This window comes from Pinus tabuliformis, chromosome Q (assembly GCF_031772625.1).
Source record: "Pinus tabuliformis cultivar Carrire ecotype Pingquan chromosome Q, CPIR1, whole genome shotgun sequence".
In the NCBI taxonomy this organism is placed as follows: Eukaryota; Viridiplantae; Streptophyta; class Pinopsida; order Pinales; family Pinaceae; genus Pinus; species Pinus tabuliformis.
In genome coordinates this window covers 770,830,368-770,974,546 of record NC_142296.1, presented here as the reverse complement: position 1 = coordinate 770,974,546, position 144,179 = coordinate 770,830,368, and the positions used below count along the sequence as shown (strand labels likewise).

Genomic DNA, 144,179 nt, shown 5'->3' with positions numbered 1-144,179 from the left:
TAGGTAACTACACCAAACAAGACTCTGCATGCACTTATTTATTCAAGCAACACTTATACATCAGGTCAGGAGTGATATAACTATAGTTAGATCCAAGTTCAATCAAAATAGAAACAACTTGATCACAAAGCTTACCTTCCATCTTGATAATAGATGATTGGTGATCAACCTGCATACTATCCAATGTTACATAACTATAAGGGATACTTTGTCCAACATCCCCAACTATTTGTGCCTCCTGAGCACTGTAAATATGCGGTCTACCACCCTGATGTTGTGAATAATATCTCATGTAGTGGTCCTTGCCACAATTCCAACACTGTAAAGACTTCCTGCCATCACCCTTGTTATGCTTCTCAAACTGAAATCCATGTCCTCTATCAACTGCATTGAATTTCTTGTTTGATACTACATTTTCCTTGTCATATGTGTCTTGGGGTTTTCCTCTCTTCTTAGCCCACTTTCCTTTATTCTTCTCATTACCTTTCCAATCCTACTTAAACTCAATCTTGTGCTTTGGTTGCTCATAACATTGATTAACCTTTCTGATGGATTCCTCCAGCGATCTACGTTCATCAAACTCAATCTTGTCTTTGAATGATACCGGAAACCCACTAATGAAGCATTGGATCTTTGTTTTCTCCTCCTTGATATAAGGCACATATTTCAACAACTCTAAGATTTTGTTAGTATACTTCTCATCGGTCATAGATCCCATCTTTGACTCATAGGACTTCGTTGCCTTGTCATCATAGTATCTTTCAGATAGATATTTCTTCCTGAAAAGTCTCTCAAAATCACTCCAAGTCAGCTCCTCCTCTCGAATACCTCTGAGATTATTTACATCTTCCCACCAAATGTCTGCTTTTCCTTTAAGACTAAAACTAGTTATCTTAGATTTCATATTTTCTGAATAATCATGTAATCTGAAAAAATTATCCATCCCAAGAAACTAATCTTTTGTATCTTGTGACTTCTTCATTTCTCCATAATATGTAGGAGGCTTTGCTTTCTTGAACTCCTCTAGAAAGTAATGATTCTCACTCCTCCTATAAGGATGGTGATGGTGATATCTCTCTGAACCAAAACTAGAATAGAACCCATGGTCATTGCCCCTCCTTTCAGGTGTATCCAAGAACCTACCATCTCTAACTATGTCATCCTTTTCAAAGCTATATCCTAATTGAGACCTGCTACCATATTCCCCATTCATTTCCTCCTCTCCATGACTGGTCCTAAGCAGTGTTCGTCAATAATTGTCATTGATGAAATATAACTCTCTTGATGGACATTGATTTGATGACATATGATGTCATGGTTGGAAGTCACCAAGGATGATGCATGATTTATGATATGAATTCCATAATGATCACATGGAAAACTTGGAGTCATGATGATGACACACTATGATGAGGATTGTCTAGAAAAAAAATTATGCATAGTCAACAAAACAAATAAATCTGGACACCTTGAAGGCATCCTTTCAAAATGAACTCTAGACCATCTGAAAGAGGATTTTTTCTCCTTTCCAACGAGCCCTCACATGCCTCCAAACCCCTGGTGGTTAGAGAGAAATCAAATTTTTAAGTTGGAAAATATATATTCAATATCTAACCTGTTAGGATATTTCGACACATAGGATATAGTTAAGTTCAACTTGGTCTAGTGTAGAGTTAGGTATAGAGTTAGGTAAAGTGTGTTTCTTTACCGTTGTACATTTTGTAACTTACAATCCGACGGTCACGATATGTAGTGATCCGACGGTTCACTCTCTCCTCGGTATTACCGACACTTGATCCGTGGCTTGACACCCGATTGGTCCATGAGTTCTATTTAAAGCGCATGGAGGGTCATTGTTCGGGTAATCCGTGCATGAGAGAAGCTTATGTAAATTCTCATTCTTTGATTAATAAATTGTCTGTAGTAGCCACGTTGGCGCAGGCCGTGGACTGTTTCCCTCTTTGAGGGTTTTAACCACGTCAAAAATACTGGTGTATCGATCTGTGATCTAGTTGTGAGCGGTGTCCTTTTGGTGTTCTTTCTGATGAACTTACCCTGTAAATTCCTACATGGTATCAGAGCTATTTGAGGGCCGCGTCCGTTGGTGATCCAAATCTGAAGCCGGTAGAACTGCATGCGGCTGTCGTTTCCTAGATCTGTTGTTTCTGACTGCTTTCGGGCCGAGAGGACTGCTCTGTTGCGTTCGGAGCATCTGTTCCAGTGAGGAACCCCTTTCGTTTCACGCGAAAAGGTTTCTGGTAGCCCTAGCTGCGTCATTTTTCAGATTGGGAGGTATACAGTGTTTTTGCAGTTTACTGTTATTGTCTCTCTGCTTATTTCGGTTTCGGTTTATTTAGCCTTTTTTTTTAACCGGATCTATACCTTTCATCTCTGCGTATGCTCTTTGCCCTGCGACTCTATGCGATCTGGGCAAATCAGAAACAGAAAGGAAGGATTTTTCTCATGCATATGCTCTTTTCCCTGCACCTTAGTGTGATCTCGGAAAATCAGAAACATTGAGAAAAATATTTAGTTTTTCGGCTAAAGCTAACTTTGAGATTTTTTTTAAAAATATCTAGTTTTTTGGCTAAAGCTAACTTCGAGCCGCAAGGTTCGTTTTTCTTTGCATATTCGTGTTGGGTTTTGTGTTTTGTGTTTTGTAGGGAAAAAGAGCTTTCTCAAGGCAAGCACGCAAACCAAGGCCCCCCCCCCGCCCTCTCTCTCTCTCTCTCTCTCTCTCAAATTTTTTGTATAGATCAATTGGTTCAAAGCTATTTTAAGAGAGTAGAGGTCTTGGGTTCAAGTCTCCATTTTTTGGGGGCGGATTTTTTCATTCCCGCACATTCGCGCACTTTGCCGGCAACTTCAACAAATTTTTTTCAAAAAGCCATAACTTCTTCATCCGGAAGCCTTTTTCAGAGCCGTTTTTTTTAAAACATCCTAATTTTTCGAGATCTATCCATTGGAACACTTACTTTCAGCATCTTCAGCTTCAGTTTTTTTTTTTTTAAATGGAAAGTCCATGCCAAGTCATTCTTGACAGCACTAACTACTTCCAATGGATAGCCTACATGGAAGATTTACTTAGAATTAAAGGTCTCTACAGAATAGCCACAGACCAAGAGAAGAAACCAAAAGATGAAGACAAGGCTGCAAAATGGGAAAATAGACAAGATCAAGCACGTGGTTTGATAGGGATGTCTATTTCTCCTGATCTTAGATTCCATATTGCAGAACTTGAGACTCCTCATGAAGCATTGGAAAAAATCACTAAAGTTTTTGGGATTAAAAATGAAATTAGAGCCCATCAACTTGAAAATGAGTTGCTTACATTGGATCCTAATAATTTTTCTTGCATTGAAGATTTCTTGTCCAAATTCAAGACCCTTAGATATCTTTTGGAAGGTGTTAAGGTTAAGAAAGAAGATAGTAACCTTATTTATTTCATCCTTACTAAGTTGGGACCAGCCTACTCTGTATTTGTTTCCACCTTCCATTCTACAAGGGAAGCTTTCATTTGTCAAGGAAAAGACTACAAGGCCCCTTCCTTTGACTCTTTTTGTGATTCTTTAATAAGAGAACAAGACAAACTCTTACACCTTGGTCTTCTTAATCTTAGAAACTCTTCCACGAAAGCGTTAGCCGCCCAGCAGCAACCAAATTCAAAGAATCCTAAGAAGTCATATCCTCAAAAGAATGGTCCTAAACCAACTCAGCCTCAAAATGAAAGATCATTTCAGCAAAATGATAAGACCAATAAAAACAAATGGAAGAAGACTGATAGACATTGTAACTTTTGTAATCGAGATGGCCACTTAGAATCTAAATGCTTTAAGAAGATGGAAGCCTTGGAAGCAGCAATGAAGAAACATAACATCCATGTGGAGCATACTTCAACTTCAACTTCCGGAATGGCACTTTCTGCATGTCGTTGTCAATCATCTCAGTCTGGTTATGCATTAAATGTATCTTCTTCCTCTCCTTCTCATGAGTGGCTCATTGATTCTGGAGCCTCTTATCACATGGCCAAAAACCAAGCCATGTTTTCTTCTTTAAATGATTGTAACACCAAAAATATATATGTTGGTGATGATAGATCTCTTAATGTTGTCGGGACTGGAACTGTTCATCTAGACAATGGTCAGTTTAATGATGTATTATGTGTTCCAACCTTATCCTGCAACCTTCTATCTGTATATCAGATAACTCATTCAGGTGAAGGTAAAATTGTTGAATTTTCACCTCATGATGTTGTAATCAAGGATCTAAGAGATCCTAAACAGATTCTAGCTACTGGTATTGTTGATGATTCCACAAGGTTGTATAAGTTTCACAACTTTGGGTCATCAAATCTTCCCTCAGTATTTGTTGCTCATAATGATGAAGTGAGCAAACTTTGGCATGAGCGATTTGGTCACTTAAACTATCGCTCCCTTCAGCATCTATGTAAAGAAAATATGGTGACAGGTCTTCCTATGGTATCTTGCAGAGATGGTGTTTGTTCCGGATGTGTACTCGGAAAACATCATCGGGACAGTTTTGACAAACGTGCCTCTTGGCACGTCTCAGCCCCTTTACAGCTTGTGCACAGTGATATATGTGGTCCACTTCCTGTTGCTTCATTCTCTGGCTGCAAGTATTTCTTAACTTTCATTGATGATTTCTCCAGACGCACTTGGGTATACTTCTTAAAACTCAAGAGCGAAGTATTTAACACTTTTTTGGCCTTCAAAGCCTTTGTTGAAAAACAATCTGGACATCAAATTCTTAAGCTAAGAACTGATAATGGTGGAGAATATGTTAAAAACACATTCATCAACTTTTGCATCGAAAATGGAATTCAAATGCAACATACTGTTCCATACACTCCACAACAAAATGGTGTAGCTGAAAAAAAAAAATCGCACCTTAAAGGAAATGGCTAATTGTATGCTGCAATCTAAAGGACTCGGTCTTAGTTTTTGGGCCGAAGCAATTAATTGTGCAAATTATATAATCAATCGCACTCCTACTAAGGTTCTAGAGAATATCACTCCAGAAGAAGCTTGGAGTTCCATTAAACCAGATGTAAGTCACTTTCGTGTTTTTGGAAGTGAAGCATGGGCCCATATTCCAGATGAAAAGCATAAATCTTTAGAACCTAAGAGTGAGAAATGTACTTTTGTTGGATATTCTGAAGATGTAAAAGGTTATAGACTTATTCCATTTAAGTCCAAAAATGTTATCATTAGAAGAGATGTAAAATTTGATGAAAATAAATCGGCCTGCGAGCCTAGTCCGGCGGATGTGCCACCTCTTCCTATCTCTTCTACTTTTGAAAACATTTCTTCTTCAGATGATGAAAGTGAGGATGATAATCCTCCCCCACCTTCTCAGGATCCTCAACTTCCAAGATGGGTCTGTGCTACTCGGGATGCAGCAGGTGATCTTGCCGGTGATCCTACAGATCAGCGACGTACACGTTCTCAGTTTGAAAGAGCCTCTTCTTTACTGGCTCAAGCTCCAGTAAATCATGATCCTGACACTTTTTCAGAAGCTTCAGGCCATCCACATTGGGAAGCAGCTATGAATGAAGAATATCATTCATTGTTGGCAAATGATACATGGGATCTTGTTCCTCTACCAAAGGGACGCAAACTTGTTAGATGTAAATGGGTTTACAGAACCAAGTATGGACCAGATGGGAAAGTTGATAAACATAAAGCTCGTCTTGTTGCTAAGGGCTTTTCACAGGTTGAAGGCATTGACTACACTGAAACCTTCTCCCCTGTTGCCAAAATGAACTCTATCCGCCTTGTTCTTTCCCTTGCTGCCTCTTTAAAATGGGAAGTCCATCAGATGGATGTTAAATCTGCCTTCTTGCATGGGGACTTGCAGGAAGAAATCTATATGGAACAACCCATTGGCTTCATACAAACAGACTCCAGCCTTGTTTGTCGACTTAAGAAATCCCTTTATGGTCTCAAGCAAGCTCCTCGGGCTTGGTATGCCAAAATGGATGGCTTCCTTTTAGAATCTGGCTTTTCTAGGTGTTATTCTGACAATACTGTCTACACCAAGAAAGTGGGCAACTCTCTTATCATCCTTGTTCTTTATGTTGATGATCTTATTCTTACTGGTAGTGATCCCAACCTTATAAACCATGTGAAGTCCAGCCTTAAAAAGAAATTTGAAATGATAGACTTAGGACACTTACACTATTTTCTCGGTCTTCAAGTCTTGCAATCCAAGGAGGGTATTTTCCTTTCCCAGTCCAAGTATGCTTGTGATATTCTTCGTCATTTTCACATGGAAGACTGTAAGCCAGCCCCTTCTCCCTTTCAGTCTGGAGTCAAACTTTCAGTCTCTTGTACTTCTCCTGAAGTTGATGCTACCTTATACCGTCAACTTGTAGGAAAACTCTTGTATTTAACCCATACTCGTCCTGACCTTTCCTTTGTTGTTGGCCTTGTTGCTCGTTTTATGCAAAACCCCCGTGAAAGTCATTGGAAAGCAGCTAAAAGAATACTTCGTTATGTTCGAGGTACAGTACAGTTTGGGATTCATTACAGTGCCAAAGCAGCTCCTCTATTAGTTGGTTTCACTGATTCTGATTGGGCTGGTGACCCTGATGATCGGAAGTCTACTGCCGGTTATGTCTTCACTCTTGGTTCAGGACCTATTACATGGGCTTGTAAGAAACAGGCTGCCATTTCTCTTTCGTCAGCAGAAGCAGAGTATCGTGGTGCCGTGGAATCTAGTAAGGAAGCCTTGTGGCTTCGTCAGATCCTATCAGAGTTTGGCTTTGAGCAGCAGCATCCAACCACACTTTGGTGTGATAATCAAAGTGCCATTCAGCTATGCAAAGATCCAGTCCAGCATCAGCGCAGCAAACACATTGAACTACACATGCACTTCATCAGAAAGCTCATTCATGACCATGTTCTTGAAGTGCAATATTGTTCAACAGATGATCAGGTTGCAGACATCTTCACAAAGGCTCTCACAGAGGCGAAGTTCACTAAACTTCGATATATTCTTGGAGTTCAGGAAGTTGTCACTAAGGGGGGATAGGCTCTAGTGCCTCCTTCCTTCTCCTATTGTGTCATACTTGTAAATCCTTCAATCCTATCCCAAGTTGTTCTTAAGGGGGGATGTTAGGATATTTCGACACATAGGATATAGTTAAGTTCAACTTGGTCTAGTGTAGAGTTAGGTATAGAGTTAGGTAAAGTGTGTTTCTTTACCGTTGTACATTTTGTAACTTACAATCTGACGGTCACAATATGTAGTGATCCGACGGTTCACTCTCTCCTCGGTATTACCGACACTTGATCCGTGGCTTGACACCCGATTGGTCCATGAGTTCTATTTAAAGCGCATGGAGGGTCATTGTTCGGGTAATCCGTGCATGAGAGAAGCTTATGTAAATTCTCATTCTTTGATTAATAAATTGCCTGTAGTAGCCACGTTGGCGCAGGCCGTGGACTGTTTCCCTCTTTGAGGGTTTTAACCACGTCAAAAATACTGGTGTATCGATTTGTGATCTGGTTGTGAGCGGTGTCCTTTTGGTGTTCTTTCTGAGGAACTTACCCTGTAAATTCCTTCATAACCGACCTACACTTCACACTCATGTCGGCCTATTCTTAAAGACGTGTCTCCTCACCTCCTTTGCGAAAACCACTATAAATAAAGGTTCGGACCTCATTCCTTTAGCATCCTTTGATCATCCAATACATAGAAAAGGAGTCGTAGTTCACAACTCGTAAACACAAAAGGAGGCAGCATAACGAAGGGCAGCAGTGGATCTTTGGTTTGGGTCTTAAATATTACTGACAGCATGGACAACCAAATTTGATCACCTTTAAGCATCTAAACACAACATCTCGGACTGTGTAATATCTCATACACCTCGGCCTTCATACCTTTGAACTATGGTGGCTCGAATTCTACAACGTCTCCTTTGCTCAGACTATAATTATAGTAGCTTAGACTATGGTGACTCAGATCTCTTGTTGTAGCCTATCATACCAAATACTGTGCTTGGACTAAATACCTCATTATAGGACTGTTCTTTTTTACCTCATTACAATATTGTACCTCGGCCTCATTACAGAATTGTGCCTCAACCTCATTACATAATTGTTATCTTTCTCGGCCTCATTGCAGGACTGCACCCTGGCCTCATTACAAGACTATTATAGACAATTACAGTTACTGCACCTCGGGCTTTATAACAGACAGTTATAGTGACAAGTCCGGATCTAAGGCATTATACCTCAACTCTAAATGATCCGGATTTAAATAGGAACGCAACAAATTACAGATATAACCATACATATAGAGATGCAGTAGAAATAATACTTCATTTCATTACTGTAAAATACTGAAATATGCTTACAAACAGAAATGGAAATAAACTAGCTAGGGTGATGGTAGCTTATCTCTGAGAAGAGATGTGGCAGCTACATGCCTCTGAACTCTTTGTTACAATTAGGCTCGAAGGCCTATTTATTTTTGAGAAATAATGGAAAACCCTAAACATCCAAAAACCTAACCCTAGAAGATGAAACGCCAAACTGTGGGCCCCGCTTGGGTAAATTGGTACATCAACTTCCCGGGGTCATAACTTTGGCATATGATATCTATTTGACGCGCACAATATCTCGTTATAAAGATCTATCCAAGAACTACAACTTTGGGAAGACCAACATTCATCCATGGACCCATGTTGCTCCCAATTTTCCCAAAAAACATCGTTTAGGGCCTCAAAACGGCTTCGGAAGTTCAGGACCCGAAAAAACAACTAAAAAGAGTAAATTGTGCTACAATGAAGGAAACTGAAAAGCTGAAAGAAGCAATGGTGGGGGTCCAAGTGGAATTGGTAGGTGGACACCAATATCCACCTAGATCACTAAACTATAGGCCTTCTTATATACCCTCAGACTGTGTCTACAACTCTAGATTAGGCAGCCTTTTCTACACGTACTGGTGGTCATGTACTACTAATAGAAGCTCGAACTATGGTAAGACAGTGGCTCGGATAGACTGAAGGATAGTGGCTTGGAGCTTGTAGTTTGGCTATGGTATTATTAACTGAATTTGTAGCAATAGTGACATCTAGTGGAGGAAAAGGTACAGTGAAGAGTAAGTGAAGTCAATTTCAAGTATTTATGGAATAGTGAAGAATTTTATCAAAGACATCCAAGTAAGTACATCACACATTCCCTATTAAGAAAAACAATTAGGATTGGTGTCCTAGGGGTTGGAGCCCCTAAACACAAGGTTGGAGCCTTGAGAAGAATAAGGTTGAAGCCCTAGAGGTCAGAGCCTCATTAAAAAGTCCAAATTGGTGCTTGGCTAAAGGTTGGTGCTTATAAATTTGAAGGGTTGGTGCCCTCAACTATTATTATACTCAGTTATTTGAAAAAGAGGATTAAAGTCCTCTCTTAATAAAGTTATTATTTATTTCATTTCTGATTATAATTGTGAATAATCTAGTTGGTAAAAAGAACAATTGAAAAGAAATATTGATTCACACCCCCTCTCAGTATTTCCAACAATTGGAATCGGATCCAACTTCTTCATTATCAGCCTAACAGTTGGAAGAAGGATTCACAATCACAATGAAGAATCAGGAAATGACAAGAAAGATTCCCTTGTTTGATGGCACAAACTTTGGTTTTTGGAAGAAGAGGATGTCCTACTATTTAATGTCTCATGGACCTGAAGTATGGCAATCTGTTTTGGATGAGTACAAATCTCCTCCCACTCTTCCGACTAATCAAGATGGAAGGAAATCTTACATTTCAAATTCCAAAGCTTTCAATTCCATAACCATTGGAATTACTGACTCTAAATTCACAAAAGTCATGGGTTGTGATTCTGCAAAACAAATGTGGGACAAACTCATTCCTTTATATGATGGGGACTACAAATTTAAGAAGGCAAAGCTCCAAACTCATAGACGGTAATTTGAGAGTTTTAAAATGGATGATGAAGAAGACATTGTGTCATTCTTTCTCTGAGTAGCTGAAGTCATCAACTCGCTTAAATCCTAGAAGAAAATATTGAAGAAAGTGTTGAAATATGGCAACAAGAATATTCCAATTTAATTTGTCCTTGAATTAAATTGTGAATTAAAATTGAATTTAGTCTTAACAGCTACTTGGAAATAATTTATTTATTTATTTTAAATTAATTGGTTGGAGAAATTCAAGTTAGAAGTCTTTCTAAATTCATGCAAGAGTTATCCCTTAAATTAAGGAGATAAGATTGAGTTATATTTGAGTTGTAATTAGTTAACTCAGCTTACTGAGTTAAGTACAGTTAAATTAGTTCCAAATTGTATGAGGAAATAATAGTGAGTTAACAGTCAGTTGATGCATGCATGCACTCAACTAGCGCTACTCCAGTTAACTGAAGATTCCCTCATCAAAAACTCATGCATGTCTATTCTGAGAAAGAACCAGTTGAGATTAATGTCAATGACAGTGTACTATCAGTTGCATGTGTTTTCTCAAAGAGAAAACTCATGCATGTAGTCAAGGATTTAACCTTGAAGATTGTGTAGTTTTGAAGCATGATCATCCACTTGGTAGAGAGATCATCCACTTGGTAATAGGAGAATCATCCACAAGGAACAACGCAAGGAAATAGGAGCTTGGAGGGTAGAGAGGAAGGCTAGAGAGAAGCCAAGATTTCTTGTGAGCATTTGTGAGGATTGTACTGAGAGTTGGCTAACTGTGAGAGCTAAGGATTTGTATAATTCATATGTATTTCCACCTTGTATGATAATACAATAGTGTGGGGTTTTTAGCTGAGGCTTTCCCCAAAGTATTTTCATGTGCATTGTGCCATTGATTCTTCTTCTTCTGGTTATATTGTTCAGCTCGATCTTTAAGCTTCCACAAATTGATAGTAGAAGTAGGTTATAGTATTCTGCTTTGATTTATATTGCATTATCGTGTTAACCTACATCAGATTTTCTACAAAAAGCACAATTGTTCAAAAGGTATTGAGATCTCTTCCAGATAGATTTGACTCCAAGGTAAGTGCCATGGAATAAATGAAGGATTTGGATACTTTAAAAATGGATGAACTTCATGGAATTCTCATTTCTTGTGAAATGAGAAAAGGGATCCCAAATTCCAAGTAAGCAGATTCAAAGCTTCAAAATCCAAAAATAAGGGGAAGAATTGGAATACCAGCAATGATGACTCCAATATTGAATCTAAACTTGCACAGTTTGTACGAAAGCGAATAAAAGGATCCAATCTAAAAGATAAGTATCCTCTCATTTGTTTTAAATGTGGAAGGATAGGTCAGTATGCTGCAAAATGTCCTCATAAATATGATAGTGATGATGAGGAGGAATATAAAAAGGTGATGTTCAAAAAGAAAGTTTTTAACAAGAAGACTTCTGCTCCAAACAAGACGATTCTGATGAAGATGAATTTGTGATAACCAAGAAGAAATCAACTAAAAATAAAGAAATGATGACGAGTCAGATGAGGAAAATGACTATGCTAGAAGCAGAGAATTATTATTCATGGAATTTACAAATGATGATGACTCCGAACAAGAAGGCAAAGGAAATGTGGATGAGTTACTAATGAGTGCCATTGAAGAAAATTAGAAATTACAAAAGAAGATTATTTCTCTCATATTAGAAAAGGAGGAAGCAAAAAAAGGGAAGATTTCTTGAACAATAAACTAAAAGAGAAAGAAGAGATTTGTGAAAAACGTGAAACTGAAATTTTTTCGCTAAGAAAAGAATTGGATCAAGTTAAAAGGAGTTGGCAAATCCCTCAAACACTTGATAACATCCTTAATGATCAAAGACCTCAATATGAAAAATTTGGGATTGGCTTCAAAGAAGAATCATCAAGTACAAAGGAGAATGTGAATAAGGAAATCCAAAGAAGCTATGCTGACATTCTTTCTAGTCATCCAAAAGAAGAGAAGTCGTCTCACCAAGAACAAAAGTTCACCTTTATCAATCCAAGGAATGAAGGAAGGACAACTCCAAGGAAGAATTCTACCTCAAGTCAAGGCTATTCTAACAGGTACCAAACAATCTTTCTTGGGTATTGTTTTTATTGTAAAAACTTTGGTCATCAAGCCAAGCATTGCAAGGCTCGTAAAGACAATGCTTCAAGAAATAAGAATCAACAAAGCAAGCCACCTGGACAAATCAAGACTTACAACACTTTTGAACCTGTGGCTAAGTATGATTCAAGTTGCTCATTATGTAATGATTATGGTCATGATGAAAAAAAAATTCCATTCAAAAAGGAAGATCTACAAAAGGATGAACCCACTATTGATGAATGTGGCCTAGCCCTATGTGCTCATAGTGATGAAAATCAATGGTTCATAGACAGTGGATGTTCAAGACACGTGTCAGGTGACCAAAATAAATTTACCTCCTTAATCAAGAAATATGGAAATGTGACTTTTGGAAGTGGATCGGCCAAGATAGCTGGAAAAGTAATTGTTTCTCTGTCAATGGAAAAGGAAAAGCCCAAAATGCATTGTTGGTGGAAGGACTGAAACACAATCTTTTGAGTGTGAGCCAACTTTGTGATCAAGGACACAAGGTTGTCTTTAGTACAAAAGATTTTGAGATAAGGAGCTCCTCCTTAGGTGAACTTATAGATAAAGGAATAAGAACACCAGATAATGTATACATATTAAACAAAATTCAAGAAGATAAATGTTATGTAAGTCAAGCATATGAAAGTTGGCTATGGCACAAACGATTGGGACATATAAGCTTTGATAACCTTATCAATATCAGCAAAAAAAATGCAGTAAGGGACATTCCAAAAATTATCAAGTCGAATGAAGTTGTCTGTGGACCATGTCAACATGGAAAACAAACAAGAATCAGTTTCAAGACTAAGGAGTTATCTACATCAAAACCTTTGGAGATCATACATGAAAATTTATGTGGACCAACTAGAACTGTAGCTCTACAAGGAGAACGGTATTTTGCTTTATTTGTTGATGACTATACTAGAATGATGTGGGTATACTTTATAAAATTCAAATCCGAAGCTTTTGAATGTTTCAAAAAAATTTAAAGCTCTAGTAGAAAATGAGAAAGAATCAAAGATTAAATTCCTTAGAACAGATAGAGGAGGGGAATTTACTTCAAAAGAATTTGATGAATTTTGTAAAGTACATGGAATCAAGAGAGAGCTCTCTATTTCTAGAACTCCCAAACAAAATGTAGTAGAAAGAAGAAACTGAATTGTACAAGAGATGGCAAAAAAAATTCTACTAACAGCTGATTTGAAGCCCAAGTTTTGGAAAGAAGCAGTTGGGACAGTAGTTTATACCTTGAATCGAACTCAACTAAGACCAAATAATGACAAGACACCATACAAACTATGGAAAGGGAGACCTGCTTCGGTAAATTACTTTAGAATTTTGGAAGAAAATGTTTTATGAAGATAAAAGATGACTCACCAGGAAAATTTGATTCTCAGGTCAATGAAGGAATACTCCTTGGATATTCTACAAGAATCAAAGCTTACAAGTGCTACAATAATCGACCACGAAAAGTAGTAGAAAGCATTGATGTAAAAATTGGTGAAGCTCTTCTAGAAAAATAAATTGAAGTCCATGAAGAAGATTCTATCATTGAAGAATTCGAAAAAGAATAGTTAGCAAAAGAGGGAAAAAAATCAAGAAAATCAAAAAGAACCATCACAAACTCCTTCAAAAGTGAAATTCCTCCAAAAACATCATCCGAAAAAGCAGATTATAGGAAATGTAGATGAGGGAATACAAACCCAAAGAAGGATGAAGAATACACCAAGGAAAGATGATGTTGCTCTCTTATCTGTGATAGAACCAGAAACTTTTACTCAAGCAAGGATCCTCATTGGGTGGAAGCTGTGGAAGAAGAAATGTCTCAAATCGAGAAGAATGAAACATGGGAGTTCGTACCTCGTCCAAAATATAAAAATATAATTGAAACCAAGTGGGTGTTCAAAAACAAAATGAATGAAGATGGACAAATCATCATAAATAAGGCAAGGCTTGTCTGTAAAGGTTATTCACAAATTGAAGGAATCGACTTTGAAGAAAGCTTTGCACCGGTAGCTCGTATGGAAGCTATAAGGAAGTTTTTGGCATTTGCTTGCTCAAAAGGATTCAAAGTCTATCAAATGGAAGTAAAATCACCATTTCTGAATGGGGAACTCAAGGAAGAAGTCTACATGGAGCAACCAAAAGGGCTTGATCTAGCATAAGGAAAGACTTTGTATCTAAGTTGAAAAAGGCATTATATGGGTTGAAACAAGCTCCTAGGGCTTGGTACATAAGAATATATCACTGTCTACAACAACAAGGCTTTAAAAAGGGGGTTGCAGGAAGTAATCTCTACATGAATATGGACAAGGATAAATTAATAGTCACTCTTGTATATGTTGATGATCTGATTTTTGCTAGCAATGATGATGAGATGAGCCATGAGTTTTCTCAAAATATGTCAAAAGAGTTTGAAATTTCAATGATTGGTGAGTTATCTTACTTCCTTGAACTACAAGTATCTCAAACAACAGTATGCATGTTCATATCTCAAATAAAATATCTTAAAGACATGCTTAAAAGATATGGGATGGAAGAATGTGCACTTGTGAGCACACCAATGACCACAGAATGAAAATTAAGCAAAGATGATGAATCCCCCTCCATAGATGCAAATCTTTACAGGTCAATAATTCAGAATCTCTCCTACACTTAACTGCTACAAGACCCGACATTATGCAAGCGATAGGAATGGTGGGAAGATTTCAATCAACTCCTAAGAAATCTCATTTGTTGGTTGTGAAAAGAATTCTCAGATACTTGAAAGGAGCTCATGACTTTGGTCTTTGGTATCCCAAAAGCACGACTCTTAAAGTTACAGCTTACACCAATGTTGATTGGGTTGGAAGCGTGGACGATCAAAAAAGTACCAGCATGCATTCTTCATGAGAGATTGTCTAGCAAAAATCAATCATCTATATCTCTTTCCACAACTGATGTCGAATATATGTTTGCTGCAAATTGTTGTACGCAGATACTATGGATGAAAGAAGCTTTGAAGGATGTCAACATAGAACTAAGCATCCAATCACCATCTATTGTAACAACACTAGTTCCATCAGTCTCTCAAAGAATCGAGTCCTGCACTCAAAGACCAAACATATTCCAATAAAATATCACTTTCTTCATGAACAGGTCGCTGAAAAGACATCAAGTTGGAGTACATCAGTACAAGAAAAAATTATAGATATCTTCACAAAGCCTCTTCCACGAGAAGCATTTGAACACCTTCGCCAAAAGATGGGGGTTATTGCTCTTGCATCACATTAAATAATCATCTTCACAAGAGTAGGGCAGCATGTCAAGGGGAATAGCATGACAAAGAAATCATTTTGACAGGGGGAGTACTTGGCCACCCCATTTTCCATTGATGTCAAAGGGGGAGAGGATGTCCATATATTTCCATCAATGACAAAGGGGGAGACTGTTGGTCAATAATTGTCATTGATTAAATATAACTCTCTTGATGGACATTGATTTGGTGACATATGATGTCATGGTTGGAAGTCACCAAGAATTATGCATGGTTGATGGCATGAATGCCACCATGATCACATGGAAAACTTGGAGTCATGATGATGACACACTATGATGAGGACAGTCTGCACAAAAATTTATGCACAGTCAACAAAACAATTAAATCTAGACACCTTGAAGGCATCCTCTCGAAATTAACTCTAGACCATCTGAAAGAGGATTGTTTCCCCTTTCCAACGATCCCTCACACGCCTCCAAACTCCTGGTGGTTAGAGAGAAATCGAATTTTTAAGTTGGAAAATATATATTTAATTATGACCTACACTTCACACTCATGTCGGCCTATTCTTAAAGACATGTCTCCTCACCTCCTTTGCAAAAACCACTATAAATAAAGGTTCGGACCTCATTCCTTTAGCATCCTTCGATCATCCAATACACAGAAAAGGAGTCGTAGTTCACAACTCATGAACACAAAAGGAGGCAACATTAGGAAGGGCAGTGGTGGATCTTTGGTTTGGGTCTTAAATATTACTGACAGCATGGACAGCCAAAGTTTATCACCTTCAAGCATCTAAACACAGTCTCGAACTGTTTATTATCTCGTACACCTCGGCCTTCATACCTTTGAACTGTGGTGGCTCGAATTCTACAACTCCTTTGCTCGGACTGTGATTATATTAGCTCAAATTGTGGTGACTCGGATCTCTTGTTGTAGCCAATCATACCTCAGACTGTGCATAATACCTTGGACTGAATACCTCGTTACAGGATTTTTCTTTTCGGTCTCATTACAGGACTGCACCTCGGCATCATTACATAACTACACCTTGGCCTCATTGTATAATTGTTCTCTTTCTCATCCTCATTGCAGGACTACACCTCGACCTCAATACAAGACTATTACATACAGTTACAGTTATAGTTATTACACCTCGGGATTTATTATAGGAAGTTATAGTGACAAGGTTGGATCTAAGGCACTATACCTCAGCTCTAAACTAGAGGCCTTCTTCTACACCCTCAGACTCTGATTCTTGTACACTCAAACTGTGTCTACAACTCCAGATCAGGCAGCCTTTTCTACACGTACAGGTGGTCATGTACTACTAATCGAAGCTCGGACTGTGGTAAGACAGTGGCTCAAATAGACTGAAGGACAGTGGCTTGGAGCTTGTAGCTGGGCTATGGTATTATTAATTGAATTTGCAGCAACAATGAAGTCCAGTGGAGGACAAGGTATAGTGAAGAGTAAGTGAAGTCAATTTCAAGTATTTATGGAATATTGAAGAATTGTATCAAAGACATCCAGGTAAGTACATCACACATTCTCTATTAAAAAAATCAATTAGGATTGGTGTCCTAGGGGTTGGATCCCATAAACACAAGGTTGGAACCTTGAGAAGAATAGGGTCGAATCCCTAGAGGTCGGAGCCTCATTAAAAATTCCAAGTTGGTGCTTGGCTACACGTTGGTGCCTGGAATTTTGAAGGGTTTGTGCCCTCAACTATTATTGTACTCAATTATTTGAAAAAGAGGATTAAAGTCCTCTCTTAATAAAGTTATTGTTTATTTCGTTTCTGATTATAATTGTAAAGAATCTAACTGGTAAAAAGAACAATTGAAAAGAAATAATGATTCCACCCCCCTCTCAGTATTTCCAACAAGCGGTCCCTCTCTCTGCAAATATGATAGACTCTTAAGAATCACTACATTAACTTTCACTTGTTTCATTATCTGCCTTCCAACTTCTGATATTTTCTTTCAAACTTCTCAATGTATCTATTATGTCAGGGGAGTACTCATCACCATGTTGTTCATTTGATTTATAGGGAGAATCACGTGAATTGTACTACATTTTTTTTGTAATCTTTATCTTCTACTTCCTGCAAACATACCATGTCAGATAAACTAATATGAACATGATCAACATACCTCAGTGAAGTTCATGGGAGGCTATCTCATTTGCAAATCAATCTAGATTAGCACAACATATGTGTATATAATGAAATCAACATATCAATCATCTCACCATTAACATCAACAACCTCTACATGATGGCACAATTGCAACATTGGTCATCACAATGCATACATAATGAAACATAGACAATTGACATGCATTCATGACAAACACATTATGCCCTTCCAATCCAAGTGTGTAGAATTCCTATAGAAACTCCGATAGGTCTAGAATTCTAGTTAAATTAAACACAAGTAATTTTCTAATATTCAAGAGAGGAGTGAAAGAATTTTCTCCATAAAATCATTGTATTAAATTAATGAACAATAGTAATACATGAGCAAGTAAACCTCTAATCCCAAAGGGAAGTGGTTATATAGAAATTGCCGAATCTAGAAAACTAGTAAAAAACTAGAAAAGGCTAAGAAAAGCTAGAGGGAGGCCTAAAATAGCAACAATGACCCAAGACAACCTATGCCAACGATTAGCCATGAGGAAAGCATGAGGAGGGGCGCATTTCCCAAGGAAGGCAACTTTAAAACATGCTAAAATGGTCCAGGGGACCAAATCCCTTGATTTAAGGGGGAATCTTCATGTGGGATGCCAATCCTCAAATAACTCAAGTGGATGAGGTGTGGTTAGGTGTGAACATGCACTTAGATGTCTAAATGGTTTAGGAAAGTGGTTGGACCAATATTTCCATAATATTAAGCCTTTAAAGGCAAAAAACAAGGGAAAGTTGGTCCACCGAGTTAGTTTACCAAAAACCAAGTGTGAACATAATTTTTAGTGCATGTGGCTAATTCAATGATACTTAGGCTAAAAATAAATGTAGTTGTTAGAATTATATTCCAACACCCCCCCTTCATCATAACTCACTTATCTAAACTAAGTCCCGGTCAAGATGCCATGTTAGGTAATCAGGTACAATAAATAAAAGATCCTCATAAAATGAAGAAAGAGGCAAAACATCGTGGAAAACCCCCCTACCCCTCCAAAAGAGGAAAAAAGGGCTAAGTGGCCAAAAGGGCCTACTGAGCTATCCCCACCACTCCAAGCATAGCTCTCAGTTCTGAAAATTTCTTTTCAATGAAAGACTTGGTGAAGATGAGTTTATAGAAATATTTTCAGAAAAAAAATCACATCATAAAATCTTTGTCGACGCGTTTCGAACCAACGAGTGTGGTTCGAAGATGTCTACAACCTGCTGCTCAGTGGGGCAGTACTGCAATGATATGACTCGGTCACGGATCAGCTCGCAGATGTAATGCATGTGAATCTCAATGTGCTTGGTCCTCTGCCTTTGAACTCGATCAATCAATATCTAAATGGACCCCTGATTGTCACAAAATATGATAGTCGGAAGTGGATACTGAATACCAAACTCGGATAGAAACCCCTGCAACCAAATAGCCTGTGTAGTTGCATTCACTGCACCTTTATACTATGCATCGGCTGTAGATAAAGCAATCGTGCATTGCTTCTTGCTAGACCAGCAAAAAGGCCCTGAACCAAAGCTGAAAACATAACCAGAGGTGGACTTGCAGTCTGTACCACCGCCAGCCCAATCAGAATCTATGTACCCAATCAGTGAAAGTGGGCAATTTGTAACATAAAAGATACCAAAACTGGAAGTACCTTTCACATATCTAAGGATTCTCTTTGCAGATTTCCAGTGAATCTCATGGGGCTCCTGCATATATCTGGAACAAACTCCTACTGCAAAAGATATATTAGGACGGGTGTGAGTAAGATACAACAAACTCCCAACCAACTATTGATACAGTGTATTGTCCACCAAAGGTGTAGTACCTGCATCCACAAATCTGATCCCCGAAAGAAAGGGAGATGTCGTTGGCTTGCATTCTCTCATCTGAAAGAAGACAAGTAGATCTGATGCATACTTAGACTATGCCATATTGATCCTTGAAGTAGACTGAGAAACTTCAAGACCAAGAAAGTAGTGCAACAGTCCCAAATCTGTCATGGAAAATCGATCATGCAATGTTGATTTTGCCGAATCAATAGATGAGGTAAGGTTCCCTGTCATCATTAAATCATCTACATAAAGTACTATCAGCAAAAGGGAATCATCATGTTGCAGCAAATAAACATTCGGATCAGATTTGCATCGAATGAATCCAATGGAAAGCAGGAAAGAATCCATCTTTTCATACCAGGGTCTGGGAGCCTGTTTTAGGCCATACAAAGATTTCTTTAATCTGCAAACGAGGGAAGAGTTCTGAATGTATCCTTGTGATTGCTCCATATATATCTCCTCCTTGAGATCTCCATAAATAAATGCACTCTTCACATCCATGTGATGAACTTCCCATCTGTGAGAAGCAGCAATGGCTAAAACTAGTCGAATGGAGTCCATTTTTGCAACATGTGCAAATGTCTCTGTGTAGTCTATGCCATGTACCTGTGAGTATCCTTTTGCAAAAAGTCGAGCTTTGTACTTTCTAATCTCACCATTTGCAGCAATCTTTGTTCAATAGATCCATTGGCATCGAACAAGCTTTCTTCCTTTCAGAAGTGGAACCAAGTCCCATGTGTTGTTTTCCATGAGAGCAAAGTACTCTTCATCCATGGCAGCCTCCCAAAGTGGGTTTCCAGCAGCCTCAAAGTGTGACTGTGGATCTAAACCAAGTGTCATATATCAATTTATGGGAAGCAATGATTCATTGGCATCCAGGGCTTTAGGAGCCCCAAAAAATTGTGATCTAGTCCTTCTCGCATCCGCAGGATCACCGACTAGTTCACCCACATCTTGCAGGGTTTTCTCTGCCCAAGTTGGCAGCTGAGTTGGAGTAGCCATAACCTACTCCTAATCCTCTTAATAAAACCCAAGAGGCTTCTCTTATGGTTGCTTTGAAGTTCTCGAATAAGTTTCAAACTCCTACTCATCAGTGGCAACAAGCGGTTCCTCAGCAGGGTCTACTGAAAAATCATGCAGTGATTCTTCTTCAAACTTCACACTTCGAGCTACAAGGAAATTTTCAGTGTGAGAGTCCAAAAATCTATATCCTTTGACACTGTCAGGATATCCAACAAAGATACATTCAACACTTTGAGGCTCCAAAGGCTTCCTCTTATCTGTCGAAATGTGAGCCCATGCTCATGAATCAAAAATGTGAAAATGCGACACTTTCGATTTCTTACCAGTCCAACATTCAAATGGAGTGGTGCCTTTGAGTGCTTTGTGAGGAATGTGGTTCTGAATGTATGCTGCACAATTAATAGCTTCAGCCCATAGCTTAGGAGCTAATGATTTGGACTGTAGCATACAATTGGCCATCTCTTTTAATGACCGGTTTTTCCTCTCCGTGACACCATTCTGTTGTGGTGTATATGGCACTGTGTTGTAGTTGTATACCTGCATCAATACAAAGTTGTTGTGCATATTTTTTGACATACTCCCCCCCATTATCAGTACAGAGTATCTTAATCTTACACCCAAACTCATTCTCAGCAAGTGCTTTAAATTCTATAAGGCATTCAAATACTTCCGATTTTAATTTCAAAAAAATACCCAAGTAAAGCGAGAGAAATCATCTATGAAGGTGAGTACATATCGAGCCTTACTGATTGAAGGCTGCAGGAATGGGCCTATGATGTCACTGTGAATCATCCCAAGAGGTGAAGAAGCTCTTTGTGCCTTCCCTTTGTCAAACTTTTGCTTCGGATGCTTGCCAAGAATGCATCCTTGACATACACCGCTTGTGAATTTAATAGCGGGTAATCCTTCTACCATGTTTTCCTTGCTGAGTTGATGCAAGTACTTATAGTTTAGATGGCCAAATATTTCATGCCATAACCTACTGATATCATTAGATTGTGACAGAAATACAGTGCTAATAGATTTAGGAACAAAGTGGGAGAAGAAATACAAATGAGAACCGTGATCTGCAATTCCATGTGCAAGCTGTGAGCCCGTGGAAATGTTAGTAATCACTATGGAGTCTGGAGTGAACTCCACCTTCCTTCTAGAACCGGAATGAGTGATCTGATATATCGAGAGAAGATTTGCATATAGCGAGGGAACATGAAGCACATTTGTGAAGCAACCCCCTTCAAGGTCTACAATTCCTTCTCGCACACCTTTGCGGATGTGGCATCTCCCAAGTAAATTGGGGATTTGGTGCTTTGTTCAATGGAGGAAAATTCATCTTTTGATGCAGCCATATGGTTCGATGCACCTGAATCAAGGATCCAAGCTGATGGAGTGGATGTGACAACCATTAAAGCATGACCATCTCATTCTCTCCCTCTCCCATCTCTCGTTTTGTTATCATCCCTCTTCTTTGCATTCTCGGGCATGGTGAGATTGTGCTGCTGCAATTGCTTAGCCATCTCATCAATTTTTTTCCTCGTGCAATTTTCTTCGGGATGAAAAACTTTGGAATAGTAGTAGCAAAGTGTTCTTTCCTTCTTCTTCTTACCCTTAGGCAAAGAAGAGCTTTCTGAAGATTGTATCGGTCTCTCCTTCTTCGATTCATTAAATTTACCCTTCCCTTTTTGCTTGTCTCTTCCACTGCTCTTTGGAGCATCAGTAGCCGCAAGTGCTTGGTTCTTTGAACGCTTGATGCCACCCATTTGGACTAACTTAGCTTGCTCTTGAGTCAATGCTGCAATGAAGTCATTCAATGGAGGCATTTTCCATTTTTTCTGAGTCAATTTAGAAGCTTGAAAAGACGATACAAATACGGAATATTAAGGGCCTAATTTTGAGAGAATCGAAAGGATGAGTTGATATTCCTCTTTCTTGACTCCACATGCATCAAGTTCAACGATGAGGGATTTAAACTTGGTGAAGTATTCTTGCAGGTTGTTGAAATGAGTTGGACTAATGGATATGAGTTCATTCTCCAATTGATGCACTCTCATTCCATCCTGCTTGTCGAATAGTCCTTCCAATGTGGTCCAAACTGCAACGGGAGTAGTGGCTCTGTTGACATGAAAGAGGAGTTCTATAGAAATTGATAGGCATATCATCCCAATTGCTTCATCTAATTTATTGAAATGTTTGATCTTCTCCGCTGCAAAAGTCGGTTCAATCTTAATTCCCATTGTTACCCTGTAAATCCCTTTGCTTCGGAGGAGCAAAGTAATCTTTGTCTTCCATTCGAAGTAATTGAAAGGATCTAGAACGAGTTTTGTGGGATGAGAGAGATGATCCATTTCTGCTTGCTGCACCTCCTGATGATCTATACCTGCAAATAAAACCGTGTACAATCCACTATATTCGAACTAGCTCTGATGTTAGGCCCCTATACTACTAATGTAACCCCTTATTGTTATTAGTACAACCCACTTATTATATTGATGTACCCATGTAGTGCCCATATTGTTACTATTGTGCCCCATAGAAGCCCACTATTGTTATTATTGTGCCCTTACATTATTATTGTTATGTTGGCTATGATTATGTTATGACCCCTTAGACTCCTATATATAAAAGGGAGGCCTTTTCATTTGTATCATCCAAGAATTGCTCATTTGTGTAATGTAAAGGAGGTTTCCCCCTCGAAGAGGCTGAATTCTAAGGCGTTGATCTCTCTTTTCTATCTTTTTGTGAGCTGGTTTCATAACATTTGTTATCAGAGCTTTGGATTATAGGGTTTCGTTGCTCCAAACAGGTCATCGTGGAATTTTCGCTATAACTTTTTTTCTGCGACATTCAGAAGCTTAAAAAAAACCCATTTGAGAAGAAATCGCATTGAATCCCGGGTCCAAATTTTAGAGCTTTTCACGCTATATTTGCGGAGATATGATCTAAGGAAGTTGGTCTTTTTGCAGACTCCTGAATTAGATTCCAAACAGGTGACCTGGGGAAAATCGTCATAACTTTCTCTCTGAGCATCGGATTGAAATTTCGTAAGAAGGTACAGAAAGAGTACAGACTGTAGTTTCTTTTGTATATCTTTCAGAGCCAAAGGTTGAAACAGTGACTCGTGGTACATTGTACAATTTCGCTCTACTGAACTAGTCTATAATCAGGTCATCTTGAGAGATTGTGCATAACTCTTCCTTGGAGAATCCAATTTGGATCAGACTGGTGGCATTGGAAAGAGGACATAGAGGGATACTACAAGTAGCAATTTCAAAACTTAAAGATCTGAAATTACAGAGTTCAGTCGTTTCAAGATCGAACTCCTAAAATCAAGAAAAAGGAAGATGAAGAAGTTTGATGGCAAGGATCCGGTAAATTGGATACTTCAGATGGAGCAATATTTTGATATACATGGTGTACCACTGTTACAAAAGGTATGTATTGCATCTTCATATTTAGAACCGGATCAATTTTTATGGTATGAAGGGCTTTGTGCTCGTAAACAACTTGTTATGTGGTCAATTTTCACGGAGGAAATGATAACACATTATGAGGATACAAAGAGCAACACCTTCTTTAGATCAACACCACAACAATTGGAAAGAGTAAAAGGGCTTTGTGACATAGTGGAAAGCAAAATTATGGAAACCAGGAAGCATACCCCTCACAACCATAAATATGGAAGTGTTGTTTCTCCTAGCCTTCCACAACCTATAAGGGTTACACCACAACAATTGGAAGAAAAAAGAGAAAAAGGGCTTTGTTACAATTGTGATAGCAAATGCACTAAAGGTCATAAGTGTGTTGAGAAGAAATTATTTTACGTAGAATATGAAGAGGAAGAAAAGGATCAAGAAACATCAAAAGAAGAAGATATACGCAAGGACCCCACCCCAGAGAAAGAAGAAATGAATCAGACCATATCTTGTAAAACATTGGCAAGAATTACCACTCCTCAAACTCTCAAGATAGAAGGACATATCAAGAAGAAAAAGGTGCAAGAAGTGAAAGATCACATCGAGAAAGAAGAAATGAATCCAACCATATCTTGTAATTCATTGGTTGAAATTACCACTCCTCAAACTATCAAGATAGAAGGACATATCAAGAAGAAAAAATTTCAAGAAGTGAAAGATCACATCGAGCATCAAGAAATGAATCCGACCATATCTTGTAAAGGATTGGAAGAAATTACCACTCCTCAAACTCTAGAGATAGAAGGACATATCAAGAAGAAAAAAGGTCAAGTAGTGAAAGATCACATTGAGCATCAACAACAAGTTCTCCAACTTTTAAAGGATAACGCCGCTTCGGTGCAAAATCAAATGAAACAACATGTAGATCAACATCGTAGTGAAAAATGTTTTGATGTAGGTGATTGGGTATTTTTACTACTACATCTCAAGCAAGCTATTTATGAGAAGGAAATGTTGGCAATACTACATGCACTTAAAAAATGGCGACCTTACCGAATGGGAAGACTCTTCAAGGATGAGGATGTGGAAGCATTGTTGTGTTATTTCTATTATCCAACCAAATTGGATAAACGAAGCAAGGGATGAATGGAATAAGGACGAAGAAGTATGGCCACTTATTCAAAAGTTGCAAAAGATCCCAATTCAAACAATATTTCCAGAAATTGAAGAGGAGGGAAAAATCATATTGGAACCTGGAGCAGTCACAGAAACAAGAACCCGACAGCTACGAAATCAATCAATTTCAGAGTATCTCATCAAGTGGAAGAACTTACCCGCTGAAGATTCCACATGGGAGGACAAGAATTTTATACAGAAGCATCAAGAACTACTCAAGCGTTGAGGACAATGCTTTTTGAAGGAGAGGGGCATGTTAGGCCCCTATACTACTAGTGTAACCCCTTATTGTTATTAGTACAACCCACTTATTATATTGATGTACCCATGTAGTGCCCATATTGTTACTATTGTGCCCCATAAAAGCCCACTATTGTTATTATTGTGCCCTTACATTATTATTGTTATGTCGGCTATGATTATGTTATGACCCCTTAGACTCCTATATATAGAAGGGAGATCTTTTCATTTGTATCATCCAAGAATTGCTCATTTGTGTAACGTAAAGGAGGTTTCCCCATCGAAGAGGCTGAATTCTAAGGCGTTGATCTCTCTTTTCTATCTTTTTGTGAGCTGGTTTCATAACATTTGATACCATGTAGAATTCCTGCAGAAACTCCGATAGATCTAGAATTTTAGTTAAATTAAGCACAAGTAATTTGTTGATATTCAAGAGAGGAGAGAAATAATTTACTCCATAAAATCAATGTATTAAATTAATGAACAATAGTAATGCATGAGCAACCAAACCTCTAATCCCAAAGGGAGGTGGTTATATAGAAATTATCGAATCTAGAAAACTAGGAAAAAACTAGTAAAAAACTAGAAAAGGCTAAGAAAAGCTTAAGGGAGGCCTAAAATAGCAACAATGACTCAAAACAACTTATGCCAACTATCAGCCACGAGGAAATCATGAGGAGGGGCACATTTTCCAAGGAAGGCAACTTTAAAACATGCTAAAATGGTCTGGGGGACCAAATCCCTTGATTTAAGGGGCAATCTTCATGTGGAGTGCCAATCCTCAAATAACTCAAGTGGATGAGGTGTGGTTAGGTGTGAACATGCACTTAGATGTCTAAATGGTTTAGGAAAGTGGTTGGAACAATATTTATATAATATTAAGCCTTTAAAGGCAAAAAGAAAGTTGGTCCACCGAGCTAGTTTACCAAAAACCAAGTGTGAACATGATTATTAGTGCATGTGGCTAAGTCAAGGATACTTAGGCTAAAAAATAAATTTAGATGTTAGGATTATATTCCAACAAATATTTTGAATAGGGAAACTCTGATACCAATCTGTAACCACCCTTCTCGTATTTATCCAATTTCACCAACCTTCCAGGGTAAACATGAGACAAAGAGTTAGTATGATATGACCGCACCTCCAAGGCTCCAGTTAAGGAAGTGGGGCCTACAAACTGACCACAAACTAACAACTCCCAACATCCCTCAAGGTTAGAGGACACTCAGGTGCCAAAGAACCACCCCAGGTGACCTAAACCTTGAGTTGGGGCTCCTTTTCACTGACCTAGGCTCCCAACTGCATGCATGACAAGGCCTGGGTGCAGTTGAGGGCCTCCAGCTGCATGCACAACACTGCCTGAGTGTGGTTGTGACCCAAAATGTCTAGTTCAGAGGGTTTCATCGTGAGATTTGGACCGCAATTCTAGGTCAACCTCCAAACCACTGCTCAGAACTTCCCGAGACTACTCAGAACTTCCTGAGACTTCTCAAAAGCATAAGTTACATGACAATAAGGCTAAACATACAAAATTGAGTCATAAACTTGGCCTAGACTAACCAAAACAAACTAGAAATTTTGTCAAACACATGGAAAACATGTAAGTTACAGGTCATGAATGCATATTTGATCACAAAAGTCTGAGATTCATCTGAGAATTGCTGAGAAGGCCCTATGCCGTCTCTACATAGCTACAACAAAAATTATTAGTTCATATATTCATCAGTCAATCAATAGCTAAACAATTCATGACAAGAACCATAGAAGAGACACATCATATGAATAACATATAACCCGAAAATAACCAACATATAAACAATGGAAACTCAGCCATAATATCACCAACATAATCACTACAATAACTCTTATTAATAATATGAAAATACCAACCAAGTCAGGGAATTCCATGTACCACCCAACCATAGATTGGGCTGAACCGAATTTCTCTTCATTCAATCACCCTCGCGCCATATTCCGAGCATGAATGTGGGATCTCATGGAATAAACCAAACAAAACCAAACCAAGGCTACTAAAATCCAAACCACCTCAACCCTCAACCAATGATCCTACCTCACGGTCAGAAATCAATAACACCAACCAAATCGGTCTCTACCCAAGTTGTCCATGGCTCCATAAACTAGTAACTCAACCCACAATCTTCCAAGGCTCCAGAGCGTTTGTCCAACCTAGGTCTAGGGACTAGTAACTCAACCCACCAAAGGATCTAGAGCGTTTGTCCCAACCTAGGCTCGAGGAATAGTAACTCAACCCAAGTTGTTCCAAGGCTTCCAGAGCATTTGTTCCAACCCACATCCATAAGGAATTATGGGCACCAATTAGAAAACAAATCAAGTGGAAAACCCACAACACCATGGCTATCCAAGAAATGGCAAGGGAAGGCTAAAACCATTGTCAATCCAGGCAATCCTCCATGTCAATGACAGCACATAACTAGAAAATTACATGCGTATACCATGCATCCATAAATCAACAAGTAAATCACACATGCAACTTGTTACTTGTAAAGCAATCTAGTTGTAGTTGTTGATCCACTTGTTCCCTTGTTTTTTTCCTACCCTCCCTTGCATTCTTTCTCCAAATCCAAATTATGCCCAAGTGCTCCAAGAATTCTCTAAGTGTACAAGAGTAAGAAAGAATGAGAGAGCTAAAGACTGAATTGAAAAAAGTTTTGAATTGATCCTCATAAGCCTTTTTATTATTGATGTCTCTATTTTTTTCATTTTCCTTCATTTTTTCCTTCAATTTCCTGCTCATGCAAATTTGTGACCTTTCACCTTCCTTTTCTCTTATTTTTCTTTATTTCATAAATAAAATGTAAATTATTGTCACTTTGTCTTTGTCAATTTCCATAGCCATTAAGTAATCACAAGTGATACCCCATCACTATGTTTTGCCTAATATTCAGCTTGGAATGCATGCCCATGACCTTGGTCTTATTTTATTTACATAGAAAATCAACCAGGGGTTATTACAAGTGCTTATTGTCACATGACAGGATCATGAGATTTGTTCAAGTGTGGATCTTTGAAACAATGTAAGGTGTACAATAGAGGGTTTTGGAACATCTAGTTTCAGCTAGAGTTAATAGGGCCTTTGGAGGTGACAAAGGTATTATATGTTCCATAGTTGACCAAGAACCTTCTAGCAATCTCAACCATGGAGGAGAATGGGTATGAGGTTTTCTTTCGAGCTAGGAAAGCACTTGTTAGGACAAGATATTCAATTTTGAGTACAATTCAGGGGATCAGGAAGAGAGAAGGGAACTTGTACATGTTGAGGGTCAACCTATACAAACCCTATCTCATGACAATGATAGTTTGTGTGAGTTATGGCATATGAGGATGGGTCAATTGCACCATAGAGCCTTGCATATGTTAAGGGAGATATACATTGATATTTCAGAGTTTAATGTAGAATATCAGGGTGTGTGCAAGGGTTGCACACTTGGAAAGTATGTCAAGACAAACTTTCCTAGAAATTACATCAAGTCCAAGGGCATATTGGATCTAGTACACTTATATGTGTTTGGTCCCATGTCAATTTTGTCTTTAAGTGAGTACAAGTATTATGTGACATTCATATATCACTTTTCCAGGAGGACATGGATCTAGTTCATGAAGACCACGGATGAAGTATTCAGTGAATTTCAGGATTTTAAAGCTCTCGTGGAGAACCAAACAAGGAGGAAGGTTAGAGTTCTAAGGTCAGACAATGGAGGTGAGTATACCTCCAATGACTTAAAAAAATTATGCAAGGTAAGAATCAACAAGGCATTGACAGTGCCTTACAACCCACATCAAAATGGGGTTGGAGATAGGAAGAATAGGGCCACCATCAGAGTTGCCAAAGTTATGATACATGATCAAGATTTCCCATGTTCCTTTCAAAAGAAGCTTGCAACACAAAAGTGTATGTTCCGGACAAGATTTCTCACAAGGTGTTGGAGGAAAAGACTATGAAGGAGGCATTTACAAGGGTGAATCTAGAGATGGGAAATTTTCGTATATTTGGGTTTATACCTTCAGAGAAGAGGACAAAGTTGGAGCCCTTAGCATAAAATGGCATCTTTGTGGGGTACAGCGAGACTTCAAAGGCATACAAGGTGTACATTCCTTCGCAGGGTAAGATTGTGATGAGAAAGGATGTCAAGCTCAAGGAAAGCCAAGCCTTTAGGAAGTCACATGAAACCTTTCTAGCAACGGTAAAGGATAAGAAGCAAGATGTTTTGAACATTAAGGAGAGACCAGCAACACCAACAAGAAGGAATTAATCTTCATATCAAGAGGAGGAGTAGGAGGTTCCTTCTAGTACATTAGGAGGAGGCCAAGATGGCTTGAGAAAACACCAAGATATTCTTAGGACCATGTGGAGGCTCCTATGAACTCTTTAAGGGAGAACAAACCATCAAGACAGTTTCCTAGTTATATGGTGCTCATGAGAGACAACATTCACTTTAAGCTATTATGAGGAGGTAGCGAGCCAGCAGGTTTGGAGGAATGTTATGGTGGAAGAGTATGCTTCTATCATGAAGAATGATATGTGGGATATCGTGCCAAGGCGAAGGGGAAATAAGTGGTGAACTTCGAGTGGATCTGCAAGATCAAGCGTAATGTGGATGGAAGTATTGAGAAGCATAAGGTTGGGTTCGTGGTGAGAGGGTTTTCCAAGTAGAAAGGGGTGAACTATGAAGAGAAATTTGCTCCAGTCACCAAGTATACTTCTATCAAGGTTGTTATACTATTTCTTATGAGATGGGGAGGATGATGCATTAGATGGATGTAAGTACAACCTTTCTCAATTGGGTAATTGAGGAGGAATTGTACATTAAACAATTGCAGGGTTTTGATGTGCGTGGGAGATAGTCTCATATATGCAGGTTAAAGAAGGCAATGTACAAACTCAAGCAAGCATCAAGAGCATGGTACTCAAGGATTGATGGGTATCTATTAGGTATGGGCTTCAGCGAGAGTGAGGTGGATCCCAACTTATATTACATAGTTGTTGAAGATTTTCCAATCATCTTGGTGATGTATGTTGATGATTTATTTCTCCTGGGGTCATAGAAACTAATAGAGATGCGCAAGAACGATATCGCTATAGAGTTTGAGATTAAGGACATTGGCATGATGCACTCCTTTTTGGGATTAGATGTGTGGAAACAAGCGAGTGATATTTTCCTAGGACAAGGAATATATGCAGTGAATATCTTGAGGAGTTTTGGCATGGTGGATTACATGCATGTGTCTAAACCATTGATTACTAACTTGAATATGTTGAATGCTTCAGAGTCTTAGTTGGTGGATCCCACATTATATAGGTAGTTGGTTGGTTATTTTATGTATCTAGTCAACATTAGGCAAAATATATGCTTTGTTGTAAATACCCTAAGCTAGTTTATGGTGGAGCCGAGGAGGGTGCATTGGAGGGGAATGAAGCATATGCTCAAGTACTTACGAGGTATAATGGAGTATGGGTCAAGATATGTCAAGTGTGATGGAGTGAAATTGTAGGGCTATACATACTCAGATTGGGATGGGAGTGTAATGGATAGGAAAATCACCTCAAGGTGCTACCTCAGTATGGGATCAATGGAAATTTCATGGTTTAGCATGAAGTAGCGCTCAATGGTGCTTAGTTTAGCAAAGGCAGTGACTTTGGAGATTTGTGAGGCTATTTGGATTTACGAGATGCTCACAAGGTTATTTGGTCTAGAGTTGGATCACCCTATAATTCGCTATTATAATCAAAGTTGCATCAAACTCTCAAAAAATCAAGTGTTTCATGACAGGTCCAAGCATAGAGCGATCATTTACAACTTCATAAAAAATAGGGTCCAAAGGGGAGTTGTGAAGCTTCAGTGCATGTCTGTAGATGAGTATTCTCACCAAGCCTTTAGTAAAGGGGAATTTTGTCTTCTATATACATAATATGGGGGTGACACATGTTGATTTTTGTGTAACATCAGGAGGCATTTTCTCATTCCAAGAGGCCTCCTAAGTTGGCCTAGAAAAATTATGCAAATTAAAATAAAATAAATAAAAAAATTTGGGTTTCATGTAGGCTCAAAAGGGACAATTCGGCCCCACCATGAAAGGGTGTGTCCCTTGGGGTAAATGCACCCATTCGACTTGTATACATACACATGATGTGACTTCATTTGTCTCTCACTCAACATCTCTCTTATAGAGAAGACACTTGTGGGTGCAGAAAAAGGATGAAATGGATAAAGTTTGGATTTGGTCTTTGGCATAGATTTCTAGATATTTTATTGTAGACCTTGTTGAAGGAGAATTTCTCCTAGAAGAAGAGTTGGATTTTCTCCCAAGTTTGGGTTTCTCATGGAAAATTTGTTGTCTCTATTGTCCATGGTTCTCTTTATTATCTTATTTGTTTCTATTTTTTTGTTGTATTACTGTTGAGATTTTCAGTGTATAATTTCTTAATGATATATGCAACACAAGATAAATTAATTGAAGATCATTAGAAATAATTATCAGATCATAAAATTGGTTTCTACTGTGTTTATTGTAGAAAATCAACATGGTATCAGGGCAAGGTTGATAAAGTGACCACTTGATTTTAGAGTCTGTTTTGTGCAGAGAAAAGGGGTCACAGCCCTAGAAGAAGGTCGAGGACATTATAATTGTGAACAGGAGGGTTGAATAACCTCAGGCATATGGAAAGGCATAAGACATAAAAGATAGCTCTATAGTTTTGGTAGTTGCAGCAACATTGTTTGTAAGATTTAACACCTAGATGAGAAGTTGCAACTAGAATATTTGAAGATGCCTTTTCCATGGTGCTTATAAGCAGGCAACATCAGAGTCTTCAGCTAAAAGTGCTCTATCTACATTACATTGAGATGCTTCATAAACAAAAAGATTCCCTAAGACCCTCTCAAACATGGGAAATCATAGTGCAATAATGATCTCTACGAGAATGAGAAGAATATGGGTTTTGTGGAAAATTGATCTGAGTTTGGAACGAGGCAAGGAGTTCTTTTAACATGCAACTGTTTTCTCTATGTTCTCATCGAAAGTTTGATATTTACTAACAGCAGCGAAGATAGAAAATTATTATTTACAGCATAGGCCACGCTTTGTTCGAATTTTGATGGATATACAATGATCGATTTGGTCTGTACCAAGGATTCTAGGGAGTTTGTGCGTTTGAAGAACAAACTCGTAAAAATCAATAGACACCAGTTATGAGTGTGATCAATAGGCATTGTCAAACCAGATCCAACATGATTTTTTGTTGGACCAACGATATTCTATCTCAACGAACGAATTACATCACAAGGGTGACCTTGCATTGTTTGATCTGGTTTGACCATGCATTGGATTTGTGGCTCGACATATCACCTGAAGATTGACGCATTAAATGTTGTTATTTGGCGGAAGACTGATTTGTTTGCAGTAAGAGAAACACCAAGGTTGAGATCGATTCTCGTAAGGCCATGTGAGTAGGAGTAAGAAGGTCCTTGATCATGCTTTACACTTCAGATGCGAGCAGTACATTGACACGTAATAATAGGAAATTTCAATTGGATCAGCCCTTGATACATAGTTGCACCATAAGGTATCACATATTGGTTAACTCGAGATCCCGCTCCAAACCTGTGAATACACGATTGGTCAGTACATGGTCAGCATTGAATCACGTGGAACCATTGACGTGATAAAAAACTGATGTTGTTATATACATTGTGGACACGGTAGAACTGAGGAATGGAACGAAGTGGCGATAGAATGAAGCGGACCGTCTGCACATTGGAATGAGGAATCAATTCGGGCAGCTTATTGAAGTGCATCCGGAAAGGGGAAAATTGTAGAGCATTTAATTTCATATATGGGTTGTTATGGTTGTTTTCAGCTTTTGAAGTCATTACTTGTCCAAATTGAGTTCTCAAAGACGCTGGACGATCAAGATTTAGAAATGAATGTAATTAGAAGGGTTTGGTGCTATTTTGACTCATATTTGATGGTCAAAATATCTTGCATTCATTTTAAAGGTTTATTTTTAAAGGTCCATGAGCATGTTGCATATGTTCTGCTTACAAAAAGTAAACAAGTTTCGAGGAAGAGTTTGATTGACCAGATTGAAGCTCTGGTTGAAGCAGACTATGAGAAGCATTAGACAGCGAACAAGAACAATTGTTATGACATCTTTGGTACAAGTTGTGTATAGTGATGTAGTGGTTGCAACTTATATGGCAGTTCAGTGGTTGCAAGTTGTGTGGCAGAGACAGTGAGTTGTACAGTCGCAGTATTTATGGCAGTGGCAATATTTGTAGATTGTGTTTGATTGTGACAATTTCTTTATATGTAGATTTAGAGATATATCATGGTGGATCAGTTTGAAAATGTGATGAAATAGAGGTCCACAAGGAAGTTGAAGAGCAGAGCTTGAAACCTCAACCAGGTTGGAGCCTAAAGCAAGTTGGAGACAAGAGAGTTCTCACAATAAGAGGGAGCAGCAATAGCAGAAGGACATGCTTACATGATAGAGGGAGCAGTAGTGGCAGAAGGACATGCTTACGTGACAAAGGGAGAAGTCATGGCTATCACAAGAAGACCTACTTCAGAAGCCAAAAGGACATGGTTAGGCCACTTCATCCAAGACATGATACAGAGAGTGCAATAGAGCTCCAGTGTATATCCACAAATGAAAAGCTTAGCATGATGTCGGATGTCTCTGGTATATATCCACAAATGAAAAGCTTAGCATGATGTCGAATGTCTCCCTCATTGGAAGGGAATGATGAAGTCTTTGTAGGATTGGGCTGACCATCTCCTGAAGCCATAAAGGACTTTGGTTGGGTCATAAAGGACTTTGACCAAGGAGAGATGAATACATTCACCTTTAAAATATATAAGGACTTTGCCAAGTCATAAAGGACTTTGACAATAAAGATGAATGGCCCTAGGCAATTATAAAGGAAATTATAAGATGCATCCACCTCTGAAGCCAAAAGGACTTGGCTAGGTCGACTAAAGGTGAATGTCCCAAGGAAATTATAGGTTTGGATAGATCTTCTCCTTAGAATCCAAAAGGACTTGGCTGTCAGAAGGACTTGACTAAGTCATAAAAGACTTTGACTAGAAAGGTGAATGGTCCAAAGGAAATTTCTCTCCCAAGAAGCTAGAAAAATTTTAATGCGTAATCTAGGTCATGACCAGAGGAGATTGAAACATTTGCTTAAGGAGCCATAAAGGATTTTTCCCAACCCTAGATATATGAGGAGTTGGCATTTCCCACTCTAGGATGGAGTTATTTATAGACATGCATCAACATGGAAAGCTCATAAACTCTTCTTAAGGAAGGAAATTTTTCAGCTAAAGGAGAATTTGTTGCAACCAAAAGAGAATATGTCCCTCGCTAAGAGGGTGTTGATTTTTGTGTAATATCGAGTGGTATTCTCACATGCCAAGAGGCCTCCTAAGCCGGCCTAGAAATATTATGGAAATTAAAATAAAATGAATTTTATTTTTTGGGTTTCATGTAGGCTCAAAAGGGACAAGACAGCCCCACCATGAAAGGGTGTGTCCCTTGGGGTAAATGCATCCATTCGACTTCTGTATATACACATGATGTGACACTTCATTTGTCTCACTCACTCACTCATCATCTCTCTTATATAGACGACACTCGTGGGAGCAAAAAAAGGATGAGATGGCTAAAGTTTGGATTTGGTTTTTGGCACAAGTTTCTAGATATTTTATTGTAAACCTTGCTAAAGAATAATTTCTCCTAGAAGAAGAGTTGGATTTTTCCCATCCTAGGGAAAATTTGTTGTCTCTATTGTGCATGGTTCTCTGTTTATAATCTTATTTATTTCTATTGTTTTTGTTGCATTCTTGTTGAGATTTTTTGTGTATAATTTCTTAATGATATATGTGGCACAAGATAAATCAATTGAAGATCATTAGAAGAATTATCATATCAGAAAATTGGTTTCTACCGTGTTTATTGTAGAAAAATCAGCAGTGTAGAATACCTTCCTCACTAGGAGGGAGCACTAATGTTGATAGCTCTGACATGGGCTTCTACATAGGATAGATATCAAGCATGCAAAAGATGTCCAAAAGTCCATTTAGTTGCTTATGTTGAACAAGTGACTTTTATAATTTATTTCCTAAGTTTAACTTAGGAAAAGCACATTAATTAATTAATTAATTAATGTTGGCTATTTAGTGAATTAGATCTAATCTCTACTGTTGATCTCAAGTGAAGTTTGGGATCTAGTCTTAGACACTTATTACTTAGGAGATTAGGGTTAGGGATTTGGCTTAATGAAAATTATAAAACAAGCCGAAGAGAGAAGAGGAAGACATATTGAATGCTTGGGAGAGATATTTTCTCAAGAGAGACTGAAGATAAGAGAAAGATGTGCAACAAGGTGATTTCAGGAGAGAGATTTGAGGATAGTGAGTTTGTGGAGAGAGAAGGTCGAGTTTGGAGGAGGCTAAAATTTGTGAGGGGTATAATTTTTCCAACTAGGTTCTTGCAAGGGGAGGAGGAAAAAATTCTCCAATCCACAAGGGACCATACAAGTGGAGGAAAAGAAGGTCACATTTGTAGGTGGAGGACGTTATTTCCAAGGCTGAGAATTTCCAATTCAGAATTCTAGAAATTGCCATGGGGATGAAAATACAAGTTCTATTGTGTTGTATTTTTTGTGTATTCTATGAGGGTCATTTTCCTTGTTAGGGGAGCCCTAATTTTCTTGAGTAATAGAAAAGTGAAGGAGAATTTGTTGGGAAAATTTATGTTGTGTTCTATGATTGATTTTCTATTAAATTTCCTCTACAAATTATTTAAGTTAAATGCCAATATATTTTTTATTCAATAATTTTCAGAAAATAGTATCCACGTCAAATAATATCAACAGTGGTTTAAGAGACAATGAAGGTCTAATTCCATATATTTGAAAGGGGTTGAATATGATAGAGATTGCTTAAGTGCAACAAGGGTGTAGACTTATGAACACGAGGCAAAATGTACTTGAGAATGACGCTGGAAAGGATGTTTAAATATAATAGGGTAGTGGATTTATAAATACCCAACACCTCACAAACAATTTTCATCGCTAGAAATACCAATGAGGGTGGTTGTGTGGATAACCAACAAGAATAGAAGAATGACCATAGCCAAGATAAAGAGGACTCCCTAATGATGTTTGGGAGACTAATACAAGAAAGCATTAGATTATACCTTTACACTTAAAGCCAAACACAAACCACTTGAAGATCAAACCTCCCTATCACACCATAGCATTGATGCCAACATGGTTCCATGACCTAGAAAAGGTGGCCTTTGGTGGAAATCTGAAATAAAGAACCACATTACTATGTCGGTTAATTATAGAAACATAAAGGAGAATAGGGTATTGATGAGACTAAAGCTCCCACAAAAAAAACATCCAAAATGGACCAACATCATAATGTGGAAAAGGTAAATCCACTGAAACACACCAAAGAACCATCCATATAATGATCAATAAAGTAGACTAAGATATATCCTATAAATCTATGAATGAAAACTATATCAAAGGAGACAAATCTCCCTTCTCAAGTAAATGGTCGTAGCCTTGTTAGGGTCACTATGGTCAACCCCAGAAGCTATGTAGTCCTCACATCACTGTTAAAATTTTCTATTAAAGCCCTAAGTAAAGAACTTCCTTATGATCTCAATCATAATTACTTGTTGAATTTAAATTTTAAACAGAAAAAGTATGATCATGGAATTAATCACACAATGGCTAGAAATAAAATTAGTGAGTAAATTTCCAAATCCACTATTCCCTTCAAACAAGTGTTTCATTAAAATAATTCCAAACTTACAAGGGCTTCACACATTGAAAAAACTCGACCACTGAAAAATATAAACTCTATAGCAATTTGTTGGTTGCACAGCATAGCCTTGTACAATTGTCCTATGCATTCCTATGCTCACAACCTGTAGTTCAGACAATGCACTGCCTCCTATAGCTCAATATGGCCTTGCTAGAAATTGTGTGTCTAAATTCTTGACTAAATCACACAACTCACTTCTCCTTTGATGCTCTTCTATACCCAATGTAGCACACCCAACCCTTCGACCTCGCATTAGGGATGTGGGGCATAACTAGACCTAACCTTCAAGGTTTATTATGAAGATAGAATTATCAAGTTTTCATCTTTCCTTTGTCATTTAAAATCATATTTTTGATACCACCATCGTCTTCTGCTCATCAACAGTGTTTAGACGAAATAAATTTCATCTCATTCTGAGTTCCAGGCATAAAGTTATGCCCACTTGAAAATCTTACCCTTTTGAGGCCACATGAGCATTGTACAAGCCACATCGCTGACACATGGCAATCCTTGGCCACTCATCACATTCCATGTCCATTGACAGTTTGGCATATCGGCACCTCACCATATCAACCATTCTATATAATGTGCCTTGTCCAAATCTCCAGAGGTTTTGGTGTTTTGATAATCTGGTAGGTCATGAAACATTTATGTCAATATGTTTGTTGCCACAACCTTTGATATGTCGATATACCTATTTCAAAAAACCTTCAATATGTTGATATGGTTAAAATTCTCTTATATGCCAATATAGCGATATCCCAACATGAAATACCAGGATATCAAAGAATTCCCTATAAATGCAAATCATTGCAATTTTCTGATAGGGTGATAAGCGAGTGGCTAACTCAACATGTCACCTCATATATCTATCATCCAATCGCAATCCAACACATAGTGAAAGTTGATGTGTCCCTTGCCACATGGCACTACTGATGTGTATACCAGAATACCAGGATATCAAATATTTTATATAGTACAACCTTCACAAAATCCCAATATGTTGATATGATGATATGACAACTCAGCATGCCACATCATTCTCCAACATCACCTAACACATGGCAAATGTTGATGTGTCCCCTACCACATGGCACTACTAACCTATGCCATATGTCACTCATATTTTCCTAGCTGGCATACCAAAACACCAAATTTAGGTGACACATATCCTCCACCTGGCATTGCCATGTCATTCTTCAGGGTTTCCCGATACTCCAATGTCCAATACCATTAGCTAACGCGCTTGGAAATAGATTCATTGCCATCAAGTGTCAACTCGTCGACCTATATTTTATAACTCTCTAGTAGCTCGGTATTCAATAAGCCCACTTCGAACTAGCTCTTGGTCATGGCTCTTGTTGACCATGTGACCAAGGCCAAGACTAAACTTCCCAAACTCCAAATTCCCAATAAAGCCCAAAACTTCTACCCAAGTTACTTCTAATATTAAGAGCTCTTTAACAACATCTAAGATCAATCAAACCACCGCCTTTAACTAGGCAACTTCAAGCATCTCACCTCCAACACACACAAAATAGAGAAGTCAGTGTACATGATCATCTCTTGAGAAACAAGGTCCCTTCAAGTAGAGGAGGGCTCCCAATACTTGTGCTTAAAAAGCTTGGGCATTCATGCTAGTCATACAAGTTTCATTTCACCGTTATAATCGACACAATAATTCAACATGGTAGCTTTCATGAAAGATTGAATAGATGCAACTATTATAACCAAGACTAACCACTCAATTTAGAATCATACATCTCACAATGGTCACCGATATCACAAGTGAAAGGCTTCCATTACATACAGCACTCAAATTCATAAAAGGAATGCAAATCATCATCCAAGCAAGTTATGTTAGCTACTCAACTCACTAATCATACTTACTCAATATAACATTAAAACTTGCAGTCTGTCATTAACCAAGTACACATTGTAACAGTGTAGCATTCTAACATGAAGCATGGAACAACATTTAACATTTTATTTACAAGGAAAAAACTTATCTATACCACTTGAACTTGTTTGAAATTGAAGAAGGGCCAGCCACTTCCCCCCAACTATAGGCACACAACTACACTGCAAGTTTCTTGCAATTGGCCACCCTCGAGCCAGATTCAATGTCTGAAGGATGTTTCACTCAAGGAAATTCAACAAAGGGTTAATTCAGGGTATAGAGTATAAACATCATTCTCCTTCACTTGCAAGAAATAGGTATGCTACCTCTCAAGCATTTAGTCTAGACTAATCACGGAGCAAAAATATGGCCACTAAAGGCCTGCACAACACAAAACGAAATCCCTTCACTGCGTCCTATGGTCCTTGGACGATTCTCCTTCTCTTTGGTGCTTTACATGCACAAAAATAAGCAAACAGTCAAGTCCCTCTCAATCTACCTGACTCAATCTGAGGGCCTCCTCATTGATTTCCTCAGCTAACTAAATTCAAACATGGATTGTATGATCCAACTTCCAAAGACAGGTTTATAGGTTTCCTACACACAATGGTTCAGGGTTGACACTTAGTTTTTCGCTAATAGTAGTTTACGACATCACTTCCCTTGTATCCAACGGCTATAATGGCATCCTTCCTCCTCACCAATGTTGCCTCACGTATGAGAGGTTTGAGGTCCATGTTCGGGTTGCAGAGTCAACAAATCGCACATAGTCGATGCTTGGGAAGTCTAATACCTCCTCCCCCATTTCTCTCATAATTGCTTGGCAATTGGTAGATCAACTAGAACATCAAGGGTTAGAAACAATAATTTCAAGAAAGAGAGGAAACTTGTTTTTCCACGATACTGGAGTCTAATATAAAATCTTAAATCGTTGATGCTACCAAATCCAAGTATCACAAAAAACTACTTTGCAACAGCGAAAGATAAACAACAATAAATCTACTAGTGGACAAATATAGAGAACTTTTTACAATTTTTAAAACCCAACTTTGTTATATTAACAAATTGATAATACAACAACCTAAGGCTCTCGTACCAAGGATAATGGCCCTCATACATCCACTAATACAAGACTACAACAACTAGCACTTGGAGTCTGTCAGGATGACCACCAATCTACCCTAAACAAAGTACTTTGACTGTCTAGTTGATGTAGAACTCCTCACGGCTGCTTTGGTTGTCCCTGTACACATATGCATGTCCTTTGGCTCCTGATCTGCAACAACACAACTCTGCCTCTATCAATGAACCAGCTCCATTAGGTCATTGAACTCAACTCCACCTACTCTCTTGTTGACCATTAGTCCTTCAACGCATCAACACATCGAGACTCATGTCAAGTTATTCACAACTCCATTTGTGAACAACTCTCAATTTCCCACTGCTACTCCTCAACTCTTTTGGGACTTTCTTCCCACTAGTTCCTTCCTATGTTGCCTGATGAAGACACACTTAGGGTCGAAGGGCTTCCCACTATCACTATCGAATGTTATTATCCAACAATGAACTTAGAGCATGGAGGACTACCCAACTTTTGTTGTAGATGCCCTTCTCCACAAAGCAAGTCTAGGGCTACAAACTACTCTTGGTTGATCAAACATGTGAGCTCTTCTTCTACTGCTTCTAACAATCCCTTAGTCCTTCAAGAGACTTGTTTCTTAGGCTTTCAAGCAAGCCTCTACAACCCTCACAAGTTGTTATTTAGGTCACTCCAACTTGGTCCACTCTCACGCTGCCCTCTAGCAATGCACAAGTGTCCAAACACATCAACCAAACATCAACAATGCATACCTTTATGATGTAGCATTTGCACACTAGTGAGGGCATCCAACCACTTTGATTACCCTTACTCTTGGTTACTAACAGTCCTCCACAAACTATCCAACCAACCTCCTAACAGCAATGGCCTACCTCCCTTTAGATGTTGCTCCTATATGCTGAGGTCTGGGCTAGTTTCCAACCCATTGTTCAGCATTACAGCCCTCCTTACTAAAGTATGGGCTCGACCCTCCTCCAGCCATCTGTATAGGACTGCGGCCCCTCTTTCAAAGGTTTTCCCACACATAATATTCCCAAAACCAAACCCAACCAAATCCTAAACTCGGCCTCTGCGTCCTTCTTGGATCTGTTCGGTTGTCTAGAGAAAAACAATCGCAAACCGTCTCCTTTTCCCACCTTCACTCAAGCTCCAAGGTCTGCGACCACTATAGATGTATTATCTTATGAGTTGTTGCACTTGGATGTGAGGAATGAGGCCTCTCCTCACTCCTTTATATATCTTTCTCTAGGGTGACATCCAACCTATCAAGAAGGGCTCCTTGTACTAAGGCCGACTTGATCTTATGACATATTCACCCACTCAATTTATTCAAAAATTCATATCTTCACTTCTAGACCTCGAAATTCGATGATTCTCATTGCCCCTAGTTGCTCGAGAGATCCTCTATCATCTCCGTTAGTCAAACCATCAAACCTCCTCACGATTTCACACCCACATGCTTGGGTGCAAAGCCCGCTGGCTTGATTTCTTAGTCCACAAGTCACTTTTGTGTGCCAATTCCTCCATAAACCACTAACCTAAGGTTTGGAGTACCTCCCAAGCTACAAAGCTCAACATCCAATCCCCCTTAAAAGGTTCCTTAAGCAAGGTATCCATTCCAACATTAGGATCCACATAGGCTAGTCCTTATTCTTCAACTTTAGCAATTTAAAATTTAATTAATAAGATACTTACATCAAATAGGTCTCACAAGCTATTCATGCTAGCCCTTTAGCATTGTCATCATTTAATTACATTTACAAAACTAGGGGATTAAAAAGGTACCGCACCCAAATTGTACTCCCTCTTTCTCTATTAGATAATACAACATCCATGAATTTACTGAGGTTGATTTCCTTGCTGGAAAACATATTTCCCTTCTCTCCTGGCTTGCACACAGAGCAAAATTCTATGTTACTATGTTCAGCTAAGTCATTGTATCTTTCACTGTCATTTCCCTTCTACCTAGCCTTTCTATATAATTTTGATTTAATGACTAAGTATCGACAACCTTAATCACTCATTGAGATCAATGGTTGAGATTAAATCCCAATCTCACTAGTAATTGACAATGGAAATTTATCTAAATCACTATTGTAATTAAATTACACTTTATTAAAAAAATTATAACATTGAAAGGCTCTTCATTTTAATAATTATAAAATAGAAAGGACTTTGGATGACTTCATGCATGTTTGACACAAAACCTATGCATAAGTTCATGTCCAAGCTGCAATCATCATCAATCACTAATCATAGTATCCATCATAAAATGCTAGCCACTAGAATATGAAAAAAAGCTTCATCTTGAGCCCCAAATATGGTGGAGTCATAACTAAGAGCGTCAAAATATGAATCTGATGTAGCTGAATTGGCAAAGCAGGTTAAAGAAACAATCCATCTAGTGAAGTGAAAGAGCGTCAATATGAAGATACCAAGAAAACCTGCGAAAGGGGCCAAGAGATTGACAAAACCTAGTTTTGCAATGATATTGCCACTGAGAAATAGTCTCATAGATCAACTCACACTACCAAGAACAAACCTCTAGATAAAAATGGGAAACGGATGCATTGAAACTCTCATGAAGGAATATGAAACCCTAGTTCTACAAATGATAATGGCACCAACGTTATAGGCTTATAAACATGGAGAAGAAAAACTATGTATTTTTATGTGCACACAAGGGAAATCTAGACTTAACTTGCGAGTACATCACATTAGTACAAGTTGTAGGCCAAATGCAAGGTATAAATCCATCACAATCAAAATACATCACATGTAATTAATAGCTTTAGAAAACTTCAAAACATGGAAAATATTTGTAAGTAGGGAAGGGAGGTTCACACTTGGTTTTATACCATGTCGATATTAGAAACAATAAGCAAAGATAGAATGGATCCAACCAACCAACCTAAAGTAGTGTAAACCATAGGCATAGGGGAATACCATAGCATGGAAAAGAAAACATCGAATGGATCCAACCAATAAACCTAAATTAATGTAAACCATAAGCATAAGGGAATACCATAGCACGAAAAGAAAACAAGATGTAGGTGCATGGAAAAGAAAACAAGATGCAGGTGCCCATACAAGGCTAGCGAATATAGATTCCCATAGGCTAAAAGATCGCTGATATAAGGCTAGCGAATATAGATTCCCATAGGCTAAAAGATCAATCACAACATTTGAATGAGATGAGACAAGTGAGTTATGAATTGCGTGTTTAAACAAAACTCTTGATGTGGGGCATCTCCTTCCATGAGGGGTTATGGGCCCATATATGTTTAGGCCAACCTTAGGGTACTTGAATTAATGTTAAATAATGTTGATTAGGTCAAGTCCTAAGCCATAACCTACGGATACAATTAATGAGGGCACTTAGCCATAAAGGATCACATCGAAGATTAGCATCATTCCAATAGTGTGCTCATCTCCATACTGAGTTTTACACAAGGTAAAACCCCTTTAGATGGGGTTTGTTTGATCAACATTTTCATAGGTGATTCCTAACATCTCTAAAAATATCAAGCTTATAAAACTTCAGAGAGAGATTAGGAAGTCTTGTTCAAATAAGAGTGGTATCAAACTCTTCTGTTGCTAGGTTATGGTTCTAGTGCCATGGCTTTAGACAACAGACCAGCCATCCCTAGAACAAAGAACCCTTTTCAAGAATTGCTGATTTGTCTTCTTAAACAAATAAAAATCAAATAAAAAACCCTTGACCAGAAATGGAAGCTCGGAAAATTAAGGTCTATGAAATCCCAGTGATTAGCAAATCAAAGAGTACAAATTCGTCACTAGGCCAAAGTAGCTAAAATTTTCACATTATACCTTTACGGGAGGCAGAGGAAGTTGCAATGGAAGGAAACTCACTGCAAACCTTCTAAGGGGATGAGTCAAATTTGGCAACGCAAGTCAAAAGTGCCTTGGGGTTTGATAACCAAAGGCGCCAGTGCCCCATTAGCCACCATCCACAAGTTGGCTGCATTACTTGAAAGTTGAAAGTAAATTTCGTGGCTTTTGTAGCTGACTAACTAATGGGTTTCTACGTTGGGGGTAGTTTCCATGAGAATTTGGCAAGGGAAATTTCATGGGAGAACATGTGACCACTGGAAATCTTTAGAAGAGACACTCTTTTTTGTTTGGGTCAGTGCCACTGGAAATGACATTAAGGTGGCAGCACTTTTTTCTTTGTTACAGGGGCTCAACAACAACTTGACTTTACACAACAACCCTACAAAGTAAAATAAGACTAAAGCCCCTAATCTATAATAGTTATTACCATTAGATGCAAAAGCATAAACGGCTACACAAATGCTCATAAAAGCCTAGAAACTATAAACATAAGCAATCCTAACTAAAACCGATATAATCAAAAGTATGCCTTAGACTAAAATACAGAAGAGCCAAATATGGTAAGCCCCACCAAAAAGCCATTGAAAATGAGAAACATCTGCAAGAGTTTGAATTGTTAACTCTATCAAAGGACAAAGCTTAGTCGTGTATGTTTGGTATTACACATTTCCTGGTGTCATAATGATGCCATAAGCAACTGTCTTTAGTGCAGCCACCGTTATCATCTGCTCTAGCAAGACCTCTAAGCTAAAGAAAAATTCGATCAAAAGCCAGCCATTTACTGGTACGAAAGTCTTCTTGACCATCTTAAGACAAGACAAATCATAACAGCCAAAGTTTACGCACAACAACCAAATTGACTTTACAGGTTTGAAATCCATATCCTCCTCTAATCTATCCTTCAAAGGAGCCACGAACTATCAACTAGCACTTGCTCCGACTCTGCCTGAAACCAAGCAAAGTAATTAGCCATGCCATCTTCCATGTTTATGGCATGGACGATAATCTCAGTAGAGTCAGTTGATAGATTTCTAAATCCCACCACCTCAGACAAATTTGGAGAGAACCTCAAGTCAAAATTACTACGCTAATCGTGCTAGTAAAGGATCACTTCCATGCAACCTTAATTACATAATTCGAAGTTCCCTGCAGATGGAAATTCATGTGACCAATGTTGTCTCAAATTTCTCTTCAACCCCATCAATGCAAACTCCCTAATGGACCAGTGACCGACCCTCAATTGCTGTACTGATCCTTTCTCATGCAAAGGAAATTGAACACTTAAACCAAATCTGTTCCTTTTTAAGGTCCATACAAATGCAAATTCCATTTCAATTGACAAAGAATACTACTATTATCTTGGCTTTAGGTTGCGACTTTCTTTTTCATAATATATATTTTGCAGACTATTTTATGCATAAGTATATTTCTATCTGGAAGTTTCTTGAGAGGTGATCCTAGTTCAAAGAAATATGGCATAACTTGCAGTTCCACATGTTTCTTCGTAAATGGTTGTAAAGAGATAATTCTCCTTGAAATGGTTTGTTATTCTCGGGTTGTCTTTGGGTGTGCCTCTAGTGTAAATAATTGCATATATCAAAACATACAGGACCCTAACAAACTAACTAGCGGTCAATCAAGAAGAATCTTCACTATTTGATAAAACTTGGTATGATTGTGATTCATGGAGGGAGAATAAGTGGAAATTTGAGCTAATTAGACAAGGTCACAGAAAACATTTCTGCGTATAGGATTACAATATTCCTTTAATGTTGCTCTAAAACGTCAGGTTCGTAATCAACTAGATGTCATATCATTGTTTTGCACTAATCAGAAAATGCAAATTCCACATTTTACGTTACCATACATCACAATAAGCGTATCTGCCTGTCATTATCCCTGACATGAAAATTTCAAAAGTATTTCCAGAGATTCATATCCTCTGTTCAAGTATTTAGACATGAACAGGAGAACCCAGGTTTTGCTTATATTATGCAATTCCCATCTTAAGACCATTTTAATCAAAAAGATGAATTCCCCAAAACTTTTCTGGGTTATTGGTGCGTAATCTGCGATCTATGCACTTGATTGCTTCAATGTCCTCCTTTGAAAGCTCAAAATCAAAAACATCAATATTCTCCTTCAAACGTTCTACTTTGCTGGACTTGGGGATTACAATTGTATTCCTTTGAATGCCCCACCTCAGTGCAATTTGTGCTGCAGTTTTCTTGTATTTGTTGGCTAAATTCTGAAATTACAGAGTTTCTGTTAATGAGAAAGATTCCAAGCAAATGTTTAATGAAAGGAATAAACGAATGAAAGAGGCATATACCTGAAGACATGGATCTTCCAAACAAGACACAGAACCAAACCATTCTATATTGGCTGCAGCACCTCCAAGGGGTGTATGAGCGGTGACTGCAATTTTGTGCTTCTGACAGAACTTCACTAGTGACTCTCTCTGGAAGTAGGGATGTGTCTCAATCTGATTGACAGCAGGCTTTATTTTTGAGTAAGCCAGGGTATCTCGAGTTAAAAAAATGTCATAATTGCTGAAATCAACAATCCAATATATTTTATTAGTACACATGCTTTTCCATACATTTTATCCTGATATTTCCAAAACCAAATAGTACATTAAATTTACTACTGGTTTTACCTGATCCCAATGCTTCGGACCAAACCTGCAGAAACCAAATCCTCCATGGCATGCCATGTCTCCCCCAGTGAAACTGTGGTGTCTATGTCCAGAACACCATCTTCGTCTAAGGCACTATCAGTTGTTCCAACCCCTGTCATATTTAAACTGTATGAATAGTGAACACATCTTAACAACATTGGGTTTAATTTCCATTTACCAGCTTAATTAGAGGCAGCAAAAAAACATTCAGAAACTTTGCATCCAAAAATTTTAGAAGACCATTACAACCTGTATGTCGTGTGGCTATTGGAAAATGAACCAAGTACAGGTCCAAATATTCCAACTGCAGTTTCTTTAAACTGTCCTTGCATGCCTCAAGAACATGTCCATGGTCTGAATTCCATAGCTATAACATAAACAATAGCAAATGATACTGTTACATAGGGGAGGGCTACAGTATGCCAAATTGGAACTTAGTCCCTTAAATTATAGTCTATAGTCTTTTAAAAGAGATATAAAGAGGGAACCTCCTCAGCAGATAATGCAATGTACCTTGGTAGTAATAAAAATATCCTCTCGTTTCACCAAGCCTTGCTGAAAGGCCTCCGCAAGTGCTTGACCAACTTCCTTTTCATTCCTGTAATCAGCTGGAATCATTAAACCATATCAGCATGAGTGTTCTCGTCACAGGATTTCATGCAGGAAAACATTAAAACTATAATGCATTGCACTCTATTTCCGTACATCACCATTTCATCAATTAAAAATCATGACAGATTTTATGAGTTTGAGGCACAGACTTGGAAAGGAAAGACTCCCAGCAGCTAGCAGTAGGTCACAACCGCAGGCAGGGAGGTTTGGGAGTTGTGCCATGGGATCTAGGGATCCATTTGATTGATAGGACACTCCATTCTATGATGAGCGGGATCATGGGAGAGGGTGATCTAGTTCACCTTGGATGTGACGCATGGGAGATTGCTGGAACCTCCATTGTATAGCGAGGTAGATTTATCTTGTTGCTGCTCAGCATTGAGATTGACAGTGGATGGGTAGACATTGACATCATGGAGATGCCTGGGCAGGATAAGCTTGGCCTTCACAGATCCACCATCAAGTTTCAGGAGGGGAGGATAAAGTCTGAGCATCATGGGAAGTTTGCCATAGTCAGACTGGCGCAGCATCAGCGTGGTGGCACCCTTCTAAGACTAGCACGGGATCCAGGTACAACAGGATTTGGCAGTTCAGCTACTCTCAAGGGTGAGTTGGTTTCTACAGGGGGAGATCATTCAGATCTTTCATTAGGTTCTGGGGATTCGCTGTTGACATGAGGAGCATCACTAGTATGGCAAGATGTTCAACAGCAAGGAGTGGTTCAGTGGCACATTTGGGACCTTGGCATTGGCTAGGCCAACTTTTGAAGCAGCAGGATATTGCTTGAGGACAAGCAATTTTTGGCAGGGAGGACTGTAATGTTCCCAATTTTTGTGAGTGCAAAATTCACTAAGGAGTTTTGACAATTTTTGGTGATATTTAATAAAAAGGAGAAAATATTATTTTGTGGGAGAAAAGTGGAAATTATTATTTTATTGAAGAATGGCGGCAAAGTAATATTTTATTAGTTGAAGGTGGGGACCACCAAGGGAGAGGGCTAGCAATTATAAATACAGCTTTTTGGCCTCCATTTGGTATTTTTTTTATTATTTGACAGATTAACACTAGTTCTCTTGAGCTGCCTAGCCAAAACAACTCGTGTTGTTCAACACAAGGAATTTCCGAGCGGGAATTCCACCCTCATTTTGGAGAACTTCGAGTGTCTCCCTAGTGAGGCAATTTGGGGAGCTCAATTCAGAGCTTCCATTGGACATCATTGCAGGAGTTTACTCAGCAGTGCACATTTCTTGAGCGTAGAGGTATTTTTGTGGAGCACATTGTGGGAGCACGCGTGGGTTAGAGGCTCCGGGCTTTTGCAGGGAATTTTCTTATTGTTAGACCGGAGTTTGGACAACGATTCGCCGGGCTGGATTGGAGGTTATTACCTAGGTCGATTTTTCTATCTTTTGGCAGGGGCGTAGAAGCTATTTGACCAAGTGTTGTGCAAGGGTTTAAAGAAGTGGAGTCAGGAGAGATAAGGGCTGAAGATAGGAGGTATTTCTCAGTGGAGAATTTAGTCGGAGCTGGGAGAAATTTCTCGTGGTAGATTTGGGCATAATTCAGTAGTATCAAAACTGTGGGGCGTTTTCTGCCTAGATTGGGCAATTCACACTTGTTGGGGTTCACCAGGGGTCGATGGATTTAGCCCAAACCCTTTCTGGGTTTTTGTGGGTTTATTGAGAGGAGTCTCCGACTAATTTTATAGAATTTTCCAAGCGATATTCAGGCCTGAAATCCACATTCTTATAGCAGCGCGAATTGCTAATAAGTTGGGGAATTTTCATCACTTGGTGGGCTCAATTTAGGCTTGGAGTTGGACCAAACCATTTCTAGATTTTTCTAGGTTTTGGGAGAGGAGAGCTAAATTTTCAGAGCATTCCGAGGAGTATTCAACCCTAAGATCAACATTCCAGCCAGTAGCGAGAAGCAGATTATTTCTGGATAGTGCACAAATCACTCCGGGACCATTTCTACCACTTGGGTTCAGGCCATTTTTTCGGGTTCTGCTCATCTTACATAGGAAGCCCAGGTTCCGAAATTTCAGCTCATTTAATGTACTCTTTTATCATAAAATTAATAAAATTACTCAGATTGTGTTGTTGGACATTTTGGTGTTTTAATTGTGTAAGAGTTCTGGTTTAATTATTGTTCCTAGTCCATTGCTTGGTATTAGCTGTTAAATTCCAATTAGGAATATTACAAAGAAGGGCCAACTTGGTCTATGGACAACATTTTGACTCTTTGACTCAAGATAAAAATAGTTTTCTTTTTCTTACAAGAAATCCAAATGGGACTTTGACTCAATTATATTTCTTTGACTCAATAAACCCTATAAGCATGAAGAACATGCTTTGACTAGAAATAAATAATAAGAATGAATATAATAAATACATCAATAGTACATTTTAAATACATTATGAAAACCGACACTAGTTGCATTTCCAACAACCAGCAGTACTCTATGAAAATATTAGTCGGTTGCTTCCCATCCAATGTTAACAGTTGTGCAAAGAGACTCACCAACTTTATAATTGGTTTTGGAAATCTTGTACTAGATTGTTAAAAATTGTAGCTCGGACAGGTGTCTCTGCATAGGCCTTGTGTCCAAGCAGGCAGAAGACAGCTTAGTAATTACTTATTTCAACAATTTTAATTATTCCTAAGTTTTACTTAGGAAAAGTACAGTGATTTAATAAATTAATGTAAACTTAGGCTAAATGATGACTCATGGCATTACCCATGGTATTTTGATGTTTTAACTTCTGACAACCCATGGTATTTGGCCTTAGAAGGATTATAAATTGTTGGAATGAGTGAGTGAAGGACACATTGTTTTTTAAATCACTTTGAGGGAGAGAAAAGAGGGCTGACTTGAGTGAAAAACAAGAAAGTCGAGCAGCTGAGGAGAAGGGTCGTACCCTAGGCAGAGTGAGAAAGAAAAGAGGCCAAGTCGTGGGCCATGCGAAAGGGCCATACGCTGCCATGGAAAGAGGTTGTGCTTCAAGCCATACCAAGCAAAAAGGAACGACCGATTTCTGGGGTTGATGATTGGTGTTAATTTTAGGTATGTTCTACGCTTAGAGCAATTTATTTCAATTTTCACAATTAGCTCAATATTTTTTCTAGATTAGCAATCACATCAGCATAATAGTAAATTGCAGATAGAACATAAACATAAATCGCAGAAGACAAGCCAAGACAAGAGGACACAAGATGTGGTGCTAGCCAGGAACAAACCCCAATGTGGGGAACCCTTGATCAATTCTTCTTATATGTTCTTCAATAGTTCAGCAGAGAGAGAGAGAGAGAGAGAGAGATAGTACATATACAACAGAAGTCAACACTTTGACTTATCTAAATAAGAGCATAGATCATCTCTAAGAAGATGATACATGAGGTAGCTGAACTCAGTTGAAGACATGTTGCTTCAATTGATTCTCCAAGGTGACTCCATCACCATGCTGCATCTATCATTGTGTTGCACCTCATCACTATGCTGCACCTCACTGCGTTGCACCATGTTGCACCCATCATCACTATGTTGCATCTCATCATGCTTCACTAATCATGACTGTACCCAACACTATACTGTTGCACTATATTGAGCTCTTCATTGCACTATGCTGCACCCAAATGCATGCTGCAATACCTCATCATCCTGCTACTGCAATACCTCATCATCCTAATGCTGCAATACCTCAGCATCCTGTTGTTGTATGCATTCTCACTACTGCTATATGCCCATCATTACCATGTTGTCCCATTGCCACTCGAATGTCCAGCAACACTAATCTACACCATGTTGCACCATCATATGCTGCACTGTACATCATGCTATGCATTTCTGCTCCTATGTGCACTATGTTGCACTGTACAACATGTACTCATTACTGCTCCTATGTGCACTATACATCTTGCTCTGCTACTCCAAGTCTGTCTAGGATTAGGGCTAACTGCGTCAAAACTTTGACCCAACACACTACACAATCATTGTTGCAATACTGTTGTATTGTTGTTCCTGGTTAGGGCATGTGCACACTGCAACAATCCTTATCAACCCACACAAACAACCTCCAAATAACCGTGGCCTAGTCAAGGTAAAGTTTTGCCTCCATATGTTGTTGTTATGGGCATATGGCAACCTCTCAAGCCTACACGCAGCCCTATTTTGGAGTGGCTAGGCATGTGGCCTACCACAAATCTTTGCGGCACCCTAACAGCCCTCCAAAACAGTGATACCTTACCTCTTTCTGTCCTCACAAACCTGCATGCTCCCTTCTTCAAACTCGGCTTCGCTGTAGCATAGAACAACCCTCCACGCAGTCACCAAGAGGCTCCAACAGCCCCAAGACACCCACGTCGTCCCTAACTTCTTTGCTAGTTAGGGCATCCTTTAGATAGCGAGTTAGGGAGCCTCTTTACTGCGGTTAGGGTATCTCTTTTTCAGCGTCTAAGGGTTGTCTCAAACAGCGTATAGATTAGGGCATCCAAGGTATGATAAGACTACATTTAGGGACAGTTGTTAGGCCTCCTTCACCGTGCTAGATCTCCCTTTGAACTGCAGCCAAACCTTCACAAGACCTGCGGCTAGGGCATCCTTCTTTTACTGTGAATAGGGTCTCCTTCTAGACCTGCGTTTAGGGCTTCCTCCTCTTAAACTTCTCTTCCACTAAAACAAGTGGAGAGAAATCAAGAGTGAAGTGTGTGCACAAATGACTATCAAGTCACCTCCTTTTATACTAAAACGTTGAGCACACATGGGGGTTATTCGATTGTTGGCCGACCTTGACGAATTGTCCCATAACACAAATAAATTCATATCTCCATGAATACTTATCGGAATTGGATGATCTTTAGATCAATCCTACACCTCTCGATGAGAGGGATCAAAGAAAAATATCAGCTGCCACAAATAAGATGACACACATGGAGTTTGGCCCTAGTTACCAATTTTAACACTCCCTCTCAACTAGGGAGAACTCCATCTACTGATCCATCTGCCAGACTGTACTATCTCTGCCATAAGTGCCTTGCACTGCATTGCTCTGCTCTATTGAACCATAAAGAAGAAGAATTGATCGAGAATGTCTCATACCATTCTCTACTGACCTGAAGTCAGTCCCATATGAAGAGAGTGTGTCATACCACTCTTACTGATCCTAGATCAGTTCCAAAAGAGAGTGAGTTATGTCACTCTTACTGACCCAAAGTCAGTTTCATTGATCCCAGATCAATATCAAAAGAGAGTGTCTCAAACCACTCATACTGATCCCAGATCAGTTCCAAGAGAGAGTGAGCTATATCACTCTTACTGACCCGAAGTCAGTTCCAATTGATCCCAGATCAATGTCGATCATCCTAGCATAGGGAGTACGGTAGATACACGATGCATCCATCGGTACTACTATGGTCCCTATCCTCATTTCCCTGCTCATTGGCCAAATGAGAGGTACTTCCCATGAGTCCCAGACTGCATGGGTAGGATGCCTCAGCAAGAGAACCACTCATCCTGCCCACAAGTCGCCATCGGGTATCACAAGGGAAGGTTGAACCATTCACCCTGTACACAGTGCACCACTAGGGGAGGGTGAGTCGCCCTGTGGTCGCTTGTTGCTCCAAGAAGTACCCCAAGCCCCCCGGAGCTCTCAGAGCTCAATGCATGCATCATATAGGACCCTCATAAGAGGGTCTCTCAACGAATCCAAGTCGTTCTGGAAAGTCACAAATTTGACCTTTCCTCAGGGCTTCAACAGAATGCCTACGACCTACACATCAGTCACAATGCAATGGAGCCTTCTTGCTCATCGATGTACCATATCCCCAATTAAGTGGTACCTGATGTCTATATGCTTGGAGCGATCATAACACACAAGATTCCTCAACAATCGAATCCCCCTCTAGTTGTCACAGAAGATCACAGTGGTATCCATCGTGTGTCAAATAGCTCACTGAAGAGCTTCCGCAACCAGGCAGCTTCACACGAGATCATACTCGTAGCTATGTATTCGGTCTCAGCGTTGCTTATAGCAACCGACTTCTGCTTCCTGCTCATCCAAGATATCAAAGCAGAACCCAAAGAGAACCAGCACTCAAAAGTGCTCTTGCAATCCTCCACACTGCCTGCCTAATCAGCATCAGAATAATCATGCAGCTTCACATTTCCGACAGTGTATCTCAATCCATGAGAGATTGTGCCCTGAAGATATCTCAAATGATTCTTGGCACCAATCCAGTGAGGCTCAACCAAATATGAGCCCAACATGCTAACTGCAAAACATATATCCGGACGGGAGTTCACCAAGAACATCAATGCTAGAATGAGTTTATGAAACTCAGAGGCATTTCCCAAATCAGGTTCGGCATCACTACCACATAACTTCTGAAAGTTAAGCTCCATTGAGGTAGTCACAGGCTTGCAGTTTACCATTCCAAATCCGGAATCCAACTCCCTCTTACTATTGCAAATGAGGGTCTGCACCTGTCAGAAAGAGGTCGTCCTCAGAAGGTGCCAGTATGAGAGGTCTATCATCCACAACCTTTAAGCAATGGTTTGGATCGGCTTCACTCCTAGTGAATCTCAGCTTCATCCAACAGCTATCAGTGCTCTCATATTAAGCCCGGGGTGTTTTGCTTCAAGCCATAGAGGGCTTTCTTCCACCTGCCTACATGAGATTCCTGATCATGAATCTCAAACCCCTCGGGTTCTTCCAAACCTGTGGACCTGCTACATAAGGGGAATGGTCCCCTTGTAAGATTTTCCTTCGGTACAACTCGGACATGTACCTTCATGCTCTTCTTGAATTCAGTCATCCCTGTCACCATTTGACTCACTTCGGGTGGGGCCCCATAATAAGTAGACCTCCGGTGCTATAGACGAGATGTGTCAACTGACATGGTCCCCAATGGACTTCCTGCAACTTGACACAAATTGCCAACCCTGAACCCATGAGTAAAAGCATCTTTGAAAATTCTATTTTCAAACACGTACCTTTCCATCAATGAATGCCATCTTGAAACCTTTGATTTTCATTGTCGAAATGGACACCAGGTTCTTCTTGCAATCAAGTATATAAAGAGATTCTTGTAAATGAATCAAGTTACCCTCATTCAATTGAGAGGTAACATTAATCAATGAATGAATTCAGTTGATTTACATGAGCAAATGAAGCTCAATAAGTAATACAGAGATATTTTACAGAAATAGAAATATCAAGTTTCTATTAGAAAATAGAAACAACCAGTTTCTTCTAAGAAACTGCTAAAAAGATAAAAATAGAAACAGCTAATAAGAATGAGCATTAAACACTAAATAGCATTATTCTAATACCCTCCCTTAATGCTCAATCTATTTACAACACCAATAGACCCTCTGAATTTTACAAACTTATCAGGACCAAGAGGCTTAGTGAAGATGTCGGCGGGTTGCTCCGTTGTGGGAACATATCGCAATTGGATGGATCCATCTTCAACAAGCTGGCGAATGTAGTGACAATGGGTTTCGACATGCTTTGTTCGTTCATGAAAGACTGTATTCTTGGCAAGTTTGAGCACTCCCTGATTATCACAGAACAAAGGAGTAGAGCCTGTCTGGAAAACATGCATATCCGCAAGCATACGTCGAAGCCAAACTACCTCACAAGATGCCTTAACTGCTCCCCGATACTCTGCTTCTGTTGAGGAGAGAGCCACTGCCTGTTGCTTCTTACTAGTCTAGGTGATAGCACCGGATCCTAGATTAAATACATAGCCAGCTGTAGATTTATGGTCATCAACCGAACCGGCCCAGTCAGAATCTGTGTAACCACTGAGTATAGGATTGGAACTTCGAGTGTACAGAAGTCCATAATCAGGAGTGCCACGCACATAACGCAGCACATGTTTCGTTGTTTTCCAATGATCAGCCTTAGGAGCTGCCATGAAGCGGGAAATGTAGCTCACTGCAAAACTGATGTCAGGTCTAGTCGCAATAAGGTAGATGAGGCTGCCCACTAATTGCCTGAATAAAGTTTCATCCACAAGGGGTGAGGATAACTGAGCTAAAAGTTTGAGCCCTGGTTCCATAGGAGTCGTGGCAGGTTTGCAACCCTGCATTCTGAATTTGTCCACAAGATTTCTGGCATACTTAGACTGAGAGAGAAAGATGTTGTTCTCAATCTGCCAGACTTCAACCCCCAAACAGTGATGAAGAAGTCCTAAATCTGTCATATCAAAAGTGCTGCACAAATCCTGTTTGATCCCATGGATCAAATGTGTTGAGCTGCCAGTAATGATAAGGTCATCCACATAGACAACCACAAACAGAATATCATCACCAATATGCTTGATATACAGGTTTGCATCAGATGGACTCCGCTGAAAACCATGATCTGTGAGGTACTGATCAATTTTCATGTACCAAGCCCGAGGAGCTTGTTTCAGACCATAGAGTGCTTTGACTAATCTACAGACTTTCTGTTCTTGACCGGCAACCTTGAATCCTGGAGGCTGCGTCATGTAGACTTCTTCCTATAAGTCACCATTCAGAAAAGCACTCTTTACATCCATCTGATGGACTTTCCAATTGAACTGAGCTGCTAAGGCAAGGACAAGCTGTATGGTACTCATCTTCGTTGTAGGAGCAAAGGTCTCTTCATAGTCAATGCCTTCCTTCTGTGAGAACCCTCGAGCAACAAGGCGAGCTTTATACTTGTCTAGGGTTCCGTCTGCTTTGTATTTCACTTTATACACCCATTTGCAACTAATGGGCTTTTTCCCTGCAGGAAGATCAAAAAGGGTCCAAGTGTGATTCTTCTGAAGACTCTGGAATTCAACTTCCATAGCCTGTTCCCACTCAGGTGTACCCTTAGCCTCTGAATAGGTTTGAGGCTCAAAAGTACTATGCAGGTTAGCCATAAGAGCAAAATTTACTGTAGACTGTTGTTTGCTCTTATGTCTAGAAGTTTTACCTTCAAGGAGCTCATTATCCCAGAGATCACCAATGGTTTTAGCCCACCATTTAGGCCGGAGAGTAGAGGAACCAATATCAGGAGGAGATGAAGAAGGCTCAGGAACAATAGGAGCAGCAAGAGGAGGATTATTTTCCGGAGGAAGCTCAGGTAGTGCATCATCAAATACTGATGCTGCATCATCCCTCCCATCAGGTGGACCTACCGGAAGAAGAACACTGTGAGGCTGATCCTCAGAACACTGCTCAGAAGGAGGAGACTGAAAGAATCCTCTATCTTCATCAAATACTACATCACGATTGAAGCTAAGACGACCAGAGGCTATATCTATCAACCTATAGGCCTTGTGATGATCATTGTACCCTGTCATCATGAGTTTCTGGCTTTTGGAATCCAACTTAGAGCACTTAGCAGCTGGAATCCAAACATATACAACTGAGCCAAATACTTTTAGGTGACTGATCTTAGGCTTACAGCCAGACCAAACCTCTTCAGGAGTCTTCCCCTTAACAACCTGAGTAGGTGATCGGTTAAGAAGATAGACAGCAGTAAATACTGCTTCAGCCCAGAATTTGTTTGGAACACTCCTGTGTTGTAACATGGAATGAGCCATTTCAACAACCGTACGATTGCGGCGTTCGACAACACTGTTCCACTGAGGAGTGTAGGGTGTAGTTAACTGACGTTTGATGCCATGAGTATCACAGAAGTTGGAGAACACAGAAGAACAAAATCCCCCCCCCCCCCCCCCCCCCGTTATCTGTCCTAAGAGTTATGATATTGCAACCAAACTCTTTTTCAACTAAGGATTTAAACTTTTGAAAGATACTAAATACATCAGATGTATTTTTTAGAAAATACACCCACATCTTTCTACTGAAATCATCTACAATAAGCAAAAAATATTTGCAACCAGTAATAGAAGATGTATGCATAGGACCACAAATATCAGCATGAATTAACTGGAGTACCTTAGATGCACGCCAAGATTCTCCATCCTTGAATGAAGACCGATGTTGCTTGCCAGCTTGACAGGCGCCGCATACTCCCAACTGCTGAGTCTGAATATTAGGTAACCCTGACACAAGTCCCTCCCGAGAGATCTGAGAGAGATACTTATCGCTGATGCCCATATCGCTGATGCCATAGAGTGCTTATAGGAGAAACACGAGCTGCTAGAGCTACTTCTGGAGAATCTCCAGTGTCAAGAAGCCTATATAGACCATGATCCTCTAGGCCAACAGCAACCGTAAGACTAGTGTCCCTGTCAATAATGGAGCACTCGTGTGCACTGAACACTACATCAAGCTGAGGAGAGTTCCTCATAATCTGGCTGACAGACAGCAGATTAATTTCCATACCAGGAACATAGTATACATTCAGGAAGATGAGTGTGCACCCACCAGACTGGATCTGAACTGTACCTTTGCCAACCACTGTGTACTCTTCACCTCCGCCGAATACCACGGAATCACTGAAAGATGAAAAGTCAATAAACTAATCATGCCTGTGAGAGAAATGGCGTGATGCACCAAAGTCAATGTACCAGGCAAAAGACGGGACATGATCTGAAGACCTTTTAGCCATAAAGGCATAAAAGGCAGATTTTGTCTTCTCAGAATGTTCTGCAACATTTGCTGTCTGATGGGGCCCTCCCTGTTTCTTCTGTTTAGAAGCAATCCTCTGTCGGCAATCTTTCTTCATGTGGTTGAACTTGTGACAATAATTACACTGCACATTTTTCTTCCTAGCAAGATCAAAAGGCTAAGAAGAACCTTTCTGCTGAAAGGACTGAGAGGACTGATATTTGGCAGCAAAAGCATTTTCTGAGGAGGCTAATGAAGCACCACTACCAAACTGTTGTTTCCAACGATCTTGCTGCATGAGTTTGGTGCCTAACTCCGGAAACTTCAGATCAACATAAGTGGAGGTAATGTTGAGTGTTTCGATGAAGTGCTCATAAGGTTTTGGTAGACTTTTCAGAGTGATGCCTACCATATCTTCTTCCTCCATGGTCCGACCAATGGCTTCGAGCTAATCTCGAATGTCTTTAATCCTGTTAAGATGTTCCTGTAAAGACATATGTTCTTCCATCATGATGGAGAACAACTGATTCTTGAGAAAGAAATCTTTGCTCTTGTCGGATATCTCGTGCAATTCCTTCAAATGTTGCCAAATTTCGGCAGTTGTCTTGCTGGAAGGAATCTGCGGTAACTGATCATCAGTGACAGAGAGTTTGAGAAGCATAACAGCCTCTCAATTTCGATCATCAAACTTATCTTGATCTATACCGACTGTACCAGGACAGAGCTCTTTGCCCAAAACAAGCTGGTCAAGATGCCTATATTCAAAAATGGTCAACATTCTCTGTTTCCAGATGTTATAATTTATGCCATTAAAGCATTGATTGCCTTCCAACATCAGATTGGTTAGTGAGGCCATCTGCACGTTTCTCGAGACACGGAAAACAATAGAGGAGTCTGGCACAGATTTCAATGCAAATGCCGACTGATCCGGACAAAATTTGACAAACGCTGGAAACAAAATTCAAATTTGCTGACTCAAAAATCGAGGCACAGAAAACGATGCACCCAGAAAATCCTTGGTCGAAAAAAACGAGGCAAGAGAAAAAAATCACATGATTTTCATTCGTGACTTTCAAATGAAGGTGGAAGGACCATTGTGGTGACAGTATCACTGCAGCACGCAGTTTCTCCTCGGTCTTATGTACACTTATTCCCGATAAATCCTTATAACATGCAGACAGCAGCACCCACGAAACAAAAAATCACGTCCTTAACCACGCAAACAGCAATCTTTGTAATACGCTGTAGCAGCAGCACCCACGTTCTCAACCACACGGACAGCAACACCCACGTAGCAAATTTGTAACACGCAGGATAGTGAATATGGGCCCACGTGCTATCACGCCCGGTTTTCAGAAATTCGAATCAGGAACCTGCTGTTCCTCCGCCAAATGCCCTGCTGTTGCAGATCCACTCCATCAAATCGTTAAATGGGTTGTTGTTAATGCGTTGCAGAGATGGCTATCAGCCTCAATTATAACCGTGACTGCCTGGAGGGTATTCCTAGCACAGTTTGCAAAAAACTTACAGGAATAACGATAAAATCGTTTCCCTGGAACCATCCAGTCAATATTCTCAACAAGGAAACGAGAAGAAATAAAAGGGAGCGAGGTGGCCTGAGCAGTCTTCTTTCAACGGCGTCGGATCTAAGCCAATAGACCCTTATCTCAATTTTGTTGGGAGCTTCAAGGCATCGGTTTTCACCTTCTCAGTCCTCGTTCTCGTCAAGGAAGCTTTCGAGCTGTAAGAAGCCACCTATACCGGCCTTAAGCTGTCGACACAAAATAGCTGAACCTGGAGAATCTCCCTCGCACAATTTGCACAAAATCGAACGAAGGATCTTTGAATGTGTAAGATGCCTTCTCGCCAGAGGATTATTGCAGAAACCAGTGCAGGTCGCAAACTCCTTTTTTTGTTCTGAAGGGATGTCACGCGCCGATTGATGCGAGTCTCAGACTCCACCAATTCCACGACTCTTGTAAAGCTTTTCCAACTCCGCTCTACTAGTCTCGGTCTTTGCCGCGAAAGGCCGTCGGTCTCGTGGTGGTGGCGTGTGTGGTGTTTGTCACCAACAGCCGACGCTAGGAGGAGAAGACGATGAATCCAAACACTGGTGCCGCAGTAGAAGGTGGAATCGAGTAGGTTGCAGAGCCTAACCTCGCACAAAAAAAATCCACACGGTAAAAAAAAAATCAAGTTCGATCAGCGTCAAACATTGTGCACATTTGTAGCGAATTTGAGCACGATGAGTTCGAGCCTGGCCAGCACAAAGCACGAGAGGAATGTATCAAGTCTCTTGGACGCACTCAGATGAAACAATGGCATCTGCAATGATGCAGCAAATTCAAAAACCTAGAGAGCAAATTCGAAATGAAGCACAAAATTTTTTACACAAATGAAAAATTATTTCGAAAAAAATACCCATGCTTTGATACCATAATCAATGAATGAATTGAATTGATTTACATGAGCAAATGAAGCTCAATAAGTAATACAGAGATATTTTACAAAAATAGAAACATCAAGTTTCTAGTAGAAAATAGAAACACCCAGTTTCTTCTAAGAAACTGCTAAAAAGATAAAAATAGAAACAGCTAATAAGAATGAGCATTAAACACTAAATAGCATTATTCTAATAAACATTCCCTACACCCTTTCCAGGATAGGTGGCATTGACTCCAAGTATAGTCCCATGATTGTTTCCATCTCTACCAAATTAGAGAGAGCACCCTTCTATCCGATGAAGTGCATTGAAGCACTACAATCAATAAGTCAGATTCCCAAAGAGTCTGGAGGGGAGGGCCACTATAAGATAATGCTTCTTTATTTTATCAGAAATGACATTTGATTCTTCATACCTGGGGATCTTTGCTTTCTTTGAAGAGTCAGCCATTCCCTTCATTACCTATTATTCCTCCGATCCCTGGAATGATTGTTATCATCATCAAGTGATGTGTCCCTACCATTCGAACACTCCTTCGCATAATGGCCGAAATTATTGTAAGGCATCTGCTTTTCCTTCCACCCTTGGATCTAGACTTCCCATTGAAGTGATCTTAAGGTAGGCCATCAGAAGCTTCCTCTGCGCCACTCGGATAATATTCTCTGCTTCAACTTCACCCTCGGTGAATTTGAAGGGGGATGAGGATCCCAACTATCATCGGTGATTGCTTTTTTCACTCTTGCTTGGGCTTTGTCTTAACCTTTGCTTTGATACCATGTTATTTTTAGGTATGTTCTATGCTTAGAGCAATTTATTTCAATTTTCACAGTTAGCTCAATATCTTTTCCAGATTAGCAATCACATCAGTGTAATAGTAAATTGCAGATAGAACATAAACATAAATCGCAAAAGACAAGCCAAGACAAGAGGACACAAGATGTGGCGCTAGCCAAGGACAAACCCCAATGTGGGGAAACCCTTGATCAATTATTCTTATATGTTCTTCAATAGTCCAGCAGAGAGAGAGAGATAGTACATATACAACAGAAGTCAACACTTTGACTTATCTAAATAAGAGCATAGATCATCTCTAAGAAGATAATACATGAAGTAGTTGAACTCAATTGAAGACATGCTGCTTCAACTGATTCTCCAAGGTGACTCCATCACCATGCTGCATCTATCATTATGCTGCACCTCACTATGCTGCACCATGCTGCACCCATCATCACTATGTTGCATCTCATCATGTTTCACTAATCATGACTGTACCCATCACTGCACTGCTGCACTATGCTGAGCTTTTCATTGCACTACGTTGCACCCAAATGCATGTTGCAATACCTCATCATCATGCTGCTGTATGCATTCTCGCTTCTGCTATATGCCCATCATTACCATGCTGTCCCATTGCTGCTCCAATGTCCAGCAACACTGATCTACACCATGCTGCACTGTACATCATGCTATGCATTGCTGCTCCTATGTGCACTATGTTGCACCTAAGTTACCAGGATTCGGATACGGATACGGATACGGATTCGGATCCGGATCCGCCAATGTTTTGAAAAGTCAGGATCCGGATACGCGAAGGAAACAGCAAGTACAAATAATATAAATATTTTTTTTATAATTTTAAAAATAAAAATTATAAATTTTATAATATATAGTTTATATATATTTGTAAAATGTAATACTTATATAAAATAATTAATATATTCCATTAATAAGCTTAGAATTAATATATTATTTATGTATTAAATAATAAGTATTCATACAAATTAAATAGTTTATAATTAACGTAAAACATAATAATAACTATTATAAAAATTATTATTATTATAGTTTATAAATTACCTATTAAAAAAAAATATTATAAATTAAATTAAAGAACAAAACTATTGAGATTCATTTATAAAGTGAATTGAATTATAAATTATCAAGATAAAGTATCGGAGACCAAACTCTTGGGAGCTGGGAATTTAAAATATTTAATTATTATAAATTAAATTAAAGTGAATTGAATTATAAATTATCAAGATAAAGTATCGGAGACCAAACTCTTGGGAGCTGGGAATTTAAAATATTTAGTTATTATAAATTAAATTAAAGAACAAAACTATTTAGATTCATTTATAAAATGAATTGAATTAGAAATTTAATAAGATAAAGTATCAGAGACCAAACACTTGGGAGATGGGAAGTTAAAATCCACGTTAAGTGCTATGTGGGCAAAATAATTTTACGTGGAAACTGGAGGCTAACAATCCCGTGACACACATATGTTCCGACAGACATTTATCAATGTTAAATAATATGTTAAATGCCCATTTCAATAATCGTTTGACGCACATATGTTCTGACAGACTTTTGTTACCCAACTGGTCCAACCAACGCACCTTCATTTGCAGAATCGATCAAGCCGCCGCCATAGAACACATGATTTTGTAGGTTTGGATTTATTTACTACGAAAGGTTCATTATTTTTGAAAGTGACTCTTAGTGTGCACAGTGCGGATCCCAGTGGATCCGGATCCGGATCCGTATCTGATCCGGGGATCCGCGGATCCAACTACCTAGCCCCACGGATCCGGTAACATAGTTGCACTGTACAACATGTACTCATTGCTGCTCCTATGTGCACTATACATCCTGCTATGCTGCTCCAAGTCTGTATAGGATTAGGGCTGACTGCGTAAAAACTTTGACCCAACACACTACACATACTGCTGTACTGCTGTTCCTGGTTAGGGCATGTGCACGCTGCAACAATCCTTATCAACCCACACAAACAGCCTCCAAATAACTGCGGCCTAGTCAAGGTAAAGTGTTGCCTCCATATGTTGTTGTTCTGGGCATATGGCAGCCTCTCAAGCCTACATGCAGCCCTATTTTGGAGTGGCTAGGCCTGCGGCCTACCACAGATCTCTGCAGCACCCTAACAGCCCTCCAAAACAGTCATACCTTACCTCTTTCTGCCCTCACAGACCTGTGTGCTCCCTTCTTCAAACTCGGCTTGGCTGTAGCATAGAACAACCCTCCACGCAGTCACCAAGAGGCTCCAACAGCCCTAAGACACCCACGTTGTCCCTACCTTCTTTGCTGGTTAGGGCATCCTTTAGACAGCGAGTTAGGGAGCCTCTTTACTGCGGTTAGGGTATCTCTTTTCCAGCGTCTAAGGGCTGTCTCAAACAGCGTAAAGATTAGGGCATCTAGGGTATGATAAGACTGTGTTTAGGGAAAGCTGTTAGGCCTCCTTCACCGTGCTAGATCTCCCTTTGAACTGTGGCCAAACCTTCACAAGACCTGCGGCTAGGGCATCCTTCTTTTACTGCGAATAGGGCCTCCTTCTAGACCTGCGTTTAGGGCTTCCTCCTCTTAGAATTCTCTTCCACTAAAACAAGTGGAGAGAAATCAAGAGTGAAGTGTGTGCACAAATGACTATCAAGTCACTTCCTTTTACACTAAAACGTTGAGAACACATGGGGGTTATTTGGTTGCTGGCCGGCCTTGACGAATTGTCCCATAACACAAATAAATTCATATTTCCATGAATACTTATCGGAATCAGATGATCTTTAAATCAATCCTACACCTCTCGATGAGAGGGATCCAAGAAAAATATCAGCTGCCACAAATAAGATGACCCACATGGAATTTGGCCCTAGTTGCCAATTTTAACAATTATCTGTAATATCTCTGGTACTGCTGCTGTAGTATTTTTCCTAAAACCTAATAAAATCCCTCTCTGCTGGTTTTTCCCCACACTGGGGTTTTCCATGGAAAATAGCTGTGTAAAAATTGAGTGTTTGAATTTCTGTTTTTTGGTGTGCATAAATTGTTAGAAGCTTAACTGTGTTAATTGTGTGTAGATTTCAGATTTAAATTTTCTGGGTTTTCAGTAAAAGTAGAAATCTGGGTATAAAAATTTACTGGCACATTAATCTGATTGCTGGGCTTAGAGAATTTAACATGGATAAGCACAAACATGGTACCATATCTCACTGCTTTCAGGACACATGCTTCTCAGTTGGACACATATTAGTTGAAGGACAAGAAAGACTTGAAATGGGCAATCATAGATATTACAGATTTGATCAGGTAACCTCTACACACTACACAATTAAGGCTGAAAAGGATCAATTCAAGTTTATCAGTTTAGAGAAATTCATATTCATGTCAGACATGACTTCAATCCCAAAGGTAAATGCAACACATTATTGGGATTCTATAAATCTAGTCACATCTGACTATGGAGGGAAGCATCAAGTTGCCTTGACACGTCGTCTATAGAATGTTAAACCTCAGGAAAAGAGGATTGATGAGATGGGAAACTTCTGCTTTGAGATTTAACATGCGCATGGATTTCAATTTATACAAGCACTTGCTATTAATGGATCACCGATATGTAAGGATGGATGTGACTCCTTGATTTCTATTTAACTGACTTCGGTGATTGTTAAAGAATAGGAGAAATTAAACTCCATCCTAATTAAGATTGGCATCTCTGATCACACAAGAATAATGTTCACTCAGAAAGTTATTGTATGCATAGTGAGTCTATTAATTTTTTGGTTACTTACATCTTATAACCAAACCAACAATCGATGTATGATGTATCTGTTGGTTGAGGAAGGATGGCAATGAATCTAATTAGAAGCTCCTAGTATTCAAGATGACAAAGGCAACATGAATAGAACTTTTAGGTGGATGGGAGAAGATAACAGGGGCAAGCAATTCAGGGATTAAACTTTCAAGCACTGGGCATGAATCCTTTGATGCAAATGCAACAGAGAATATTTTGTGATGGGAATCCAACCAGAAGCGCAAAACAAAATGGTTGCAGCAGCATTGCAAGAAATAAGGACTGGACTGAGCATGGATCATTTGACACAAATGCAACAGAATTTGAATATTTTTTAATGGGAATCCAACCAGATGTGCACGGAGGAAAGCATTGCAATAAATCAGGAGTGTTTTTCCTTCAATATAAAGTTTGCAATTCTAACCACTAAAACCTAATCGATTTCAACAACTTCAATATCTGACATTACCACTAATGCGAAAGCAGAATTTCCAACATCAATGAAATCTACAACATATTGTTCAGTTGGGAGCATAGAACTTGCAGCAACAACAGCCACAAGCATATACTTCAGCAACAAGCTCCAAATGTGTTGTTGCAACAACCAAAACAACATATGTTACATCATATTCAAAATTTCCAACAATCACAGAATCATCTTCTCCCATGTATTCTCTTTATTATATGAGAGAGTGAAGAAAGCCCCTTTCTTTTTATTCAACTGCATTGGACCCTAAAGGCTAGAATTCCCTAATTAGTAATGACATGTGGAGGCCATAAGCAGGTGTTGGAAACTTGGAACTTGGAACACCTTTCCAGATTAATTGGGGACATTACCCAGAAGATTGTCGGTACACTTTCGCTAACACACAGTATTATAATGAACATTCTCTTGAAGAGAGATGAGATGCAAGTTCAAGTGAGGGTCATTGACTTCTAGTTTTACCTGCATTGCAAGCTTTGGCAGCCAGCTGCAATTTGCACGGCTTTTGTCATTGGTTCAGATACATTGGTGTCTCCTGCTTTGATTAATGCCTCTGTCAGTAGAGTTGAAACCAATGTTATCAGAACCGATGGAACCAGAAAAGCCAGCTGTTTTGACCACAAAAGCAGTCCAGCCGATGGCTTGGAACTGGAAAAGGCTAGTCTGATAGGTTCTGTCTTTTCTGTACAACGCAACCACGGACCCCCTGAGTGCGAATTTTTTTAACGAAAACAATAATTTATAAGTGGGGCAGCCTAATATTCAACCCTAGGGCCCTGCTAATGCTATGTAATTAATGGTAATGTGAAATTCTTAAAGTAAAAGGATGAAAATGAAATACATAAGAGAATGTCATTCATTCTACTTTATCTTTCATTCACATCCTTTTACTTAAATTTTTAACATTACCATTAATTGTTTCAAGATGTCTGAGAGTGGTTCCATCCTCATTGGATTTCATATGGAAAAAGTAGAATTTTAGATCCCACTCAAAACCCAGCGGACTTAACAGTTTTTAGAATTTCAGGATTGGAGAAATTGCAACATTTACATTGGATTTTGTTGTGTTCGAGGGTATGGAACTAGCATGTAATCAAGAGCACCAAGCCCTTTGTGTACCTTGATACTAATGGTATTGATTGTTGAACTCCTCTATCATGACCTCAGTAAAAATGTACCCATCACTAACACAAAATCTCAAATTTAACATGTTAAGCTTTCTCTTTTTTATTTTAATCCATAGAGGGTGATATTGGTGATGAGGATCCCAATATAGGCAATGGTTTTGATGATATGTAAGTATTTTGTCATGGCATGAATTTTTTGATGCTAGAGGCCATCTAGAGCCTCTTTGTTGATTTATTTTTGGTTCAAAGATGTATTGCACTGTGCTATTTTGGTTATATGCACTCCCACTTGTTATATAAAATTTAAATGAGAACTTTCGCATATTTCTGTATAAATGCTTTAGATTCCTATGGATGCACATGAATATACATGTGTTTCATTCAAACTTGAATATTTTATGTGTTTTATGGTCGACCAGTTCTTCGGTCCAGGTTTTTTCCAGTTCCAGACCAGTTCTTGATTCAGGGGGTCAACTGGTTCAGTCACCAGTTCAGTTCTGATAACATTGGTTGAAACTTCAACCATGGAAGAAATCATCTAAAAGTTCATTTTCTATCCAAGTGATAGAGCTGTGTTGCCTCATTGATTCCCTATAATGACAATAAAAAGATGGCCACCTCATCATACCTTTATCAGGACAATTCTCATCCTTGTTGTTTGTGGTATCCATCACTACAGTCACTTTGGGGCAAGGCAATTTTAGGAGGGAGAACTGTTATAGTTCCTCAAAATATGTACCATCTCCATCTTAGAAGACATGCGATTATAATGCTCTGCAACAAAGAATTGAAATTGGTTTTGCATTAAAGGGGTTGGGCATAGACTGTTCAATGTTTATAAATAATGCTCTGTTAGTGATCATATTACTTGGAAGCATTTCTTTCCTTAGCACAAATAGTTGCAAATGTATGCCCACATTGATAGGTACTATTTGTAAAAAATCCACAAAAATCTGCAACTGCTCTAATGAACAATCTGAAAGATAGTTTATTTTCATTAGGAAACAGATTTCCTCTACTTATTTGCAGCAGAATAGGAATAGGAACAGAAACAAACACAATCACTCAATAATCAAGACAAAAATTTCTAGGGAACCCAACTGGGAAAACCCTCTGCTTGATTGAGAATTTTATTGATAGAAGAATGAGCAATAGATCTCTTACAATACAATATTGTTTCACTAGAAACCAATCTGGTTTTCTCTGCTTGTACTAAGTTGAAACACCCTTGCAAGACCTGATCTTGCTTCCCTTATCCTTTGCACTCTTGGAGCCCCTATTTCCTAGTGCATTCCTCTCCACAATCTATGCACATAGGATACCCCTATTAACTAGGAATTACCTCCTAATTCCTAGCACAAATCCCAAGGGAAAATAGCCTCTACCAATCTGTGCACAAGCTTCTCTTGCACACTCTTCCTCTCACAAGCTCACACACACAAACCTGTGCTCTCTATTGCTTTGTCTCACCAACTCATGCTCACAAAACAATGATGTACAATGGTGCCTTCGTCCTCCTTATAAGCAATTCGCATAGGCTAAATCTGGCAAGTTTTATTTTAGGAAATCGACTTGTGATTGATGAGTTAATTGAGTCAAATTGACTCTTGTAACTCGTCTAGTCTCAATTTAGAACTAAGACTCAATCACTTATCCTTTTTCCAAATCTAACTTGCACTAGAAGACAACAATTAAGCCTTCCACTCCTGCATATCAGTCAAACCGCTTAATGAATTGTCCTAACTTATAGTAACTCGCCCTAAATTTTAGGAACTCATCCTAACTTTTAGGAACTCGTGTATGCTAAGGAAAATTGCTTCTTGGTCTCTTTGACTAAGGCACAAGTCAAATAAGGACCTTTCTTGCTACTATTTTCAACACTCCCTCTTAGCAAGGAAGGTGCTTCTGGAAGAACCTCGTCCACCTGGATCTATCTCCAACACTACCACATTCTCCGCTACTGCAATTGCTCCCTCTGAACTAGAAGACTTCCCTGCTTTCCTCTGCAAAACCTGATCTAAAGACCTGTTCTTTCCCACCATGCTCTACAAGTCCATCACTTCAATCATAAGTGCCATGTACCCTGTGTTCCTCTATGACTGCTTCCTCCGGCTGGAAGTGATATTGGAAGATTCAACTCTCTTATGATCTCCCTTAACCAAATCCTTTGCCCACTTGGCTTGAACTCTCCCTGTTCTAGGAGTCTCTAACTGAGTGGTTGCCTCTCGGTTATGCTCCTCATCATCCTGTTGGTCAGCCCAACTGCCAACCATCTTAGACTCAAATTGAGATATTGGTTGAGGATCCATCTTGAGAACCCTATCCTGCTCTCGCTCAACCACCACTTCCCTACTCTAAGCTCTCCCTGCCTTGCTTCTCAAGGCTACATCTATCTCTACGTGCAACTTGTAGATATTCTTCACCTTCACACCTATCTACTTCTTACATCCAGAAGCTAAGGGTTAGAGGTACGCCTTACCTCTGCTAAAGATGATATCATATCCCTTGTCCTCAAGGGTAGCTACCGAAACAAGATTCTTCCTCAATTCCTGGAACATAGAGAACATCTCTAAGATGAAGAGGATTACCTGATTCCCTCTGAAAACTGACAGTCTCAACTCCTCTAGTTGCATACTGACCATCACCTCCTAGCTCAATCTAACACTGCATGTCCTTCTCCTTCAGGTAGCTGAAACTCTTCTTCTTCTTGATCATGTGGAAGGATGCTCCTAAATCAATATACCATATATTGCTATCTATTGATCTTGCCATGCAAGCAATCAATGAGAAATCTTTCTCGAACTGGGCAGAAAATGCATCTACCTCCGTTGATGCAGCTACATGATCCTTACTGGACTCCTCCTTCCGCTTAGGACACTTAGTGGCATAGTGTCCAAACTCATGGCAATGGAAGCACTTGATCTTGCTTAGATCCTTCTTCTTGCCCTTTTGACTGGACTCGACCTCTCCTTGGCCCTTCTTGCCCTTGGCCTTGCCTGCCAGGGCAAGGTTCTCCTCGTCCATTGTCGTAACTGATCTACCATCTCTAGTCCCTCTCTAGATCTCTTCCTGAATGCAGTCAGTCCAAAACCTTTCCCAATTGGGAAAATTCTCTCTCCCACTAACAACATCCTAAAACCATTTCCAGGGCATGTGAAGTCCAAGTAAGGCAACACTCACAAGGTCGTGATCAGATACAACCAAGCCCGCACCACCCAGTTCATCTCGTACTTGAGTAAACCTTGCCAAATATGTGACAAGGGGCTCATCCTTGCTCATTCGAATACTCCTCAACTTTTCCTTAAGAGCAAGCTTCCTGGTATCACTAGTACTCTGATATAGTTTTAAGATGGCATTGAACATCTCATATGTTGTCTTCTTCTCATGGATATGAGGTACTATATGATCTCTGACCCCTTCTAGAATAATCCTCCTTGCCTTGATATCATTCTTATTATGTTGGGCCAATTGTTGGGCATCTTGAGGTGGCATTATCGCTTGCTTGATGAACTCTCCCACCTCATTATCTTCCAACACTATCCTAGTCCTCCCTTTCCATGGAACCAAGTTCAATGCTCCCTCTAAAAAGTGATCTGCTCTCAACCCTTGGTACACCATCTTGCTTTCCCATAGAGCTCTCCAACTCCTGCCCGCTAACAGCCTTGTAATCCTTCACAAGAAGTTGTACTTAGGGCTCAAATAATTCTGCCTCTCCTATCAGTATTGTAGTCCTTCACAAGGGCTGAATAGACACCTTCTAGCAACCTCCCAATCAGCTCTTAAGCTGCCACCAACTATTGCTCAAATAGACTGTAGAACAACCCAACACAACCTAGCAATGCATCAACCACTGAAGAACACAAAACATACCTCAACTAGCAGACTTCTTCTGCCCTTCTTAGGTCATGATTTGGGTTGTTCCTTTGATATTCCTCAACCTCTAGTTAGTGCACTAGTCCTCCAACCCGGACTCTAAACCTCCACAAAAACCTGTGTAACCCTCCCTTTACAAGCCTCCTTCATGCGCTAACCTTAAGGAATGTTCCAGCCACCTGTTAGGCCTTCTAGCCCTCTAAGACTAAGACTACAAGGGCTTAGCCCTCCTTCTAAGGCACACAAAAAATCTCGGCCTAATACAGAGAATTACACACACACAAAAAAAAGAAGCATAGAACTGCCCTCAAACTCAGTTTGTACCAAATCACAAAAAGACACAATAAACTCGGCTCCTTCTCAGTTGATAAGGCTACCAGAGGTTGTCACTGCTTCAAAAGTTCTTTTCTTATGATGCTTGCCTCAACTTGTGTTAGTCTTGATTTTGTTCACTACTCTGATACCATGTGTAAAATCCACGAAAATCTACAATTGCTCTAATGAATAATCTGAAAGCTAGTTTCTTTTCATTAGGACACAAATTTTCTCTACTTATTTGTAGCGAAATAGGAACAAAAATAAACAAAGTGATTCAATAACCAAGACACAAAAAATTCTAGGGAACCCAACTAGGAAAACCCTCTGTTTGATTGAGAATTTTGTTGATAGAAGAATGAGCAATATATCTCTTACAATACAATATTGTTTCACTAGAAACCAATTTGGTTTTCTCTAGTTGTACTAACTAAGCTAAAACACCATTGCAAGACCTGACCTTGCTTCCCTTATCCTTTGCACTCTTGGAGCCCCTATTTCCAGTGTATTCCTCTCCACAATCTATGCACATAGGCTGCTCCTATTAACTAGGAATTACCTCCTAATTCCTAGCGCAAATCCCAGGGGAAAATAGCCTCTACCAATTTGTGCACAAGCTTCTCTTGCACACTCTTCCTCTCACAAGCTCACACACACAAACTTGTACTCTCTATTGCTTTCTCTCACCAACTCGTGCTCATAAAACAACAATGTACAATTGTGCCTTCGTCCTCCTTATAAGCAATTCGCATAGGCTAAATCTGGCAAGTCGTATTTCAGGAAGTTAACTTGTGATTGATAAGTTAACTGAATCAAATTGACTCTTGTAACTCGTCTAGTCTCAATTTAGAATTGAGACTCAATCACTCGTCCTTTTCCCAAATCTAACTCGCACTAGAAGACAACCACTGAGCCGTCAACCCCTGCATATCAGTCTAACTGCTTCATGAACTGTCCCAACTTTTAGGAAATCGCCCTAAATTTTAGGAACTCGTCCTAACTTTTAGGAACTCGTTTATGCTAAGGAAAACTACTTCTTGGTCTCTTTGACTAAGGCACAAGTCAAAGAAGGACCTTTCTCGCGACTACTTTCAACACTATTATGCATGCACACATTATTGATTGATGTTATTCATGCTCACATTTATGTCCCTTTTGATCATGAGATCCTTTATAACTCCACCTACATTCAATGTTTAGTATCTCCCGGTCATAAGTGACTCGTTGAAGATTGTTACTCCTCTTTTCTTAAAATGGTTGGTGATGAGCCTCAATATTGCAACAAGAATGCTGCAACTCCCAAGGCTACCAACTTTAATTATCAACCCAGGGTTTCGTACAAACTTAAAGGTGCCAGTGCTATATACACAGTAGATGCATCATCCTACTCATGCCACCCTCAACTGGGTCACTTGATATTAGGGTTCCAAACCATTCCTCTACTGAACTTAAAGGAGTCTAACAACTGAAAGCAGAATGTAAAGGCTAGTTCAAGTGCAGAGAAAGTAAATGCTTATGAACTTAGAAAATGAAAGGTGTCACCTTGTAAATGCTATGAAAGGACACAAACCTTATGCTAATTTTCAGAAAGGAAACTATGCTAACTTGCACTCAATCATCTAGCTATCAGGGTTTCTTGAAAACAGAAGATTATTCTACCATTTCATAATTCAAGAATGCATGCATTGACTATCTAATTCACACTTGCAAAGTAAATAAAGCTCTACTTGCTAAATTCAGAAACGAAAGAACTAATGCTATCTGATCTTGCAGGAAATGAAAAGGAGTGAAGGGATTGGTCTAGGTGGCACTTCTGGTCATGGAATCCAAGCTGAGGAGTCAAGCTACTCCTAAACTAAGCTAGGTTATCATTGCAGGTCAAAACATGCTACTACAGGAGTGCTATAGAATGTTGTTACAGGATTCCTGCACTGCTACAGGATGTCCTAAAATGTTACAGGAAGTTGGTTGAGAGGATTTGGAGGGTCAGAATGGTGAGATGAAGTGTTGGAATGTTGTATGAAGCTTGTGGGAAATGTGGGGAAGGTGATCAACACCCTTAGCTAAGCCCAGTAGTTTAAGAAGTTCGGATTTGGACTAAGATTGTTGCTCACAGTGACCGAAAAAACGGAGATCTCTAACATGGGTTGGCATGCATCAAAAGAAGGTGGAGAACAGCTAAATGGGGTTGGTGAAAGGGTTCCTTGCTTGCAGATCCAACAGCGATGCAATAACACATGCACCTGTTTCTCTTTTCATTTGCAAATTATTACAAGTCAATGTGGTAAAGATGAGTTGAATTTGGAAAAGCTTATCTAACTAATGCTAAGAACTTGATCTATGAAATAAACTACCTCCTAAGCTACAGCAATCACAAACAACAAATGTAAATATTTCCAACAAATCATAAACAACTATCTAACTAATGCTAAATCTTGATCTATACAATGAACAGGAAATCACGCTCTATTTTTGGGTTGCAATAGTGGGGTCCTCTAATCATGGTCCCATGAGGGAGATGAGATAGGGGTTACTATCATAGGTTTTTTTATGGATTTTTCCCTACTGAACTGCAACAACTAATTTATCTTCTAAGCTAAAGGAAACATGAATAAGCAATAACTTAATCAATCTTCTAAGCTAAAAGAAACATGAATAAACTTCAGCAATTACTCAACATTCTAGACTAAGAATATAGATGCAAGAGAGGAATTTCTGCTGCTAGGGTTAGCCCCTAACCCAAGAGCTTCAGCCCTCTGAGTCAACTCAGTGCTGGATCAAAACAAAACTTCTCATTATCATTCAAAAAGTATCAAATACATCATCAAAATAACAATAAAATGTGCTTCATCTCAATGGCCTCTTGGCTACAATAAAACTTTGAATCCTAATGAGTCCCTTAGCTTGTTTATTTATACAAAAGTGGAGCTACCAACAACTCCCTAGAAAATAGGGATATTTGACTCCCTAACTCAAGAATAGGTGAATCTAACTCTTCTTTGACTTGCACTGGCTCGGTTGTCAATGAACTCGACTTGCTTGGCTGCCAATGACACCGAGTTGATGAGATAGAGTGGGGGATCTTCAACTGATTGGAGGAGTTAAGGAGGTGGACCACCTCCTAGAATCTCTCTTGCTTGTCTACTCCGAGTTCCTGCACTCAAATCAACTCAAAATTGCTCCAATTCCTACATTTAACACACATTAGGCCACAAGACATAGCAACACATCTTTTACTCTCACACTAAGCATAATATAACAAAATTTGTAGATAAATGTGAGAAAAAGATAATATACCTATTGATGAGCCTCATCATCACCCCCCTACTGAAATTGTTGCTCATCCTCTGAGAAACCTAGTCATCTATGTCCATGTCCTTCATGGCCCTGGTGGCCTCTCTGACATCCCAAGGTTTTGTAGATGGTGAGCCCTCTTAAGGATAGAAGCCTGCATTTTCCTCTATGTTTGCCCATTGCTTCCTTTCCTCTTCTTCATTCCTTCCTTCCTGTAAACCCAACAACAAAGGTGGACTGAGCTTAAGTCCAATCTAGTTGATCTTCAATCTTTGCATGGCCCTTTTATACAAAGGTGTTCTATCCAATGCATTCCTCAACCTTTCAGGAGAGTGATACTCCCTAATCTGGAGACTGTGTGGCAAGGTATTCCATCTTCTTTGACATGCTTGTTGGCTCTCTATCCCTAACAACCTAAGAGTGTCCTCAAAGTGGGAGATGGCCTGCTCTTGGGTGGCAAGGTATCTAGGTGCTAGCTTAGCATCATTGGAAATGATGTTGTGAGTGTTGATTACAACCATGGAACTTATCTGCTCTGCCCTGATGTAGAGGGGTTCTTTTTCTTCTTTGGCCAATACTTTCCTCACCTCCTCAGCTCTGGCCTCCTCATGTGCCATCCAAGATGCAAGGGCCATCAGTTGCAAGTCTCCCAATTTTGCATTGGGATCCCAAACATTCATATCAGTTAAGGTGAGGTTGTGCAGGTAGAATTCAGCTAATTTGGCTTTGTCTTCAATGCTACTTTTGTCACACAACTCAATGAACTGCTTGTAGTCCTGGAATGGCATGGACCCATGTTGTGCTAATGTCTTGATCTAGAACTACATCCATTGGTCTTTGAGGAAAAGTGCATAGGATTTGGATGGCAGTCTACATTGTAGTGCCTCCATGGAGAGGCTTGCCATTATGGCCAATTGGGTTTCCTTCTCTTGCAATTTCTTCCTCAACCATCTATTTTATGCTTGCAGTTGTGTTCTCATTGTGTACTCTCTATCCCTTAACTCACTCAACTCCTTGCCCATTTCTATGAGCTTTTCTTCCATAAGGCCTACATCTTCCACCTTCTTGGATTCGCAATCTGCATCCATCTAATGTGTCCTTCCTCTCTCTGCTTCAAGTTCAAAGAAGAGAGGGACGGTAAATTTCTGTGGAATCACTCTGCCTCCTTCAATGAACTTGTAATAGGAGCTCAAATTGCACTGTAGACTAGGCTCCTATAGCTCTGGAAGATCCTTTTCAAATGTTCCTGGAGAAGTTGCCCCCTCCTGTAACTATTGTGTTGCCTCTGTTGGACACCTAATCCTCTAAGGGTTGGTGTGGAAGTTGAACAGCCAAAGGGAGTCCAAGGGACCACTTGGAATATGAAACCAAGGGTCACTCCTATGTATTATAAATATGTATCATTGCGAATAAAATATGCAATCTCATGTTTATCATTCACATTCTGCCTCTGCCATGTATGTGTCTAACATGGTATCGGAGCAGGCGTAATCCTGTCTTGCCCAAATTTGAGCCACTTGTTTTGTGGCCTCTCTGTGCATGTCAGTGCTCCCATTAGTTCTGCATTTCATGAATGTTTTCTTAGCTAAATTCTAGCTATGATCTTTGCCATGTAACTGCCATTTTCTCTGCTCCTGCAAACCAATAGAAGTTGTGCGCTCTTTCTCCATTCCACATTCAAACGAATAGATTACATCACCAAGAATTTACTCTCCAGTCCCACACAGCAGTTTTGAAATGTGGAAAGCAATGGGCGCAAAAGAATATCTGAGGATTTAATCCATATCACAGAGAGTCGAGGAAATTAAGTTAGAGAGAATATCCTCCACCACTATGAACCAAAGCCCAAGCTCTCTATGTGTTGAATGGTGCGTATGGCTACGACGGAGGGTGAATTCTTGAAACTTTGCCAAGAACCGTGGTGAATGATGCCCAAAGTGAATGCTGAGAACAGGATTGTGTTTGATTAAATGTCGTGGTGAGTTTTTTATGGCCCATCTCTACAAATTCGTTGGAAGTCATTGAATTGGTATATGTTTTGAAGTTTTTATGGTATATAAAAATCATTGAGTGGTGTATTGTGTTGAGAGTGGAATCGTATACAGTCCATGTTGCCTGTGCATTAAAGACTGAACCTTGAAGGATTGTATTCGTTTGCTTGGGTCGGCATGCATTGTGTCATAAGTAATTAGTTCTGACATTTCTGCTCCCTATTAGAAGTGTTTCCTCCGTTTAATCCCCTGAAATTCTGCTCTCACAGGAATTCCCCTTGAAGAGCGATTTATCTAACCATGTGTGTTGGCCTGACAAAACGATTCTACGCTACTATGTTATAATGCCTATTCTCTCCGATTTTTTATACCATCGTGTGCGCCATTCCACAATACGACTCTACCCGGACACCACCTCTATTGCTCTGCACACCAACTCCCTCTACAAGTTCTCTCATCCGCGGGCCCTTCTTCTGATATATCGTGTTGCAAGGAATAAACGTTGTGAATAATGTGTAAATCCCATGCGATGAAGAAGCATTGATTCTCTGTGTAGTTTTAAGGAGGTGGAAACTTGTAGGCTTGAAAGTGTGTTTTTTATGTCGGTGCTCTATTTCCACTCGATCTTCTAAGGAATGGCAGTGAGAATCGTTGAAAGGAAGGGTGGTGCATGTAGAGACATAGTGTCTTTCATTTCGGTTGAATTTTAAGAGTGCATCTAGCTCGCTTGTGCAAAGAACTTCGATATATTTTTTTACTCTAATTTCGCTTCTGATTATGGACTGCGTGATGAAGAGAAGCACTGAGAATGACGGATGACAAAAAATTATGATGACAATGCGCGAGTAATGGTGCGTAGTGTAACAATCTATGCTAGTTGAATCGAACTGTGACTTCATTCCTTGGATCAAAAGGAGACTGATTTGGTGTGGGTCTCTTCATATTCCAACACACACAGTTTCTTCATATTCCCGCATGCATACCTTTGACATCGAGTCTCCTCAGATCTGAAAATGGTGAAGTGTGATTTGTTGTTTACATGGAAAGCGTGGGACGCAGTGGAACCATCAAGAAACCTGATCGATTTTGTCTTGCTGCATGGGACGTGTGAAGAATTTGTAGCGTCTAGTCTTGCTACATGGATCTTGTAGAGTGGAGCCTCCAACATGGGCCTATCATATTATCGTCGCTAGTGTAGATACTGGAACATTTGCAAACGTAGGAAATGCATAAGAGTCATATGTGCATTGAACGTATATATTGAATGAGTCCAAGCTATGTTAAAGGCTAAAGCAATGAGCTTGGCATTCGGCATCGACATGGCTGCATAAATTCTCAGGAGTATTAAAGAGACTGTGTTTAGCGTGATCCAGCAAGCTGCCTAGTTATTTATGGTGACCCATAACAAACTGACTGCTCTATATTTTTTACATATGTTTTTCGCTAGTCTGTACATTCAAATTTTCAGATTCTCGGCTCTAGCAGACACTGCTTATCAATGCTTTCAACAATTATTCACCAACATTGAAAGGATATTGGCCAACATTGTTGCTTTTCAAGAGCTCTTTTCCAATAGTGATCGATTGTGACCATATGTCATATTACAAGGTCTTTTAAGCACCAAAGCCTTCTCTTGATATACTCTTTACACTAAAATCTTTGTAATTTTTACTGCAATTTGTTTTGAAGAAGTGGAGTGCAAGATAATTGCATCTGTTATGGAGAGATAAGTTTTTCTTGCTATTATTCAGTCTGAAAAGGATAACAGCTTGTTCCTAATATTCAGGTTCAACACTACACTTACATTTGGTGTTGACACTCTTGGCCCTGGTGTAATATTCCAATACATCTTCCTTTAGTAAAGGGAGTACTCTTTTATTTTCTTTTGGGAGCACATTCAGATCCAGGAATTTAAACTGTTGGAAAATGGCCAAAGTTGATGAAGTATTAGAGTTCCTGAAAACTCTGATACATTCCACTGATCATGATACCATGAAAATAAAAAAGAACACTCTTTGTGAAATTCAAATTTGTCTGCAAAATGCACAAGACAAAATTGATTTTTTGCAGCTTGAATCATAGCTACAGCAAGAGGAGTTACAAAAGTATAGTCATCATTCTGAACTTGTTTCTGTTCAGAACATTGAAACAAACTCCCATAAGCAGCAAGTTGATTTAGATCCAGTACCCAATGAAGCAGCAGAGTTACATGCAGATGCAGAAATTCAGCCTACACTTCCCAAGTCGATCATCAAGCCTTGGGAAGAGCTTGTCCATAACAAGCACAGAACAGACCTTGGATATGATAAGGAGGTTTCCTTTCACATTCCAGACTATTCCAAGCCCATTCAATTTCAAAGTGTTGGATTTCTTCAGGACGGTTCATTTTCACCTGTTCCTCCTCCTCTACAACAACAGATTGTGAAATGCCAACATTGTGAAAGAGTTGGCCATGTGAAAGATCATTGTTTTGATCTTCATCCGTGCAAGCATTGTGGTCAACATACCCATTCTTCACACAGATGATTCAAAAACAAACCTCCTACAAGAACAAAGATTCATCTTGGATGGATCACTTCTTGGCAATGGGCTTCAACAGCCAAGAAGATATTTCGCTCATACAACAGGATTTGTTCTCGAATATTGAAAAGTCTTGCAGTTGAGATCTCTTCATCTTCTCACCTTGTATCTGACAGTGGGGGAAGTGATGGTCATATACAAGCTTCAAAGCCACATCAAGCAAGCCTGAGCCACAACCTGCCATACCAAATTCAAAGTTGTAGTAAGAAACAAAGATGCCCCTGAGCATGCCTTCATTTGGTTATGCCTCTTCAAAGAATTGGGGACACTTCCTCTAGCAGAAGACTTCAGCTTCTTGCTAGTTTTGGAAAAGTTCCAAGAATTGCATTAAGCATTCCAGAGTTGGTGGTCATCCTTAAACCATCACAAGTTGAGATTGAGATTCTCCTTTTTATGTGGGATGAGACCTCCCTTCCAAGGTTGAAGGTTTCCCTCTTCAAAACATAAGGAGCACTTCCTCTAGCAGAAGACCTCAGCTTCACGCCAGATTTGGAAGAGTTTCGAGAATTGCACTAAGCCTTCCAGTGTTGGTGGTCATCCTTAAACCACCCCTTATACCAACATTTCAGAGAGCACATTCAACGTAGTGTTGCCATGCATTTTTGCACCTTTTGTATTACAACTCTCTTCTTGGACTCATATATACCTCTTTGAATTAAGGGGAGGAATGTTGGACACCTAATCCTATAAGGGTTGGTCTGGAAGTTGAACAGCTAAAGGGAGTCCAAGGGACCACTTGGAATATGAAACCAAGGGTCACTCCTATGTATTATAAATATGTATCATTGTGAATAAAATATGCAATCTCATGTTTATCATTCATATTCTGCCTCCGCCATGTATGTGTCTAACAGCCTCTTTCCCTTCTTTCTGCCCTTCTGCTTTCTAGTAGCATTTTCTGCTCTTCCTGTATCATTTTCTGTGTTTCCTGTAGCAAGCTTTGTTTTTCCTATAGCTTCCCTTTTCCTTTTTGTTGGAGTGTGGTAGGTGCCTTGGGTTGCTTAGAGGAGGTTGATCTAGTAACATGCCTTCTTACATAGGTTATGGGAGTCTTTGAGATGGCTTCAGGAGATGTGATTTCCTCAATTTTCTTTTCAATGGGTTCTAGCTCCTCTCTTTTACTTGGTGATTCTTCAATTATAATAGGGGTCTTTGTGGGAGTTTGAGGCTTCCCCTATTTAATTCTAGTGCTTTTCCTTGTTTTGAAGTAGAAGGGAGCTTGCCTCTAACTTTTCTTCTTAGGTTTGATTGATGTGCTCAAAGGCAACTAGGGCGGTAGCTGCCTCCTTTTCAATGGGTCCAGGAGACAAACTTTTCTTCTCTGGGGATACCTTTTCTTCTCTAGGTTCAATGGTTTGCTCAGGACTTCGTTCTCCCTGTTGCTCCTCCCTCTTCTTCTTCTTCATTTTTCCCTTTCTTAACTTTTTCCTTGTTCTCGGGTTCCTCCTCTGTTTTCTCTGCCTCTTCTTCCTCTTCTGCTTTTGCCTCTTCTCCTTCAACACTAGAGGTTGGGGTCTCACCAAGTGCAAGGACTTGAGTGTCAAGGAAGTCTTCTCTGTCCATATCCCTGAATGTGGACCAAAGGACAGGAACCCTTAATTTATTCAAGGCATCTTCCACTATTAGTTTGATGAGGCCATGGTGGCCTAAGTGTTGTTGCTTGCCCTCTTTCACCTTCTGGCTCATGTCCATGATGGACTGTAGGAGGAAATAAGGCACACTGAGTCTTTGGGCTATGGGCAATCTTGCTCGAAATCTCAGTTCATGGAGCAGTCTGAACTAGTAGCCATAGACTACACTCAGTCTTCCTTCACAAGAGATGAACTTAAGTATATGGTAGGCCACCTCATCCCATGGATAGGGTAAGCTCTCCTTTCTGACTCCATTTTTATTTCTCATTAGCAGTGAAGAAATTCTTCTTAGCAATGGCATTGTTTGACTTGTCTTCTTTTCTCCATTGGACCCCTAGGGGAAGTGTTGTCACCCTGCTAATCAACTCAGGATAGTAATGGATAATCCCTTCACCACAGTGGTGACACTGCCTCTTGCTTGAGAATTTAGGGCCATGGCAAACTCATAAGTGATATCATCATCATATCCCTTTAGCAACTCAAAGAAACCTAACCACTGATGCCTTCTGAAAATATCTACTACAGGGGGATGAAGGTGAATTCTCTTAGTATATGTAGGCTCTCTCCTATTGAATCCCCCTCCCATCCTCTTCTCTGTTTTCAACTAGGTGTAGGAGGGTTTCTTCTTGTGATAGCTCCAATATGAATTCAAAGGGAACAGAGGGTTGGAATCTCTATTTGATGACAATTATGTATATCCCCTCTACTTTATAGCTAGAAAAACTCTTTTAATCCACAAGATGATTGTTATTACTAAGAGAATTCAAGGTGCACCAGCATGTAAATCATGGACAAAAGAATGAGAGGGGCCACTTACTTTTCACCATAAGGCCTAGTATAATGATAATTGAAGACCAAATCAACCCTAGGCAACGTTCTTGCACCCTTGGAGGCTTCCTGTAGCAATTTTATGTGCTTCCTATAACTTCCTATAGCTTCCTGTCGTTGCCTCTTGTAGGCATGACAAAGTAGAGTTCGAATCCTCTCGATAACTTCCCAGGCTCGTCCTTACCTTAACTGATTTCAAAATGAGCAAAGATGCAAGAGAATTTGAGCTTTGGTACGTTATATGCTATTTTTGGCTAAGGCTCGGAGCATTGTGATGACTTGGCAAAAGTACGAGTTTTCCTCATTTGAACCATTGGCCCACCTGGAGTTATCATTCTCTCGTCCCTCGTAATCAACACCCACTCCCTCTTAACTGATTTTGACTGATGTGACACTCCCATGTTGCATGATGACTGATAAATCACTTTTCGTTCACTAACCAAGGGTGACCAAGTTAACTGGCCACCTCCAGCTTATAAAAATACCTTACTTCAACATTCATACATTTTTCATTATTTTACACCTAGGGAGGAGCTTAGAGGTTACCATACTTGTGCCTACCTTGTGCTCAATCGATGCATGTTGGAGTGCTAGACCTCTGCGCTACTACTCAGGGAGTTACCTTGCTGTCTTTTTTCTCCTGTGTATTTGATTGTTGGTGTTGTTCATGTGTGCAGGTTCTTTATTGATATCTCAGTGACTGCTACTGCTACTGTAGAGTCCTGCTTGGAATGGCAGGGTGTTTCAAAATGATGGTATCATCCCCTCAACTTGATGGGAAGAAAAAACTAGGTTTCAGGCTTATTGCAATAGTGGCACAGACTGCTACAGGAAATCCTGTAGCAACCCTTTTTTTTCTTTTTCAAGGGCTTCCAACTTTAGGGGAGTGATGAGAAAGAGTGTAGGGGGTTGGAGGATGATGTTAGGGCCCTAATTGAGTAGTGAAGGGTTGTGGAAATGGAGGAAATGTACTCTGTGTTTTTTTGAAAAAAAATTAGATGAGACAAAGCTTAGGGTTAGTTTTGAAAAACAATGATTTTTGTGAATCAGGGATGCATGGAGGATGGGTTAGTGGTGGATCAAGGTGTGAGGACCCTAATTAACCTTGGATAGGTCATGCATGATGATTTTCCAAATCGGATCCTTTTCCTATAGAATTTCAAGAATTTCATGTAGTGTTACAGGATCTTCCTGTAACAATAACAAGACATCCTGTAGCAATCCAGAGAGGGCTTGAAAATGGGGTTTTGAGCCACGAGGATGGGTGAGAGTGGTGAGGACATGGTTTGCATGGAGGGTATGGAGTGGATGGAGGGAAAAATGAATGGAACTTGAGCATGTTGTCCCTGTAGCTCTGCAATTTGCCACTGTCCTCAAAAACCAACAAAATGATAGTGATTATTAAGGGACAGGTTGTAGATCCTTGTCATGGCATTCTCCTTTGTTTTTTCTCTTCTTTTTTATTTTTTTTTCGAGGGACACACAGGCTGCCTCAAGAGAGATTTTCAACGTGCATGTATGCCCAGGGCGCCTCAAGGGAGGTTTTCACCCAGGGATCTTTTATTTTTTTCTTTTTTCTTTTTTTTTTTACTTTTGGGTTGTGCCTCAAGGAGGTTTTCAACCCAAAAATTGACCTCAGATGCCTTACGGAGGTTTTCATCCAGGTCTCTTATTGTTTTTTCTTCTTTTTTCTTTTTTTTCACAAACAAAAACAGTGTCTAGCAATGTTGTGACTTGGAAGCTAGGACACTTCCAATCACATTCACTTCTCTGCTAATGGTGCTAATGAACTCTTCCTTGGACATAGGCTTTCTGTAAACTTTCAATCTATAGCCATTGACAAGCAAGGGAATCCCTTCCTCATCAATGGTCTTGATTTGAACAGCTCCATTGTCATGGCATTTCTCTATCAGGTATGGGCCTAACCACCTTGTCATCAATTTTCCTTTGAAGTCTTTGAACCTAGAGTCATATAGCAAAGGCCTAATCCCCTTCTTGAAAAACCTTGTCCTTGATGTTCCTATCATGCCAGACCTTCCTTTGCAATTGGATAACTTCAGTGTGTAGGAGGGCCTGCATTCTGAATTCATCCAAGCCATTTAACTGGAGCAGCCTCTCCTGTTGTGCCTTTGTAACATCTAAATCCAATTGTGCTGCCATTCTCAAAGTATTGTACTCAAACTCAATGGAGAGCAGAGCCTTCTTTCCATAGACCAAGTCATAAGGGGTAAAACCAGTAGTTGTCTTCCAAGTTGTATTATAGGCCCAAGTGGCCTCCACTAATCTGTCTGCCCAATCCTTTATGTTGTTGCTCACAACCTTGGTGAGGATGCCTTCTAATGCCCTATTGGTGACCTCTACTTGTCCATTGGCCTGAGGATGATAGGCAGTAGATTTTTTGTGCTTGATATGATGTTGCCTTAACAAATTCTCGATCAGATGTGATGTGAATTGAGCTCCCTGATCGGTGACTAGCTCTCTGGGGTACCCAAATTTGTAGAACACATTCTCCCTTAAGAACTCAGCCACTTTCTCCTTTGTTGCTACCTTGACAGCCTTTGTCTCAGCCCACTTTGTCAAATAATCAGTGCATACAATGATGTACTTTTTTGCCCTGATGGTGGATCAATTGGCCCAATGAAATCCATGCCCCACTTGTCAAATGGCTCTAAATCCACCTGAGGTTGTAAGGGCATTTCATCCTTGGGAGTAGGTTTCCCCATCCTCTGGCACTAATCACATCGACTGGTGTATCTTCTTGCATCTTGGTGGAGAGTGGGCCAGTAGTAGCCAACTTGTAGAACCTTGAAAGTTGTCCTCTTGGCAGCAAAGTGACCTCCACAAGGCTTATCACGACAAGCTGAGGAGATGTCAAAGAGTTCCTCTTCCCTGACACATCTCCTCAAGATTTCATATGGCCCCAGCTTAAAGAGATTGCCCCCAATCCAAGTGAAAGGGTCACTCCTCCTTACAATTATGCTCTCCTCCCTGGATGACAGATTTGGAGGGAATTCTGCAGCAACTAGGTAGTTGGCTATATCAGCAAACCATGGAGAGAGAATTGAAATAGCAAATAAGTGTTCATCTGGTAGCTGATCATCAACCATCCCTTCATCACCTGCAGGCAAAGCAAGTCTAGACAAAAAATCTGCAACTACATTTTCTTTACCTGGCTTATCAATGATAGTTAAATCAAATTGTTGTAATAGAAGCAACCATCTAATAATTCTAGCATTCACATCAGGCTTGTTCATTAAGTACTTGATAGTTGCATGGTTAGTATGCACAAAAGTTTGATATCTAGTGATGTAGTGTCTGAACTTGTTCAGAGAGTGGACAATAGCTAGGAGTTCCTTCTCAGTTACAGTGTAATTCAATTTAGCCTTAGACAGATTTTTGCTAATGAAGTAAATGGCATAAGGCAACTTGTCATCTATCTGGCCTAGAGTTGCTCCTATAGCTTTGTCAAATGCATCAGCATGGATGTGAAAAGGAAGAGCCCAATTTGGGCCTCTAAGTATGGGTGCAATAGTTAATTTGTCTTTCAATATCTCTAGGGCCTCTTGGCAACTATCTGACCAGCAAAATTCAGAGTCCTTGGCCAGCAATCCAAACAATGGTGAGGCTACTTTGCTGAAGTCTTTGATAAACCTCCTATAATATCCAGCTAAGCCCAAGAAGCTCCTAACATCCCTCTGCTTTTGAGGAGTAGGGACCCTTTTTATGATGGCAATTTTGTTTGGGTCCACTTGTATTCCCTCTTGAGATATTGAATGGCCAAGGACAATCCCTGCATTCATCAAGAATTCACACTTCTCGGGACTAAGCGAGAGGTTCATTTCAATGCACTTATTTAGGACTTTCCCCAAGTTAGAGAGAGCCTCCAGGAAGTCACACCCATATGGAGTGAAATCATCCATGTAGATCTCTACAAAGTCATGGACTAGCTCAGCAAAGATGCTCAGAACTACCCTTTGAAAAGTGGCAGGGGCATTACATAATCTGAAAGGAAGGACCCTATAAGCAAAGGTACCCCAAGGACAAGTGAATGTAGTTTTATCTTGGTCCTCTAGGCTGATTTGGATCTGATTGTAACCACTGAATCCATCCAAGAAAGAGAAGAACTTCTTCCCTGCAAGACCATCCAAGACTTGATCAATGAAAGGTAAAGGGAAATGGTCTTTTTTAGTGGCTTTGTTCAGCTCTCTGTAATCCACATAGATCCTCCACTTTCCATTCTTCTTTGGGACCAAAACTAGAGGGGACACCCACTCACTATCTGAGATGGGGTAGATGAACCCTGCATCCAACAACTTCTGCAACTCTTCCTTTACTATGTCTTTGAGGGTTGGGTTCATTCTCCTCTGAGGTTGGCGCACAAGTTTGCATCCTTCCTTGATGTAGATGTGATGAGTACACACCAAAGGATGCACTCCCTTCATTTATTTATAGCTCCAAGCAAAGGCATCTAAGTGTTCTCTCAGCATGTTGCACAACTTCTCTTCTTGGTTGGCTGAGAGAGGGGTTGATCTTCAAGGTTTTAGATGGACCAAATTCTACCATTTTGACATGTGCAAGACTTGGGTCCACTAGGCATAACTCAGTCCAAGGATTACCCTCAGATTCCTTCACAAGCTCATCAAGAGGCATGGTGTTGGGGGGTTGGTTCTGGAGGATTTGGTCAATGAGGTCATCTTCATCAAGTTGCCCCCTCCTATAATAGCATCTAGGGTACAAATTGGATGGGATGTGGTATGATACACTTCATCTTCCTCCTCCTCTTCCAACCATAGGGGTAAGTCATGCTCTAGGGATGGTTGAGCAAGAGGGTACAATACCAACTATTTGGACAAATGCCCATTCTTAATGGTCATGTTCCCAACTTTGCAACTTATGTAAGCATCAGTAATGGCTAGCCATGGTCTTCCAAGGATGAGAGGATAGCCATTGAATTTGGTCTTGGGCTAGAGAACTAGGAAGTCAGCAGGATACTCCCAGGAATCAATAGAGACCATTACATCCTCAACAACTCCCTCAAGAGCCACTATGGACCTATCTGCAAGTTGCAACATTGTGGTGGTCTTTCTCAAAGATCCTTGGAGGTTTAGTTTGAGCATGGTTTCCTTAGTCATCACATTTGATGGCAGCCCCAAGATCAATCAAGGTGTGAGGGACAATGATGCCATCAATGTGCACATCTACCACAGGACTTCTAGGGTCTAGATACTTTGGGCAAATCACTCTCCCCAACATTAGATCAGACAATTGACCAATGACATTGATGGTAGGGGTGTCTTTCTTTCTCCTCCCATGATGTTTGAAGCATTTCTCTTTTATAAGCTTATTGTAGATGGGAACATCCTTGATAGCTTGGAGGAGTGGGATTTTAACACACAAGTTTTTCAATTCTCCCAGAAGTTCAGTCTCTTATGGGGTGTGTTGGTTAGGATGGATCAATATTTCAGGAAAAGGAGGTGGATTTGCTTGAGGGACACTCTCTTCCTTTTCCTCTTCAAGCTCCTCAGGTGGAGATGGAGGTTGGTTATCTGGGAGCACTCTTCCAGACCTGAGGTTGATTTCTTGAATCTCCACAGCATAGGCAAGGTAAGATGTCTCTCCACTATAGACCTGTTGTGCCTGCTTGTTATTCGGGTTTGGATTTGGTTGAGCAGGCATCTAAGGTTGCTTGGGTGGAGCAGGATGAATGAGCTGTGGTTGAGATGGAGGTGGAGGCAGTAAAGCAGGAGGTTGGTTGAATTGAGGCCTCCAACCTTGTGATGGGTTATTCCACTAAGGATGTGTAGAAGCATATGGCTGAAATGTTTGATTGGCAGGTTGGGGAGGATACTGAGGTGCATAAGGCCAAGGAGAAGGTGTGGACCATGAAGGATGAGTAGGAGAATACCAAGGGGGTAGGGGTGCATTCTGGTTGGGATGGTAATAGGAATAGGATGCACCTTGCATGCCCTGCTGGTATGGTCGAGGTCCTTGAGGCCTCCCATGCCCTGCTGGTATGGTCGAGGTCCTTGAGGCCTTTTTTGATTGATGTAACAGAGTTGTTCAGCCCCACCTTCTACCCCTTGGTATACAGCTTTCCATCCAGTCAAAGGACACTTATCTGTGGAATGGTTTTCCTCACAAACCGAGCAGACCTTTATAACATTTAATGGACATTCATTCCTGGGGTGCCTTCTAGTGCATTTAGGGCAAAATATAGCTAAGGCTCTCTTTGCTTCCTCTTGTCTCCTCTTGATCTGCATGGTGTCCATTTGCAAAGCAAAGGTGTGCAGCATTTCACTTTTAAAGTCCTCCAACATGTTTCCAATTTCATTCTTGATAGATGTGATAGAGGAAGAGAAACTAGCGAAAGCTTGACTAGCCCTACCCTTCTTTCTAGCAGCCCTAGAATGGTTTTTGAATATTGTCTTGATGTTGTCATAGGATAGCTGATAAATGTCCCCTCCAAACAGCATGTTTAGGGTTTCCAATATGTCCTCCCTAATTCCTCTAAGAAGGACTAACTTGAGTGATTCAAGATCAAGGGTGCATATGGCCCTTTTACAACTGAGCTGGAACCTTTCCTCATAGTCTTCCAGGGATTCATAAGGTCCAAGAGTCATTCTAAAGATTTCTTATTTGGTGTCTTTGGACCTACAATAGTCCCTATACTTGTTTTTAAAGGATTGTTGCATTTGAGCCTAGGTAGTGATGTTATCCCCAAGTAGACCCATGAACCACCGCAAGGCTGCATCCTTAAGGGTGGACGGGAACAACTTCAACTTCTGGTCATTAGATGTATAACCATAAGTTCTACAGACAACAGCAAACTCAAACAAAAAAGTATCAAGGTCCTCTTAGGTTAAGCCATGGAAGTGAGGAAGGGCAGAAGGGCTTATATTTTTCATCCTAGCATTTTCAATAATCTCTCTAATGGGAAAAGCACCCTCATTTTTGTTTTCAGCCATGGTGTAGATATGTGGAATGGATTCTTCTTCTTCTTCCCCAATAGGCCCTTCAAAGATCTCAGGGTGTTCACCTAAGGGGTCCTTTAACTCCCCGCAGTCAGAGAGGGAAGATGACAGTGACTGAAGAAGAGTGAAGGTTGATTGTTTGATGGTGTGGGGATATTTGGCAAGAATTTCCCTAAAGTATCTCTACTCCTATAAGGCATGAAAGAATTTTTTTTGTTTTTAGGTGTTTTTTCAAAACCAAATGCAAAACAGAAAGGAAAGCAAGAATAACATCTATCTACTGAATGCAAAATAGAAAGAAAAGCAAAAATTACATCTACATAGACACCTCCCCAGCAATGGCACCAAAAAGTGATGAGCCTCAGTATTGCAACAAGAATGTTGCAACTCCCAAGGCTACCAACTTTAATTATCAACCTGGGGTTTCGTACAAACTTAGATGTGGCAATGCTATATACAAAGTAAATGCATCATCCTACTCATGCCACCCTCAATTAGGTCATTTGATCATTAGGGTTCCAGGCCATTCCTCTACTAAACTGAAAGGAGTCTAACTACTGAAAGCAGAATGTAAAGGCTAGTTCTAGTGCAGAGAAAGTAAATGCTTTTGAACTCATAAAATGAAACTTGTAAATGCTATGAAAGGACACAAACCTTATGCTAATTTTCAAAAAGGAAACTATGCTAACTTGAACTCAATCATCTAGCTATCAGGGTTGCTTGAAAACAGCAAATTATTCTACCATTTCATAATTCAAGAATGCATGCATTAACTATCTAATTCACACTTGCAAAGTAAATAAAGTTCTACTTGCTAAATTCAGAAATGAAAGAACTAATACTATCTGATCTTACAGGAAATTGAAAGGAGTGAAGGGATTTGTCTAGGTGGCACTTCTGGTCATGGAATCCAAGCTGAGGAGTCAAACTACTCCTAAATTAAGCTAGGTTATCATTGCAGGTCAAAAAAGGCTACTACAGGTGTGCTATAGGATGTTGTTATGGGATTCCTGTACTGCTACAGGATGTCCTGAAATGTTACAGGAAGTTGGTTGAGAGGGTTTGGAGGGTAAGAATGGTGAGATGAAGTGTTGGAAGGTTGTATGAAGGTTGTGGGAAATGTGGGGAAGGTGATCAACACCCTTAGCCAAGCCTAGTACTTCAAGAAGGTCGATTTGGACTAAGATGGTTGCTCAAGGTGACCGAAAAAACAGAGATCGAGAACATGGGTTGGCATGCATCAACAGAAGGTGGAGAAGACCTAAATGGGGTTGGTGAAAGGGTTCCTTGCCTATAGATCCCACAACCCTGCAATAACACGTGCACTTGTTTCTCTTTTCATTTGCAAACTATTACAAGTCAATGTGGAAAAGATGATTTGAATTTGGAAAAGCTTATCTAACTAAAGCTAAGAACTTGATCTATGAAATAAACTACCTCCTAAGCTACAACAATCATGAGAAGCAAAATAACAAATGTAAATCTTTCCAAGAAATCATAAACAACTATCTAACTAATGCTAAAACTTGATCTATGCAATGAACAGGAAATCACACTCTGTTTTTGAGTTGTGGTAGTGGGGTCCTCTAATCATGGTCCCGTGAGAGAGATGAGATAGGGGTCACTGTCACAAGTTTTTTGATGAATTTTTAATTTTTTCCCTACTAAACTGCAACAACTAATTTATCTTCTAAGCTAAAGGAAATATGAATAAGCAACAACTTAATCAATCTTCTAAGCTAAAAGAAACATGAATAAACTTCAACAATTACTCAACATTCTAGACTAAGAATATCGATACAAGAGAGGAACTTCTGTTGCTAGGGTTGGGCCCTAACCCAAGAGCTTCAGCCCTCTGAGTCAACTCAGTGCTAGATCAAAACAGAACTTCTCATTATCATTCAAAAAGTGTCAAATACATCATCAAAATAACAGTAAAATGTGCTTCTGCTCAATGGCCTCTTGGCTACAATAAAACTTCGAACCCTAGTGAGTCCCTTAGCTTGTTTATTTAGACAAAAGTCGAGCTACCAACAGCTCCCTAGAAACAGGGATATTTGACTCCCTAATAACTCGAGAATAGGTGAAGCTAACTCTTCTTTGACTTGCAGTGGCTCGGTTGTTAATGAACGCGGCCTGCTTGGCTACCAATGACACCAAGTTGATGAGATAGAGTAGGGGATCTTCGACTGATTAGAGGAGTTAAGGAGGTGCACCATCTCCTAGAATCTCTCTTGCTTGTCTATTCTGAGTTCCTGCACTCAAATCAACTCAAAATTGCTCCAATTCCTGCATTTAACACACATTAGACCATAAGACATAGCAACACATCTTTTACTCTCACACTAAGCATAATATAACGAAATTTGTAGATAAATGTGAGAAAAAAGATAATTTAATAAGCTAGAGGATGGCATTGTGACCCATATAATATACCTATTGATGAGCCTCATCAGTTGGATCACTAGCTACAAATGGTCGTTGATTTTCAAAACATGGTAAGCAGATTTTGCACTTAAAAAGATTAACTTAAATCATAGGTAGCTGAAAAATTGAAAGCTTCAATCAAAATAGCGAATCTAAGTATGTTAATCTACAAGCAAATATTGTTGGATATTCGAACAGCAAATACATTCTCAACGCTCAATCACATGTATCTTTTATTAAATAAAAAAAGAAGAAAGTATATTGCAATAGCTCAAAACCTAAGTTGCACGAAATGTCGAAATGTCTGGAATTTTTCGAAACGGGTACAGCTAGAAACGTGACCCCCCAAAAATGGAAACATCGGGTGAAACGTCATATATATATATATATATATATATATATATATATATATATATACACACAATTTTTTTATAAATAAGTTAAAAATGCATCATGCAAGAAAAAGAGAATGAGACACATAAATGACATTTTAGAAGGAAAAACCTGTGTATGTTAATTCTCGTAGATGATTAAATGATTCAAAATCCAAAATTATCATTTATAAATGAGGTTGTACATCCAAGATTCGAAAATCAGCCTTTATACATTAGGCTTTACATCCAAAATCAGCCTTTAAACGTGGTTATATGTGTTGAAAATGAAACATAACATAAGCTAATGACAAATGCAATTACATATATTATAATCCTAATCCTCATCTTCATTAACAAAAAATTGAACAAGTTGCATTTTTAGCAAAACTAGAGCGTGGATTGATTAGAAATAAATTAGTTTGTGGAGTGATTAGACATAAAATTTAGTGTTAATCTATTTTGGCCATAGAAGGGCCCCACAACCTTCTTGGGTGCTTGAGTGAACCTGCAAAAGCAAAAAAGTCATGGAAATGGGCCAAAATTGGTCGGAAACGGGGCTGAATCGGGCTGAAATGCCATAGAAACGTTTCAGTGGCGTTTCCAAATCAGGTAACGCCACCCAAATGTTTCAGCCGCATTTCAGTGGTGTTTCGGGGAGTTTCCGGTACAGGGACGCCACCTTGGGGGACGTTTCCTGCAACATAGCTCAAAACCAAAAACTTGTTAGCCAACATAATGATGCTTCCCTACATCTCCTTTATAGAATAGGAAGAAGAGGGAAGATACAATGCATCTGGTAACTTTCACAATGTACTCAAGGTGATTCGGTCAAGCCTTAACCTTAGTCTAATCGCCTAGTGCACCCTAGCTATATGGATAAGAGTGTTAAGCATGTGCGCCTCAACTAGAAGACAAATTGAAGCATGCAACCCTTCTACCTAAACTAAAAACTTACATGCATGAACACCTTAACTGACTACATATCTACGCCTTCATATTAAGAATATATCATGCATGCAAAAATGAACTCACTCTGAACTAAATTAAGCTTAACTGAATTGAATCTAAACAATTTGATGGTGGAACTGCAATGTGCTTAGAGCAGTCATGGAATACATTGTAGAAGATTCTCAAAGAGTTTGATACAAGTCTAATTATCATAGTAGACCATCGTAGGCTCCAACTAGTGTTGAAAATATCACAATTTTATCGTGAAAAAAATCGGGAAATCACAATTGACAATTTTTTCAAGGGCAAAAAAATCACAATTTTATCATAAACCGCATGAAAAAATCGGAAGTCAATGTAAAAAATCATTGAGCCACACACAGGGGCCAATTTAAATAGTGTTTTAAGAGACAAACTGAACCGGACCCTTGGAAGGCAATTTTTTTAAAAGAAGAAATAATTTTTGAGTGGGGCAGTCTAATATTCAACCATAAGGCCCTACTAATCCTATGTAATTAATGGTAACTTAAATTCTTAAAGTAAAAGGATATCCTTAAATTTTAATTGTTTTAGGGTGTCTAAGAGTGGTTCCAACCTCACTGGACTTCACATGGAGAATTAATGGTAATATTAAATTCTTAAAGTAAAAGAATATCCTTAAATTTTAATTGTTATAAGGTGTCTAAGAGTGGTTCCAACCTCATTGGACTTCACATGGAGAAAGTAGAATTTTATATCCCACACAAAATCCAACAGACTTAACAATTTTCAAGATTTAGGATTGGGAGGATTGCAACATTTCTAATGGAGTTTGTCATGTATGAGGGTATGGAACTAGCATTTAATCAAGAGCACTAAGCCCTCTATGTATCTCAATGTTGGTGGTATTGATTGTTGAACTTCTATGTCATGACCCTAGTAAAAATGTACCCATCACTCAAACAAAATCTCGATTATCATTTGCCATGTTAAGCTTTTTCTATCTTATTTTAATAGTTAAAGGGTGATATCGATGATCATGATCCCAAAATAGGCAATGATTTTGATGATATGTAGGTATTTGTTATAGCATGATTTCTTTAGGACTCTAGAGGCCATCTAGAGCCCTCTTTGTTGGTGTATTTTTTGGTTCAAAGATGGATTACACTTAGTGTTATTTTGGTAATATGCACTCTTGTTATATATATGAGAAACTTTGCACATTTGTGTATGATTTGGATTCATATGGATGCACATGAATATATATGTTTTTTTTTTTCAAAATTTGTATATTTATGTATTTTTGGTTAACTGATTTTTTGGTCCAACCTTTTTACAATTCCAGTCCAATTCACATATTTGGGCTCCGCTAGTTCGATGAACAATTTAATTTTGTTAACATTGGATTTAAGTGATTTTTTTACTTTTTCCTCTCATTTTACAAGCAGTGAGAAGGGTTTGGAGAGCAAAGGAGGACGTCAAAGTCCAATGCCAACAACATGGCCTTCTTCCTTTATAGAAAAAGCCATTACCTTTGCACATAAAAGGGACAGAGGAAATCATCAATTTGTGTATCTAATTTCATTGTAGATGACTCATGATGATGAGATACATTTATTATATTTTTCGTTAATATTTTGAGGCTGAGTCCAAACTCAGGATTCATGACAATATTCATTGTTGTTGTGTGATGTAGCATTAGACATCATATACATCTTATATATTAGTTTTATTTTCATATTTGTGTGACAATGCATTTATTTGACATTGTGGATGCTTTAGATGCTAAAAAAATGAATATTTCCGTGTTTTTTTTGGGCCGATGTTTGCCAATTTTTATGATTTTTTTGGTTTCCAAACCTTTGTCGATTGTATCCCAATGTTGATTTCAACAACAATGGCTCCAACATCTCACTTGTCAACTCTGCTATCAACTTGCAAAGCCAAATGGCTTCACAACTAGCACAGCATTAACTACCATGTAGTCTACCTCTACTAAATTCAATGCCATTGATACCTACTTCCTACCGAACCAAGATTTATATATCACTCCTAAACCAAAATAAAATCAACAACCTAAGGTACTTTTCCTAGCCCCTACATCCCCTATCTAGTGAGAACAACAAATTCATGCAACATCAATTCACTATCTACTGCACATGTCAAAACATAATGTATGGTACCTTTCAAGTATTGGAGCACATGTTTTGTAACTACCCAATTTATATGCTTTGGCTCACCCATATACTAGCTCAAAGTGTTCACTGCAAAACGTATATCAAGATCGGTATTAACCAAATACATCAAATATCCACTCCACTATGTGTACAAAGGATCTCCCAAATTTTAATCGAAGTCAACATGCAACTTCATAATTGGTATCATAGGAATGGCCAAGGGTTTGTCATCCGTCATCTGAAATCACTTTAGTATCTCAATTTTGTATGTTCCCTACCCAAGGAAAACCTCACATGTACTCTACCAGACCTCTAGATGTAAGGATGAGTGCATAATCCAATCTACTTATCTCAAACTAACATGCCAACTCTACCATATTAAGCTTCTCTGAACTCCCTATAAGTATTGGGCCATCTACATACAGGACCAAAACAAGAAATCAAATCTATCATATAGAAATAAAGATTGGGATATACAAAAGTTTTGGTGAAGCCCAAACCTAACAAGCATGCATGAATCTTGAGATAGCGAGCACTCAATGCCTAATTCTGCCTTTAAGAACTTTCTTTGACTTGCACACATAGGTCTCTCACCCATGCACCTCAAACCCTATTAATTGATTAACACCATTAAGTAAGGTTGTCTTTACATTCATCTAATATAACTCCTGACCATAAATTGATGCTAAAGATGTAAAAGTCTCGACATAGGTATACTTGGCAATTGCAGCAAGGTCTTCTCATGTTATAAACTAAGCCTCATACTTTCTTTTTATGCCCCATCAACCATATGTTTCACCTTGTACAACTACTTGGAATCATCAACCAATTTCCCTTTTGGTATAGGCACAATCTCCCACACATCATTCTTCATGATGGAGTTGCACTCCTCCATCATGGCATCCTACCATACCTATTCATTGACTCAATTGTTGCCTCCTCATAACTAGAAGGCTCTACATCAATGGTGGAAGACAATAGTGCAAGATAACTGGGAATTTTCTTCAAAGGATGACTTACTCGACATGAAGTCGTTGTAGCACCAACTTGCTCCTCTACCTCTTGTAATGTCTAGGTACGCAACTAAGCCATCTATGCTTCCCAACTATACATGGTGATAAAGATGCATCTTTACTTGTACTAAAACTTGTCTACCCTAATAAACCTTAACTTCTTGAAACCTATGGACCAACATTTGGAGCAACAAGGGTTGTCTCCTTTGTAATCATTGTTGGAAGCCCCTAAGACCTAGAAAACCACCCATCCTCATCCACTTTCACAGCTTAGCTCACTACTATGTTCCTCTCAAATGGAACATAGATCTTGCGAGCCTTAGAGGACTCACTGCACCCAACTAGAACAACTTCCACATAGTATGGTTCAATCTATGTCCTCTTCTCCTTTGGAATAGTAATGTGAACTAGACTCCTTAGCATCCTGAAATGAGAAAAGTTTGGTTTCTCTCCTATGAAAGATTCCTCTAGAATCTTGTCCTTCAACACTTTGTGAGGAAACCTATTCAATGTATGGTACAGCGTGCCTCTACCCAAAGAAACATAAACAAATCTCAGTCAAGAACAATAGACTGAGGAATCTCCACTATGGACTTATTTTGTGTTTCTAAAACCCCATTTTGTTGCAAGATGTAAAGTATTGTAAATTCCCACTTGATCCTCACTTCTCTACAAAACAAATTGAAATCATTGGAGGTATACTCCCCTCCATTGTCTAATCTTGATACTTTTATCTTCATACCTATCTAATTCTAAATAAAAGATTTGAACACTTAAAACCTACTAGAGACCTCGTCCTTGTTCCTCACAAAATATATCCAAGCTTTTATGGAAGAATCACCAATGAAAATAGCACAATAACAATTACCTATCAGTGATGCAAATGACATGGGTCCACAAAGATCTAAATGAATCAAATCAAAAATCCTTCTTGATCTATGCTCACTGCTTGGAAAAGTAACCTTGGCGTGCTTGTTGAGTGCACATCACTTGCAGACTCCTCTCGTCTCCACCTCAAAACCAAGGAATCCAATAACCAAGTCTTTCACAAGAGGCAAAGACCCATAGTTTAAGTGATCAAATCTTCTATGCCAACACTAGCACGGACTGTCACTATTAGTCAACAAGGTTCTCTACTTCATGGGATCTCCTAGCAATCTGTAAAGTCCACCCTCTCTAACTCCTCTAGCAAAAGCTCAACCAGGATCAGGGTTATGACTTCTAATGATAAATTCTTGATCATCAAACTCAACCCTGCACTTCAAAGGTTTTTAGCATTGTTTTAAAAACTAATCGGTTTGAACCAGAAATCGGTTCAAACCGAGTAGTGAGATAGGCCCAGGTAACAAATCAGTAGAGAAAACCAGTTGGAGGGCCGGTTTGTACCGATTAAGTACCAAACCGGTCGGTACAAACTGGCCCTAACCAGCCTGGTTAGATCTCACGTTTGTGGGGGAGCCCAAGACCACCAATGGCAGTTTTTCAGGTGGTTTTGGAGGAAACCCAAGGTTGTTTTCTTTCCAAAACAGCCCTCCTTGCGCTTAAAACCAACCCTCCCCCTCCTAGACCCTAAACCTAAACAAAAAAAACTAAGACAACCCTAGCAATGCTGGCAATCAATGGTAATGTTAAATTCTTAAAAGTTACTTAAATTTTTAATATTACCATGAATTGACTCAGGATGTTTTAGAGTGGTTTCGACCTCATTGGATTTCATATGGAGAAACTAGAATTTTAGATGTCACTCAAAATCCAATAAACTTAATAATTTCAAGATTTCAGGATTCGGGGGATGCTATGTTTCCATTTGATTTTGCCATGTGTGAGGGTATGGGATTGGCATTTGATCAAGAGCATGAATCCCTTTATGTACCTTGATGTTGGTGGTATTGATTGTTAAACTACGTTGATGTTGGCGGCATTAATTGTTGCTGCAATGGCCTTAACAAAAATGTACCCTTCATTCAAAGTAAAATAAGGCATGACAAGCTTTTTCTACCATATTATAAGGTTGAGGAGATGAACCCTTCACTCAAAACAAAATCATTGGTTATGCATGTTAAAATTTTTCAATTTCTACCATATTATAAGGTTGAGCAATCCAAGTCTGAAGACTTTGAACTAGATGATGTTTCGTAGCTCTTGTTGATGATCTCATTTCTAGTAGTGGTGAATCAAAGATGAGTTTGATGAGTGATCATGTCGATCAATGATTTGTAGTAGGCCAACGGCCCAATAACTTGTAATATTGTTTTTGAACTCTAGAGGCCACTTAGAGCCTCATTGATTATGTATTTTGGTGTTGATATATATTACACTATGTGCCATTTTGATATACTCACCCTTACATGTTATATAGATGAGTGAACTTTTGCATAATTTGTCTCTATTGGTTTGGAATCATGGTTTTCAATCTAAAAAAAATCATTTAAATATAATTATTACATGTAATTTTTTAAAGACTAGTTCATTGAGATCTTACTAGTCTGGTTTTTCTGCTTTCTTTTCAAAAATTGGTTTGATAGGTGGATCGGGTCAGTCACCAATTTCGGCTTTTAAAACTATGGCTTTTAATCATGCCAAGAACATGCAATACCTCATGTAGCTCCATAAATTCTCCTACATGTATGTAGAATGAGATAGAACTCAACCAAATCACTAGGTATTTGGCATTACCACCAAGCTCCATCTATATGCCAATATCTTGGCCCTCTAACCTAAAGAAGTCCAATCCATTTGCGGTCATGTCTTCAAACTCCACAGTCAACATACCATCTAACACTTGAAACTATGTTGATGGAAAGGCATGACACCATGGCAAGGTTGTATACTCATCGACACCTAAAGCTTCTACACTTCTTGCAAACTATTTATGTCCTGACGACTTGCCCTTCCCATTCTTCTTCTCGAGACACTCAAAAGCATAGTGGTCATGCTTGTTGCACTTAGCACTTGATATGGCTCAAATCCTTCTTTTGTTGGTTAAAAGACCCTAACTCTCCTTCTTCTTCTTCTAACCTTCTCAATGAGGGTTACGTCTAGTGCATCCTCATAGATGACTAAAATTATCTCTAATCTCATCTCCTCCCTACCAAAAGCATCCCATAGGGGGTTGAATGAAGGTAGATCCTCATGAGCACATGCACACTATACAAAACGATACCAAGATGGACCAAATCCATTCAGACTGATCCAAACAAGCTCATTCCCTTCTACCTTGTCACCAACTATAGTTAACCGATATCTCAACTCTGTGATCTTCATCAAAGATCTAGCTATTGATTAGAGTTGCTCATATGAGTATTGGTCAATTTTTTCTTAAAGAGCATTCCCCTGGAAATGCTCTCACTAGAGGACAAGGTGACCAAGGCAATATGCATCTTCCTAGCCATCTTCTTCTCTGCACCATGAGATATTAGACGGTCCTTTATTAAATCAAGAATGATTTGTTTCACTTTACCGATTTCCTATTGTGCTCAACAAATTCCTTGGGATCTGAGGGAGGTATGACCTCCTTCTGCACAAGGTACCAAAGTTCGACTTCTTTCAAGAGATTTTGTAGTTTGCAATTCAATGGAACAAAGTTGGAAAGACCCTCCAACATGTGAAAATCTCAAAGACCATGACTAGTCATGACTGCAACTGTTCTAACAAACACAAAAACGGATCAGCAACTAAGATCAAACACAACCTTTGAATCACTGGAAGATCCTAAGCATCTCACACCTCATCAGGTCTGGATCTGCTTCACTTATTAAAGCTTGGGCATCCCACCCTTCAAAGCCTCCCACAACTCCCTCTCACAGGTTGCAAGTGTGCTCTAATACCATGTTAATTTCCAGACCATGAAAAGCAGACTCTGCACTTGGAAAGAATAACCTAACTCCAACTTGAAAGCTTCGATGAAAATAGCAAATCTATGCATGCTAAACTATAAACACATACTGCTGAATATTCAAACAGTGAATACACATCTGAACTCTCAATTACATCTATCTTCTATCAAATACTGAAAGAAGTAAATACATTGCAATAGCTCCAAACGAAAAACTCACTAACCAACATGGTGGTGCAACCTGCATCTCCTTTACAGAATAGAAGAAGAGGGAAGATACAATGTATCTGATCACATGCATCAGTGCTCAAGATGACTCAGACCCTCGCCCTAGTCTAGTCACCTAAGGCACCCTAGTTGCATGGATAAGAATGCCGAGCAAGTCCACCTCAAATGGAAGACAAAATGCAAGCATATATCCCCTTCCTTGAGATCTGCTCCCTCTACCTAAACTGAAACTTACCCACATGAACGCCCTAACTGAATATAGATCCGTGCCCTCCTACTATAAATACATCCTGCATACACAACTAAACTTACTCTGCACCAAACTAATCCGATGAAGTTAATAATAGAACGGCAGCACCAAAACTGGAAATCAACTAAGAACAGCACATGCATGCTGAAAGCAAGCATGCGCCCTCTACTCTCCGACGTAAACACGACAATCCTCCATACCCCATTGCGCACAGGAACCAAGACAAACTGCTGCCATATATGCGCTGTACGGCTCTGCTGAATGCCCCATTACTGCTGCTGTAACTGCCGACTGTCTGTGACTTGCTATAGTGGAAAAGACCGCCTAAGCTACAACAGGTTAAAAAACTAACATCTTAGACATTAGAGTAGAGGCCTTTGTGAAATGTGTTACTGAAAGTGGCCTGGAAGAGACCATTTGTGCCAAAAGAAGCGTCCATACTGCCTCGGGTTTGGCCTCAGGATGACTTTCAAACCTTCTCAGGAGAGTTTCTGTTCAACATACTTATTTTCTGTGTTATGTGATGTTCAGCAACAAACTATTCCTGCTAAGATTTACTTCTGCTCTTTAAAGTTTGTGTTCAGTTTCGGCTGGAATATCTGGTATTTCGATGTTGTTCCTATTGTTCATCTCTTTGTTGTCATTGCTCGTAATCGGTTAAAGATTTTGCTACAGTTATTTGCCTTGTTAGTTTCGGACGTTGGGTTGCATTAGGTTTCAGATTCCAAATTTTAGTTAGAATAGCAGAACTCTGGGTTGGCTCATAACAGTGGTAGCAGAGCCCCAGTTGATCGTGGATTCATATAAGATTTTCCAGATTACAGTCCAGATTATAAAAAGGGTTCATACCAAAATCGGTTAGGCTTGGAGTTGCCTTCGAGCCTTGAGCTTTCCTAGCTAACGATCAAAGATTTAGATTGCATCCCATCAGTCACTAGACCAGACCATTTCCACCCCTAATGCCAAAAAAAATCCACCGATCCCAAGCATCAAACTAAAACACGCTGTCCCAATCAGATCAACATGAGAAAGCTAAGCAACAAAACAAGGTAGCAAATCAGAGGAGCAGGGCAAGGACTAAAATGTATGGAGAACCCACCTCTGAACTGGATCAAGCAAACATGCCTGAGGCTAATCCCAGTTATGGGTAACCCACATATTCCACAGAGAATGGAAAAGCAGCGCATTCAAGGAACACAAATGGATCAAATACATATCCAATAATAAGGAAACAAAACCCAATAAAAAAGGAAACAAAAGGAGATGCAGTCAAAAATGGCAGGTCCAACCTGCACAATCGAAATGACGGTACCCTATGTGTAGTGCATTGAAGATAAGGTCCCTTACTTCCTGACCCTCCATTCTCCACACTCCAAGCCCAATGATGGGCATTTTGTGGCCATTATTCAGTGTAATCGCAGCAGCTGCTCCTGACATTGCTGGAACAAAGACAAAGATGCAAGTGTGCCCAACAAAAGAGGGTCCTGTTCCTATTCCTGAGTAGAGTAGGACAGTGGGAAGCTAGCAGTAAAGTTCCGGACCATGTTCGCATCTTGTATTGGCATAATGCCCCTTATAATTTCAGAGATGGACACCATGATCCCGTCAGTATTAGTCATCCTGCCAGGTGGATTAAAGATTTTGTTTGGATTTGCTGAGGATTAAATGAAATGTGCTCATCTACTTTTCATAGTCGAATGAACTATGGTGGGAGGTTCGCATGTTTTCGGAAGACATTGCATAACTAGTATACCCCAATCGAGAGAAAAGGAAAGGTGAAATAGTTGTGTTGTTTAGAGATTAGAGGCGGTTTTTTGGGATGGGATCTTGGTTTTAGAGAAGAGCTCGGTTTTGGGATGTACTTATGAATAATAATAAAAAAATTATTTACTAAGAAATAGGAATGGAAAAGTAGGGTTCATAGTATGGAAGTGATAAATAACCATCAAGTGATAAAAAGTTCAGTGTTTTATAAGATAATGTTGAGTGAAATAAGAGCAACTTCCATCGAATCTTTATAGATAATGTTGAGTGAAATAGGAGCAACTTCCATCGAATCTAAAAAGAATTGAGCAAATGAGAATAGGTAGATGGCCTAATGTTATGTAATGAAGGCATGAGTGAAAGAAAGAAAACATGGATGCAATAATGGAATATCTACCTCAATATCTGTCCCACAAATAACAAGGAGCTAAAGAATTTTGTTATGGAGAAGTTTCGTAAAAGGGTATGGGGGAAAGAGTTGGGTAGAAAGAAGTAGTACATTGGGGAATTCAACCCTACTTGTGATTTACAACAAAAAGAGATCATTGGAGTTAGCATTTCGTGGAGGGCAATGGTTTTTATTGCTCAATTAAGGACCAACTCGCATCAACTTCGGTGTGAAACAAGACGGTGGAAAAGGCCTAAATAAGCTTGGGAAGAACAAGTGTGTATATTTTGCACGTCTGGGGCAGTGGAATCGGAAAAACATTTCATTTTAGAATATGATGCATTCAAAGACATGAGAAAGTTATGAGAACTTGTTAGCATCAGTTTCTTGGCATTGTCTTTTCAGCGAGGGGATTGTTGCAAGGTTGGGCCAGCTCATCATCAATTTGAATCGAAAAAAGATTGAATTGTAAAAAACAAAAAACATGAAACTAATGGTCTCATAGACTATTTTTAGTCTCGTGAACTTTAAAATATCATTTTATTTCATTTCATTTCCAAGTGATAAATAACGAAAAACACTAGTAAATGAGAATTTATTGTTAACAATTTATTATTTTTTTATAATTTCAAACTAAGAAATTAAATATGAAAAATAATATATATTTTGTTAATAATAATAATAATATTATCTATTTTTAAGGTCACGACCAAGCCAGACACCAAATTGGTGTATAAGACCCCTTGTTTAATATCAATTTATTCGTACTTTAAATGTTTTTGAAACGGAATAAATTGAGTTTGGATTATAAAATTATAATGGAGAATATTTTATGAATGGATTGAATTTGGATTATAAAATTATAATGGAGAATATTTTATGAATGGATTGAATTTGGATTATAAAATTATAATGTAGAATATTTTATGTTAAATTTAGATGAAATATCTACCACAAAGGTTTTTAAGGTACATTTATTTTACATCACGTTTAAGTGCCATAAAACATAATCACGTTTGAGGGGTATTTATCTACAATCACGTTCTCTTTTGTTAAAGTTAATGGATGTTCTTAGTGGTCAAGTGACTTGTAATCTCGTGTCTTATATATTTTAGGTAAATTGTTTAATATAATATAGGTTTTACCTTAATAAGATTGAATAGTTGTTTGTGTTTTAAAGGTTTATAAATTTCCTAAAAAAATATTAATAAATTTTGTTGAATTGTAAATTAATGGTCGTTGATTTTATCACATAATTTTTTTATTCTCTTTTAAATGTTAAGTATGGTCACATATGTTGTAACATTATTAAGGCCTAGAGGTAATCCTTCGTGTTATTATCTTGTTATTGACATTTTCGTGGATCTATTGTTAATGCATGACAAGTAATTTGTTTGGTTCCCATGAGATATAACATGTGCACAATTATGGTCAGATTCATCTCTACTTGGTGACAGCGTTCAATTGTATAAGTTAAGCAGAAATTTTTAAAAGATGGAGGAAGAAGCATATAGCAAGAATCTAGAAATATATCCCATGCAAAGAAGTATTAAGTGTTGAACTCTGACATGAAGCAAGTTTTTGAACCTCGCATTAATTACTTCATTAAGCTCATGTCTCTATTCAATTAATCTCCACTAATTACCACTCTAAAAGACAAGATGTGTGTGTGTGTGTGTGTGTGAATCATTGTTTTTATTTCATATGTAATTTGTGTGTGTGTGTGTGTGTGTCAATCATTGTTTTTACTTCATATGTAATTTGTGTGTGTGTGTGTGAGAATCATTGTTTTTACTTCATATGTAATTCTTATTAGCTATATCTAATCATGTAGTTGTCTTGACATGTCTCATGTTATGAAGTATTTTATTTTTTGCAATGAGAGTAGTGAAGTGCTATATAGTCTAACATGAGAGAGATGTTGTTAGGAACAAATATAATGTTACATTGAAAAAACCCAATAAATAAATAATTAGATACGTACATACACACACACACATATATATGAGAACATCTAAAAAAATTAAAACATCTTAGATTTATCATAAGCCTCGGTCTATCAAACACCTAAATTGATCAAATTTCTTAATGAGTAATTATTTTAGTCAATTAATATGAAGGAATTAGTGTCAAAGGACAAGAGCTCGAGTGGTAGCTAGCAGGTTTAACTCCCCCTACACCTAGGTTATATTCTCCAGAGACATGTTAGCTTGTGTGCCAAAAATTATGATGAGTAACTCCTATAAGCTCAAAGATTACTATTGATGATTTAAAGTTTATAGGTTCATAATATTCAATAGTCCATGGTATTTATGTTGACTTTAATAAAAAGTAGTCAATTTATATAAATAAAAATAAGAAACATTGAAAGTTCACACACATGAAATTTCTATATGAGAAAGTATATAAATAAACTATTCATTAATTTAATGTAGTGAAAACTTTCGAACTGTTTGCACCCAAAGGCGCTCTCTAGCCTAGTATGGTAGAGATGTTGTAATGCTTAACATTTTGACTCAGTCAAAATAAAACAAAAAATAAATAAATAAATAAAATAGCATTTTCGGACTCCAATCCACGGTTTTTCCCATGGTATTCTTAATCCATGGTTCTCCCATGGTATTATTTTCTAATGTGGCCTATTTAAAGACTAATAATTAAAACAACCCAGATCCATCTTAACTTTGGATCTACCAAGCACCGAGAGGGATCAAATATATTTTCACTCTAAAAGAGATTTGCACCTTAAGAGAGAGATTTGATCCCTCTCAGCACATGGTAGATCCTGAGTTAAAATAAATCTAGGTTGGTATATTAATTGTTGATTGGAGTAGACAAGAAGTATTATGCTTGTCGAAATGCTAAGACTAGCAGAAGAACATAAAAGACTACCACTTTAGTAGAATGTTAATTTATTTAACTATTTCCTAAAGTTAGACTTAGGAAAAAGTATAAGTTCCCAAGTTAACTTATGATTTAATCTCAGTCATTGAGAAGGAGATTAGGGTTGAGGTTGAAAAGATAAGAGGAGATAAAACGAGTTGGTGGCAAGTCAGTTGAGCACAAGCAGGTGTGAGAGAGAAGCAAAGGAAGAGCAAGGGTTTCAACAAATCGAAAAACTCAACATTCAAGAAGAAGAAATCGAGTCAAGGTCAAGCCTTTACAACCCAACACAGAGGTTTATTTGCACGTGTGATTGGATTGTTGGACTGCATAGGAATTTTACAGATCTAGTGTGCAAGAAGGGAATTGATTTAGCTGGAGAGAGAATGAGTTTTTTTCTTGTGATAAATTGGGAGGTTTCTCCCTTGTTGTAATTCTTAGAAGAAAATCTTTTGCTACAAAAGAATAATAAAATACACACAGTGTTGCAAGTTTTCCCCGAAGTTGGAGTTTCTTGGGTATATCTTGTGTTCTATGGTTGATGTGTTTGTCTTCTGATTTATTTTGTGTTGTGCATATCAAGTTATAAAACTATGTGTGTTTGTGATTTAAGTTTCCATAATATAAATTGTTTATACTTTTGGGTTTTTACACTTATGTGAAATCCCCTAGTTAACCTTTCTCTTTTGTAAATAATTGTAATTATTTTTAAATGGCTGAGAGAGGGACATGTATTCCATTGCTTGAGGAGGGAGATTGTTTGACGAAGTTAGTTGGTTTAAATATCAGTTATGGGCTGACTGAGTGGTTTTAATGGACCTGACTGTGTATTAAATTCAGATGAAATAAAGGATAGGCTTATGTGTCTTTTGGGCAAAACTACAAGCCAAGAAAGGACAAAATTTAATGGGTAGTATGGGTTGTGTTGTCGAGGTGGTTGGTCTGCGTAGACCAGTAAGGAAAAAAAGACAAAACCATCATGGTTAAGAAGGCATAGGGAATTACAACAAAGAATGAAATGGGAAAGAGATAGGGCATTCTTTCGATTCACATTCTCTCATACATTGTAGGAAGGAGGATTTGATGCACATAGAGAAAGAAGAGGAGGTTGAGGCTCCTGTGGCAAAAATAACCATGAGTCATATGTGTAGGCAGAGAATGGAATAGGAAAAAGGTATGGAGGTCGTGAGGATCTTAGAAGAGCAACTGAATCGTTGAGAGGGTAGAGGAGATCTTAGGACTGAGAGAATTGAGGAGAAGAGAAGCTTTGATGATAGCCATCTAAAAAACCCATAAGGATTACCAACTAATAATCACAAAGTAGTGGTTTTTCCCTACACGGCTGATAAATCCACTAGAGGCTTTGCTGCTTGATAACCTTTAAGAGATGGAGGCACGCAGGGGTAATGGGATGATAACACCTTATGGTAGTTCCATGGGATTGGGTTGAGAACACAGGTGGGATATTCCACTAAGTTGTTGGAAAGTGCACTATTATTCCTTCAAAGGTAACATAGTTAATAAACCCTCCATGTTACCAACTATGTCTCTCTCCACATCTGAATTAACTTTATGTGTCTAAAACCCTGGAGAAGTTGGGATGTTGATCTATAAGTCCCTCTCCATGGAATAATGCGTTCCTTGCCTTATGTGAGATATTTGAATAATTGGTGGGTGAAGGCAGGGTACCCTTGAGACATCATGTTTCAGCTAATGATATTGATTAAATCTCCCAAGTAGAATATGGTTGTATACCCATGAAGTGGTTCACCATGCTTACTTGGTTTTGATAGTTGGTGGGTGGAGGTGAGGTAGCTTTGAGACACCCTATTTTAGCTAAAATATTGGTTTGAAACTCCTTTGAAATCACTCCACCTCAAGCATTGGAATCTGGCTCGGGGGTGACAGCTACAAGAACGACTTTGTTGCAACTTGTCTATGGTTGGGTGGAGAGTTGAAGTCCCAATCTCAGTTGCTAAGCACATTTTAATAAGATAAGTATATTAAGTGTTTATGCATATGTTTAATGTGTTGGGTTTAATGCATGTGATGGTATTTGTTCATTGTGTCGGTTAATGCTTATGACATAATGAGAATGTATCTCTTTCTACTTATGATTCATGTCTCGTATATTATATGTTGGCCCAGAGCTATTAATTAGCTAGATTAATGGTCAGGGACATGAATTAGGCAGGAAAAATGTATTGCAGGTGTTGTGAATATCTTTATAGGAATAGGCTTATTCCTGTGTTCATGTTGGGCTTGAAATTTGGCTTAAGGTCTGTGTATGGTGAGATGAACACATCTCTGTTAATTAAATAGATAAAAAAAAACTTGGAATGATTGGGCTATTTGGCCCTGATCTAAATCCTACAAGCTCGGGAAGGATAGCATTTTAATTACTCATGTGAAGGTTTAAATATCTATGTATTTTTAGGTTGGGCCGAGGCCATGAGAAGCTCAGAAGAGATAGTGTAATGTCATATGAATATACACATGAGTGTATGTGTACAGTGGTCTAATAGCCACAGTCGAGCGTCTGCAAAGCTCAGGAGAGATAGAACCAGAGTGTGCTTCATAAGCCCTTAATGGCTACAATTAGACTTTAGCGTAAGTTCATATGTTTGCAAAACTATCGTAGCTGATCCATGGACAAATCCTTTCGCAATGGGCACAAAGTGAAAAATGGCCAATATTAAATGTGAGATATTGACGGCCAAGGAGAAGTTCAAGATGACATAATCCTGGAGGGGTTGCATCTCGGAGGCTGCAAGAGGTTATTCAAGAGAAACACCCCAAGGCTGAGAAGGATTGGGATGGCATGGCAAGGCCTGCAACACAGAGAAGGTCGAGATGATGTGGACGTTGTGCATTGGCCGGCGAAATAACCAAATCCCATGCAAAAAGGCCTAAAGCGACATTAGGAAGTGGAAGGCAAGACATGCTAGATGTGGAATATTATGGCAATCGATAGGAATAAGTTTGTCCCAGAGTCTGTCTCCTGAAGGTGGCAAAGAGCAGTGTTCCTAAGAGAGTCTGGATGACTCACCACTGGGTTGTCGTGGCAAAATAAGGGCCTTCTGTTATGCTCTTGATCTGTGAGAAGATTCTAGAATACCAACTATGCGAAGAAATACAACCCAGAACATAGAACAAAATGAGAAAAACAACAAGTATTTTATTATTCAAAGATGAAAGCAATGTTCACTTGCCTCTTCGAGGGGGTAACCTCCAGCAAAGCAGAGCTCGATTACAAAATAAGACACGACATTCCTCAATGGGGAGTCTCTATCCTTTACATAGGATTCATACATACAATACCATGGGTCAGCATCGTGGTTCTCTCAATACCATCTATCTAATACCATGGCTTGTTTGCAACTAACTGTGGTCCCTTTCCTAAATGCGGGTCAACCACTTACAATTATTAATACTGGATTTATTGACTCTTCAACTGACTATAACTGTGACTCAACATTATTACATAAATAAAGGGGTTAGGGTTGGACCCTAACATGCCCTCCCCCATAAAAACAATCTTATCCTCAAGGCTGAAGCTGCCGAAACTGCTAAAGAATAGTGGTTGGTTCCCAGGTCGCATCTTCTGGAAAGGTGTCTTTCCACTTGATGAGGACTTCCTTGATTGTGCGGCCACACAGATGTCGTTCTCGCGTATCGAGGACTTGTTCAGGTTGGAGCCAGAGTGAACCTTCTTCATCCAATTCAGGTGGACTGGTTTGAATTTTGCAATTGTTTCCCACCACTTTCTTGAGGCATGATACATGGAAGACTGGATAGATTTTTGAAGTTGGTGGTAAGGCTAGCTTGAAGGCTACTACTCCAATGCACTGAAGTATTTGATAAGGTCCGTAGAATTTTGGAGCTAATTTTTGACAGCCCTTATCTTTGAGTGATGTTTGCTTATATGGTTGCAGCCTCAAAGAATACCTGATCCCCTTCTTGAAATGTGCGCTCTGAACGATGTTGGTATGCTTGTTGCTTCATGCGATTATGAGCTTGATGGAGATTACCTTTGAGATGGGCTAGCATGGTTGCACGGTTCTGTAGGAGTTGATCCATTGCTTGCACCTTAGAGCATCCAGGGCGATAAGAAGTAGGTGAAGGTGGGAGTTGACCATACGTTGCTTCACATGGAGTCATCTTGGTGGCTACATGATAGTTAGTATTATACCACCGTTTAGCTAGAGGTAGCCACTGTACCCATTGATGTTGCTTTTCTAAAGTGAAGCACCTTAGGGATGTCCCCAAAAATTCGTTGATTGATTCGGTTTGACCATCAGTTTGGGGATGATAGGAAGTACTTAGTTGGAGTTGGGTGCCTTGTAGCTTGAAAAGTTCTTTCCAAAAGTTACTGGTGAAAGTTGGGTCACGATCAGACACAATGGAAGTGGGCATGCCATGCAGTTTGAAGATCTAGTCCATGAAATCTTGAGCCACCAAAGTGGGGGTAAATGGGTGGGATAGAGCGCAAAAATGAGCATATTCAGAAAGTCGTTCCACAACCACCATGATCACTGACTTGTTGCCTGACTTCGGAAGACCAGTAATGAAATCCATAGAAACATCTGTCCAGATTGAGGCAGGGATGGGAAATGGTTGTAAGGTGCCTGGTGACTTGACTGTTTCTCCTTTGTGGCGTTGACACACATCACATTCAACTACAAAAGTAAGAATGTCAGTTTTCATGCCTGTCCAAAAGAAGGAACGACGAGTGCGAGCATAAGTCTTTTGAAAACTTGCATGGCCTACAGTGGGAGATGAATGCAACTCTGCCAAAATGCACGTTTTGAGGGCGAATGTCGGTGATATAACTACTCTATCCTTATAGCGAAGAATCTCATCCTTCCAAGAGTATCCAACTGAGGAATTAGGATCTACTCTCAAGTTATTAATGAGTTGGGAGAGAGAGGAATGTGAAAACCATACCTTGCGGGCTTCTTTAATCCAATCTGGTATGGGAAGAGAGATTGATAGCAGGGTGCTTTCATCCTCAAATTGGCGTGATAAAGCATCCACTACTACATTGTCATGCCCTTTCTTGTAAATTATCTCATAATCATATCCCAACATTTTGGCCAATCATTTATTTTGTTGGGGCGAGGATAGAAGTTGCTCCAAAAAATATTTGAGGCTTTGATGGTCTGTGCAGATATGGAAACATCGCCCCAATCAGTATGGTCGTCAGGGATCTACTACATGTAAGATGGCCATCATCTCCTTCTCATAGGTAGAATGTCTCAGATGTTTCCCACTCAGTTGTTGGTTGGTGAAAGCCAAGGGTCGACCTTCCTGCATCAAGATAACACCAATACCAGTACCTGAAGCATCACATTCAATCACAAAAGATTTGGTGAAGTCGGGTAGTGCCAATATGGGAGTGGAACACATGGACTATTTGAGAGCCACAAAAGCCTGTTGTGCTACATGAGTCCAAAGGAATGAATTTTTCTTGAGAAGGTTAGTGAGGGGTCTAGCAATGCAACCATAATTGCGGACAAATTTGTGATAGTAGCCAGTGAGACCCAAGAATCCCCTCAAACACTTCAAGGTTTTTGGTTGGGGCCAATCTTGAATTGCTTGTATCTTTTTGGGATCCACCCAGACACCTTCACAACCCATAATGTGGCCCAAATACTCGACTTCTACCATGCCAAAAGAGAACTTGGACAATTTGACAAATAATTTATGATTCTAGAGCAGTTGCAAGAGTAGGTCTACATGCTGAAGATGTTTTTCCTAGGTGAGGTTGTAGATGAGAATGTCATCAAAGAAAACTAGGACAAATTTTCAGATATATGATTTCAGCAAGTGATTCATGAGGCTTTGAAAAGTGGATGGGGCATTACAGAGACCAAATGGCATGACCAAGAATTCATAATGGCCTTCATGAGTTTGGAAAGAAGTCTTGGGAATGTCTACTTGTTTCATGCATATTTGGTGATAGCCAGAGCGAAGATCTAGCTTAGTAAAGAATTAAGCCCCATGTAGTTCATCCATAAAATCATCAACAACTGGGATAGGGAATTTGTCTTTGACCGTAAGCTTGTTGAGGACCTTGAAGTTTGGACACATGCGCCATTCCCCATCTTTCTTGAGCACCATGACCATTGGTGATGAATAAGGACTGATGCTAGGACGAATGACACTGGCTTTGAGGAGTTCCTTGATGATGTTTTCAATTTCATTCTTTTGGGTGAAAGGATATCGATATAGCCGCACATTCGGCGGCGGTGCCCCTGGGACCAAAGTGATGCTATGATCATGTTCCCCTCTAGAGGGTGGAAGCTCTTTAGTTTTATCAAATACCTATTGGTGTTGATTCAAAACCTTTTGCATGTCAGGATGAATATGAAGAGGAGTGGTCTCGATGGCCTGGATGGCATTAAACTAGGCGATAACTCCATGATGGACCTTTTTCAACAAATTTTCCATGTGATGCGAGTTGATGATAGAAGGAGCACCTGCCTGGAGTCCATGAAGGGTATGCATGTGGTCATTCTGCTTAAAGCTCATATATAACTCCTGGAAATCCATGGTGATTGGGCCTAATGTGCAAAGCCATTCAGCCCCCAAGACTACGAAGCCATTCAACCACGTGGCCAAACTAATGAGGTGGTGTTCTCTGAATCACTAGGACTTCAATGGTCACATCTCATGATCTAAAGGTCAGATTGAGGTAAAGTTTAATATCATCGAAATCGTCTAGATGAGACGAACACAATGGTGGTGACAAACGAAGGTTTGGAGTAAGTTGAAAAGATTGAATTTTTTAGACCCTATTTCCATAACAACACCTTAGATCTTGGCTCAACATAGTAACCACCTTCTATTAATCGATGTTATGATAAGGATTAGCGGGGGTTGTTATAGAGTGACATCAGACCATCCAGGTTCAACACACTAGGAAAAGACCTTATAGTGGAGGTTTTTGCGGAAGCCACTATAAAAATAGCCTAAAAATCTATGTACAGTGGAGGTCACTGGCAGAGATGGGTGGGCAAATGTTTTTTGGACAAAATGTATAAAATATACAAACACACTGGTGCTTTACTAAACACACAAGCATTGGTGCTTCATATAACATGGTGCACTATGGAAAATTTATTTATATAAAAAAAAATACGGTGTGTTAATAACACAACGCCCCGATGCTTTGACAGTAGATAGCATTAGTAGTGCCCTTCATGTAGAAAAACGACCCAATGCATACCACTAAGGAGCACCATTGTAGTTTTAAATTTCAAAAAAATGCAGTGTTATTTTTCGACGACACTCTAGTTCAGTAAATGTACTAAAACGCCCTGAGGCTTCTTCTAAAGAACATCACTAGGCATTTTTTAATTTCTAAAAATAGAGAGGTGCTATAGTAAAACCATAACACTTGTGTGGTACATATCTAGAAACATCCCAGGGCTTCTCACGAAATGCACCGCGATATTTTTTAATTAAAAAAAAACATGGTGCTTTTGGATATATCCCGCCCCAATGTGGTTAGCTAAACATGTCGAAGGAGGGTTAAATAAGAAAAATTCTCTTGACCGTAATTTTCATTTTTACCATCCACAATGCAAGAGAGCTCTAAAGCACCGATGTTGCTCTTGCCACATGCAAGCACCCTGACGTCGGTGCTTCTCTTGCTCACCCTCCTTTCGTATCGTGCTCATTGTTTTAATTTCGAATTTTTTCAAATGGTGTTAAAATTTGTTTTTCTCCATTACGTGTCCACAATGCCTCCCTAATGACCAAATGCCCAAGTAATGTCTATGTTTCTTTGTAATTTAAGTTTTTAGTGGATTAGAATTGCAAATTAGGTTAATTTTGCCACTATTTTTGAAAGAAAAAAATCACCACGCGGTGTGCTCGATATGTTTGGCTCGCACCGGGCGCGGTGCACCCTGTAAATTTACAGGGTGCACCATATGTCGGAGCGTGAACATAAAGCACCGCAGTTGTTGTAATGTGCTTTGTAAATGAAAACACGTTGGGAAATATATGACAGATTGTATGTTGATGCGTCACACCCAATGTGTTTATATTTAGCAAACACACTGCAAAAATAATATTTAAAAATATAGTTGTAGCTTGATGCATTCAATAACCTAAACTTTTCGTACTGGTGTGAAAAGGTTATACGTGCACACTGGTGCACAAGTGAGTCGCACCACTATCAAAAGTTAAATTTGTGAACCAACAATGGTGTTTCATACTTATGTGCGCACTAACAGTGGTGCGGTTATAGATGAAAGTGCACTGGCGCCGGTGCATGACTTTGTTTTGTGCGCACCCGTGATTTTTTTGTTTGTTAATTGAAATTTATGTTTCCATATTTATAAATACATTTTTCATTTAATAAAAAAATTTATTTTATGTATGAGGTTGATGTATTTTATATGTCAATCGTGTAGTAAAGACATCAACAGAGGGAGCAACAACAGGAGCAAGAGTAACAGGCGAACCCATACAATATGGTCTAAACATGGCAGGTCGCCCTATTACTGTAGTGACCCGAGCACTCTTGAGGAATGTAGGCCTCCTCAAGTACTATAACAAGGATACATCCCTGAAGGCGCACTCTGTTTTATTGGTGCATCTGATTCGTCGATGGAGTGCCCAGGAGCAAGTTTTTTGTGTTGGTCCTACGACGTGGTATAGGCCCACTGAGGAGGACATATACTTTATCACTTCCCTATCCAAGAGAGGGGAGGATTTTCCCCAGTTCCCTGATGCCCCACATGGTGTTGCAGTTGAGAGTCAGCTTGCATACACTTAGAGATATGTTGAGCCTCATGCAGTCCGTCCATCAGATTTCTAGGTTCGTGGTGGATAGCTAAAGATTTCTTCTTTTGCTGCAGAGGAGGTTAGGTGCCTCTCATTATTAGTCACAACCATTGCACACTCTAGTACTAATGGGCAGCGCAATAGTTGCCCCCTTTTATATTATGTTGATTCTTTGATTTATATGCCACAGTGCATCAGATGGTTTGCCATTTTTTTGAGGCAGTTTTGCATGGATTTAGATAGATTTCGTGCATTGAGACGTGAGAGGGAGACATTCCCTTTCGCTTCTAAGATTTTTTGTTTATTTTTTTGAGAGGTTTCCATAGACGAGGCATGCATTTGACCGTCACCCTCCTAGGTCGATCACTAAGGTCCGGATGTGCATGTGGGGGCAGATGATGCCCAAGATGGCCTTGCCGAAGTTTTTGACCTGGATTTCTCCCAAGGCACTGGCGCACTGGGCAGTGAGGATGACCATGTGTTTGTCACGTTGGCATTTCCGTATGCAGGGATTGATTGAAGAGCATGTCCCAACATCTTCTTCACAATGATTAAGCCTCCAAATGATAGAGTTAATATTAGTGTTTTATTTAAATGAATCTAGTTTCATTTTCTTGTTATAATGAATTAAAATATAATTTATTATAACATGTTCTTTAACTTGTTTTATTAAATTGTTTAATGAAATTGTCTAATTATTTTTCTGTACTATATATTTTGTAGACATCGACACATTCAATGGGGACATGCCTCCTTCCTCATCGCATGTCGAAGGAGATGAGGAGATGGGCGAGGCCCAAGAGCACCTAGGCACATCCTCAAGGGGGCATAGGCGTCTGGGGCTGTAGGGATGGTCTGCGAGTTCAGATGGACTATTGTGATAGATTGGCCAAAGTTTTGTTTGATGCGGGAGTCCGCCTTGCGAGGGCTCGAGATATCACCGTGGATCCTAGTTTTGTGGGTCTGTACAGGGATTGTCCACAGGAGATGATGTCTCTTATGTGACATATCATCAGAGCTAGTAGGGTACTGACAACGATGAGGGATGCAGGCCAACATCATGCAACGACATATACATCAGATGAGGGTGGTGATGATGATGATCATGGTGATGATCATGATCATGATGATGAGGGTGGCGATCATGATGCTTCTGGTAGTACCACCCCATCAGATCATGGTCATTAGGGTGTCAGTGATCCATCTGGCAGTACACCTCCTTAGTTGCCTGATGACGAGATGCCAGAGCTAGAGGATGTGCCTCATGTTTCTCCTAACAGAGTATACCAACCACCTCCTCCTCCACATTAAATTTCACCAGACCGCATTGAAGGCGCAGACATAGTTGACCATCCATCATCTTCTACTCATGCAGACCAACCACCTCCTCCTCCACCTCAGTTGGGTTCAACAGACGTTGATCATGTAGTCGTTGACTATCCATCGTCTTCTACTGTAGACGAGTCTAACACTACGTCTATTTTATCGAATATTTGATTGCACTTATTTGACTTGTTTATATATATATATATGGTGCATTTTTTTGTTCATGTTTATGTACTTAATTTATATGTTGGTGTTTATGTGTATATGTGTATATTGTTAGGTCATGTTAGATATGTTCATTTAATGTGTTTACAGGTAGATGTGTATGTGATAACAGTTATTTGACATGATATTTATATTAATTTGAGGATGTTTGTGGTGATGATGTTATATTCTAATGTTTGTGTTTTGTTATATGTGATCATGATGATGATATTCTGTTAAATTATTAAATTTTTGTGCTAGCTAATGTCGTTTATATGTGCTAGAGGTGTATATAATTAGATGACGGTTGTGAATTCAAATGTGTATCTTAGATGGTTTATGATTGTTAGATGTGTATCATCATGATGTTTATTTTTAAGAAATAATATTTATTATAGATTATGTATTGGTGAACTTATATCAAACTTTTGTATATGAAATTGCATCCAAAACAACTTACTTTAAAAAAAATGCAAAGATATTTTTATAAATTGCAAAGTTTAGTATGGTTAAAACTATGATTGTAAAATTATGATAAATATTTTTCTATTTCTTAGATAGTTCATTGATATTCAATCTAACTTAATTAGTAAAATATTTCAATATTAACAAGGAAAAATAATTTAAGGTAAAATAATTTAGTTAGTTCTTAATAAGAAGAAAATTTATAACTCATTCACTTTTTAATATAAAATATTATTAATAATAAATTATTCAAAATTACAATTTAACTAAATCAATATTGGTTTATAAAATTCAATCTATTGTTAAATTTAAAAATCTTAAGTCACAGTTTTGTATAACATGTAGCCTAGATCCATCTTAACTCTAGATCTACCAAGTGTTGAGTGGGATCAAATTTGACCTTGAGATGCAAACATCTTTTAGAGTGAAAAGAGGTTTGATCCCTCTAGGCGCTTGGTAGATCTAGAGTTAAGATGGATCTAGGTTGGTATAATAAACATGTAGTTGACATTGAAATATTTTATTTATAGTTCATGTTCTCCACATTAAAATGTTAAAATATGCCCCCTCATAATTTTTTCTTGTATGTATACATTTAATTATTTTAATTATTAATATTATGAAAATATTACATATCAAATCCATAGTAAACATTGAAAATTTTACAAATATCCCTCATAAATTGAATTAGAAAGCAACTATTAATGGAATAAGAATTCTCTCAATCTTTCTCACTAAAGTAAAAATATAAGAAAATTTTCAATTTAAATAACTTTACTTTTCTCTATATAAAGTATCTATAAAATTATATAATAAGACTTGTAACAAAGTAATTACACCCCTGTGAGCTCCTCCATGGTGTGCCCTGAGGGCCTCCGTCGACTTGAGCTTCGAGCAGACTAGAGCAACCTCTTGCTGCGATCATGGAACCACTGGAGGATGGATATCCTCCTCTAGGAAAACAGGCCTATGAGCAAGATGAAAATCCAGATGCCTTTTCATCTCTAATCTCAGCCATTGGCCCTCCAAAAACCAGACCTTCGATATCCAAGTTTGTGAAGAAACTTGAAGACATCCCAGAGATCTCTCTACCTTCGTCTCTTCCCCATCGGGCGACGCTGTCTCTATCATAAAGGGGCTTGATTAACCAGTTTACAGGACTTTGGCCCTCACCTCATTTGGTTCAGAAATGGGTTGAAAGGAACTAGTCCTCTTCAATAAATGGAAAAATCTCCATAAGGTTATGTGGAAGAGGGTATTACACCTTTCATTTCGAAACAAAGGAAGATCGAGATTTAATCTTCAGAAACGACCCATACTTCATGGACATGCGAGGCATATACTTAAATAGATGGACCCCCGACTTCGATCCTAAAATGGATGTTCCCAGTGCAGTATTGTTTTGGGTAAGACTACCTCATCTCCCTCTACATTGCTGGGGCGATGAATCTGTCAGGGCCATTGAGAATGCAGTGAGGAAGTATATTGATAGATGAGAACCAAAAGAGAACATACATGCTTGTGCGAGGATATGTGTTGAAGTGGATCTAGGGAAGGGCTTACCAGAGGCAATAAAGATCAAAGTAAATCAATGGATGCACATACAACGACTGGACTATGAGAAGATACCGTTTAAATGCAAGGTATGTCATGAATACGATCATTTTGCAAATAGATGTCCAAAAAACCAAGAAAGTGAAAATTTAGAGGAGTCTAAAGCAAAATGGGAACAATTTAAAAAGAGAAAATCGGCAAATAAACAATCCCTCTCGTCCTCAAGCCATCTCCAGGCTCCCCTTCTCCCCTCTAATCCTTCTCCTTCATCCCCCCCCAGCCAATACTCCCCTAATATCCTCATCTTTCATCAATCCCAACCCCTTTGGACCTCTTGATGATCCTCCCATCCCTCCCTCATCCCCCCCCCCCCCCCTCCCCTCATCTCTCTCCCACCCATATCCTCACCCCCTTCGTTGCTATTATCCCTTGCAACACTCCTCCCCCCTCAGTTGATAGAATTTTGACAAGAAACCAATCAAAGGAATCTCTCCAAACCTTAGAACACCAAAAGAAAATAGGAAGAAAATCTAACAAAGAACTTAGAGATGAAGCGGCAGCAAAAGAGATGGCTTTAGGAACACAGCATCCCATGGACTCCTTTTTCGAGAAGATCTCTGGGAACAATGAGAAAAACCAAAATCATAAAAAAGGGAAAGGACCCTCTACCCATCAACTAAATAAATAATTATTGTGGTCTCCTATAATTCTCGTGGTTTGGGGACACCTTTTAAAGTAAATGCAACAAAAGATATTTTAGTAAAGGAAATCCCAGATATTCTAATGCTTCAGGAGACCAAAAATAGTTGCCAAGACAAGGAAAAAATGATCAAAAATCTAAAATATTATGAGGGAACAACTCAACAAGCTATAGGGGCCTTAGGGGAATTTGCAGATTATGGAGGAAAGTAAAATGGGAGTTTGCTACAACAAAAAAGGAACAACACTAGATTAGAACAGACCTAAAAGAGACAACTACCAATGAGTAATTCTGCATTGTCAACATATATGCCCCCAACCACTTTAGGGAAAAAGAAAAAAGTTGGAATACGGTTCAAGAGACCTTAAATGATACTCAAAACAGAAAAATAATTTTGCGAGGGGACCTCAATCTTGTCCTTAATGTAGAGGAGAAATTTGGAGGGGTTTACCATTCAGAGCCTTCAAGGGATGCCATTGAAAACATTATGGAGAAAAACAATCTAATAAACGTCCCTCCCAACAATGGTAAGTTTATGTGGAACAACAAAAGGGTAGGAAGCAACAATATAAAGGAAAGATTAGATTGGATTTTGGTTCAGGACAACATCATCTCCAACTACAATTCAGCAAGATCAAGAATCATTCATACAACGACATCAGATCATAAGCCGGTGATAATTACTATGGGGCTGATGGAAAATCAAGGCCCAATACCTTTCAAATATTGCCCAATATGGAACAACAATGAAGAATTCAAAAATCTAATTATTGAAGTGTGGTCTCAAAAAGTCACGGGGTCCCCCTATTATGTGTGAGAAACCAAGTTAAAAAACTTGAGAAAGGAACTGAAAATATGGGCCATAGAAAACGAAAATCAAACAAAGAAAAGAAAGGCTGAGTTATTAAAAAAAATGGAGAAACTTCAAGAGGCAAAAGAAAACAAGGAGGAGACCAAAGAGGACCATCTTCAGGAAAAGGCCCTCTTTTGGGAAATATACAGAGAAAACTAGAAAGAAGAGGAAGTGGCGAGACTAAAGTCAAGAAGCCTTTGGTTAAAAGCAGGGGATAAAAACACAACCTTTTTTCATAATACAATGAAAATCAGAAGAGCCAGAAATCAGATCGAAAAAATCCAAATAGAGGGAGAGGAAATTAGAGGAGTTGTTGAATTAAAAAAGAAGCTGATAAACATTTCAAAAACCTCCTAACAATAAATGGAGAAAGAGCAGACTATGAAACCTTTTTGCAACATGTGCCAAACAAGATAAGTGTTGAACAAAATGCGGAAATTATGCAAGAAATCACAGAAGAAGAAATCGAGGTAGTTGTTTGGGGCCTCCATCCAGATAAAGCACTCGGCCTGAATGGGTTCACAATTACTTTTTACATGCAGCACTGGCAGATAATAAAAAAAGATTTAGTAAGAATGATAAGGAATGTGTTTATTAAAAAAAATGGGAGGTTTTACTAAATCATCCTATCTGGCTTTAATCCCAAAGGATGCTAGGCCTTCCACTTTTAGTAGATTCCAGCCAATCTCATTGTGCAACTCTTCTTACAAAATAATAACGAAGATGATAACCAAAGGAATAAAGAAAGTTCTCCTTGAGATTATCTCGGAAAACCAAGGAGGCTTTGTTCCAAATAGACAGATTATAAACAATGTTTTGGTGGTCCAGGAAGCTCTACACTCAAGCATGTTGAAGAAAGAACAAGGGAATCATCATAAAATTGGATATGGCCAATGCCTTTGACCGTGTAAGTCTTCCTTCCTCACTGTTGTCTTAAAGAAACTTGGTTTCTCAAATGAAATCATTGAGGTAATAAATGCCTACATTATGGGACCATGGATAGGCCCGTTGATAAACGGAAGACCGAGTGATTTCTTTCAAAGTTCCAGAGGGTTGAGGCAGGGTTGTCCTCTTTCACCTTTTTTATATATAATAATGGCATACTCGTTAAGTAGAGCTCTGGAAAAGAGTAGGAGAGAAAGAACACTAACCAGTTTGCACATTTCACATGGTGTAAGAAGCATTAATCATTCCTTGTTCGCAGATGACACATTGTTGATGGGTGGAGCCTCATGCATTATTTCCCAAAGATTCAAAAAATTCCTTGATAACTTCATGGAGGTTTTAGGTGGTCTCTTAAACAATGCAAAATGTATAATATATGGCTGGAATGCTCCCTCCCACACCATGCAAAGAATATCTCATATTCTTGAGATACCCATACAAGCAAATTGGAATCACTTCTTCTACCTTGGACTACCCATATCTAAAGAAAATATAAAGGCCAAGTTATGGAGCACGCAAACTGAAAAGATGAAGAAAAAATCCAAAGTTGGGGAGTATTTTGGTTGAACATTGCGGGCAGGGTGACCCTAATCAAAGCCATGCTCACTGCGTTGCCAATTTACGAATATGCCACTATTCTGGCTTTGGCCAACATCCACAATCAAATGGAATTAATAATCAGGGGTTTTCTATGGCAGGGAGGGAAAAAAGAGACCAAAAAGTTCATCTTGGTAAAATGGGAACAAGTATTTTTTCCTTATGAGAAGGGAGGCTTATCCATAAGGCTCTCTAGAATGATGAATGTTGCCCTAGGGGCCAAAATTATATGGAGAATGATAACCGAAAAGGAGAGCTAGTGGAAACAAACTTTGGCTTTAAAATATGTGAATCATCAAAGAACCCACTTGCTGGATGAAAATGTGCCAATAAGGCCATGCTCGCAAGTATGGAAGCTAGTCAAAAAAATGTTACCTACTATCACCAAGTACACTTCGAAGATGCCCGAAAATGGCAAAAGTATCAAGGTATCAGGAGACAGAATCATGGGGAAAGAGCCTTTATCAACTCATCCAGGTATCCAAGAGATAAGAGAATGGATGCAAGCTAAGGAGTTAACCTCCCTACATTCTAACTCTCGATTAGAAAACATAAATTGGCACGACTTGCACATTCCAAATCTGCCTCCAAATTTAAAAAGCCAATGGGATCTCTTAGTCCTCCATCTTAAAGGATCAGCCCCAACAAATATGGAATATGAAGATACAGTCATATAGGATCCTAGTGGGGGTGCCTACTCAGTCAAGTTCGAATATAAATCTCTCCAGGCTCAACAAGATGAACAAGATTGCCCCCCTTGGAAATCTATATGGAAGACAGAAAGCCTCCCCAAAATTAAAATATTCAGCTGGACACTCCTAAAAGGAAGAATTCTTACTGCTAATAACCTTAAAAGAAAGGGATTCTCCAGCCCATCAAGGTGCTCAATGTGCCTAAACGAAGAAGAATCCATCCAACATCTCTTCTTGGATTGTCCATTTACTAGAGAGTGTTGGAAGCAACTTACTAGTCCTTTGGAAATGGAGCTCAACTTCTCCATAACCTTTAATGACTTCTTTATTGAATGGAAAAAGAATATTACCCTTACTCAATGAAGAACAATCAAACCATCAAAAGGTTTTGGGAAAGTATCCCGTCATTTCTCTATTGGCAGATTTAGCTCTCAAGAAATAAAAGCATATTCAAAGACCAAACCCCAAAGATTGGAAGATTTCTGTCAAAAACTTGGGGACTCACTTCAGAATTTCTAAACATGAAAGGTTTAAAAGAAATAGACAGTAGCAGGCTCCAGCAAGAAGAAAGGAATTGGATCAGCCAAGCAACTATCAGAAGTAATTGGAATATCGGTCCCAATGTTAGACCTACAACTCAAAACTGGAAAATTAGATTAAATAAGGAAGAATTTATAACATGGAAAGGAAATTTGAACAGGCATTGTCTCTTCTTCGACGGTGCCTCCAAAAACAATCCGGGTAGAGCTGGAGCAGGAGGGATCCTCCTCGAACTAGGGGGGAATAATCCAATCACTTATGAGTGGGGGTTAGGGGAAACCTCCAACAATAAGGCAGATGCTTATGGCCTGCTAATGGGAACCAAGATACTAAAAAAAAGGAAATCAGAGACCCTATTATAATGGGAGATTCAACAATTATAATTGAAGCCATGATCAATAGAAGAAACCCTCCAAATGTTGCCATGCACTGAATCCTCAAAAGAATAAGACAAAATATGGAAGGCCTGGGAAATGTCACTTTTAAACATATCTTGTGGGAAAACAACAGTTCCGTGGACCACCATGCAAATTTGGCAGTAGCCAGGTCTAAAGGGGAAACAAGAGTAGTTGAGGATGTGTTCCTCACATCTATTCCTTAGTCCTATTGTCCCTGTATGAAAATCATGTCAAAAATCTCTTCACTCTATGATATTTCGTGGATCAATGCAATGGTGATCTGCAAGACCTATACATATCTCTGCAGTGATTTATTTTTTACTGACAGAGCACGGAGGTCTCGTGACTCCACACGAATTTCACAATGCATATTGTACCACTCCACCAGCTCTAAGATATTCAAAATGCCTCCAATCATGCTCCCCCAGGTAAGAATTTCCTCTTTGTTGTCTTGGTCTCCTTCGCTCCCCCCTCTCCTTTATATTTCGGGCCTCCCTCTCCTCTATTCACTCTCCAATCATCCCCTATTCTACCTGTTGAACTCTCTCCCCAACGAGCTCCATGTTCCTTTGTTGTCCCCTCCCTTCTTCTCAGCCCGTGTTCCACCCTTCCTCACCTTCTCTCAGCCCTCTCGGGCCTTCTCACTCCCCCTTTATGCAATCCCAAGCCATCACCAAGATTGCAGCCTGTGGAATGCTACTATCCTCTTGCCTGCAATCCCCTTGTAAGCTTCACATCATCGCTCTGCTCTCCCTTTGGCTTTATGCACATTTATGCTCACTCTCCTGGTATCTATATTATCCCCTCCTTTTCCATTGTCTTTGCTGTAAGGCTTAATTTCCTCTGCTCCCTGTTTTGAATCAAGCCAACAGATTGGCACTATATCCAAGGGAAGGTGGAACTTTGTCCATACATCAAGAAGGATTATAGGCATCACTCTAACAAGCTCAGGGGAGCAACAACAGGGCCTTCATCTAGCAGAGATACCAGGAAGAACCAACACATCACAGAGGATCATATCTCAGATCAAAGGACAACAGAAGATCACTCAACAATGGACTTAAATCCGGTAGATCAAGCTTCCCAAAATGAAAATTGTGATACATGCAGAGCTAAAATTTTTATGATCGTCAAGATAAGAGAGACAATTCAAGGCCTGAAGGTTCAAATGAGGTCTGAAAATTGTTGTTTGAAGAGACAATTGGAGAGTCAGAAGGTTGAAATAGACTCCCTCACCAACAAGTGCACTCACCTTGAGGAGACAGTCAACTACCTCAAAAACATTACTCTTAGTCAAGAGGGAGAAAAATCAAACTACTAGAGCAGTAAATGGAGATATGAAAGTTATGTTATGTAAGTGTATTTTCTTGCTTTCTCAGTTTGTAAGGCAGTATGCTAGAAATGTAGTTGGAATCTCTGGAATTTTTGGATTCAGGTCTAAAGGATCCTGGGTTTGCATACCCAACCTTCTCTCCTTCAGCATGACTCTTTCCAGCCCCATATGTATCAGGAGCTTGCTCCTCTCTCTTTTTTGGAATATATAAAACCATAACCGATCTTGTAAAAAAGAAAAAGAAAAAAAGTATCTATAAAATTATGTTATTTAGTATGGACATTGAAATATTTTACTTATCCTAAAATAATTTTTGTGATAAATAAATTTTTGTTTTAAATATCAATGTAAATGAAACATATAATGAATTACACACAATGTAATATCAATAATATTATTTCTTGTCTTCCAGATGCGGGTGCCTAGCAAAGATAGTAAGGTGGCGACAGAACGGGACGACAAGTGGCCATACCACATGGCCCTCCGTAATCTGGCACATCAGTCTAAAAAATGCATTGACACTAGCCATAAATGGCATTTAAGTTGGCGTTGTCTTCAACCAGCCTACAACTACCCACCTCGGCTCCACGCAAAGCTGACCTCTGGTGATAATCATACCACCGCCCCTGTCTCTTAGCCCCTACCTCTGCAATGTCTATGCCCTTAGACAGCTGCAGCACCTAGCTCTCGCACTGCCATGGGGAGGTGCTACAACATCCTTTGTTGTATTGATTTAGGCCTAGGAGCTCACTTCACTCAAAGCCTGGCTTGCCATTTTGTCTTCCACTCGGCCTCTGCAACTAATCCCTCCTCTGAGCCGCTCGCTAAGCCTACTGAGCCTTCTCATCATTTTGAGCCTAATCCCGACAAAAATTCTCATACACCTAGTGTCAACATGCCGAGAACACGACATCGAATGCATAGTCACAAGGGTGGAACTAGAGGAAGATTGAATCGTCCCCCTCATTCTCCGGCCTCTGAAACCACATCCTCTTTGGCTCAGTAGACTACAGGTTGCTACCCAAACACTCGTAGTGGCAGAGGCTGCTCACGACCTCCCCGCCTCCTTCCGATGCCCCCTGCTTCACCTCCCAGTGGCATTCCTTCCAATCCACGACCGCTTCTCCATTCCACCCAATTCATCTTTTGTTCCTCCATGAACAAGCCCATCATTACTACCACCATCTCCATAACCTTTCACGAGAAGGAGCAAGCTATTGAGGGTGGATGCCATTCCAGAGCAACACCAGCCAAAGTTACGGGGAGCTCCCATTCCATCACCTTTAACGAGGAGGAGAAGGCCACTGAAGGTGGTGGCCACACCAGAGCAGAACCAGCCATGGTCTAGAAGAGCACTCACAGTGTAGGGACGAAGCAAACTGGGAAGGAGACGGACCAGGACCAACATGACGACGAAGACATGGATCCTTACCATTATTTTATTGAGGAGGAACAACCGGCGCAACAGGCAGACAACACAGAGGCTTCAAAGCAGGCAGGTGTCGACATGGAGGCTTACAGATGCTTCGTTGTTGAGGAACACCCATCGTCTCCGCCACGCACTGGATCTGCCACACAACCTACCACGTGTCTGCTATTCTCAAGTTTTGGGAATTTTGCTTTCTGGTTTCTTTTATGGGGCTTTCGAAAAAACTACTAGTATTTATTTACTTGGTTGTTTTTTGTTTCTCCTTGAAGAATTGATAAAAACTATGTGTAATTGTTGGTTTCCCTTGCGTGGGAAATAAGATAATATTGGCAATCTTATTTTGATTCGGACTGGTTTCCCATTATGGGCAGTCCAAACTCTGTTTTTGCTGTTTTTGCCCAACACTCAGGCATGGATATGCACAGGCTAAAGCCTCAGTGTATTATATTTTTCAGTAATAGAATTAGCTTAATTTAGAAAATATATATATATATATATATATATATATATATATATATATATATATATATATATATATATATATATATTATTTCTTGTCATGTGAAAATATTACATTTCTTCCTTGTAGTAAAAAGTAAATTATATTTTCCTCATAACAAAAGCTATTATTTTTTACTTTCTGTTACTTTATATCTCTATATAAAGTTATATAAGATTAAGGTGTAAATTAAAGTATTATAATTATAGCCGACATTAATTTCTTTTGTTATTACTGTTTTTAATTTGTCAATTTAAAATAATATTTTACTATTTTTAAATGTAATGTTACGTGACAACATCTCTCCCATACTGAGTTATAGAGCACCTCCCGACACAATTAATTTAGATTTAATATAACTTACAAAATTATGTTTTTATAAAATTTAATTTATTACTAAAGTATGAGATTTTCAAGCAATTTGAATTTAATATTTATAGCAACTCTTACCAATTTAAATTAAAAAAATTTCTCTCTAAAGATCAACCTTACCAATTATATTATAAAATGGCAACAAGACGAATAAAAACAATATAATTAGCGAAATAATGACAACAAAAACATATGATAATAATATAAATGATGAAATAACACAAGTACATATCACTCTCCATTGTCATCACCCCGATTATCTTCCTCTCTTGGCATGATAACATTGTTGCTCTCAAAAATATGTTTTGATCTATGGTCATCTCTTAATATGAACCACCAATCTCTATCTAACACATCTGGGTAAAAAAACACATGGTTGTAGTGTTTTGGGAAAACATAAGGTTCCCTAACTTCATGCCACATCTTTCTAGAGTTGATATATATTAATCCACTATCGTGATCTTCCTTTACAATATTTTGATCAAACGTGTCCCACCACTTGCACCTAAAAATAACACATTTGAATGAAGAGAAGTCCACTTGAATGATCTCTCGTATCTTTCCAACGTAACCTAATATCCCCTGCATTAGGTTTTGATCGCGGTAGCTAGCACAACTAGATTGGTCGAACTCGAATTCCACTCCACAGTCTTGTGTCATGCATCCATCATCAACATCCTCCGTGCGAAAATGATGTCCATATGCCCACACAGATGGGAAAAAATGCACCTATAAAAAAGTGAAAAAATCACAGTGTCATGTGCCTAATAACCCAAACATAATAAAAAATAAATAATATATATATATGTTACAATTCAAAGGTGTAGTATGAAGTTAAAATTGTACAGAAAGAGAATATAATTATCGAGTTGCTGCACCCTGTAGAAATTTTGAATAATTTAACACATATTCACAGAGATTATCCTGATCATACAATTATAAGCGGAACATGTATAATACATAATCTCCTCTACGTTGATCATCAATATAGCAGCATCAATAACAATAAAACATCAAGAGCATTCACACATTAACACAGTATGTAACCCGGGGAAAGCATCTCGCTAAAAACCCCACACTATCTGTATATTAATGATTGAGACCATGTAACATTACAAAGTACAATGCTTATCACAAGCAATCCAGTACCAGCTCCACCTGTTACACACAATACAGCTCAGATCTGATCTCCAAATCTATTCCACTGCTTGCCTGCCTCCACTGCTCAATACCTGCTCAAGAATGAATGAGAATGGCTTACCAAACTCATATTTGACCTCCAAAGAATCACTCACAATGTGTAAGACGTGAGCAGAAGCTACAAACTGGGCAAATACATGAGCAAACTCATTGGCATACTCAATCCCTTGATTGTGTAAGATCTGATGCGCAACTATAGTCACAACTGATAGCAATCTGATTCTCTAACACCTGTCCCTGCTGAACTGAACATGCACTGACATGCAACTGAGTTAACTGATGTATTCTATAGTTGTATTATGAGTTAATAATTAGTTTAACAACTCATCATTAGTCTATCTGCAGTTAGACTAACTACAACTAGTTTAACCAAGTCAAACTGAACACAACTCCATCAACTCCACAATCAACTCCACCAAACTCAACTGATTGAGTTCTAACTGAAGTCATGCATGCAACAACTCAACTGACTCATAAGAAAAGCGTACTTCCTTCTGACAGCTGCATGGGCCACATCTGTAGCTCAAACTGAAGTGCTCCAAGAGAATAAGATCAAGTTTATAGTCCAAATATTATTATGAGACAATAATATTTGACTTTTCTATTTTTGATAGCCAGTCTAAAAATAGACTTTGATCACCCACACTTTGGTCACCCACTTTGGTCACCCACATTGTGATCACTCACACTGTGGTCACCCACACTGTGATCATCCACACTGTGATCAAAAATAGAACTTGCGCCATAATTTGCCTGCGGGCCCACTTAGTGAAGGCGACTCTTTTCACTAAGCTCCATCATCTTGTTGCAATATCAACACACCCAATCCCTATGTTTAGCGCATCCTCTTCAGCACACAGGTAATGACCAGATGCACTATATTTCTCTTTGACTTGATCAACAACCCAACTGTTAGGGCATGTCATTGACATGTTTTCTTTTAAATGATCAGGATAAGGCATGCTTCTACCATTCAATTGTTTGTATTATTTTTTGTCACTGTCCCATTTCCTCCTCTTATCTTCGTATAATGTGACCCATGGTTGTGTCACTTCCATATTGTAAAGAATGAATTTGTTTTCGATTTCAATTTCTGGATTCGTTGATGATAAAATCAAACCAATATATATGTGTGTGTGTAGTACGTATGAGATCAAAATATGCAACAATATGAAGTTCAATGTGAATAATTACTATGTCGTAATTTGGCAAATGATAAGCTTGCACTTACTATTTATCATGCACCTATTTTCATTCGTTTCGAGAAGCTCCCCTTCTCTTTTGCCTTCATCCCTTTCATCGTCCCATATCGTCGCACCTAGTGTGTTGTCAATCTACTTGATATACTCACTGCATAATAGAAAGACTCATATGATATATACACCTCGGCCATATACCCCTCAGGTTTTTCTCTTTGTTGAGTAAAACCTTTCAATTTCTTCACGTGCCTCTCTAAGAAGAACATCCAATGACAAGAAATGACCCGAACTAATTCAACCTCATCTACTAGATGAATTAGAAGATGAAACTGCAAGTCCATGAAACTTGACGACAACTCTTTCTCAAACATACAAACAATCTCATCTATCTCTTGACGCCATTGTGGAATGTTATCCATATGAATCTCTTTTGATATGATCTAACATACAAATGCCTATAATTTAGATATGGCACATTGTACGTCTTGGGGGAAGTCATGGTTCACACACCCATGCTTGAACGAAGGATAATGACACAACACAATAAATAATACATTATACAAAAGTAATTGTAAAATATTCCATTACAAAAAAAAAAAAAAAAAAAAAACAAAAAAAAAAAAAACAAAAAAAAAACAAAACAAAACAAAAAAAAAAGAAAAAAAAGAAAAAAAGAAAAAAAAAAAAAAGAAGACAAAAACAAACAAACAAACAAACATGTTTTTGACATACGTATTCTTAGAAGGTTCAAATGGTCATGCGATTTCAACCTCGACAAACAATCTTCCACTGTGAAGCAACGTTGCAGCGAAGACCCATATAAAGAAGGTACCCTCACACTCATTATAACTTCCTTTGCCAAAGAAAGATCATCTTTCTTTAAAATCCATGGGACATCACCTTCTTTGAAAGACCAAGAGGGACCAACCTCTCCTCTAGTTTCTTGTCTTGGCCAATGTTTCTTTTTAGTTTTTGAAGAAATAATATCTCTCCTAACAACCAATGTGTCACTTTCTTTCGATGATATGTGCCTCCATAAAGAAGATGAAACATTTTTAAATATATGCATGGGATCTAGTAAGTGGGCAATCTTAAGATGCTCCCAATATGGGAGCTCATAAAAGACAGATTTCCTTTTCATCCCAATGGACAATTTCTCAACATAGGTGTCAAAGAATTATAGATCATCGAACATAGGCTCCCCATTTGAATTGAACATTTATGCAAACTCCTTCTCCTTCTCTCTCTCATATGCTCTAAGCTATTCAACTGATGTCATTATTGCATACCTTTGGGTTGTCTCTGGTTTACCATTGAAAGCGGATATTGCTCTTCTATAAGGGTGTTCTTTTGGGAGGAATGCCCTAGAGTAGTCATATTGGCTTTTGTAGGTGTTCAGACCACCTAACCTCGAGAGAAGGTCCACAACATTTATATCCACGATACCCTTTGTTACAAGACTTGAGAAATTATTATATACAGGCTGACACGTTAGTGGTCATGAAAATCTGAACAATTGCAACGAATTAAATTTATATGTGAAACAATATTGTTACTAAACAAATCAATAAGAATGTACTTTACTAGAGAAAACTCCTAAGCCTGGATAATGATGTATGGTGTAAGAACATATGTCATACGACGTAAAAGTCCTCTCTATTGTGATGGGTCTTGATACATCTTACACATGTATCCCTTCCCATAATTCCTTTAATTCATCTACCAATGGTTGTAAGTATACATCCATATTCTTCACTTTTCTTCTACCAGGGACCATGAAAGCCAACATAAGATGTCCATTCTTCATGGAAAACTATGGGGGGATATTGTTATTTATCACTGCTACATGCTAAACAAAATAGTTGGTGTTTTGGAGGGAATATGGGTTGACGCCATCCATGGCTATGCTGAGTCGTAGAATTCGTATTTCATCCTTTAATTTTTCACGCCATGTATCCTCTATATGCTTCATGGTTATTGAATCTATTGGGATTCACATAACTCTTGACTCACTTCTATGTGAGGCATGCCATCCCTGCAACATAGCTAATTCTTTGCAATGAAAGAGTCTTTGAATCCTTGGGATTATAGGCATGTGCCTCAATATCTTATGAGGAGGACCATGTGATTTACCTTTTTTTTTTAATTACGGTACTTGTCATGCCCACATTTCAGACATATCTCTTTGTTTTCATATTCTCCTCTATATAGAATACAATCATTCAAACATGCATGATATGATATGTACTCAACAACCAACATTTTCAACAACTGCTTTGCCTCTTCGCAGCTACCCGACAAGACATTATCACTCGAAAGAACCTTGTATTTGAATATCCTGTAGTTGTTGGGGAATATAATTGTACAATGTCAATATTTAACATTCATAAAATTAACCATTTTTAATTTTAATTCTGTAACAAAATATAAGGAACTTGATCGATCATGTAAGTCAATTACCTCAATATTGCTCAGAAACATACATTCAACATGCCAAACTTTGCTTTCATGTTGTAAAGCAACATCGTTGTCCCCAACTCAGTAGAGTTTGACTTGCCGCTAGGTCCAAAGAGAGGGGTGGGGAAACCAGATTTCAGGATTTCAAATAAGGTATCAACGTTATGAGAATCATCCCCTAACTCATCATTCTGGAATGCATCTAACAACATTGTGTCCATGGTAGTTGTATCCCATAATTAATCATCCATACCAACCTCCATTTGATTGCCTCCATTGCCAACTTGTGATGAAAAACTACTATTGTTGTAGTCATTCGTGATTGGTGAATCTGGACATAGTGGGAGTTAAATAGGTGGTTGATTCAACAATTCTTTGTATGCTTCCTCTCTGATTCTTACTCTTAATGCAACCTTCTCTCGAGTTGACATTATAGTGGGGTTCTCTGGCAGATAGTAGGTGGGTCACTCATTATCACTAGAATCCTAATTTCAAAAAATATTGAATGTCATTAGTACAATATTAATGATATTAGTAAGCACATCAATGAAATTGGTTTGTTGAAATTATTACATTATACCAAACAATTATTACCATCGTTGATCCAGGATTATGGCTGGAAGATGCCATGTTCCAATTGGCAAGGTGAAGGGGTCGTCCATTTTCATCTACCGATTACTTGTGATATGTTGCTCCTGATAAGAGCTTCTGACACTTTTGAAAATATGGAGTAATATTTTCTACATGTGAATTGGATTTTGAATCACGTTGTTGCAAATTTGGATAGATTTTTTTTCAAATTGACATGGATTAAAAAAAAATCCAATTTGATAATTGAAATATAAATAAAATTTAAACTTACTGACATGGAAAGGGAGGACTCTGTGAAGGACTTTGGTTAGCAATAAGGAATGAGTTGGAATTTGAAGAATTGGCCATTTGATATTATTGATATTTTGTCCTTGCATTTGATGAAAATCGGAAATTAAAATTTGTGTGCATATCCAAAATTAAACTCAAGAGCCATATAACCACAATCTAAATCTCAATATATTTTTCAAACCATTTTTCAAGAATAAGGTGACTTTAAGTTGAAAAATGTATACTGTGAACTATTGTAATTCATGTGGATGCATCCTAAAGGATAATTTGAGATTAATGTGCCATTTTAAGTCAAATTAAAATTTCAGATAGTTTTTAAACCCAGTCGATGCACTTATCAGAACAAAGTGCACTGATGCGTTTAAAAAATTAACAACATCGCCACGTTCAAATGATACCCGTAGCGGGTTCCGACATTGCGAAAAAAATATGTTATCATATTAGTGCTCTTCTACAAAAATGCACTGATGCATTTCAAAACAAAACAACACTGCTACACACCTCTTTTCCAATTAAAAAAAATAAAAATGAATTCAACCAACTCGGTGGTCTTATAACAATTAGAGCACCAATGCTTTTAAATAGAAACTACACCGTTGCGTTAAAAAATAATTGCATTGTTTCGAGAATTAAAAAAATAAAAAATAAATTGTATCATGTCGGTGCGTTGAAAAAATTTGGTGCCCCGACAATGTTAGTGCATTTTTTTATAAACACACCAATGCTTTTGACTATCGAACGCAGCGATGTGTGGAAATATCTTTTTTAAAATTCAAAAACGAGCGGCGATTGATTTTTCAAAATCTAATTTCATAAAATGTTTTAAACAGTAAAAATCTATTCACCATTTCATTAGTTTACCCAAAATTCAAGTGAGTGATTTTGTTATGAAACTAGCTCACAAAATAGAAGAAGAGATAGATGAATGACTTCAAAATAAGTCTCTTCGAGGGGGAACCTCCTTTACATTACACAAATGAACAATTCTTGGATGATACAAATGACAAGACCTCCTTTCTATATATAAGAGTCTAAGGGGTCCCAATATAATCAGAGCCTACATAAAAATAATATTGTAGGGGCACAACAATAACAATAGTGGGCTTTTATGGGGCACAATAATAACAACATGGGGACTACATGGGCACAACAATACAATAAGGGGGTTGCACTAATAACAATAAGGGGGTACACTAGCAGTATAGGGACCTAACATGCCCCTCTCCTCCAAAAAAGTGTTGTCCTCAACGCTTGAGTAGTTCTGGATGCTTTTGTATAAAATTATCATCCTCCCATGTGGAGTCTTCAACGGGTAAGTTCTTCCACTTGATGAGATACTCTGAAATTGATCGATTTCGTAGCTGTCGAGTTCTTGATTCCGTGACTGCTTCAGGTTCCAATATGATTTTTCCTTCCTCGTCAAGTTCCGATAATATTGTTTGAACTGGGATCTTGTCACCTATAACATTATTTAAGCATGAAACATGGAGAAATGGGTGCACTCAGGAAGATTCAAGAAGCTCCAATTTGTATGCCATAGTATCAATCTTTTGCAACACCTTGTAAGGACCATAGTATTTTGGAGATAATTTATTACCCTTCTTAGCTTGCTTGAGGGACATTTGTTTGTATGGTTATAGCCGTAAAAATACCCAGTTGCCGACATCAAAATTTATTTTGCTGCAATGTGACTTGTCTATTGTTTCATTTGATTGTGAGTTAAAGTGAGGTTATCCTTTAAGAGTTGGAGAACTTGTTGTTGATACTTGATGTGATATTCCACTACTTGAACCTTAGAACGGTTGTCCAAGACTTTTTGGAGATCTAGAGAAATAGATGATTTTGTTATTTGAACATGTAGTAAAGATATTACACCCCATTATTCTTTCTTTAGAAGCCTTGTCATGTCATTAGAGCTGATTATCTTTCCTGGTTTCCCTGTGATACCCCTTAATTCAACTTCCTTTCCTTCCTAAAAAAATTTCAAGAAAAGTTCTTGAAAATTGAAAGCTATCATCCCAAAAGACTGTAAGCATTGGACTCCTAGTACTACATCAACACCACCCATTGGAATGGAAAGCATTGGACTATTCAAAGCATATTATCCCATGGATAGCTTGATATTATGGCACTTTCCATAGCAATTTATGGTTCTTACATTTGCAACCATTACTTGACACTCTGGTGTTGGATATAGGAAGCAATTCAATTCCTTGGCTACCTTACAATGAATAAAATTATGGGCACTACTCGAATCAATCAACAATATTACCTTTTTCTTCTTGGTATGTCCTTCTATCTTGAGAGTTTCAGGAGTGGTAATTCCTGTCAATGCATTACAAGATATGGTCAGATTCATTTCTTCTTTCTTTGTGGTTGGATCCTGGTGGATATCCTCTTATTTTGATGTTTCTTGTTCCTTATATTCCTCCTCTTCCCTATCTATGTAAATTAATTTCTTCTCAGCAAACTTATGACCTTTAGTGTATTTTCTATCACAACTATAACAAAGCCCTTTTGCTATTTTTTCTTCCAATTGTTATGGTGTCAACCTTGTAGGTTGGGGAAGGCTAGGAGCAACAACGCTTCCGTATTTATAATTATGAGTGGTAGGCTTCCTTGTTTCCATAATTTTTCTTTCAATTTTTCTTGCCAACCTGTATGCCTTCTCTAATGAATCAGATTCCCAAAGGCGAACCTCATGTTGGATGTTATCCTTTAAAGTCCCTATGAAGACATCAATCCTCTACTTCTATGGAATATAATTTATCCTTATATTCAATTTTTTGAAGTCCTCAATGTTCTCTGCAATTGAACCCTTTTGTTTGAAATTTATCAATTGGCTAAAAAAGGTGTTGCTCTTTGTATCCTCATAATGTGCTATCATTTCCTCCATGAAAATTGACCAGGTGACAAGTGGTTTACAAGAGCAAATCCCTCTATACCATACAAACTAATTCGGTTCTAAATATACAGATGCAATATGTACCTTTTGTAACAGTTGTACATCATGTAGATCAAAATATTGCTCCATCTGTAGTATCCAAGTTACCAGATCCTTGCCATCAAACTTCCTCATATCTCTTTTTTCTTTCTTTTAGGAGCTCGATATTGAAATAACTGTAACTCTATAATTTTGGATCTCCAAGTTCTGAAATTTCATATTGTGGTAGCCTCTGAGTCCTCTTTCCAACCCCACATGTCTAATCAAGATTAGATTCTTCAAGAAAGCATTATGCCCAATTTACTACAATGACCTGATTATAGACTACTTTAGTAGATTGAAATTGTATGAAGTATTGTGTGTCACTGTTTCGACCTTCGGCCCTAAAAACGATACCTAACAAACTATAGTCTGTCCTCTTTCTTTCACTTTTTACAAAATTTTAATCTAATGCATAAAGAGAAAGTTATAATGATTTTCCCAAGGCCACTTGTTTGAGATGGAACTCGGGAGCCTGCAAAAACCCTAACTTCCTTGTATCATATCTCCAAAAGTATAGTGAACCAAGTTCTGAAATTCTTACACGAGGTGCAACACGATTTCGTCTCAAATGGGTTTTAGTTCTAGCTTCCAAAGCTTCGTAGGAAAAACATTATAGCAAAAATTCCACGATGGCCTGTTTGAGATGGAATTTTGGAGTCTGCAAAAACCCTAACTTCCTTAGCTCATATCTCTGAAAATATAGCGAGATAAGATTTAAAATTTGGACATGAGGTTCAACAAGGTTTCGACTCAAATGTGTTTTAATTTCAGCTTCTGAAACTTCGTAGATTTTTTTTTTATAGCGAAAATGTCACGATGACTTGTTTGAAGCATCGAAACCCTAGAATCCAAAGCTCTGATACCAAATGTTATGAAACCAACTCACAAAATACCAAGAGAGCCATACCAAGAGCACCATGCAACAACAAAATACTTTGTATCCACATAACTATTCAGAAGATCAGAAGCTGGAAGGCATGGTGATTCAATAAAAAATATGCATAGTAAAAAATTTAAATTTTATTGTTTATTTTACTAATAAAACATTTTACAATTTATGTTAGGGTTTAATTTAAAGAGAGATCATTTGTAAGAGAGACATACTAATAGCACTATGGAGCTACAAAATATTTTGGATCTGCTGAAAGATCAGAAGTTGAAATGTATGGTGATTCACTCAAAACCATGGATAGCAAAAATCTTAAATTTTACTATTAAAATATTTTACAATTTTTGTTATATTTATTCACAATTAAAAAATATATATATAATTAAAAATCCTATACAAAAAAAGAAAATTACTATAGATTTTACTAGTAAATTTTTTTACAATTTGTTTTCCTACTTAAATTTAATTGAAATTCAGACAAAAAACAAAAATATTCAATACTTACCTTAAGCTCTTGCTTCTTCCTACAAAATTCACGTTAGGGTTTAACTTCTTCTTCCACTTCGGAATTAGGGTTTTCAATTTATACATTTTAGATTTAATGGGTTTGTGTATTTACTATATATAGGGTGTTTGACATGTAAAGTAGGGGAATCGATTATTGAATTAGATCCAAACCCTATTGACCCTCTCAGTTTTTTTTAAACGACTATATGTTCTAGGATGCGCCCTCTGTAATATAACACACCATTGCTCCTGGTGTAATATCATGCATTGGCGCGCCTTTTCCAAATAACACCGTTAAATCATTTCAGTGAGTTTATATTTACAAATTGCACCGTAATAATTTTAAAATTAATTTTTTATGATGGTGTTGAACAATTAAATGCGTGATGTGTTTAATATTCTAAACACACTGGTGCATTTATTTAGATAAATGCAATGATCAAGAGAGCTTTTTTGGCTGAAAATTATTTGATTTATTTGTAAGATATATTTAATGACTTCTATATTGAATGCTACATGTTATATATTGATAAAAAAAATGTATCATAAGGTCTCAAGTAACAAAAATATTGATTGACACATTGATAACACAAAAAAATAGAGAATGTAAGTTCTTTGTAAATTCTCTACAAAATTAATATGTTTGAACTATATGTAAGTTTAAGTAATATGTATTGGTTGGTGTGTGTCATTCAAAGTCACAAAATGAACAAGGTCGATAAGATTATTTCTAATCTAATCTAAGTGTCAAAGAGCGTAAAAGTCTAATAGAAAAATTGCAGAATGATTAATCAGATGAATGAAAAAATACTACAATATGATTTTTTTTTTTTTTTAACAATATACTTAAGAATATTATATAACACGTTTCAAACAATTTATTAATTCATATATGTGTAATGTTCTATAGGGAGCAACAACGAAGGAAAAACTTAATGTCGTTTTAAGAAAAGAAAAAATATAGAACACGTAAATGACGATGAATTGGTCCTTAGCTCATCTCGAGTGGTGTTGGAGGTTAACGAAAGGGGGATTTTTTTTTTACAAAACTATGAGGGATCTAGTGGAGTGAACATATAGACATACTTTTCACTTGCAATAGAAAAATCAATCCAATGATTCTAAGAACCAAATTATATCTATACTACAGGAAGCATTTCTAGAGCAATGGTCAATGAGACATGTCAAAATTGTAATAGCAAAAACATACAACAACAACAAAAAAGAATCATTCAAAATGTAAGATTTCTAATTGTATAAAATGATTTTCTAAAATTATATGTATATATTACTAAAAACCATTCATTTATTAATATCAATTTTGTTATATTTAGTTTTCATATATCATTATAAAAATAGTTTATTACGTTTTAGAGGAAGATTATGAAAATCCCAAATGATCAACGCGCTAATATGTGAAACATACTAGTACGAATGTCCAAAAAAATGTATAAGGAGATGGTCAAAGAAATTGACATAATTGCACCCTAAGAAGGGTCATTTCAACAACAACGTGCTTTGAATGTATATAATCATGATTGACTTTGTACATATAAAAAAATAATTTAGCATTAAATATTAATTTTCACGTATTTTCTTGCAGAAAATAAAACAACATGGAACTCATTCAACACATAAAACAAGACGACAAGGAAAAAAATGGTTGATTTCAAAGTTTGTGAGTAATTGTTAATATTTCTTTATAACAACTCAAGATTTCACTTTTATATATTTTAAGTTGTTTTACAACAACCATCCTTGAATGTATTCAAATAGGTGCTAACATACAACGAAGAGCCACCATAAGAATTATTTGACATTGGGTTAAATAAGGGTTTTGAGTATATGTTGGCATATCAAAAATTAATTGTGGATTTTGTAAGTATCTATGTTGTTTTACTTCTCTGATTTCATAATTAATAGAACAAAAAATTACTTTATATTGGATCTATGATTTATAATGGAGTTTAAAACGTGCAAGAAACAAAGTATGGAACTACGCCAGGAGAATACTTGTTGCAACAAGGCATGAGACTTGGTTTTGAAACCATGTGCACAGTTTACGAGTCACTTCTTGCTATGGTACATTGCTATTCGATTTACATTGATGTATATTATTTATTTCAATTTTCATTATTCTCACCAATGTAGATACACTCATTACACTTTATTTTTATGTTTACGGATGGAATTGCAAGATCAAGAAGATGAAAAAAATCAGTGCAATCAACAAAACATTCCTCAAAATAACCCAAGTCATGGAAGTAGCTTGAGCACTTACAACAGTTCCAGTGAAGAAAGATGATTGATTTGGATATCAATGCAACTTGGTGTATCTTTTGAAATATTTGTCTGTGAAAATAAGACATTTTGTTTAATGTAATGGACATAGTGCCCCAATTAAAAGACAAAGGGTTACCAATAACAATCCCATTTTATATGACAAAGAGCCTCTTATTGATATATAATAAGATACATTTTAATTTATTCTATTATGTTATCTAATGTCGTTGTAAAATGTTACATCACTGATTAAATATATGGATGATTAAATATTATAACGAAGAGATATGAAATCTCATAATATAACCAATGAATCCAAACATCATATACAAATGTACTAATCAAATTTTAATTTATATGAATATTGTTATAAGATATATGTCGATTTTTTGATAAATAACAAATTAAAAAAATTACAATAATTGCACTGTCACAGGTGGATGTTTCCAAAAAAGAGAAAGTATCATTCAAAAACCAGTGTGTCTATAACATTAAAATGCACTGGTGCATTATGTTATATAAAATCATCGTGACGACATCTTTTTGCATGCATTGTTCCTCTTAAGAAAATGAGAGCACCGATGTGTTTATCTCTTCAAGCATCAGTCTTATTTGAGATTAACGTCCCGATCCATTGTAATTCTTATCGCACCAGTGCTTTCATATAACTAACTCCTCGATTATTTCCAGTCTGGTGCATTATGAAAACTAACAACACCGGTTCTTTTGTATAAATAATGCACCGGGGTGTTTGTTACAAATGATATGCATTGGCGCTGCAAGTTTACAAAAAAGCACCGACACAACAATTATTTTTTGTGTGTCTCGGTGTCGTTCCTTAGAGGAACGCCCTCGATATTTTTATATATATTAGCACTAGTGCGGTATATATTATGCACCAGTATTCTTTGCATTCAACACCTCGATGCCTTTAGTTATGTATGTAGCCTTGTGCTTTTATATATCTAGTGCACTGGTGCTACTTGTTCCATTAAGCACATTGCAAAAAAAAACATCCACTAGAACCTCCAACTGCCCAAATTTTTCAAGTGTGATGAAGTTTTGTTAAAACCACAGCTAAAGCATCCACTATCCCAAATGAATGTTTTAATGATTTTTTTTTGACAATTTATTCTAGTTTTATAGCACTAAAAACCTCCGTTATAACCTCCGCTAGAAGATATTTTCTTTGTAGTGACACTTGGATTGGATGGGCTCTATTATAGAAGAAATGAAGGTGTAGTGTTTGAGACTCTACTAGAGAGTCAAGTGGTTTAATTATTGCTTGTTGTAGGTGTTGGTTACAATACTATGATCATGGCTTGCAAGTTGATTGTTTGCTTATGCAAGTGAATGCTAGGTGTAGCATTGTAATGGAATGATTATGTGCTAACTTGGGATTGCATGAAGGTGATGGGCCTCTAAATTAGATACAAATTAAGGCCCATTTTACCTTTCTTAAGCACATAAAGGCTATATTAAATGTCTTCTTCTACACTTAATAATGTTTTTTTAGCTTTAATATGGTCATTAGGAAGGTTTGGAGATAATTGCATGTGCCTAATAAAATTTTTGTAAAATATTGTGAGAATATTGAGAAAATTCTGAAGGTTTGGAAGATGAGATGATCTAGGGACTTGCTCCCTGCTACAATATGGATAATAAATGAATGGGTTATTATGAAATTATTGAATATATTCTGAAGCTCCAGTGATTGAGAAAATCTAGGGATGTGTTCCTTGCTACATGAGAAACCATATCCAATATTTAATAAAGATTCCTCATGTTGGGGACTAGATCCATTTTTATAGGAGTTTTGGAGGGAATTAGCCCCCTCTTCAAGGATACTTCCCCTCAAGTATTTTTGGATAAATAAATTGACCTAGTAGCCCAATAGCAAGTTCGAATTAATGGAGAATAGGCTTTAAGGAGTAACAAGCTTCATTTCCTAGTATTTTGTTTTGTATGAACTATTTTGACAGTGAATGAAAGCCATCTTATTTTTAGTCTCATACATATTTAGAGGGAGGATTCCTCTTGGGTTAGGGCCCAACCTAGAGGCTCTAGTCTCTCTCTCCTCCATGTATTTTACTCATGTTTCTTATTTTCTATATCTAGCTAGCAGTATTTCCTTTCCTTTCTGGCAGAATTTCTTTTTGAGAATGTTGTTTGTGCATGTCTGTCAATCACCTCTCTTGTGGGAAGAGTGGTTGTAGATATAGTGTTGTCAAGCCAAAAACATAGTTAATTTCCTGTTGTAATAGTTAGAAATTTGAATTAGTCTCCTCTTCATCTTTGTTTTCTACAATTAAATCATTTTTTGGGTACTCTTTTCAAGCATCAAAAGAACAACCTATCTTATGTGCAGGACAGGGTATGGGTTTGTAGGGCTAAGAATTGTCATTTAGAATTTTCATTCCATCACCAACACTTTCGTTCCTTCCCCAACAACTTCTTCAAGCAGACTGTTTATAAAGATCACTTTTCAAATATGTTAAAGGCCACCATGTGCATCATTCCTTGTGCAAGACGAGCTCTTGAGAAGAACTAGGCTTGGAAATGGCTTCATACACCCTTACCCTACCTTATCCCCCATTTCCTGCCTTTATAACACCTTCTAATCCCATATATTTCTCTCGGATATGATCTGTAGCAAAATAAGACAATCCTATAGCACTTTGTCTTGATCTTGTAACACTACAGAAAAAGCCTCCAAATACATTTCGATTTTCCCCACAACACTCTTGACCACCCCCGCGACACTCCATAATGATCATAAGACCATAAAATTGAATAAAATGGATTCAAATACCTAGTAGGAACTTTTGTTTGGTTAATAAAGTAGATAGACAGTCATTCCTAGCAACCCTGTAGCAAAATAGTAGTAAATTTATGCTAATTTTTAGCAGATGTTAAGAAGGGTGTTTTTTAGTGATTCCATGTGGATTGGAGTCTTAGAATAAAATTTACCCCATGAAATTTGCACGTCATCAGGTTACGCATCTAGTAGGTTAACTAGCTCACTCATTCTGGAATTTCTGGTTTTTAGAGTAGTAATTTTATGCTAATTTTTAGCACATGTCAAGAAGGGTATGTTTCAGTGATTCCACTTGAATTGGATTCTTATGACATCCTACTTAATAAAAAAATCTACCCCATCTCATTTTCATTTTATTTTCTTGGGCATTCGGTGAGATAACTCAGAGGACGGACTAGCTAGCGGACTCGTGTAGCAATCCTGTAGCAACAGAGAGTTTCCTATACTAGTTTATTTTCAAGGTCTTTCCTTGCCCTTATTCACTCAAAATTCATGGTAGAAGAATATTTATAGCCCATGAATGCTTTGAGGCCACTTTAGTTGAGTGGAGGCTAGGTTAGGTCGCCATTTAGCTTTTACATTGCTTGCTTATGCAATTAGTCTAGATTTCTTTTCTGTCATTTTCTTTCCAAAAAAAGTAGAATAGACTTTCTTATCTCTATTTACCTTTTGAAAATTAGGACTAACGACTTACCTATATCTTTGATCATTTGAAGTTGTTTCATTGTCTTTTTTCACCTACATCAAAGGGAGTCAAAATAGGAAGAGGAAGTTATCTACTACACATACAGTGTTGACCCCTCTTAAGTTTGTATGGACTCCAAATTGATAATTAAAGTTGGTAGCCTTGGGAGTTGCAACATTCTTGTTGCAATATCGAGCTCATCACTTTTTGGCATCGTTTTTAGGGAGAATGTCAAGGAAAGCACTCTCTTGCTCTTGGAATTATTCTCTTCTTTTTTTTGCATTCATATTTTCTGTAAAAACAAAAAATTGCATTAGGTATCTTTCATTGGATTGCATCAACATTCTCATTCTCATTCAAAATTTTTATAAACACAAAAAAATTTCTTCAATACCACAACTCTCGACTTGATCATGTGGTGTAATAAGAACCACATCATCATCCACTTTTGGAGGTAGAAGAAGAAAGGGTGGCAGAGAAGTTAGAATAAATGGATGGAGATGATGATAACGAGGAAGATCCTCTAGGATTTCCCATTCAAGATACTGATATTAGTGTTCATATGAAGAACATCCCTCCATATTTCCTTCCCAACTTCCAGATCCAAAAACCTTTCTCTTTGAATTTGAAATACTTTGCAGATCTTATGGTTACTTATTAAACACTCAAAAATTGAGATTGTTTCCAACAACATTAAAGGATAGTGCTCTTAAATGGTTAATGAGTTTAGGGACTAATTCAATAAGATCATGGAATGATATGCAAAGGATATTTCTAGAAAAATATAAAGATCGTGATCTTAAAGAGGAAATATGTATAATGACTTGAAAAGAAGATGAGAGCCTTGAGGATCTAATAAAGAGGTTCATGTATAATGTTAAGAGGGAAAAATTACACCATTTAGGATTTGACGCACTAAAAACCCTCTTACTTAGAACAATTAGAGATGAGTGGATGGATCTCCTCGATCTAATGAATAGAGGTGATATATACCAATTATCATTTGAAGAAATTTGTGAACTATGCAAGCGCATATCAAGAGGAAGGGCAAGAGTAAGTAAATCAACATCGAGATCGATAAGTCAACCTGAACCTGATAATTTGCTTGATAACTTTAAAACCAAAACTCTTAGCAATCTAAGTGAACAAGTAGAGAAAAGAGAGTATGCTGAAATTTGTTTTATATATGTAGAATCACATGCTACTAAAGATTGCCTATCATTACTAGGGTTGAAGGAAGTTTACCAAGAGGACAGTGGAGTAAATCAAACGCTAAAGCAACTATGTTATGTAGCTCCAAGGGACCACGACAACCTAGTCAACTTGGTATGATGAAAGATGCTAATTCACAACTTCAAGGTTATGCACAACAATATAAAAGTAATTGGAACAAAAACACGCCCCTCCTTGGAAATCTTGGCCATCTCAACCCCAAAACCAATTTTGGAAACAAGGTTGACAAGGGCCTTATGAGAGAAATCCACAATATCCTCAATATTTTCTTCAACACCCAAATCAATGTTATCCATACCATCCACCTCCACCACAACCACATCCATCTCAAAGATCCACTCCCACTCAACTACCTGTACAACCATTTCCAAACCCAAATAATAAAGTAACTCAACCCACTTACAATGTTGAGGTACAAAACTTCTAAACAAATCCTCTTGGTCTAAATGGTATTAATCTTAGATCAGGAAGAGTATTGCATAAAAAATATTCTCTTGATGCCATTGAACAACAACATCCAAAAGAAGAAGATCTAGAGGAGACTAAAGAATCATGTATCACATTTGACGAAGAGCAACCATTGGAGCCCGGGATTGAAGAATTTCTACTATGCTTATCATTAGATTCTTTATGTGTTCAAGAGATTAATCAACAAAGAGTATAAGATCTTAATGTCATAGTAGAAGAGGACACAAAAAGTGATCCAAATGAGAAAGTGAACCAAGGAAATCACAACTATATTGAAATATGGTTCTAGACAATCATTAAGTTGCAACAACATGCCCTTCTTCAACAATTCTTGATCTCATCAAATTCAAAGCAATTGAACTCTCATATCCTAGTACATATCAAGGCATATATTTCAAATTGACATATGAGTTCATTTGTCATCCAGGTACGTACATGGATCCATTGTAAGTAGTCCTATGCTTGAAAGACATTTTATTCTTCAAGAAAAGTAGGATAGGATAAAAAGAAAAATAAAAAGGAAAAAAGGAAAAAAAAATCTTAGGTGAAAACCTCATTTGAGGCACCTAAGATTGGCTCACTAGTTGAAAACCTTTATTAGGCAACCAATGATTTAGAAAAAAAAGAGAAAAAAAGGGAAATAATATCCTAGGTGAAAACCTCCTCTGAGGCGCCTATGTAGACATGTTGGTTGAAAAACCTCATCAAAGCAACCAATAGGCCTATAAAAGAGAAAAAATAATGGAAAAAAGGAAAAAAGAAAAAAGAAAAAAAGGGGAAAAGTACCCTTTCTTCCAAGTATATATGCAGGGTCTCTCCAACTTGCACAAGCAACAAGAAGTTGATAAGGAAAACAAACATCTAGTCAAGGGAAGTCAACATTGAGTTTTCCACCTTCTGTACCAAGATGCTCCAACATGGCTAAGATAAAGTCCATACATTTCTTGCCATCCTCATAATGAATCCCCATGCCATTTCCCATCATTCCCATTATTTTCCTTATTGTCCTGAAGTGCTACAGAAAAGTTATGTGTTGCTACAGGATTGCTAAAATATACAGGGAAAAAATTGTTTTAACCATATCTTTCAAATAGTGCATCCATTGGCCGAGTTGTTTTATGGGGAGATGCATAACGATGATGGTAACATGCTTAAATTTTTTTAGCAAATTCTAGTGCATATTTTTTTAGAAATTGGCCACCATCACCTAGAACCATTTTTTATTTTTCTCAAGATTTGTGCATGTATTGAGTAATAATTTTTTTTTGGGAGGTGCATAAGGATGATGGCAACATGCTCAAAAAATTTCAAGTGAACTCAATCTACTGATTGAAAGATATGGGTTAAACAAGTTTGCTACATGATTGATCCATATTTGCTACAAGATTATGATCTGTACAAAAAGAATGTACAAATGTTGTGTTTTTTAACCTAGAGACAATGCGAGGGGTCCACCTTAACCTCATCATCCATTTTCCACGCCACTTGGCCTCTCCTCCACCCAAATTTCCACTTTTGTCCATAAAAAACACTATTTTTCACCCCTTCTTCCATAGATAAGGCCTTTGACTCTTGTCAACAGGTTACTCATAAATTATAAATATTTTTAAAGGTAGGAACTAAAGGAAATCATGATCCCAGGAGGGTCTGTGTGATTTCTATAGGAAGACATACAATCCTGTAGCAGTTTACGCATCCTTAGCGAGGCCCTAGCTAGAGCACCAGATCCAAAA

The 144,179-nt window shown here is 38.5% G+C and overlaps 1 protein-coding gene and 1 long non-coding RNA gene across 2 annotated transcripts; both read right to left on the bottom strand.

Annotated features, from left to right (window-relative positions):
* Nucleotides 1-45,618: 45,618 nt before the first annotated feature.
* On the bottom strand, nt 45,619-100,753 carry LOC149221762 (NADP-dependent D-sorbitol-6-phosphate dehydrogenase-like). Its single transcript, XM_089385228.1, has 6 exons — nt 100,388-100,753; nt 47,116-47,210; nt 46,852-46,969; nt 46,582-46,714; nt 46,255-46,474; nt 45,619-46,170 (listed from the first exon to the last, which is right to left on the bottom strand). Exons 1-6 carry the CDS (start codon nt 100,533-100,535, stop codon nt 45,940-45,942), a joined length of 945 nt encoding a protein of 314 aa, XP_089241354.1. The 5' UTR covers nt 100,536-100,753; the 3' UTR covers nt 45,619-45,939.
* LOC149221763 (uncharacterized) lies at nt 90,096-100,374 on the bottom strand. The gene is made up of 2 exons (XR_016249386.1): nt 100,198-100,374; nt 90,096-90,156 (listed from the first exon to the last, which is right to left on the bottom strand). It is a non-coding gene; the product is annotated as an uncharacterized LOC149221763 (long non-coding RNA).
* Nucleotides 100,754-144,179: the final 43,426 nt, after the last annotated feature.

Bases quoted from the DNA above. Each gene is read 5' to 3' on its own strand.
- LOC149221762 (XM_089385228.1), bottom strand. From the start codon at position 100,535: ATGTCAGGAGCAGCTGCTGCGATTACACTGAATAATGGCCACAAAATG. The intron at 46,970-47,115 runs GTACATTGCATT...TTTATGTTATAG, and splicing joins ATATTTTTATTACTACCAAG to CTATGGAATTCAGACCATGG. The intron at 46,715-46,851 runs GTTGTAATGGTC...TAAATATGACAG, and splicing joins AATAGCCACACGACATACAG to GGGTTGGAACAACTGATAGT.